A 105687-nucleotide genomic window follows, 5' to 3' on the forward strand; every position below is an offset into this window, starting at 1 on the left:
ACCCTTCTCACTGTATCACTACAGTTCTTGAACACAAGATCATTTCAGCATGATAATGAGGAAAATAAGGTAGGAATAAATCAGCTTATTTAATCAGTAAATAAATAAATAAATAAATAAATAAATAAATAAATAAATAAATAAATAAATAAATAAATGCAATGCAATGTGTGTGATGCGGATGAATGCAGAGCCAATAACAGCATGAAATAGTTTATTCCTCTTATACCACTGCAGCTAACCACTTCGGGGTGGCCACAGCGAATCATCTCTCTCCACCTATCCCTATCTTCTGCATCCTCAACACTTGCACCCACTAGCTTCACATCCTCATTTATTACATCCATATACCTCCTCTTTGGCCTTCCTCTTTTCCTCTTGCCTGGCAGCTCCATTCTTCTACCAATATACTCACCAAACCATCTTAATCTGGCCTCCCTAACTTTGTCTCCCAAACGTCGAACATGAGCTGTCCCTCTGATGTATTCGTTCCTAATCCTGTCCAACCGTGTCACTCCCAAAGAGAACAACAACATCTTCAGCTCTGCTACCTCCAGCTCTGACTCCTGTCTCTTCCTCATTGACACTGACTCTAAACCATACAGCATGGCCGGTCTCACCACTGTCTTGTACACCTTCCCCTTGATTCTCACCGATATTTTTCTATCACACAGAACTCCTGACACCTTTCTCCACTAGCACTTGCTTCTTCACCTCTTCACCCTGCAATCTTAAACATGTAGCTTAACAACATTACAATGAAACTGCAAAGCGCCCTGTCCCGATACACTTTTTGGTAAACGTAAAGACACAGCTTTACCACTGACTACTACAAATCTCTGACATTGAACACTGTTTCCGAAAATGCTAAATAAATGTCTTCTGATTGCAAACTCTGAATCAATCAGATGAAAGAATTCAGGAAATACTCAGTGAAATACTGTACGTCTGTTAGTTTAGTTCTGTCCTTGAGTAAACTCGAATGAATGGTCCTATGTTGTTGTACCATTAAGGTCGCTTTGTATTCATACAATTATTGACGCAGACACATTTTTTGCTATGAACAATATAACAGCGCCACTCTAAACCTGTCCTTCAGTGGAAAAGGTACCTCAGCTGGTTGTTGCACATGCAATAATTGCACTACTTTGTACTCTGCACTACTCTGTACACACAACAACACTCTCACTGTACATCTTTCCTGTACATCTTTGTGTGCACACTGCACCATCACTTTACTCCCTGTTCAATTGGACATTTATATTTGCCTTATATATACAGCTACATATATATTTATATATTTATCTTACATTTGCACACTGTACATACTGTATTCATTTGCTACACCTTTTCAAAGTTGACCATTTTATCTACATATATGCATATACTGTATCTTCTATGTATTATAGAGTCTACACATATATATTTATTTATATATTGTTTTATTTTTTCACATATACTATATATATACCATATTGTACTGTATTATATTAGTGTATTGTATTTTTGTTTTTTTTATATTTGTTTTTTTTATATTTAGTTTTTATAAAGCAGTGTTATATTTGTATACATTATATATTATATTACAATTTTTTTTGTTAATATTTTTATTATTTTTATATTATTTCTTTATATTATTTCATATTTATAATATTTACTGCTATTGATACTACATATATATATATATATATATATATATATATATATATATATATATATATATATATATATATAATTAATTTCCTAGTTATGTAATTGCTAAACCTTTGACTATATATTACACAGCTGCAGAAGGAAATGGTTTATGATCACACTATCCAGTGTCACCTAGATAAGGATAGGTTCTCTTTTCCTGTCTGCTTCCTCATATCGTCTCCGGGAGTTTTTTCTCATCTCCATCACCCATGGCTTGCTCAATAAATTCATATTTATAAATTGTTATATGTTGAATTCATATATTTCTGCAAATCTGCTTTGTGACAATGTCCAATGTTAAACAAATAAGCTCTGCATATAAAACAAGATTGTGTTGAATATCTTGTTGGTATACAGGTCATCTTCCCCTTGCTTATCAGTACCATTTTAGTTGTTGAGATCTTTCTCAATCTAGCAGTGACCCTGATGTATTTAAAAAGCCTAGCGATGAGACTGATCCTCTAACTAAGAAAAGGAAGGGCTGATAAAGTGTGCATAGCAACAGATGGACTATATTAACTGTAAACCTACAAACTGCTCCTACATGGCTGTCGTACACGTTATAATAAGATAATAAATTGTGTATGGGCCTGAGTATACTTTTGTGTGTGTGTGTAAAATGCACATCAGCTACATCAGGCCCTCGATACTGCGACCATCTCTGGCAAACAAAATGCTCTTAAAGCCATTAGTAGTGATAGTGGAGTGTATCACCCTCCTGAAGTGCTGGTACGCACCAAATCCCACTCTCATTATCATATCCCACAATTCCTCTTGAACCAAATGGATAGATGGTACAACACCATACTGCTGTAAACTTCTTCAGATGTATCGTGGCCTTGTCTACACATCAAGGTAGAAATCTTCACATTATGAAGCAAATAATACTGTGCAAATACCTGCTTTAATTACAATATAGGGTTTCTTCAGCTCTTTCTCTTCATATAAAGTGGGAAATCTAATAAAACAGCAGTGTGGTGAGCGTTCCTAATTTTCTTGTCAAACAGAACAAACCGAAGGAACTGCTATCTTCTCACTAAATCTTTCATTCTCAAACAACCTTTCAATTTTTTTAGTAGTGAAACTTTAATGGCAGTTTGAGAAAGGCTTCAGAAACACATGGATCACTCTATTCTGTATGTTGCTGTATTTTGATATCCGCTTTGTAATTTCCTGTTATTTATGGTTTGTATAAAATAAGGAGGTTTTTAAGAGATGTCACAATGTCTAATGTGCATCCTGTACATGGTTTAAATAAGGATACTGTGGTTTGAGTAATTGAGGCTGAGTAATTGGCGTAACACCGCCATCTTGCGGTCGTAAATATCACTACAGTTATTGCCGGTTAATAAATTTGTGCTTGCCCGCCCCCTAGCGTTTAGTTTGCAGAATGAGTCAATTATGCTCTATAGTTAAAAGTATGACTGAAAATCAGTTTCTTTTAAACACGGTCTGTTCTTTTCTGTATTTTGCGAGGTAAATAACTAGGAAATGAACAAAATAAATGACAAGTCTTGTAGCATTATAATTAAAATTATAAAGCGATCTACTGAAATATATTTCATTAACTCCCTATCTTGGCTCTATATCTATTATTTCCATTTCAGTGGGTAATCATATAACTTGTGTTTCCCTCTGTTGCAGATTTTGCGCTTGGTTTTAATGATAGATATTAAAGAAATTGCAACCTACCTTGAATTTCGTTAAAATTATGACTATACAGTTTATTTGTATAGCACGTTCCGATAAAGCACCTTTAGGGAAATTGGATAAAGATCGTTACAGAAATATGGAATATGGAAATCAGATCCCTAATCAGAACCTCAGCGGTGACAGTGTGGGAAAAAAAAATACCTCCTTAAGTCCCTTGAGGAAGAAACCTTCAGAGGAACCAGACTAAAATACACCCACCCTGTTCTGGTGGATTAGAGATCATACACTTCTGCTATTGTTTTCAGCACTAAAAGGAACTTTTATATTTGGAAAACGTGAATAAAAGTTGATGATCACAGCAGCAGTCTCATATTATTCACTGAAGTAAGGAGTTTTATATATATATATATATATATATATATATATATACTACCAGTCAAAAGTTTGGACACATCTTTTAATCCCATGGTCTTTCCTGATGTTTATTTCTTTCTACATTGTAAAACAATCCTGAAGGCGGCCGAAACACACAATAATCTCGTTTGAACAGTTGATATTGAGATATATCTGCTACTGATGCTCTGTAAAGCCTTCATAACGGCTCTAATCTGAGGTGCTGTTAATTGGTGATTTCTGAGGCTGGTAACTCTAAATGAACTTCTCCTCTGCAGCAGAGGTCAGTTTTGGTCTTGCTTTCCTGGGATGGTCTTCATGTGAGCCAGTTTCATCGTGGTGCTTGATGGGTTTATGAGTCAAAGAAGAAGTTATAATAAATTAAAGCAGACTCATTTGAATTAGGTTTAATAGTCTTTATTGATTTATAGACATTTTCTTCCCTGTGGTAACTCCAGGGTTCTTTTAATATCAATAATGTTTTCCATAAAGTTCTGTTTTATTTAAATTACATCTATAGTATTTTACTCACATAGGCTATGCATTTATTGGTTGATCTCCTTATTGCAATAAACAAGAGTAGCCGGTATGGGTTGAATATTGCTACGTTTCACCATACATACTCTTTTTGTCCCTCTGACAAATTCAAAAAATAACTTTATTGGCAAGACAAGGTTTGACCAAAAGCTTCTCAGGGTTTCCCTTTTCTCTGCTCCTGGAGAGGCTTAGGGTGGAATAAGGCTACGGCTAAAACACACTTCATCACTAACATTACACCCGCCCTGAAAGATTGGATGAATCTACCAAAGGACTCCAAACATTTATGTACACTGACAATGCTCCTTCTGGGGATGACTACAGGATGAACGTATTCTTTATAGAGTTCACAGATGGATCTAAGTGTGTCCGTTTCATGCTTATGGACTATGCTGGGAAGTGAATCGCTGTTACTCCTTGGAGTTTGCAGCCTGACATGGCATCGCTGAAGCTTCTGTGTGATTGGTGCTTACTGCAGATCGGTGAACACAGCACCACAGCCTGCTGAGCTCTGATACAAGTCGTTCGGTCCAGCTTGATTGATTTCTGTCTGATATACACTCACAAACGCTAGAAGATATACAATGACGAGAACTATAGCACCCTTGCTAGTGCCTCACTAATTAATGAGAAAAATAAAATACATCTCCTAATAGAGGTCACTTTAATCAAAGCACAATGGTGGACGCTAACATGTGTTAGCATTTCTGTAATGGCATTATCATGATAATGATACTGTACTTACGAAACCTGTTGACCACACACACACACACACACAAAAAAAAAAACCGCAACAATGAAATCTTGAAACTTAGCTACATATGCTATGCAAACGGTATGGCAGACTATATATTATTTTCACTCAGATTTCCTGTATTTTGTGCCCTTATCAAAGATTCATAAGGCCCTTTTTTTATGCGAAGGGCGAGTGAGAGTCCATCACAGCCCTTCCTGCTGCACTGAGAAGGAAAACATCGCCGTGGACGAACACAGATTCCCATCAGTAGGCACACACAAATCAGTTTACAGAACCCTGTACATTTGGTTTATGTTCATCTAGAGCAAGTCACGTCATTTGATTGCTTATTGCATTGAAAATATCCAAACCCTAAGACATTTTAGCGCATCACTTGTCATGGAAGGGCTTTAGGTGTGTCCATCAGTACCTTATGGAAAATCCCTCCAATGTTATGATTGGTCTTGTTTTCTAAATGAATAATTCTGTTACCCCACATACAGCGAGTAGGCCACATCCCCACTGAATTTCAAACCGACTTAAAAAAATATTTTTGGGTGTATTTTTCCCCCACCACAGTCTTCACATCACTAATTCTGTAAATCAACAAAACAGTGTTTTATGAAAATGAAAAAAAAAATTATAATAATAATAATAATAATAATAATAACCACAACGACAAAACAATAACATTAAATCAACCGTAGTAAAAGAATAGAAATTATATGCATTGCATGGCTTTAGATTCAAGACAGGAAGTTCAGACCAAAGAACGGGAGAACAGTCTCGTCCCCTTGCGATGTCGCTGTCATTCTTCCTGGTTAGTTATTATTCATTCCATTTTTTCATTTCCCTGCCCCTCTCTCCTCCTTAAAGCGTTGTCCTTTCCTCCACTCCTCACAGGGACAGGTGACAGAGTTCAGGATTGATTTTAGCTGGGATGTAGGAGGAGGAAATGATAGAGAAAGATCACGGTTCATATTGCTGGCCTTTCTGTTGAGGTTGCATAACTTGTGTATATGAGAGGGAGAGAGACAGAGAGAGAGAGAGAGAGAGAGACAAAGAGAGATGGGATGGACATAGGAGACTGTGCAAGTCCAAACCTTTGCTTATATTGCAGGGGTGTCCAAACATTTTTTTGGGAGCAGGATAAAGAAAATAATATTCACCCAGGCCACATATGCAGTAATACAATTCTTAGTCCAATATTTATTTCCCACTTTCTTTAGGTGATCTTATTTGGTGAGTTATATGCATTTTCATTCACTCATTATATTCATTCCAAATAGAATACACAGATTTTTCTCTGAACTCAGTCCAGCAGTGGCTTGTGACCATAGATACTGGTGGGGCACGATAACATCAATAACAATATAGCCTTAAACTAGTTTACCTTAAAGGCTATCACACATGCCTTACGCTATAGACTGCTATTAGCTGTGTTTGATACAGCACATGTGTTTCCTGTGTGTGATATAAACACTATGGAGCTAATATTATTAGTCAGGATTGCTAGTTTTTAGCCTCCACGATAATACACATACAAAAGACTTAACCTAAAATATTCAGTATTAGAGACAGGAGACATGGTTTGCATATTATTTTTTTCACAGCCTGAAGCAAGGTCCCTGTGGATTTTCTGCAACCTCATTACCTGCCCTGTCTGCTGTTCTTCCCTCGAGATGAGGCAGCAGGATTCCTGCCCTATTCCAGCCTTTATTAGCCCTTCTTGCATTTCAGACACCTTGTTGACACACTAGGTGCAGTAGCAAGTGGGGTTCTATCAATTAAATAGCAACAATTACCCTTACTATCAGTCACTGCTATTTAAGAGGAATTTAAAATGTTTAAAAGGGAACATTAAGGTTTGTTAAATAGCTGAATATATATAAAAGTTGTGCTCTGCCCCACCTGCCCCTATAGACAAGCCACCACAGATTCAGTAGTCATTTTTGCCAGATACTTGTATTTCCATTTCTTTTCTTTTTTTGTCTCATTGGTGAAATCATGTTCACCTGAAACCTTAGTAATACAGATCTGTAGAATTAACCATATAAATGATAAAAAAGAGTGTGAACAGAGAAGGAAGGTTTTTTAGATTCAAATTTACACAATAGTGACACCCAGCGGTCAAAGCAAGTATATCACAAGTAAAACTTGATTCCTTAAATCTATTTAAGCCCCAATAGGCTCCAAAGGAAGAAAGCAGTTTGGACACCCCTGTTATAATGCCTTTCTCTGTAAGAACCCCACCATCCATCTACCACCATCATCATTAAGCCAACTAACAGCTATTCCATCTTCTCTATAACACATGTATATATATTTTTTTCATTTATGTGATACTACCAATATCAGCCAACTTGGAAGTTTTGGACTATGCTACACTACACAAGAATAAACAAATGTCTACTCGTCTTCCTTTAGGAACTGAAGGTTGATTTCTGCTAAACAGCAGATCATCAGCTCACGTCTTCCTCTCTCTTGAAGAGAAGGTGGTGGATTTTTCCCACAGGAAGTGTTTCGATGTTAGTGTTTGTTCTGAATCCAAACTGTAGTAGCCACTTAGTGTTGTGGGCATGTTTCCCCATACTGCCATGAACCCAGACTGCCTTCTAGTCACGCACACACACATACAGGCACAACATCCCCTCTGGTCGTATTCTCACTTCTTGTTGAATGCCGTAGTTCTTCCAAGGGACCGATGTCTGTATATTATGCAGAGCAGCATCTCCATACTGGAAAGATGCTAACAGTGTCTTACAGGGCAGAACTTCATAGGACATGGATTGATTAAAGAGGAGATCACTCGAAGCAACTATCCTACTGACAGAACGGGTTTCTGTTGTTTTTTGTTTTGTTTTTTTCTCCAAGGTGCATAGGGCTCAGGACACGCCGAACAGGACGAAGAGAAAGTACTCGTACTGTGGTACACAGTATATATGGAAACAGTTAGAAGTAGAAGTCTTTTAGTATGTGTGCATTTTTGGGTATGTTACATGTTATACAACTCATCAGCAGTTTGTTTCTTTCATCCGGTTCCTATCTGACAGCTTCTGTCTCACAGTGTGTATGTGTGTGTGACAAGAAAGGAAAGATAGATGCTGAGCTGAAGTAATTACTATATACTGTCTTTCTATTCATTGCTAATCACTCACTCAGTCAGTTCAAAGAAAAGAGGATGGTAGGGCCAGGGAGAGAAGGAATAAAAATCTTGTCAGATCTTTTCCTTTTGTTGTCCTCCATTTCCTTTTGTTCCAGCTTTTTTTTTTTTACCTCTTTATAATTGAGCAGTTGGTGGATGAGATCATTCTAGTCATTGCTGTGTGGTTTGCTATTTATTTTTCTACTTGATTTCTTCACAGTGTGCTTTTGGAGTTGCTTCTCCTGGCTGGCTGAAGTGGACAAGGGTGTGTCAGTAGGGTGAGAAAAGAATGGGCCCATGTGAGGTGCGAATTGGCCCTGGGGCCGGTCTCAGAATAGCATGGCTAAGGGGCGGTCCCTGTAAGAGATGATGATGAGGGTGTGGGGTGGGAGCTGCGGCACGGAGAGCTAGCGGATTGGACGAGGCGGCAGCTGCCATCGCTGCAGCTACAGCCAGAGGACTGGGCAGGAGGCCAGCGCCCAGCGCTTTGGTGAGATCCTGAGGAAAGGACAAAGAAGGACGATTATGCAACACAGCTGAATCTGACATGCACTTAGCAAGATTCATCAATAAATCTGACTGTATCCTTGCTTACCCTTTTAATGCACCAAAGCAGAGCTATGGCTTGTAAGACCAGCCAATATATTTAAGAGAGTACCAAAGTTACAGTGGATTTATGTGGTGTATAAATAGATAGAAAAGGGTTGTGACCTCTGTGGCAAGAAATGATAATTATAACAGTTCCTTTAAGAACCAGTAAGGTCAAAAAATAAGTGATGTCTTTAACAAGTCTTCTCTAAATCCAGTCTTTTAGCCAGGTGTAAGTTTCTAGACTTAATTCAACATTCAGGCAGTTCAGTTCTTCATTAGCTTCCAAATAAAGCCACCAGGTGTGTGAATGAGGTCACAAGAGTGACTCTTCCTGAAATGGGATTGGTGTTAAAATCTGTAAGTCTTGCTATAAGAGCTCACCGTGAGGTCTGCACCCCTGTGCTTTTTGTGTCGGCTCAGGAGTGGGTTGGGCTTCCCTGCTACTCCATCCCGGTGCCTTCGACTTGATATGTGCTGGGGATTCAAACACATACAGCTGTCATTAGAGTAATTTGTGCATGCCAGTCTAATCGTATGTGTGTGTGTGCGTGTGTGTGTGTGTGTAAGGGCTACAAAAAAATGAAAATTGCATAAAAGATTGAGTAACCTAAGGAGACATGGCTTCTCTGTAACTACAAATGAATAAATGTGCCACTCTTCTCAGACTTCACTAGGCTTTTCCTCTCACCTGTTTGAGCTGCAGTTCTGAATTGACCCGCACATTGCAGATCTCACAGTGGAAGGTGCGTTCCTGAGTGTTGGGGTCTGTAGGCCCACTCTCTCCACTGGGTTTGGGGCCCAGACGAGGATACGCCTTAATGGGACCCAGTCCGCTCCGGGCCTCCAGAATGGTTTTGTGTTTGGTGCCTGAGAGATATAGAGACAAGAGATAAGACAGGTGGTGTGGAATAAATCATACTGTTAACACAGGTGAAAGGAAGATATATTAATGGAATTAAACCTAGGGCTGTATTGTCATCACTGAAACTAAGACCATCTGTTTTATCACCCTGAAGTCATCAATATCTTTTTGTGTAACGGATTGACAGGGATTTGGACCGCTTCATTTTTCTGGTCTAATTCAACACAGGTTTAAATTGTAACAACTGTCTTGGCCACAAGGTGGCTCAATTGTGAAGCGTCTTCACATTGTACTAAAAAGGTTAAGCTTAATGATGCCAGTCTAAATATATCAGATCAAAACACAAAACTGTTTTGTTTGGATTTCCTAGTGTTTATTTCACTCAATGGTGAAAAGTTAAAACCGCAGCATTGCACTACTCATGTTGCTATTCTTCAGTTTCCTGAAGACAGTTCAAGACATACTATTTTGCCAAGAACTATCTTCATGAACTTTCACTGTGGTGTTCAGTAAAGCATAACACATGTTCCTTTTTAAATGTCTGAATGTTATGGGAGGCTTCTGAAATGAATGAAAACATAACTAAATCTCTTAGACAAACAATGAACAATAAGCACATTTAGTCTATGAACCAAAAAAAAAATCCACCACATCCAATCGAGAAGCCTTCATTGGGAACCGCTATCACTTTGGAAGCCTCACTTTGACCGAGAGTTTACCTTTTACCCCTTGATTCCTGAGCGATGTGTGTGTAGAGTTTAGGTTACAGTAAGGGGATAAGTACAGGGGTTAAGGTGTAGCTCAGAAGATCAGAGTGCATGATCTAGAGCTTTCTGGTTAAACATTGCCTTTTAATGTTTGCCTAAATCTTGGTCCCACTTTGGACAGACAATAAGATTGGCTTGTCTGTATGTCTGCATCTGTAACAAACAGATAGGATATAAAAAAAACTAAAAAAAAAAAACAACAAATAAAATGAGTGTGGTCAGCAAACCAGGCACACCAGCAGTGCTGTCACCATATGAGCAAACACTCAGCTCTTTCAGCTTCCTGGACGTTTTGTCTCCACTCTGCTGTAAAACATGTGCTTTTATTTTTGGGCCTCACTAGCGTTTTGAGATTAGCTTGATGAAATAGTTGTGCAACTTCCAGATTGCGAGGCACTGCTTAAGCCTTGATTATTGCTTCTCCTCCCTGCTAGAACATATCATTCCAATCAATCTGTTTTTAAAGCCTGTTTGTGTGTGCATAGAAAGTCAGAGCATGTGCGACTTTCCAAGAAACAGCGTTTTAAAAGGTATTATACAAGGTTGATTTAAAAAATATGTGGAAATTATAACAGTGGTTTACGAGACTGCTTATTTAAGTAGCTTGGCCATGCATTCTGCTCTAGTCAAAACAACCATGTGGTCACAGTGATTTCTTCACAGAGCTGATTCTCCTGGCTGGCTGAAGTGGACAAGGGTGTGCCTGTAGGGTGAGAAAAGAATGGGCCTGTGTGAGGTACCTATTGGCCCTGGGGCCGGTCTCAGAATAGCATGGTTAAGGGGTGGGGCTTGTAAGAGATGATGATGAGGGAGTGGGGTGGGAGCCAAACAGCCATGCAGTTTTAATGTACTTGAAACTGCTGCTTCATGACAAATGAAGTCATGAGTACACAAACAGATGTAGCCATATGTTGAACTGTCTTAAAAAGAATAGCAGTTTTGATGCATGTCTTGCAAGGAAGTCATATATCAGGACTCTGCTCTGTCCTGGAAGAATGAACGTCCTTGCAGTTTGAACAGCTGAGTCACTGAAGACCTAACTCTTCACAAAGCACTTAAATGAGCTTAAACAAAAAAACCTAGTGTGCTCCTAGCTATACTAACATCTCTCTGGCAGGGTTTTAATTTAATGGTTTTCTTAAACCTTGACCTTGACCTTAAACTAGCATATGTTTATGTAGGCACTCGTGTCTGTCATAAATGTAAAATGTTAATAGAAAATTTTAGAGACCTCTGCTGTCCGTGTGGAAAATTGCAATCAAAAAATTTACAAAAATTTTCCCTCCTTGTAACTGATCCCATCCCCTCTGCTAAAACTATGCATATTTCATGTTCACGTTTGTTTTGCTCTGTTTTGTTCGGAAAGGGTCGTTGCTGAGCAGTGTAGCTCAGAATGTGGGCGGAGCCTATTCCGGGCCAAAAATAAATAAAGCCTAAAACAAAGAATCAATTGAGATCCATTGCATGCCACGTTTTCCATTAAAAATCAGGGTCATTGGAATGATATAATTATGACTGTAAAAGTTCTAGTTCTAGATAATAGGCTTAGAAAACCTTAATATTACAAACTGCACATTTAAAGAAAAGCCCCATTTTTTTTTTGGTGCATGTCTTATTAAAAACCCTGGTGGTCCTCTTTCATCATCACATACACAAAAATAGTTGTAACTGCAGCTTCTCCATACAACTAACAAGGTTTTGTGTCACTTCTGAGGAGCCTAGTTGTGTGTAAATCACAAAAGCAACTGAAAGCTCTGTGAGAGAGACCTAGCATGGTAACTCTAAACTGTTGTTTCATGGTGGTTGTAATTGCTAGTGTAGCTTTGCAACTCGGTCATGTGTGTGCCCTTGAAAGCACACTTCTGCAGCGAGTGCGAGTCGAACCATGCATTTTTCACAAAGGTGTTAATTTTAATTTATTATGTTTTCAGCAGGGCAGGTATGCAGGTTCCTGGCAAGCTTTTGGAAACAATTCTGACAGCTAAGTAGGCACATTGTCTTATCTTTTGTGCAAGTGCAACAGATATATACATACAGGTAACCAAAGATGTGTCTAAACCCAGATGTATGATTAGGCATCTGAATCTGAATCAGAAAAGGTGTGCAGTTTTATTTAAAGAAAAATCCATAATGCATTTTTTTTCTGCATTAATTATTCATGACATGTACTGCAGTGTAGATGTAGAAGCTTGTGTCTGGGTGTCAGATAAGCAGCTCAGATTTGTGGAATAGCTCACCTTTGTTGTGAGCCTCCAGCTGAGAGAGAGAATTGACGGCCACTTTGCACAGCGAGCAGTACAGCAGCTTCTTGGCTTTGTCCTCCTCAGTTTCTCCGTTGCCAGGAGTAGCCGTAGTCGCTCCTGGTGTTCCGGCAGGCTCCGGGTTCGAAGACCCACAACCAGGTGAGGAGCTGCTTGCAGGCTGAGGAAGAGGAGTGGTAGGGCTTGGCATGAGGGCAGCAGAAGAGGAAGCAGGGGAGTCCGGGGTAGGGGGAGCCGACACAGGCGCAGACCCTTGCGCTACCACAGGCCTGTTCAGCTGTGACACGGGCTGCGTCTCTTCTGTAAAACAAAACAGCAACGGAGCAACATACTATTACAGACTCTGTTTGTTCTTTGTTTTTGCGTTTCTGACCATTAAAATGCTGGACTGGAATCTAAGGGTTTCAAGTATGCACCACAGGAACATAGTTTCTTTCTTTACTTTTTTTTCTTAACCTCAGACTGAAGTGAGGTTGAGTGGTGAATTCATTGCCAAGTAATGTGTGCTTGTGTGCTACAAGGTTTATGGAGCATAAAAATAGTTTGTAAAAATACCAGGCCATGAACTTGAGTGATTAAAAAGCTACATGAACCCGTAAAGTGCTCTTTCTAATTTGTACAACAAAATAAAACAGGTCCTGACAGAGTTAACATCAAACATCTAACACGAGAAAGAAATGAATAACAGGAATGTTTATTTGCATTTCTTATTATTTGGGGAGAAGAACAATGCTTCACATGCACATTTACACACGCAGGCTTGTAGGTTTTAACATCCTTCCACTGACACAAATGTTCCAAATACAACCTTAACCTCAGAAACCAAAAGGAAAAAAGCTCTCTTATTTATTTATTTATTTATTTGAAATGCTGAAGTGTGTTTGTGTTAAAAATCACATTCCAATTCTTATTGTAATATTTGCCCCCCAAAAAAGATAAACACACACACACACTCAGCTCTCTGAGTAATATATTTGGAATCCAGTCAGATTTAGAAAGAGTGCAATGAGGACCAGCTACATTTAGGTGGAGACCCCAAGTATTTAGGGTGGAGACTAGAACAGAGAAACACACTTTAAGTTAAAAGTATAGCTTTTCTCCCAGACAGACATAGCAATGTACACTTAGGAATGCCAGATGGAGTGAATGCTTGTCACATACTGAGAGAGAGAGAGAGATTGTTCTGGGATAAAATCAATCCCAGATTATGGTTTTGGACAGAATGTGCAATCATGCATTGTGTTATGGAGAGGCACTAAAATATTTCCTTATTCACACATTAACCAATCAAGCTTTTTTTTTTTTTTTACATTTTGAAGCTCCCCTCTATCTGATAATCTCACTCATAGAGGTTCCGACTTACCCTGACCAGTGGAAACGTTCAGGTTAAGTGCGGAAATCTCTCACAGCGTCTGTTTTATTAGTGGTTTCAAGGCCAAGATGACAGGTGGAAGAGCAATATCATGATGGAAATACATTGGCTTCATGCTGGAAGCAGCCCAAAATCTGCTCTCTATTCATCATTCCTAACAATTCACAGATTCGATATGGACAAGTGTCACCTATCACATAGAAAGCTGTTACGTTCAGCTGGATTAAAGAGCAGAATGAAGGTATTCTGTCCATTGGCGGTACACACAGTGTTTGAGTGGCCCATTAGGTGGGGTGGATAAATGTCTCCGTCTACACAAACAGCATTGTGTACAGTCAGCACACCAAAGAGGTGAATACATGGAAAAATTTGTGCTTTTTTTTAATGAGCTCCATGCTACAAGAGGTGTGACTTTAAAAAGGAACAGAATCCCCTCTCGGTAATCTTATACTCACAGGATTGCTCACACAGAACCGTTCATCATCTGGAGTTATATAAAATCATAAAAAACAAATGTGTGCACAATAAAATCGGCAAATATTTCGAAGCTCAGTGTTAAAAGATGCATTAGTGTGAGGGGGAGGCGAGATACTGCAGGTGCAAGTGGCTCTGGTTGAACTGTGTCGAGGTGAAGAGATCCGCTTAATGCTCGATGGCTGCCATTTATCACCATCATGATTTCCATCATTTGCATTCTCGCTACACCAAGTGCCCTTCTTTTGCCTTTAGGGCATTCTAATATAAGGTGATGATTCACTCTACTCCAGTGTTTATATTTCAGACTGAAATGAGACCAGGTATCAAATGGATTGGCATCATCCACCCTCAGCCAAACTTACATATATCAAGACTGCCTTCAACAAAATGCTTAAATTCTTTAACAGCTTTGTAATTCCCACATGAATAAAAATGTGAAATGTTTCCTAGCAGCACACTCCAACATTTCTACCACGTTTTTCAGGTTTTACGGTTGCAGAAGTGTGTGTGTGTGTGTCAGGTGAAGTGCAGGGCCATTGCAGGCATGGCTGAGCCTCACAGGTGGATCAGGTGTTGGAGGGGTCAGATAGGATCGAGGGCCAGTCGCCTGCCATCCCACTCCCCCCCCCACCCATCATTAATCATGCATGAGCTGTGAAACCACTAAGCCCATATGAGCTCTGCGACTGATTAATTATAGAGAGGGCTGCATTTACTCACACACTCTGTTTTCGTCTCGGCTGCCTCTCTCTCTCTCTCTCTCTCTCTCTCTCCAAACACTTAGTGAAAAAAATGCACACCTAACAAAAAAAAAGTTTACTGTCATTTTTCTAGGCTCTAGATGTTCTGCAACTGTAGCTGCGATCCTGGATTATGACACAACAAAAAAATCTGAAGAGATTTGGAGAAGACCAGAGATTTGTGAAGTAGCCAGGGATACTTGGTTATGATATTTGGAAATGAAACAGAAACACTGCTATGTCCATTTCTATATTCAGTTACAAAGTTCTGCTAGCCAGATGAATCCGTCTCAACAATTGTCTGGACATTGAAAAGCTGTGGAGTGCTTTGAAGGCATACAGGCTGGGTTTTAGCGCAGGCCTTCATTAGAAAGGGAGGGACTGAGAATGAGAAAGCCGAAAGGGAGTAACCAGAGGGTCTGGAGAGCCGTCTCTCACGTTTACATCCCCCAAGCACCGGCATGGCCTCGTCCCCAGAGTCTCGAGCTAATCCAGGGTCCAGGAAACAAGCTCTATTTCTTGTGGAGAATTAATCAATTGGCTGTCCTGACAGCAGGCTGAAACTGTACACCCGCGCTGGTTAAAAGGTGATGCCACGGATCTTTGTATTGTTTTACCAACTTCTCCAAGAAGCAGCTCCAGTGATGCATGCAAGCCAACCGATAAATAATTAAATAAACAGTTTGAGGACCATTACATATCAGCAGTTCTCATGAAAGCGTGGGAGTTTTCCATGTTCTCTCCAAAATACTGGAAGCCCCAACTCAAACTACATGCTCACAAATTAGGAATGTAACACAACACCTCTCTCTCTCTCTCTCTCTCTCTCTCTCTTTCTTGTTAGAAAATATCCATATCTGTGTTTAGATTTAAACTTCAAATGGTGGTCTAAAATGGTGGTCCTGCAAGTTGAGCTTTATAACTCTGAAAACATTGGAAAAACACTAGAAACAGACATATCAGCATTGTCTGCAATTCTGGCTCAGATGGTTCACTTGAGTTCATAAATAAACTAAAAAAAAAAAATTATCTGACTGCCGGGTCGATCCTGCATGAACTTTTTTGTCGCATCCTATGGGATCCCAGTTCTTATGCACACCTCTAGGCTCAACCAGATGCCTTACTGCACCTTTCGGGCAATAATCAGTGTGCCTCTCATTTGTATCTTTTCATAACCTATTACTTCCCTCTATCACAAAATCAAACACACACACACACACACACACACACATACAAACTGTGGTGTGACATAATGAAGAAAAACCTCATTAAAATTTGAAGCACAACATAAATCCTCCAAAATGTGGTAGCACATCAAACACACCACAGTCCATTTATACTCGCTGTGAACCCAAATCGAAACCCGAATAAAGTTTTGCTGCACTACAAACGCACACTGAAATCAAGTTAAAGAAACCTCAGGGAACTCTGAATGTCTAGATTATTCTTTTAAATTGTTATGGCACTCCGCACACACCATTATTCTTTTCGAGCCCGAGATATAGGGCTTCAAGCAGCCAGATGGGACTGCAGCTGTTTACTCCTTTGGGGTTGTCAGCTCTGTGGATGCTGTGTTGTGAAACTGATATTAAGGAAATGCTGCTGAGAAGCTGACTGGAGATATGAGATAGCAGGCAATGCACTGGAATTCTCTAAATGTGTGTGTGTGTGTGTGCTAGGGCAAAGGGTCACAGGATGGAGGTTTGGATGGAAAAAGGCATTCTTTCACATGTATCTGGTTACACATTTAGATCATAGCTGGCTTGTTTTGGCCCTCTACTGCTGGAACCCATCCTGTCCTGGCCCTTACGAGTGTGCAAGCAAATCCCTGGGTGGGACATGGCTACACCATCCCCTCTTTACTGTCCCCTCTTTTTTAACCCTAGCCTAAGTGCAGGATTTCTATTTTGTCTCCACATTTATGAAAGTATGTCATTGAAAAGGTGAATGTCTGTCTCGCTGGGCTTCTCAGATTATAACTGTAATGACATCCAAAAAAAACTAAAAAGGACAGTCTTTGGAAAATCCTGCTTTGAGTGCTTCCCACTTTCCTAATAGTTTGATCCAACTTTGGGTTTGTCAGGATGAGTTAATGGAAAGAGAACGCCGGAGAGGGAATGCTAGTGTCACCCTTTTCAATCCTTCTCTACAGCTCTTTATCCTCTCATCCCAACCTGCTGATTGAATCAACTGTCCACATTTAATCGCTCTTGATTAGACAAAGATCAGCTGTGATGTTCCTGCCATGCTGTGCCGCTGGCCTCTTCTGCAAGCTAATCCCATCAGTCTTGTGAAATTTCTGTTCCTTTAGGGAGTTTTTATTTCACCCACAGTCTCTCAGTCTCACACCATCTTTCTGTCTCGCTATTCACCAAGTGCTGCCAGCTTTAGCCGTTGGAATCCAACAGTTTATTTTGAATGAAAGACAAATTGCCTTCTAATACCCAGTCCCACCATTTACAGTGTTGTAAGCTCATCAGCTGCTTCACTTAATTAAGATGCCAAACAACTGCTATGCATTGAAGCAACATGCAAAGTCACACCATTCGTGTGAGATTGACCTTTAAATGGGAATCAGTCTTTTCAGGCCTTGGCCTCTAGACCAAAAATTCCCGTGCTCTGTCTATGATATTAGCAGCATGGGTGTCTGGGTTCAAGGACCTGTAACTGACATATCAACCCTACATCCAGAAAAGTAGCTCTTTAAACTCCTTTTGAAAATGCAAAGGTCAAAAAACACTTGCTGGAGTACATAATGGAATGGTTAATGCTGGTTTTCCATTTGAAGCCCTGAATCATTTGCTAAGCAAAAAGGGTTTCTAGGTGATTCACGTGAATCTTTATTAGTTGTAAAAAGCACTGGCAATTGAGATGAAAGTAATGGATGATGAGTTTAATATAATCAAATACAGACATGGAAAAACCCCCATGTACTCAGATTTTTCCACCTGACCAACTAGAGCAGCAGCTGATGATGTGGTGGATTCAGTATGAATGAGGATGGACAGTTAGGAAGAATTATACCACTACAAACATGCTGCAAAAAAATTCCATGACTGCAAAAACTTCCACTGACTGGCCAGTTTAATAGGTATACCTGTATATAGTATGTGGACAGTATGGAGTTATTCAATTAGCTCATCATGTTGCAGCATCACTGAAGCATAAAACTGTGTAGATACAGGTTAAGATCTCCAGTTAGATCCACAGTTCTGTAGTGAGTAAAGTGCAGTAGTAAAAATGCAATGGATGTAAACATAAAAGAACAAGATTGTTGGTGCCAGATGGGCTGGTTTGAGTATTTCAGACTGCTGATCTCTTGGGATTTTCATGCACAACAGTCTCTAGAGTTTACTATATGCTGTGTTAGTTTAAAGTGTGTTGAATATAATCATCACCTGTTTTGCTGGAGTCAGTGTCTGTATTGGCTGTCGGGGCTCCTGGGGGTGATGGGGAGGAAGTAGGTCCAGGAAGAGGCTTATCACTTTCCTGTGGACGAGTCTTAGAGGTCTCGATGCCTTTCACTCTCCTGGCATGCCGGTTCCCCTTATAGTGGGCCTCTGCCTGACTCTGAAATGAAAAAGAAGTTTTAAACTCGTGCTGTTGGCTCAGTATTGTCCACAAACATCCAGAACCAAACTTAAAAGTCTGCATATTTTTCCTTTTTCAGGCTTTTAACTGTCTTATACTTAGGGCTGAAATACTGCAGTGTAAAAATAAACACCAGAGACTGACAAATGCTCATTAACCAAGCAACCCTTTCATTATACAATGTAAAATTCCACAATGTCCGTCATGATGTCATGCTACAGGGATACCAACTTGGTCACACTGAGCATAATGAGCACCTTCTAAGTAAGGCCTGTCCGTGTCGTGGGTGCCGTTCCTGATCCATAAAGAACAAGGGAGTTTCAGTCTATACTAAGAAAACCATCTGCACCATTTGAGTTGATATTAGAATCAGTGGTCTTAGTACTGAACTTTGGAGATCACCTATATTTGATGCAGGAGCATGATGTCCTGTCTGTACATCACACTTTTATTTGTCTGTCTGCTTAATACAGAAATAAAATGAACAGGGATAACATCTGGTCCATGTTGAATAATGAATTATTTTTTCTAAAAACATTTTAATCGAATCTCCTTTTCTTTTTTTTCCCCCCAAAATACAATATCTAGAAATCAAATATTTATTAACCCACATATGAAAAAATATCTACTGCAGCACAAAACCTGCAAATACAAATAGTTTGTGTGTTCTCTGGAGCATTATTCATTTATATATATATATATTTTTTTTTAAAAAAGATGATATGAGAAATCATAATACGAGATCAGAAATACAGTATGGGTGGTTAAAGTTTTCTTAAACTGCAGCACCTGAAAAATGCTGTCGTCCTTATTTATCTTCCTCTTGCTATTTTTAAAGAGCATGACGTGATCTATATTAGGCACTAATATAGGCACTAATGATAATCTTTAAACTATGCTTCTTGCTACTAGCTATCCAATAATTACTGATGCGTATATATATATATATAAATAAACACAACATGCACAGCCTCTAAAATATGTATGAATCCAGGTCCTCAAAGACTATTGGTAGGTCAGGCTGATAAAAAAAAAAAAAACGTTCTGGTTTAATTGTTTTTCTTGGCGAACACATTTGTCAGAGAATGTCAGTGGCTAGCACAATATATTTAGTTGTCCCCGTGGAGGGACAGACAATTTTGTGCACCTTCATATTCAGAAGCAGTACAATCTCTGATATGTGGAATGGTGCACACCAGTCATCCATCATTCTGCTGATTTGATCTCTGGTGAGGATACTGTTTGGATGTTTCCAGAAATACACATTTAGGAACTGTCGCCTGTGGTCAACGTCCTCGTTATAGAGCAGAAAAGTGGTCACTGTGACCCACATGCATGCGTTAACTAATAGTAGCTTAAAGCATTAGACATCATCCACCACTGAAAGCAGCCTATCAGAACGGCACTAGTCATTATTAGTCGGGCGATTGTCCTGTGGTCACTCTCCTACAAGAAGTGAGAGCTGATGACAGCTGCCACTGGCATTGAGATACACAGAGAGAAAGAACGCCTGGCACTGTAGCGCAGAACGCAAAGCAAACACTGTAGAACTGAGATACGGGAAATGGTGACAGAGGAAGACCTGACATGATCCCATCTCATCTGTGTGACAACACTGCGCACATATTGGGGTGAAATCGGGTCAGTTCTCCCTGTCCATGATGACAGGCTGTGGGCGGTAATTGGCGATGACAAAGCTGTATATAGCTGGTAGTCTGTAATCAAGCCCTCCAAGGCACTTAAGGGGTTGTCTGTCTAAAGACATGAGCTCAGATTTGGGGTCATAGAGGCAGAGGAGGGAGGTCACTTCTTAACGAGCTCAGATATCTTGAGAACTAACAGAAGATCCATGTTTCTGAAAGACACAAGCTGGTGCTCATGTGCTCTGGACCCTCCACCAGGAAGCCACAAATAACATACTCAGGTTTAGGTGTTGACTATGTGTTAGGGGCAGACACATGGGTTAAGGTCACAGAGAGAAAAAATAAAACCTGATAACTGACAGAGTGGAAGGGAAATCTGAAAATAATCACACTTTTAAGTAGATGGTGTATGTCCACCATGTTTGGGCAGATACTCTAAGATACCCAATTTACCAAAATAATCTAAATAAAGGCTACTGATTAGCGAGATAAATTTCACTCACAGTTTATGGTTATGCTGCATTTGATTGACAAAAATCTGCATATGATAATGTTTACAATATTTAAATGAGGTTTTGCTGTTTTATTTTAAATAGCTTTTCTCTCAGAAGAACAAACTGAAACCATATGTGTCTGTAACCGCATGTCAAGTATAACACAGAAAAAGCTAGTGAATCAACAAGAATGAGGTCAGAGGAGAATGACCAGCCTGACTTGAGCCGTCAGGAAGGCTATGGCAACTCAACTAAAGCATCTCAGAATACACAACACGAGGTGGATGGGATACAAAAGCAGGTTTGAAGGTGTTCCTAATAAAGTAGCTGGTGAGAATATAAAGATTCTTACTAGCTTTATGATTATTTTGAGATACTAAGGTTTATTTCTGGTCCATTTCTTTTTAAGATGTAGTAAATTTTTACCTCAAATGGCTTAAATGTAATACCTGCCCTTTGCTTGTCGAAATTTGTACATGCAATTCTGGCACCCCTAAGTAACATTTAAGCTGATGTAAAAACACTACAGGTATCAAATTGATGTCTTTTTAAAGATACTACAGTGTATTGTGAGGATTCTCAATTCTACAAGATGCACCAGAAGGTTGCATCTTGAAGGTTAAAGTTAAAGGAAATGTTACAGCAATATGGCAACAGCTCATGGAGCTGAATGAAAACAAGCTTACCCAGTCCTTTCAAAGGACTAATAAGGGCAAACTCCCACAGTGAGCAACACAATAACAGATTACTGTTCCTCACAAAACCAAGTGTGGGCAGAATGACAGATGCAATTACAAAAAAAAAAAGAAAAACCCAACAGAAAAACAAAACAAAACATGGCAATGAGCGTGGCAACAGGGGGAGCAGGAGTCACGTTTATTTTACAGCTCTGATATAAAGCCCTGCTTATTTTCGAGAGGTGATTTTAAGCTCCAGCATTGACAGAGAGAGCCCAGGCCCAGTGACTGACAGCAAGCCTCAGAGGAGGGTGACTGCAGGAGGAAGGAACAGCACGTTTTCAACCCTATCTTGCAGCAACAGTAGCACAAAGCAATGACATCACTCCTGCAGCGCAGCAAGGTTATACGTCCACCTCACGTGACAGACGCAGGGACGCGGGGACACTGCAAACTGCTGCCTACAACAGCACAGCAACGCAGTGCCACAAAGCTCCCAGCTTCTGGTTTGATGAATGCAGCGCGTGATAAATGCTGGCAGCCAATCTGCAGCTGCTCTGTTATCACAGAGCGGGGATTAGAAATATACAGATCCATAATGAAGCGTGAAATGATGGTGGCATGGGGCGGATGGAGGACGGATTTTAAAGGAATCAGCGTGATGCTGTCTTCGAAGAGAAACTGCTGCATTCACTCACGCAGGGATCGTAATGTGATCTTTCTAAAAGTGGTAATGCCAAACGCAGCAAATATTAAAGCTAGGAAATCTGAAATGCTAAATGACTGACGCGGCTTAGTTTCTGTGAAATCACGAACCACTTAACCGATACCTCATCCTTCCTGCTGATTGATTAGCAATCTGTCTCTATCGAATGCCTGTACCAACAAAACACTGTACATCACAGTATACGTTATATATATGTGTGTGTGTCCAATTAAAGTCTTGAATAGAAACAATATTCCTACCATTATTATACAGTTATTAGACCTATTTCTAGACATTATATTTTATATAATCTTAACAAAAAAGATGTGTTTATTTCAGAAATTAAGCAAGTGTCCTGAAATGCAGAATTTTAAGCTAAAGCAGGACATACAATTTACAGACTCCTTGAACACATATTAATTTAACTATTCACATATTATTTACGTGAATTAAATATTAATTTAAATGATTTCTTTCCAAACTCTAAACTCATAGAACCTAAATATATTTCTTTCATTAAAATTGTCATTAAATTCCAGTCGACACAAAAACTTTTGATAACATTGGGCTTTAACAAAATTAAACAAATTCATCCCCCTGCCTGTTTGTTTCAGTCCATTTTGAGATCCACGGGGTTAAAGAAAGTAAAATGACGCCATAAGGAATAAGAAACCTGTTGACCTGATGACTATAACTAAAACTGATTATGTCTATAAATAAAGTTTAATAGTTTGATCTTTTGCAGTGGGGGTAGAGAGTGTAATTGTGTGGAGCACTGAGCACAAAGCAGGACAGCTGCTTCATCTTTTATTATCTGGAATGTGTCAATCTTTCTATGTACACTTGCTGCACAGCACTTAAGCAGTATCGAGCTGGTTCTATTCAATTCAATTCAATTTTATTTGTATAGCGCTTTAAACAATGGACATTGTCTCAAAGCAGCTTTACAGAAGTTCAAGATTAATATTAAATTTATTTTTATTAAACCCTAATCCCTAATGAGCAAGCCTGAGGAGACTACAAGAAGGTCATGAGCTGGGCTATAAACACAGAGCTTTTCACAAAACATGGAACCAATACGGAATTCACACCTAAGACAACTACAACAATGTAGCTAGACCAACAAAAGAAGCCCACCATCATTACGTCTCGAATGGGACCTATATTTAGCCACACAAGCTACTAAAATAAACGTCATCCCAGTATGAAGATATGTTGCTATGTCTTTATCTTAATGCCAGCTGGCCAGGCTCAGTGTGCCTCCCTGTAAATCATTTGTTACTGCTTTGTCCCAACAGCTTAACAGGCCTCCGCAGACAGACTAGAGTTCTTGGGCTTGCCCTCGTCTCTCAGTGTCTGTGGCTTGGGCTCAATGTGAGCTGTGCATCTGCTGAGTGGAAGCTTAAGATTACAGCCTTCCTCCAAGAACAACATATTCTGCCCATGATTACAGTGTTGCTCAATAAAAAAATAGCGCAGGATTGCAGGACACTCCCAGAGCTTGCTTTGGGACTAACCTCATGAACTATGTACTTTTTATTACAGTTACCATCGGAAGGCTGGGGTGGAATATTCCAGGATCTGGATCCCATTATCATCACTGCAGTGCTATACAGTGCATAAGTACAGAAAATAAAAGAAAGAAAAACTTAGAATTTAGTAAGGGTGAATAAATTTCTAGCACAGGCCCCTAGGACTTGCATATTTCTCACCAGGGCTATTAATTTTTTAATAGTATTTACCCACTGGACAAATAGGTTCAATAATATAAGCCCTATTTCCTACTGAAGTGTTTATTAGATATGTATTTTTACAGACAGACAGACAGACAGACAGACAGACAGACAGACAGATAGATAGATAGATAGATAGATAGATAGATAGATAGATAGATAGATAGATAGATAGATAATCCATCCCAAAGGGAAATTTACACTTCGCCTGCTACACACTGATTCTGTAACTATCATGAGCAAGCTTCTGAATTCCTCCACCTGCTGCACTACACACATCAGCTGTGTTGCTGTCTGTCTGTTTTGAGTAGATGGATTAATTAGCATGCACAGATGGCTGATAGCCTTTTCAGAAACCCATATATGGAAATACTGAGCGAAATAAAGTCTTCCACAGAGCTGTCATATAACTCTCACAATACAAAACTTCATGATTAAACAAATTGGCGAAAAAACGAAAAACAAAACAAGGACACTTATCAGACAGAAATAATCTCCTACTTGAAGAGATGAGAGGACAGATCGCCAGAGTTCATAGCTGAAATATTTGTCAGTGGTTTCTCAAGTCTCAAACTAGTTCACTGGGAATTCATGTTGGCATCTGTTTCCATTAACGTGCTTAACTAGCTAACTAGCTCACACTACATTATGCTAGCTTTCACTTCATACGCAAAGCACTTTTTGAGAAAAGCGAGGTGTGTAATAGACCACAGTAATTTGTGTTCACTTTTTTTTAGCATCTTTTTGACAAAAGGGATGTGTGTCATGGACCATTGTCATTATTCTTGTTTTCACTTTCTGTTGTAACAGATCATAGGCTGCCTGTAAGATCTAAGACCGTATTCAACCGTGCGTACTGATATGGAGTTTAAGAATCTCTTTGATATCCACCACCAACAACAAAACAACACACAGATCCACAGTGCATCTGGACGGAGGTGGAGCGGCTGTGTTCTCTTCCTGGATCTAAATGTGGTTTCAGCAAGCTGGAGCATAACAGCCTTCATCTAGATGATTCACATTATGTCCGTGTTTTTGTAGCTACCGCATTGTTTGTTATGAATACAGACGTCCAAACAGAACGTCCCCCAGCAAAAAGTGACCAGCTAGATCGGCTGCTTAGATAATGCACCTCTGAGTTGAATCGAATCTGGCAGACATTACAGGAGATGATGGGCCGCTTGGTCTTAACCAGTGGGACTCCGAAGGTGTGGTTGATCACCGCCTTCTGAACAGGATCCATCTGGAAGAGAGAAAGAGAGAGAGTTTGAGAAATGGAGAGAGAGAAGTGAAACAGCTGTTGTTGACGGAAACCATATCCATATGGCACAGTCCTATAAATCATGTTGATGGAGAGGTCTGAATGGCCCACAGGTTAGAGATCACCAGAGAGAGACAGGGGATTAGGGACAGTACAGGGTCCAGGACACTGTGAGTAACACTCTGCACATATTAAATAGCTCAAGTAATACTTTTTTTTCCCAGCATATCAATGACATAGATAATTAATCAACACGACCCAACTCATTTCCTGATATTAATTGAGTTCCTGTCATGCCGTTCTAGCTAATTAGCAAATTAGCAATTTAAATTCACAACAAATTCAATGGGTTGAGTTTTAGGTCTGCATTTCACTTCGGAATGACAAGCAAACACAATATTTCAGGAAATTACTGAATGCAATTTAAAAAAAAAAAAAAATAACAAGGCTCAACCACTTTACCAAGAGTCATATGATCTTAAGTGGGAGTGTATCCTATGATATCACTTCAGTAGATTTCATGAGCCACCCTTTTTCTGAAAACTAGTTTGCTTGAGCAAGTCACATCTACTACACATCTATAACAGGCACATATAAACCTAATTTTTCTTATATCGACTAGCCGATTTTCTCTCTTTGTATATTTTACGTGCTAATTCCCACCCACTAAACAAACTCTCCATGTCATAAAACAGCTACTGAGTGCTTCCTAGTGAAACCAGCCATTGGCAATTTCTCAAACTGCTGCTCATGTTGCATCATATGGCAGTGTAACATGCTCAGATGAAGTGGTATCTGATGTCACAGATGCCTGTGATTGGTTGGTGTCGCTGTGATTGACAGGGGAGAGACAGTACTCCTAGTCCCTCCCTCCGAAAATTTGCTTTCATGGCTCCTGGACATAGATGACTGTCGGAGATACAAACTCTGAGGTACAATCTCGTGATCTGGAGATGATCGGCATGACCATGAATATTTTCCATTCGTGCCAGTTTTCATTACGGTACACATTTCAAATGGTACACAGTTTTCCTCAAGGTATGATTTGTAGAAAATGAACAACACGTGTTGTACAGGATTTAGCAGACGTTCTTATTCCGAGTGACTTTACAAAAATGCACTGTAGACTCTGACGAAAAACATATCCTCACTCTAGTACAAATGTCACTGGTCTAAGACTAAAATGATGTGACGTAGCAGTTACTGTGTGTTAATACAGCAAATAAAACTGTGCACTGTAATGCTGTATTGTACTGGTTATACTGTACGAGATGCCAGCATGCACTATGAACTTGCTCGTTCTACACAAGGCATTTGTTTTTAACATTTTAATGCCAATTTCCGATGACAGCTATGCCTTTCACTTCAACTTCTAGGGTCGATTGGATCTGACAGGCCCGTCTATGACAGCCTCCCTATGGCTGGATGAAAGGAGAAAAGCCGCAATGAATATTCGCCAACTCAAACAAAAACTGTTTGAAACTCCGCACGGGAGTGGTATCCAGGCAACCATAGATAAAAAGAAAATAGTCAGTGGAGTTAAGTCATAGAGCAAGGAGTGATGGCACAGCCAAACACAATGCGAAGAGAACAGACTGACATCCTCAGATTGCACTTATCTCAGTACTCATCCCAAACACATAGACATAATGCGTAGGCTATAACAGTGTAGCAGACACATGCTGAATTAGTCTCTACGGCTGCGCTGTCATGACTCTCCGAGGAATTAACTGCAGATGGCAGTCATTTGGCTTGATCCGAACACCTCAAGCTAGAGCGTGGCAACAAAAAGAATATAATAGTCAGCACTAATCAGATCAGACTACAGTCTTTGGAGCAGAAAGACTGGAATGGTGTGCTGGCTAATACTGATACTGTGATCTATTGACAACATGATACATTTTTGTGTCATTTTAGTGTCATCATTATCATCAGGTGTCAGAGCTGAGCATGTAAAACTATCTATCCAACAGCAGTTTCATTGTTCCCTGCTTTTCTTCATGCATTACTTAAAATGTTAAGTAATTATTGAAATACTAGACAAAGATCCTTGAACCTACAGTGGCCCTTGATGGCGCTTTTTAAGCCAATCCCTAGCAAAATGATATACTGTTATACAGTGTGTTAAGCACTGGGATGATATTTTTGCCAAATCGCCCACCCATACTGGAAAAGCCTCTCATTAGCCCCAGATTAGTTACAGGGCACTGATGCTTTCTAAACTCCATTTTAAAGCACTTTAAATCCACCCACATGATGAATTAATAGAAAACAGATTTCTGAATGTCAAAATGCTGCTCCAACCCAAATTCCATGGAGTTACCCCTCAGGGCCTGGAGAATCAGAACAAAAATAGCTAAGCTAACATCTCTAACATCATTTTCACTTAGCGTAGAGGACAGAGACGTCAGGCCATATGGCATCAATCAAGAGGAATGATCTCCCTAATATAAAGCTCCGCTCTTGACTGAAGTAAAGCTAATATATTACATATACTGCTATAGCGTAAGTGAGATATTAATCTTGAGAGTTAATGCCCTCGGAACCCATCTTCCAGAAAACCACTCCTCGTTCTCATAACTACATGAATTTCCTATTTGTCTCAGTGCAGTTAGTGAATAATTCATGGTAACGACTGAATAATATGAGGTGAATAACTGATTAATAAGAAATTCTGCGTCTATTAAGCCATTTACAGGATACAGTAGTTACCGAGTACTGTTTTTATTTCTTCGTTTATCACACCGAATATGAATTTCTACTGATTGTGACAATTTAACAAAACTGAAGTAGGTGAGTGTTTCCATTTCCATTTAAGTATTTAAAAACAAGATCTTGTCATATAAATAACACAATCAAATGAGCCATAAAAGACAGCTGCCATTCTTTCTATCAGTAGGATATGTAATTTTCTGTATCTCTCAGTATCACTCAGTATTTTTTCCATCCCTGTATATATGCAATAGATGAAACAGTTCTCTGGAGGCAGACTCAGACTTATTACTTGACTATATTAAGGTAAAACTGCTGTAATTTCTGTGGCGCCTAACAATGTCTGTGTCTACACTGTACACATCAACACAGTGACCTACTGGGCAGCAAGACATTTAACATCTGTGCTGTCAAGACAGTACGCCAAGTAAACTGGACACTGCTATCTCCTCATGTACTGGGAGAAAACACATTCTAATCAAATACATGACATAAACATTAAGCAGATTTGGATTCGGGACAAAACCACTTTAATTAGATGACAACATAAGGCTGACATAAACACACACATTCCGCACACCAGAGACAAGTGAAAACCCTTCATTCTGCTCTTCCTGGTAAACTCCTCTTTCTCTACAGATATCTGACATGCACTAATTGACCCGGAGAAATATTCCATCTATATCAACACACATATAGGAAAGCACCTCTCTCTGCCTGAGAAACTCACCTTTCGGTCCTCAGCACACACAGCCGCATCGGTCCCCCTGTCAGAGCACACACACGTGTGTGTCTGTGTGCGTGAGCTTGTAGGGAGGGATGTGTAAATGGAGTGAATAACTTATCCAGAAGCAAGTCCACCTGATTCTCATACACTCACTTATATACACTAATCCGAGCGCTTACATACACCCTCTGGTGTTTACAGATCATTACATGAGTCTGTTTGTCCTTTTCCTCCTGTCGTCTGTCCACACTCTGAGCAGTAGTGTTATGATATCTCAGTCTCTCTCTCTCTCTCTCTCTCTCGTTCTCTCTCTCTGCCTCTCGTTTTTCTCTCTTCTTGCTTCTGTGTGAGCCTTCTGACTCTCTGCCTCTTTCTCTCTCTCTCTCTCTCTCTCTCTCTCTCTCTCTCTCTCTCACTTATTATATTAATAGCCTTGCTCTTTTTATTTTCTGCTTCCCTGACCAACTTCCTTCTATCTCTCTGTCTCACACAAGCTCTCATTCACACACACACACACACATACACACACACATCTATACTCACTCAAATTGTCCAGATGCAGAGGAAATGTCACGCACTCTTCCACTCTTCCTCCTCTCTCTCTCTCTCTCTCTCTCTCTCTCTCTCTTTTCCCTGTCACCCTCTTTTTCTGTCTTCTCTTTTTAGAGTGTATGTCTTTCCTCTACGCCCCCACTGTATCAGCGCACGACTCCGCACAGCTTGCCGGATTCACCCCTCCCCCAGCTCCCCCATAGTGACTCAAACTCTCACACTAAATACATCCCAAGCTCCGAGAGATCTCAAGCAGCTGCAACTCAGCCTCCATCAGAGGAGCATGTCAAGACCATAAAGCCTGATGGTTCAGCTCGCCGATTCGTGCCAAAACTGTCACTGTCATGAAGGAGCAAGGACTGTTGCAGTTTCATAGTTCATCAACATAATTGACAAACTATAGCAAAAAATATGGAAAGCTCTGAATAAAGAATAAAATACAACACAGTGTGCTAATGAAGATGATCAACAATAGTACTATTAGTAAAACTGCCAATACTAACACTGTACTTATCCTTTTATTTATTAAAGAGCAACAGAATGTACGCATTATCCATTTGCAGTTAGGTTTAATGTTGTGAAATGTCAGCTAGTTCTTGCTCATTAACAATGCGTAACGACTTCCTAACTTAGCTGTAAGTATTGTTATTGTAGCTCGCCAATAATTACGGTCACTCACCAGGCACGCTTTTCTTTCTCTTTCGAAGCTAACAAAACAAAAAAGCCCACACAATTTCATGTTAACAGGAATCCACAAAGCCTTCTTTAACAAAATCTACGACAGCTTTACCTCTGACTCTGACACTGGAGACTTCTCCAATGTTAAATAAATATCTTACAAGCAGCGTCATCCTATAAAGGATTACTCATGCTTCTAATGTGTTTATGAGGCACATGTTCCATACTGTTCCTGTGCGGGTTGGTCTTTCAGAAAAGAAAACAGAGAACAAGGACATTGATATAAATGTCCAAGCTTCAGGTAACGAATATTAATTAATATCTTCTGACTAATCAGAATTGAAAATTCAACCCGGGTCTCACAGACTAAAATGTTCACATGAAACTTATTCCTACTTTATTCAGTTTAATTCATTGTAATTGTATAGCGCTTTTAAAAAAGCAGCTTTACAGAAGTATAGAAACTGAAAAGAGAAAAAATATATATTTTTAACTATTTTATCCCAAGCCTGAGGCAACGGTGGCAAGGAAAAACTCACTGAGATGATATGAGGAAGAAACCTGAAGAGGAAACAGGCTCAGAAGGGAACCTCATCCTCATTTGGGTGACACTGGACAGTAAATAATGTCCTTTCTACAACAGCAACCAAGAGCTCTTGAGGAACTATTAGGCACTTTATGTGTAAAGATTTGGGTTCATGCATTCACATGGAAATGCAGTACACAAGAATTTTAAAAATGCAGAAAGTCTCAAGAATTTACAGGTTTCTACATGTCTTGCAAGTCTTATTTTGTTGGCCAAGGAGACAATTTATGAGCCCAAAACTTTACACATGAAGTGTTAATATGTTAAAAGTGGAAATACGTTGGTCTAGAATGTGGCATACAGAGCACTCATATCAAGAAAGCTTGTTATGTTGCTGTGAAACCTAGGTGCTTGTGCCAGAGTGTTGATATTCAGTGTATAGAAGTTGCTGCAAATACATTACACATAAATGTCATTTTCTGTGAGATTGTTTTGGTTAAATTATATGTGAGTTATAGTTAACAGTGAGCAAAACAGTGAAATCATGGTTATATCAGACTACTGTGTGCTATAATTAAAAAAAATATTTTGTGTGAACTTTTCTGGGTAATTCTCCTCACTTCTGGAACAGAGGCTGGTGTTAATGTTGAATATTTGAGACGCTACAAGACTTCATGCGCTACACGAAACCACGAATCCTAGAACAGGTGAACAGTAACATGCACACATATGTCCTCCCTGATTCACTGACTTTGAGAGGAAATTCCTGATACTGCTGTGTAAGTGTGTGCCAAGCTTTCCCAAACCCCTACGCTTCAGCCAGCTGCGGTAAATTATGCAGGAACGTCACCCACCCATGAGCACATCCATTCGGACAAGCAGGTACATGGCGGATCACATTAAAGTCACGTTAAATCTTTTGTGTCTGTTCAGTACCCAAGACCAGGTCTGATTCAAACAGAAGTGTATAACTATGGCGAATGCTGTAAAGGTACGTTATTACATTGTGGCGAATGATGTGAACTCAGCCAGAATGACTCCAGCAGGGTGTTTTATGTGTCAGCATAATTCATTTGACCTGTATAACAGTTACAGGAGACTCTCTTAAAGAAACAGTCTGTTTCTTTTCAGTGTGGGGGCTCCATCGAGTGGACGCCAAACCCAGAGATTTCTTGACAGATGTTTACAGATTCCTTCCCTGTCTCCGAGCCAGGAAGAACTAAATATTTCATGTAGATCACAGTTTTAACAGAGATAAAACTGTTTTGAACTTCACAGTGTTGCTACAGCTGTATTTATCACGAAAAACACGTCACAATTTAGCACTTATTCAGCTTAAAGCATATAACTCATGTAGTAAAAGGTCCGTTAGGCAAGATTTGTCAACGATAAACAAGTGGAGCTGAATAAGATTTGAATTATTTAAGGTGGCTCACCATTTCTGTGTACACAAAGCTCTGTCCCAAGAACCTATGATGGTTCGACTAAAGTTAGCATGCTATCTTGAGTTAGCATTAGCAAAGACATCATTTACAAGCAAGCTCAAACATTCAGCAGCTTGAAAGGTGAGTTATAATACTGAACTAAACATCAAGGGTGTCTTGATTTTCTTTGCAATGTGCTCTCATAACTTTTAGTTAGCATAGTAAGCTACTTGATAGGAGATTAAACTGCATAAAGGCCAGGAGACCTGGTTAGAACAATATGAACATGCAAAATCCTGTCCACACTGATTCACCATAATGTGATTGATTAGTTATATAAAGTCAGTCATGATTTGTATATAATGCACTTACATGCCAATCCAGGAACAACTTTGGGAATTATGTGGCCAGTTTCATCCCCTTCGACTTTAATAAACTGCTTCATTATGGAATAACATTGTCAGTGTTTATCTGGGTTTATTCTGTGTTTCTTGTGATTAGCTTTCTTGAAACACAACATTTTTGCTCACTGGGAAAGTATCTGGCTGTTTTCTGGATGCTTTCTGCCATGGTTTTTCCTCTCCAAACATAATGAGATAGGGCGGAGTCAAGGAGAGTTGGGAGTGTCTATGAAAAGTGATGTACAGAAAAACAAGTATTTCGTTCTTTGTATTTGTATTGCTATGAAAAACTTGACTACTGCACCTTTAAGAGAGGAACCAGCTGATGAGTTTCTTAGATATTAAAGATAAAATCTTAAGCTAACTAAAGGCATGTGTTTGCATTTTGACTCTCTAAACGAAATGATCTTGCATATGGTATCCTTCTTTTATTATATTTCAGGGTCCCGGTGTTGTTTTATTGAACCGCTAACTGCTACAATCCTCAAGACAACATCCAGGTGTGCCGTCCTGTCCATTAAAAACCCAGGTCATGAAATTTGTATAAATTCCATTAGGTAATGCACCGACACTGCAGTGTACTTTCAGCAGTGTCCTGGACAGGAGGTCAGTCCGTCCTTCCAGCCTCTCCAACACTCCCATCTGCTGGGCAGCAGGCATATCTCCCCCATCAACCTCACCAGTCTGTCCCACAACACACAGCCCCATGGAGCAGAACCCACAGATTTATGTTCTTATTTCAGAGGTCAAACTGCCACAGCGTACATGCCCCTGAACAAAAATGGCAACTTGAAAAACAATTTAGTGCACACAAAATAAAAAAGACAAAAAAAAACATCTGTTTGAAAGATGTTCTAATACAACAGATGTGGGTTAAAACCATAATTTTTTAATTTAAAAAATTGGAGAAAAAGTTACAAAAGCTACAAAATCAATAGACATAACTCATTTCATGGAATCCTAGATGCTTAAAATATTAAAAAATGTCACTTGGCTTTCTTAGTAAAATATAATTTAAAGGATTTGGAAGAACAATGGGCTGTTTGCTTTAGATTAAAGGATCTGGCAGAGAAACTGTACTTTCTCTCCATCTGTGCTATCATACATAGCCAAAGGGCAAGGCAAATTCTACACTGGCAACAAGTGTGAGCAAACATCTAAGCCAACATTCGAACCACAAGTCAAAATTAGCTTTGACACAAAACTAGGAGCAGGTGTCCTTTTTTAAAACACGTCTTTTTGAAATGCACCCTGTAGACATGGAGGAGTTCTGAATGAGAGAAACTGCCAGCATCGGAAACTGAAATGATTAGCTATAAATCAGCTCATGTTTATTCATGACCCAGGGTAAATCAATGCGATGAGCCAAAGCAAACAAGCATCAGACACTTTCCAAGGGTTCAGATGACGGTTAACATAATGGTGATGGCAAAACATCTTTATCTGGCATGTTCGAATAATTTAAGCAACACTGAATCAGACACTTTGGCTACTTGATCGGAATCACCGATCTAAGATCAATTCATCTGGAGATATGAGGCGTGGATGTAGATGAGGCGTTACCATTGAGTCAAGAGTAGAACAAGACTGTGTTTGTACTCACTGTGTTAAAATTGTGGAAGAGTCCAACACTGTGAGGCGGGGGTGTTTCCATGGGGAACTGCAGGAAGGGTTTCATGTCCAGATGAGGCTGGATCACTGTGGGGGTCCGCAAAAATGTTGGGACCGCCCCTGTTCGGTTGATACTTCCTGTGGAAAATAAAAGGTGGATTTTATGTGAAAACATGATCATTCGATTGTGAACAGGTTTGGAGAGGATTAACAAATAGTCTGAAATAAAGTCCAGGCTTATGCTGGCATTAAATGTGTAGTTTAGGGTTGAAACATAATTCCACTATCTGTAACTGTATCTGTTTATTGCTTCAAATATCCGTGTCTGTAATGAAATTTAATACTGAAGTGGGTGTGTTCTTTGTGCTTGCCTAGCAAATTTAGTTAGTTGTATTTCCCAAAATAAAATAAAAAAAAACAGACCTTGACCAGGCAGTTACTAATGATGTTGTTTATGCATCACACAGCAGCATAGAACCTCCAGATACACTCTCATGTTACGGTAGCATAGTGTCTTAGTGGTTGTTTGCCTCACACCTCTGGGGTTGGGGTTATAATTCCCGCCCAGTGTGCATAGAGAAATTCTGGGTGTTACTCCGGTTTCCTCCCTTAACCAAAGACACGCATTGTAAGCTGACTGCCATCTTGAAAGAAGAGTGTCTGAAGATTGTGCCCTGTGATGGGTTGGCACCCTGTCCTGACGTGCCCCCCTGCTTTATGCCCAGTCCCAGTGACTGCATGTAAGATAAGTGGTCTGTGTTTGTCCTAAAAACTTCATATTTGCAATAAATCAATAAATCCTTTGCTTGCAACCTGTGAAATCCCAGCCCTGATGCACACCTGTAACTATTCAAAGTCAGGGTGGTGGCAGCTCAAGTGGTTTAGGCTCTGAGTTGTTGATCTGGGTTCAAGCCCTAGCATCGCCAAGCTGCCACTGTTGGGCCCTTGAGCAAGGCCCCCAACCCCACCTGCTCCAGGGGGGCTGCATCATGGCTGACCCTGTGCTCTGACCCAAACCCTCCAAGGATGAGATATGTGAAGAAAGAATTTCATTGTGCAGTGATGTATGTGACAAATAAAGGCTACTTAACTTGTGATAGCTTAATGGTTAGAAGATTGAGAGTTCGAATCTCAGGTCCACTAAGCTGCCACTGCTGGGCCCCTGCGCAAGGCCCTAAACCCTCAGTTGCTCAGTTGAATAAAAAATGTGATAAATTGTAAGTTGCTCTGTATAAGGGCATCTGCCAAATGTCAGAAATGTAAATGTAATGTTAACCAGATGCCTTGTGATCCAATCTAATACACTTTCTGAAGAAAAGAAAATCTATATAACCAGCTTCATATTTGTATCTGTTCATTCCAGAAAATGTATTAGTGTTTGGTTACATTCCAGTATTGTCAATGATGTTAGTCAATGTTTTCCAAAGCTCATTGCTTTGCAACTCAAACGTCACTTCAATTCAAACTCAATTCTTTACAGAATTTTCAAGTTTATTAGTTATGAAAATGTGAGAATATCATCAATAGCATTCTGACTTGAAAAGAGGCGTCCTGACCGCAACCTTAATTTAGCATATCATTGTCCTTATGTTATGAAACTGCCTTGTCTCACTAAGCCTCTCTCTTTAGCTCTCTCTTCATCCCCTTCCTCACTCTTCCGATCTCTTCTGCTCCTTCACTCCGTCTCTCTTCATTAATCCCCTGCCACCACTGCAACCTTGTGGATGTGGTTCTAAAATGAGCTGCTCTTCAGAATGCAGCTTTAGCAAGTAGTTACTTAAAGCTGCTTAATTTTCACACTTGGATTTGCCTCGCCTCCAGTTCCCAGGAGTCCCAAATCTTTTCTTCTCGTCTAGGCCGCTCTCTCTCATCTCCACCTCTCTATTTCACCCAGACGTTTTCTCGACTTCTTTTTTTTTTTAAATTTGTTTGTCTGCCTCTTTTTTTTGATTCTGCAGTGCACGTCTCAGACGGTTTTCTCAGCAAGAGCCGTCAGTGGGTTGGGCGGGGGAGAAAGCCTGAGCCTGCTGTGAATGCTTCTGTCACTGAAGGTAGCTGACAGGATGTGACGAGAGGAGAGGAAAAACTGGTAGAAAAGAGGAGAGGAAGATAGACTGGGTTTGAAGGGAAAAATGTGTTTGATGCTGTACAGTTTCAGGTCATGCTCATCTTGTTCCTTTTCTGTTTTGAAGCCTCGGGCTACAAATAAGCCTTTGCTTCATTAAGTGATAGCGAGTTTGCAGACCTGCAGGACTCCCTGATGGCAGGTCGGTATACACACAGCACAGGAGCAAGGAGGTGGAACAGAGAGAAATCAGTGGTGGATATAGAAATAGAAAGCAAAAGAAAGAAAATCTCCTTGTTGCTAAAACACAGATGAGAACGCTTGTGAATTATGCTAAATTTCTCATTAACTAACAAAACATTTATTCCTTTTTCCACAGGCAAGTGACCGGAGGCTGTATCCTCATGGGTGCTAAAACCACTGTGTGGCTTATTGCAAGGGCTGGTGTGTGTGTGTGTATACATCTGAAATGAAGCTAAAACTTTCCTTTCAATAGCTCAATATTCAGAATAAAAAGGAGTAAAGATTATTAGTGTCTAACATTATTGTCTCAGATAACCTTTGTTAGGTCTGTAGTCAAAGCCATCCCTGTCCAGTTCAAGATAAGTCCAAGACCAGGCCTTAAGGGGTCAAAGCAAGTCCAAATTGAAGCAAGACAGATTAAAATTGAGACCATAAACCATTAAATCTGTTTCAAGGCCAATCAATCTTTTACTTTAACTACTCAGCTTCATTATGCATTGTGACAGATGATTGTCTCCAAGAATTATTCCAGGAATTATTTCTTGTCACACTTTGTGCACGTGGAAGAAGAAATTCATTCATAAATCCTCAGCTCAGACCAAGGCATATTTATCAAGGTTCAGGCCTGAGATAAACGCCAATAGTTCAAAGACATGTCTAAGCAGAGGATATCACGAGTCCTTTGTATACAAAACTTTGAGTGGTAAAATATGTTCTCAAAGTCAAAAGTTCAACCTCCGGCTTTGTAAATCATCTAAGGACGGAATTATCTTTGTTCATTAGAAAACTGTCACGTCTGATTATGGCACTATAGAAACCCACAAATGTTCCAAGGCTCTAAGAAGCAGCACAATCTCCAGCAGGTGTAGCAGAGGAGACACTTGCAGGTAATGAAGCAAGCACTGGAGAAGGGAGGAATTTGTGTGTGTGTGTGTGTGGGTGTGTGTGTGTGGGTGTGTGTGTGAGTGTGTGTCATGACCAGGCTGTGAGTGCAGTTGTCCTTACAGTACCAGGAGTCATAATATGTTTGACAGTGCACCACAGCCAGAGTGTATAAATCAGGTCCCTTCCTCACCCTAGTGTATAATTACATCATTAAAATTAAAGCACCCTTTCGAGACCTGGTCCTCACTATAAATCACATTCGTAAATGTCCATGCATGAATGTGTGAGCGATTATATACAGGTTTTGCAATACAAAACCAAATGTACAATACAACACATTTGAACACATGCATAGGCAAACGTAAAATAAACTCTTGTGTAATGTCTGGATTGGTGGATTAGGTTTTAATCATCAGCAGCATTACATACAATAACAAAAACATGCACATAATCACATGGACAGCTGTCCCAGATCAAAGTGTTACACATCAACTCAAACAAGAGTGCTGATTAGCCATCCCAGCATGATCAGATGCTCTGCTGAAAGACAAACAGCCTTGATGATGATACTGTAGTCTTAACAGCCTCATCAAACCTCCATGGAGTGCACATAGCTATGTTGTTGTGTCTCAGGCTCTAAAGCCTTCCCTAACTGGCCTGGAGAACCTGATCATGGCTGTGGCATGAATGATGGACAGGGCAATCTGGGGAGACAGGGAGGGGGACGGTGCAGCTTTTGGAAGTCGATAAAACCTTGTGACATGCCAGGAATCCTGCAACACATGCAGAGGGCCATAATCACGCCTTTTAAACAACCCGCAGTGTAGGGACCGTGCCAGTCACCACGATATTACAGCCAACATAGTGTGAGTGTATACGAATACAAACATGGCAAAGGAAGCGGCTGTAGCTAATGTGAATGTTTGAAAGAGTTGGAAGGAGGATTTAGAAGCTGAGTGTGAATAATAGAGGGTTGGGATTGGGAAAGGATAAATAGATAGAAGAGCAAGCGGAAGAACATAGTAGCAGGAAAGCAATTCACCAAACTCAAATAACTCTGTTTAGCCCCGACAAATGGAAGATCAGGCTTTTCTCTAATAATTGACACTCGTCTCTTCTTTGGTACAGTTGTTATTTGAGCTGATCTTGTGCAGCAGGAAATGGGATGAACACGTTTTAGAGGTCATCATGAAAGTGATCGCGGAAGTGGGGAGTAAAATAGTGAGATTTCTGATATTGTGAAGGAATTTAGAAGAAAAATATTTACGAACACTTTATATTCAGTTCTGTCTTTTGGGATTTTTTCCATTTTCCCACTGTCTCAGTTCTTATGAATCAGTGGTTTGTTCAAATCAGTGTCTTCAGAGGCAACAAAGCACCAAAATAATCTCTCCAGGTTTTCAGACATGGGGTGGCAAAGGACCAAGTTACACAATACATCAAGTTACACTGTATGGCCAAAAGTTTATAGACAGCTGACCATCACACCTATACGTGGGCCTGCTAAAGTGTTGCCATTGAAGCAATATATATATATATATTTTTTTATTCACCATGTTCTAGGACATTTAATGTCATATTAATAAAAAATGAAATGGAAAAGCAGTGTAGACATTTCTGAGAACTTTGGACTCGTAGCATGCAATGCAGCTATGTGACACTTGAGTTATGGTAAAAACTTGGCCTGCCTAGATATCAGTCTACGAGAAGTTGAGCATGATGGTGTTGAAGGCAGTATTAGGATCAAAGGTGAAGCTTTGGAACCTGATCTGTTTGAGCAGAGTGTATAGATGAGGAAGTGAGAGAGCTGGATAGTCTAAAGGTCTAAAGCACTGTAGCATCGCTCTCTTCAGGCAGAGGTGAAGAACAGCCTTCGCCCAAGCAGATTTTTTTGTTTTTTTCACCCATGCACCCTTGAGAAAAACTAGTACACTAAAGAATCAAGTGTAGACTTGAAGGAAAACCTCAAGGCTCAGGGCGCCATTTGCGATGGGGTTATAGGTCTTCAAGTGTCATGTTTCCTTGTGAGTTTCAAATTGCCCTGTTGAGAAATAGAGTTTGCTAATCCTTTTCACCAAAATCACACATAATCAGATTGGCAAGTCTCCAAATCAAATGAAATAGGGGCTAAAGTTTAAATCATGTTTTTATTGCACTAGGTTCAATCATCTGATTTATTCTGTACCATACATTCCAAAAACACAGTGTTATGAGTAACACCCTTCACCCAAAAAAGCAAAGGAATGGATGAGATTTAAAAAAAAAGAGAGAGAGATGTACTGAAAGTTTACAGCATTTGGCAGATGCCTTTATCCATATCGACTTACAGAAGTGAAGGGGTATTACATTTTATATTTATCTCATTTACACAACAGACCAGTTGAGGGTTAAGGTCCTTGCTTAAGAGCTCAACAGAGGGAGCTTGGCAGTTCTGAGATTTGAACTCATGACCTTCCAATCAGTAGTCCAATGTTTAAAACACCGAGCTTCCACTGCCCTAGAGATTGCATTATGAGCACATGCCATGTAGATGTTGCATATGTGAGCCTGACTGTAAGCCAGAGTACAGTTACCAGTGCTTCCACAGAGACTGCTGTTTGCTTGACATGCTTGTTCACACAGTGCTTATTCAGGACACAGAAATCCATTAAAGTGTGAGATCAGAGTTAAGGGAGCTGTTGATCATCGCGATTCCACATACACATATTTGTAACAAGAAATACTTGAGAAGAATCATTGGCATGTCTAATAAGTGGCTAAAATATTTTTCAGAAAAGGAAACTTGTCCAAGGCTTGATTAGACAATCCAAATTCTGCATTATCCCTCAATAAATTGAGTTCTATATCAAATGAGATTTGGAAGAAAGACCATGCGTGAAGCTTAAAAGATGAAGCCTTTATTACTGGCACACATTACAGCGCATTTCTTTCTTTGCTTATCCCAGCTTTGGGGTCAGAGCGCAGGTTCAGCCATCATACAGCATCCCTGGAGCAAAGAGGGTTAAGGGTCTCGCTCATCAAGAGCCCAACTATGGCAGCTTGACAGTGCTGGAGCTTGAACCCCAATCTTCTGATTAACAACCCAGAGACTTGAACCACCACTGCCCCTAGCTTCACATCCTTCCTAAGTACCATCCTGACTGCTTCAAAGATCACAAAGTAATAAAGATTCCCAACCACCCATATCCTCACATATATACAACAGCCCTACCCAAAAATCTATAGCGGATTTCTCGCTGGATTTCTAGCCCAAAACAGAGCTCCAGACAGAGTTTGCAGCATTCTTCACAATCACTATTGATGTCATTTAGTTGAGGGAACTCTCAAATGCCTTATTAAAGAAACAAGCATTAAGTACATTATGTACAATTACGGTCTTGCTGTCTGCAGATGATTGCTGATGAGAAAACAGTATTTTGAGAACATCTTCAGTATGCTTGCATCCTTAGAGAAGAACAAAGCTGAACTGATGACCATGGTACTCCAGTCAAACAGCCGAAGAGAGGATAATAATGTAGGGCCAGGAAGAAGGCTGTAATCACTGGTGTAGTGTACTGTTGTGGGCAGGTGACACCTCACTAACTGTGAACGCTGTAAGCAGGAACATTTGGTGCATGTTTGAGAAAGCAATCAGCAAGGGAAAAGATGTGTTCACTCATCATCATTATTTTACTACAGAATACACAATGGCTGTCTCTTCTGACAGTTTAATTATTAAAGGATGGGACTTTGAGCTGTGATATTCTTAACAAGAGTTCCACGTCTCTCCCATTCAGAGGCTATTTAACTGTGCATTATGCAGAGTAGTCATTTCTTTTTTTTATTATGATCATCTGTCTAAAGGCAAGAATCACTTATTGCATCAAAAAGGTCCGTCACATTCTGAACATTAACCAGAGATTCATTTAGTGACAACTGTAAGGAGAACAATTAAAAAATAAGAGAACGCAAAATGTAACGTGCTTGTTTAATCTCAATGCAAGTGTGACTTCATGTATCCATAGACAAGTTTCTCTTCTCAATGTAAGTAAAAAAAAATGGAACTGGAGATATTTTACTATTATTATTTACTCTGAAAACTGAAATCTGTGTACACTTAGCCTTACACTGTTAGTAGTAAAGGTGTGTGCATGCTATTTCTTTTGTGTAACATGAGTAAAACATGAGCGGGACCTGTGGTGTAGCAGCTGTTATAGCTGTGGATCGTCCTACTTCGGAGGTGTTTCAGACTTCAGATTATTAAGAGTAGCACAAATTCCTCTTGAATCATTCAGATCACACTCCCTTGCTCATTAATACCTTTCAGGTCTCCCGTCCTTTACAAAAACTGACACAGCAAATAAAATGTAACTGCTTTCTAGACCAGACACCGTGCCATTACTCTGTCACTCTTTCTCTCATGTCTGTACCTGTCCTGTGCTCAGCTGTGGCTCAGACTGGAGGAATAACTCATTCATTTAGCTAGTTTAGAGCTAATTAGCAGAGCGCCAGCACAGCTCTGCTTTGTATTCCATCACCGTCTCGGCACAGAGGTAGGTAGAAAGCCAGAACCTTCACCTGACCACCTAGGCCATACATCATCCAAATAAGCCCTCCAAACTAATCCCTGCTGCTGCGTCATAGTGACACGCTCTCTCCAAAACACATTGCATGGACCAAACCTGGATATCGTCTTCTTTCACCTGCACAAATACTGCTGCTTCATGCTGCATTCCTCGGTTGCAGATTTACTGCAGCACATCTGTTCTGAGTGTGCAGGGTCAACAGCAGATAAACTACTGTAGGCAATCCCATTACCTCACTTACCAGCACATAAAAGCCATACCAGGGCTCTAGAGAAAGTTCTTCATTAAAGATGTACATTTAATTAGCATGAATCCTCGGCACCGCACTCAGAAAGCGACGCTCATCCTCACAGCCTCAAAAGTGCGTCTGAGTTCAGAAAGCATTAGTGCCCATTAAAAATAATAACAGACGCATTAAGTGATGCAAGCTGTAATAATTCTGGTGTACACAATGAGACTGTTGTTGGGTTGCAATTATTGATGTGAATAAACATCTTGTAATAGTCATAACTTTATTGTTCAATGCGCCTCCTGAGTGTTTCTGAAATACTTTAAACTAATTGTTTAGCAGCAAATATAGGTTTTGCCTAAACTATTATCTGAATTATATCAACTATATTAGTTATATCACAGGATTGAGCCAAATGAACATAGGGACCATCTAAATCTCTTTACACGTTTATTGAATAAGTATGATACGCTTACATTTGTTTTGCTTCCAGACGTTTCTTCTAAATGAGAGTCAATGATCACAAATCCTTTTGAGAATGCTATTTTTAATATATATATATATATATATAAATTTCCCCCAAATTAAATACCATTTAAAATAGCTTGGGATATATATATACATATATATATATATATATATATATATATATATATATATATATATATATATATATATATATATATATATATATATATATATATATATATATATATATATATATATATATATATATATATATATATATCCCAAGTTATTTTAAATGGTATTTAATTTGGGGGAAATTTATTATAATATTATACATTTTATAGCTTTAATCTAGAAAATCATTTCAAACCACCCTCTCAGAATATATAGATTTTATGAATATGGAATAATGTGAAATATTAGACCATATTAAATCTATGCATTAGTCTATTAAAGGAGTGAAACCTTTAAGATACCCCAGATGCCATTTTAAACTAACAATCTGTAAAAATAATAAATCGTTTGATGCATTTTAATTAAGAGGATTCCTCAGTAATGTATCAAGATCTATGATTATACATTAACAGACAATTTAGAAACACCCCTATGCTTTCAAGCCGCCCTGAATAATATTATTATAATAATATTACTCACACTGGCTAGCAAAGCTAACTGGCTAGTTAACTGCTAATAACCTTGCTATGCAAACAGGAGCCTCAATTTGCATTGTAATGTTATTAGTTAGTATCAAACTAGCAAACCTGTTCGAGATATACCTTAACAATTATGTAACATCACTTACATTAAACATGTTATCAAGCAAACCAGTTATTAAGCAATGGCCGAGGCTGAAAGATTACAGGTACTGAGAATAGTAAATGCTTTTATCCAATCAATTGTAGCTTTTAAAATTTTTAAGAAAATGCTATAGACATTGTATGGTACGGTATTTTTTACCTATGTTTTATTTTAAAGATTCAGCACAAGTAAATAGTAATAAAACAATAGCATCTACAGGAAAACCCAGTCAATAATATTATCAATCGCATCTGTTATACTTTCCTTAAATCTTTGCACACACAAACAGTGGAAGTGTCTCGACTCTAACCAGACATGTGTAAATGTGTAAGCAGCGCTTTGGGATTAGATCACAGCCTATAGTTTATCCAGCCTTGATCTCAGTTCTCAGATTTTCAGTCAGTCCATCATCATTAATTCTGGCATGCAAAGGGTATCATTTATGAGGCATCCAAACTGTCCAAAACTGTCCCAGCAATAGCTTATGATTAATTTACTAATCTCTGTACTAAAGTTGCTCTACATTTCAATCAATTCCCTGGTCTTTAATGTCTTCTGCAGTTTCTGAAGACTGACACAGTGGGTATAAACTTGAGCCCTGGATGTCCCTTACATACACAACAGAGAGACAGAGACACACTGTCTCCAGGGCTTAAAAATAAATCTAGGTTGTGTACAATAGATTTAAAGGGAGGAAAAAAACCTGTACTTGTCTATTCTTGTATATGTACATTTGACATTTGCTGGTTCCACAATCGCTTCACTGTGGAACTGAGAGTAAATCTGACTACACCTGAGAGGTGTGGGTGTAGACGGGAAAAAAAATTCAGAATCTGAAAATAATATAAGACACTGGACCTTAGTGCAGTTCAGCCGGTTGTGAATAGCTTCTTTGCCTGCCCATGTTGTGTTCAGAGACAGTTACATAAGCGCATTAATAAGAACACAGCACTACTCGAAATGTAATCACAACCTTTCTGCTTTTAAGTTTATAGACACTGATCTTCTCCTTTCCTAGTCGGAGAAAAGAAATAACACTGAATGAACTTTATTGCAGCATCAGTCCAGCTCTCTGGATGTTCAATCTGTGATTATTACAACCTGCTGTATTGAATGATTCATTTGACTTGGCCTGGTTCTTCATGAATCCATTAGCATAGACCTACTTTCATATGTATCTACAATACTGTGAAAAGGTCTTAGCTGGCTCTTTCTTTCTTTCTTTCTTTCTTTCTTTCTTTCTTTCTTTCTTTCTTTCTTTTTCACATAACTTCTGTCATATATTTGTTTTATATATTATACAGCCAAATATTTGTGGGCACCCTTGACCATTACACACATACTTTATGTGCTTTCGAACATACTAATTCAGATTTATTCCCCCTTTTGCTCTCTGCATTTCTGGGAAGGCTTTTCACTAGATGTTAAAGCGTGACTGTGGGGATTAGTGATCATTCAGCTATAAGAGCATTAGTGAAATCAGACAGGGGATGTGGCAGTTTGGTGGTTAAGGTGTTGGACTACTGATCAGAAGGTTGTTCGAAAGGTTGTGGAAGGTTGTTTGATTCCTACGTCCACCACACTGCCATTCTTTGGCCCCTGAGCAAGGCCCTTAACCTTTAATTGCTCATCTAAATCTGCCAAATGCCAGAAATGTAAAGGTAAATGTAGACACTGTCAGGTAAGGATGTCTGTGGTTCACTAAAGTCAGTCATCCCAAAGCTGGGGTAGAATCAGGAACACTGGAGTGCTTCCAGTACAGTCTTGGCAAACCAGCTCTGTGCATTTCCACAAACATTTGACAGCATCGTCTGCATGATTGCATAAACATTACCTAGAAATATTTAAATGTCTTTAAAGGACTTAACATTCTAAGTAACAGGGCAGTTTTCTTTGATAAACTTGATACCTTGTATAAATGAAAAACTATTGCATGTTGATAGCATACTACAGTTGCTCTGTAAGCTTATCTTATGATAGCTATGATATAACATGTAATAGAAATATTGGTTATTTGGATTAATTGTGTCCTGTTTACTTTTTTTTTTTTATCAAGCTGAATATTCATTTGATGATGCTTTTGTACTTAGCATTCATGAGAAGTCTGCATTTTGTTGTGTTTTGTTTTTATCATTTCATATCCTATTAATTTCATCTTTTTGCAACGCCTGACTCTTTTGGATTTTATTCATTTTTCATATTCATGTACTGAGCAGCAAAGTGTCTTTTGTCCACAAGGAGGTGCTAGCATAATTTCTCCTACATGGCTAGAATGTAAATAAGTGCAGTCCTCTCTGGAGTTTATCACTTTAATGCTTAATCAGTTTGTTTTCCTCATCCTAACTTATGGCTCCTGTTTCCCTGTTGTTTAAATTGCTGAAAACTTTCAAAAGCAGATCATATTTCACCGGCACACAGTAAACCTCTCGAGTCAGGGTCTGGCGTTTATGATGAATGATTCTAGATGAAGCAGGTTGTGCTGTAAATAGTTTGCTCCCTCTTAAACATAATTTTATATGCGGGTTCCACGTGAACCGAGTTCACTGCCTGCAGGTAAGTGAATGGGTTTGAAAATGAGTCGGAAGCCTAAAGCGCAGTCGAGAGCAGAATGAGTCTCAGCATGTTTGTCTTTAATCCCAGCACAAATCCATGAACAGGGTTTCTTCTGTGTGTGTGTGTGTGTTTGAGAAACAGAGAGAGAGAGAGCGAGAGAGAGAGAGAGAGAGAGAGAAAGAGAGAGAGCAAAAGGTAGAGACCAAAGATATAAAATATGTGTGTCTATGCACACTGACAGACGTGTAAATTATAAATGTCACCATAAATTATATACCTACATGAGATGTGGCATCACAAATGCTCTAACGTAAATCACCAGTGCTGTAATTTCCCTATTTTTTATCTTGATTTAATGCCTTTTTGGGATTGTCCTCAAAGGAAATCCCTATAATTCCCGCATTCCCTCCACAAAAAAAGGCAACAAAGCATTGAAACACTGAATCTGCTGCAGATTCTTTCTCAGTGCCTTAATGTGCTGAAAGCAAAGCCAGCAAGAACATTCCTGTAAAACATCAAGCAGATCTATTACTATCAGGCTAATTTCTGAGGTTTATCTCATACTCAAAAAGACAACCACGTATAGCAACACACAGGTGCTATTTTAAGACAGTTGGGATGCAAACACCCACATATGGGTGGATGAAATAATATATAGTGTGCAGATTAGGTGTGTAATGACACCCTGGAGAGATAATAATATGACTGAAAGTCAAAAAGTCTCCACTGAGGACTGAGGCTTGATCTTATAAGTAGGTGAATCCAGGCTGTGAGGCTTTAATTACTGTACCAGTCTGTCTCTCTGTTAAAGGAAAAAAGTGCTGAGTCTGTCTGCTGGCTTACAGGCCACCTGCACACAAGCGTTAGGAAGCTGCCCTAAGCTAAGCAAGGTTTAGAAGTTTACAGGTGCCTTCTACATCTCTGTAGTCCTTGTGTTGTGTTGCACCAAATCATAGACTCTGTGTGTGTTTAATCTTATGATAAATCTGCTAAGGGTTGTACTGTCAAGGCTACCTTGTGAGTAGCTCTGTCTCCCTGCCCACCAGTGTGGAGCAACGTTGGTGGCATTTGCGTTACTTCAACCAGAATCTTAAGCATAGTTCGTAAGGATGGATTTCATTAAAGGTGTGTCACATCCAAACATCCTGAAAAACGGATTCTAGCAAAGTATCTTGCTTAGCATAATGTCCCCTTTGATGATTTCAGGAATTCGGAGCAAAGCCTGCATCCTGCACATGGGGAAATGATATACACTAGAGGCAAGTCCATACAAGAAAATATAGCGACTTGAAACATGCTCTGATTATACAGTTACAGTTTTAGCAATGAAACCATTTAGTCTTTGGTAGGAACATGCATTAATGTCAAGTCAGATCTGGCACCAAACACGATCTCTGCTCTTGTTTTATCGGCAGATTTGCACATGTGAGATCTGGTGGGTTTAACAATAAGTAGCCAAGATAATTATTCATACAAAGAGACCCAACATGGGGTTGTATAGCCAGGGGGTGTGTGGTTTTATTATTTTTTAATATGACAGTAGTGATCACCATTAACTTCTAGTAAATTTGCTATCACTCTTACAGCTAGTATATAATTATTATACATATAACCTTGACAGATGTAACAGATATATCTAAAATCTTTATTAAACAGTTATCAACTGTATAATTGTATAATTTAAGGTATATAGTCAGCACAACCCAACATGTACTGTATAAGTAGACCTGTGTGTGAGTTCATACACGTACACAACAGTTTTATATTTCAATGGCCTCAAGGTACCAGTATTACAGTATTACCATGAATACCTTTATTGTGCAGGTGCCATGATTGAACTGTTCAAGAAAATGCCACGGATCCAAACCCATGCTAAATAAGTCTTCTAATTATTCTGCATTAACTTCCTGCATGATCATACTTTCTGCTCTCTGCCTCCTTACAGTTAGAGTTAATGATACTTAACTTTCTGTCATTATTTCAGCATTTACTCTCTGTCTTCCAAATGATCTGAGTTTGGCAGGCGGACAGCTTGGCTGGTAAGATTATCTGCTCTTAGCTACTGCATGTTCTTAGCTGTAGGGCTCATCTGATTGACTCAGTGAAGGCTGGAGGCTGCTGTGAAGCTCATGGTGTTTCACTGACTGTGAAATGAGAAGGATCCACGTTGAAAGAAACAGTGTGTTTGGGAAAACTCTGCAGTTTATTCACCCTTCCAGTCATTAGAACAGTCAGTGGAGATCGTGAGAGTGCCCAGCATTTCGTTCAAATAAATCAGTAGTGTTGGTTCAATAGCCAAAAAAAACGTAATAAAATAGAAGCTGTCATTTAAACAACATGCTTCATGGCAGTGCAGTAAACCTTGATGGTGTAACTGCAGCACATGCTTCCACACTGCACTGTACACGTCAATAGAAGGGTTGGATTAGGTGGTTTAATTAGCATGCAGGGATGACAAACAGGTATGTGCAAGCACAGAATGAAATAAACACACAGACACTGTACAGATTGACAGAGAGTAAATCTACATTAATGAAATTAACCAGCTAGCTAGCACATTATATTTTGTTACATTATACTGCATTAACCAACACATTTTCGTCTAATCATTTAGCTTCCCAGGCAACCAAAACATGGGACTGAGCAGTCCAATTTTATTTTTTTCTTGCTCAATAAATTTATGATTTTACAGATCGTAAATTAACTCCACTCTCCTCTGTTTTATCTCATCTTACTCCTGCATGCTTCAAAAACTTGTACCCCGACAAGGCCATTTTTGAATTTCTTTTCCTTGCACAAGAGACAGAAACATTCCATCCTTGATCATTGTCGTGGAACAGAGCCACTCCTTCAACCCCTTCTTCCACCTGGCCGAGATCCGCCTGCGGGCTTTTCTCATCTCTCCGACCTCCACCTACCCTCCCCCAGTCGTCTTTCCTAACTTCTAAAAGTCAGGAGTGCACACCCAGACAAAACAATAGCCACCCTTTCTTTCCCACCCACCTCCTGAATGCCTCCTGCCCTCAGGTATGAAATCCTATCACTCAGCACAAATAGCTGGACTACCCAAATTCATCTAAGAGGCGGAGACAGAGGGCTATGAGATTCCTTTACAGATAACAGTTAGCGCCACAGGTAACACAATCCCCTCCTGCCCTGGCTATAAGTACGTTCTGGAAGCCTGAGAGTCCAACATTGTTGATCAGGAAAAGGGTGGAACGGTAAATTAAAAAGTAAGTCAACACAATCCACAGAATTTTATGAATCACAGAAAACAGTATAAAGGTTTGTCCTTATTTCGAGAAGCAGTGTGTCTTTTATTAATATGTAGCCTGGTTGACAAATGAGTCCTTGGCACAAAATGCCACTTTGTGTATGTGTGTCTATTCTATTAGCTTGAGTCCAATCTGGCTAAGTGCACTGGGCCAAATGAATGTCACTTGTCCTTGGTATATGACCACAAATGACAAGCTAGTTTTATATTGCATGCAATAAGGGCATTTTACGAAGAAAAAAAAAATGTTAGAACAAAAATTATCTTTGAAAGACAAATCACATAGCAAAGAAAGAGAGTGACTCTGTGGTAGAAACATTTCTCTGTAATGCGAAAAATGCTGGGGGATATGCATGTGTGTGTGTGTGTGTGTGTGTTCATTGCAAAAAAAAACACAACACACAGAGCCAATCTAGGTTGGCCTTGGAACATATCTTTGAAAGTAAGCACCCCACAGCCAGCAAGTAAGATAAAGGATCCTGAGCAGACTGGGAATCCTTGCTTGCTTGGCAGAAAGTTACACTTCAGCAGAGCCTTGTCACTTCATATATCTGAGGGGGAATACAGTTGCGCATATGAGCCTGGAGTTTGCGTTTCACTTCCATTAAGACACGGCTCTTAGCAGAAGGCAATAGTCTATAAATAGACCTTCCCTATGCTTTTTTATACCCGCTAAAAAACAGATCCTCACCCCCCACGAGGATAACGTTCTCATTTAACCTTGAGCGTATATGCATTCTCTTTCTCCCTTCCCACCGCACACATGCTGAGCCATGAAGCCAGAACAACTGCAGCAGTGTATGCAAACATATTAGAGATGCATGCTGGCACACTCGTTACATAAGCCGACTTAAAAAAATAAATAAAAAGTAAAATAAAATTAAAAAAAAGGTGGGTAGCTCCACAGGGATAGGACAAAAAGGACAAAATAGAGATCGAACACTGAGTAAGCACCCTGTCTTTGTTTACACCCAGACTCCATCACACGCTTAATTTCTTTTCTTCTCCCCCCTTTCTTCGTCTCAAGCAGGTCTCCTAAGAGCAGTGGAAATGAGTTTGACTAAGAGAGAGAGAGCAACGAACTGATGCTGATTCTCTTCTTGTTGTTAGGATTTCTTTTTTTTTAATGAGTGCACTGCCCTCCCTCTCCTATACAAACGCCTGATTGAATGTGGCATTGTATTAGCATGTAAAAGAGTCAGGACTTCATCTGTGAGCTGCTGACTGGCAGCTGATATCATCTGAGTAATTGCTCAGTACTGAAAACAGAGAGGAGAGCACATAGTTCATTATAGTTATAAAACAAACCACACACACATAGGTATTACCTCTATCTATCTATCTATCTATCTATCTATCTATCTATCTATCTATCTATCTATCTATCTATCTATCTATCTATCTATCTATCTATCTATCTATCTATCTATCTATCTATCTATATCTTGTAATGGTTTTCCATTTCAGTGATGGTGTGTTGTTGTGGTATTCAGACCAGACTATTAAACAAGACTGCACAAGGTGGTCTAGTTACTAAGCCTGGACCCAGTAGAGCACAACAGACACATTGAAACAGCTCTCCTGACAAATACTGCGTGGTTGTTGTTGCCTCCACGACAAACACACACACAAACACACACACACACACACACACACCTGGCTCTCTGCGTCAGCTCTGCAGCAGTGCTCACTGCCTGCCTGCATATCCGGACCCCCCCATTCTTTTGGTTCAAACTCTTCATCCTTTCTGCGTCACAAACCTCCCCCCCACCCCTTTTCAGTTCCCTGCACTCTTTCTCTAACTCTATCTTTGAGCCTCTGCAGTAAATGATGATTGAGCAAACACAGTGTAGAGAAAAGCTGCAGAAAAGATGGTTATCCAGCCGCCACGTGCCCTGCATCCCATATCAGCCCTCCCTCTTTTCTTCTTCTTCCTCTACATCCGCTCCATCTCTCCCCTTTTCTCCACTCTACATCTCACTTTCTCTTATGCTTATGTCTTCTCCATAACCCCCGATAATGGACCGATAAACTTTTGCTGGGTTCACTGGTGCTTGAGTTTGTCTATCAGCTGGTTCATCTGGAGCATTTCTGAGAGGTGTGAGGAGAAACAGTAAAGACCAATTCATTCTACCTGTTTCCAACTCTGTCCAGTCATTGCACTAAATACTGATACCAGTCTAAACCAATCCAACCCATCCTTCTCCCTTCCAACGCAACCATTCCAAATCCTAGTGAAACTATTATATTTAATCTATTCCACACATCAGTCTAATTCATGCCAACCATCCTTCAACCATCTTCACCTAACAAGTCCAATACAATCAAAGCATCCTACAGTCTTTCCCAGTCCATCCATACTACCCAACGTCTAAATTTTCTACCCCAGTCTAAAGCATCATACCCCCAACTAACTCCAGCTAAGCCATCCTTAACCACTCCAAACATCACACACAGCCCAACCCAGTCTAATCACCCTCCCTAGTCCAATATGATTCAAAATACTACCCAGTCCAATCCAATGAAAAATGAATAAATAGAAATTTGATGTGTCAGAGATTAAAAATTAATGCTAAACTAAAAACAAAAACTGAAAATAAATTCAGTTTCTTTATTAAGTTCATTCATTATGACCAAAAATACCAACCGAATAACTCAAAATGGTTCCAGAATGAAAATGTTATTTTTTTTTAATTAATTAATTTATTTATTTATTTATTTATATATTTATTTATTTATTCCACTGTGATTTCAGGAAAGCACTGTCTAAACCTAAATATTTCCCAGTAGGACAAAATTACACATACACATACACAGCAGAATGTACTGGATGACTGATATATTAGATAGAAAGCAAACAAACAATGCTATATACCAGATGCATGTCCACACCGACAGTAAAAGGAAATCCATACACTGCAGTAAAAAAGCAATAAAAAGCATTTCCTTTTCCACTGTACAGTAAAATAGAAGTACACCAAAGAGTGTTGAATGTGATAGTGAAATGCTTTAGTGGTAAACAGGTAGCAAATTAGCCCCTAGATGCACATTTTAACCTCAGGGTTTTATCTAAGTATCCTAATTATGTTTAGGTTGTACCCTTTTACCCCAGTCCAACCATTCTACCCCAGTCCAACCATTCTACCCCAGTCCAACCTTACATAAAATTCCCTCAAAGTTCTATCTAACTACTTTACTGTTCTTCTAATCATGTTAAATGATCTTACTCCTATCTCACCAATCTGCCATGGTCCAAGATACTCCAACACGCCTACCTCAGACCAGTCAGATGATACTACACCATTCAGTTCACTGTATGAATAAAGGCATCCTCGTGGGCAGTATGTTAATGCAGGAACATATCCAATGCTCTGGTCATTTGGATTTTCCTTGAATCAAAAGGGGAGCATGGAGGAAATATGTATTGTATGTTGTATTTCAGAGGACAATCAGTTTTCTGGGGAAAGCAGAAATAGTATTTCATGAAAGGTTTTAGTGTTAACTTGTGAACAATACTCAGGTAGTTTACCTGTGTTGATCTGACAGATTACAAAGGATCCATATGCTATTATTTTTGCTTTTGAGGCACAGGTACCTGTAATGCGGTCACAGCATTTGAAAGCGCGACTCTGCATCTTTCACGTTACATCTCTCAGCATGGCCTCAGTTATAGTCCTTGATGCGAGATTAATAGGTGATAACCAAAGGGGTCTTCTGACTGTGCCAACTGTACTGAGCAGACCGTCTCTCTCTCTCTCTCTCTCTCTCTCTCTCTCTCTCTCTGCCCTTTTCTACACTCATCTTGCCACAAAATCAATAATTCCTTACATTAAGCCTGGATTAAGAGTAAAGAGCCAAATATTTTACACTCTGATGCAAGGCGACTTTTCACATCATAACAATGGCTTACCGGATACACTGCGCTATTTTATTAATGTTTATATGTTTGTAATTAGCGCTAAACTTTAATAAAATACCTTTCACTCCATTAGGGCTTTTTTTATTATTTATTATTAATTAAATATGGACTCTAACACTCTACCCGAAAACACTGCAAACAAACAGAAATGGCAGCTTAGAAATTTAGTTTCCAAAATATAAACAAATTAACGGGTTAATTGAAACCACCGCAGCCTTGACAAGTAGCATGAATGAAATAGACCCTCATCCATATCTGATCACTCGCTCGTGTAAAAATAAAAAGCTCCTGCTGGTGTGATATTTTTGTTTGCTTCCACTCCCTTGCCCCCCTCTAATCTCAACCATTTGAGATTTCTGGTTCCTATTTTTATCTGTATCTGTTTAGAACACATTATCTGTTCAATCCAAATAATTTATTTGTGTCCCTACTCTCTATCCAGTTTAGTAAGGTTGTCTGAAAGATCATTTTATCTGCCATTATCTGTTACTCTTCTCAGCCTTTGTGGAAACAGCTGTTTATTTTATTTTATGATAATCAATATGCACAAATGTACATATACATATACACACACACATATATATATATATATATATATATATATATATATATATATATATATATATATATATATATATATATATATATATATATATATATATATATATATATATATATATATATATATATACACATATATACATTTATATATAGACATTTATTCCTCTCTCTCTCTCTCTCTCTCTGTTTTCCCCATTACTTTCCCCTTTTGCTTGCTCATATTCCATCTCGTCTTCACCTGTCCCAATGCTATTTTGAGATTCGATTCTGGAGCTGCAAAACAGACAGCTTATTTCATCTCAGAGGTCATGCAGCTGGGTGGGCAGGATGCGTGGCTTTCCTTGGTCATCAAAATTCAAGACGCTTCCATGCTGGAGGACCTAGGACATCTAGTGAAATTAGCCTAATGACCAGACAGATGTGTATAGCCAGCAGGCAGGAGACATGAACAGTGTGTTCGCTTCCCTATTCCCAGTGATGGAATGCAATTTTGCAGTGCAATCATTTCAGCACAGGGCAGGGGGAAACGACAGATTTGACACACTGGTGAGAGGGACTTCAATTCAAAACAGTTCCCTTTTTGCTTTCATTTCTCCTTTCAGCCATCTTTCCTCTGCCATTCTCCTCCTCCTCCTCTTTCTCTCTCTCTCTCTCTCTCTCTCTCTATCTGCCCTCCCTCCACAGATCTACCCATGTCTGTGATTGCGGCAGTGCTGGGTAGTCAGTTGGAAAATCCACTGATTGTTTCTGACAAAAAAGAGAAGGGTGAGGGTGAACAGAGAAACAGAGAGACTGAGAGAGAGTGAGAGAGAGAGAGATAAGAAAAGGGAAATAATATAAGGAGGATGGCACGTCAATAACCAGAAAGAACAGAGGACACATTTGAATAAAGACAATTTGAAAGGTCACTGATTTTGAAAGATGAAGACGATGGCTCACGTGTACGCACTTCTGACAATACGACCTGATTGAAGTCCCCCAAAGTGAGCCGAGACCTTGTTAAATGCTGAATTTGCACCGTGCGCGCTACATTTACTCTAGAAATGAATGAATCGTTGATAAGCACACGCTCATTACCTTGTATCATTACAGTATCAAAAGATGTCTGCAGACCTGAAAGGTGTAGCTATCTGTATCTTTTTAGCGCTCTAAATATTCATATCAGTATCTGTATTCGGATTTAAAAGTGGGATCTTAAAGACGCACAGGTCAGCATGGTGTGTGAATTCTGAGCTGACATTTACTCAAAGCTCAGCTAGAGATGTGCATAGGACCTTTTTTTATTACTAAATATCAAATCTAAGAGATCTAGCTGATCCTATTTTTAAAAAACAAAATTAGTCAAGAAGTATTTGACTAATGTAAACCACCATGATCCTGATCAGGCCGATAATAACAATGAAACGTACGCCATTGTTAAATAACGTGACTGTTTTGCATGCTTCACGTACTTGCAAATAAAAATAACCTACTGATTTGTTTGTTGGTTCAGTCCCATTGTGCACCACTGCACTTTATTACTAACTGTCGTAGCTTTTTTTGTATATGTTTATAGCTCATGATTTATTCCCTCTGAAAAATTGTGTTTGTATTTAGCTATATTTAGGGTTGTATGTTGTTTTTTTGATAAGTATAGACATCAGGCAGTAGATCAGCCAAAGGGCTCTATTGCATTATTATTATGACTGACAATGTTTTCCTCTCCCTTCCTTTCCCTTCCTTCCCCTTCCTTTCCCTCTCTCTCTCTCTCTCTCTCTCTCTCTCTTTCTCCCTGGTGTCTAAGGCTCCATGCTGTGAAGGTCATCCTCCTAACAGCTATGGATTACATAGCCATGCAAACTCAGGCAAAATTAGATACTGCCCTTGAGAGAAGATTTGTCTGACACATCCACCTCCAGCAAAGGTGCTAAGACTCAGTCAAGCCATGTGAAGGTGTATAATAGTCACTCACTATGTATGTTCTCTGGATACAGTTTCTCGGTTTTTGTTTCATTTCACTGTTAATGCATTGATCCTTATAGATGCTGAGAAAACACACATGCACTCTTGAGGAAGTGTCTTAAACTTTCAAGATGAGGTAGATTAACTACATCTCAGAGCTGTGACTGAAATAGGCTCAAACACAGCAGCGGTACTTCACAAAGCTGCTGGATGAGTCATTCCAATCCCGTACCATTCAGAGTCAATATTCTCTCTCTCTCTCTCTCTCTCTACCTCCCTCCCTCTATCCCTCTCTCTCTCTCTCTCTCTCTCTCCCTCTCTCTCTCTCTCTGATATCAAAGCCCAGACTCAGCGTTGCAATAACACACCACATCACTGGGCATTCATCATCCCAATTTTCTGTCCTTTATAGTCAAAGACACACTCATCACCTTTCATCACTGGGCAAAGAACAAGGGGCATTTTGGTCTCTAGCGGGATTTGGGGGTTATATATAAATAACCCCTGAGAGTCTCCCAGTGACACAGATGACATGGTGAAGCTGTGTGTTGATCTGGTGTGTGGTTAGAGGAGATCAGGTTGGTAGTAGAGAGCCAGTCTAGGTCAGATTTTATAAGATGTCCACTGCCTGCTGTGACCTTAATTTGTTCTGCCTTGAGTCGGCGGCCTGCAGGGCTGCTGATGCACGTCGAGGGCACAAATGTACAGCTTGGATGGCAGATGTCTCTGAGTGTTGGTGTATTGTAACTTTGTTTTAATGTGTTTGTGTGTCCAAAGTGAGAGAGTAGTCTAAATGGATGTGACAAGAAGAGAGAAAGGAGTGGATGAAGCGGAGGCAGAGGGGTGAGAAAACGAGAGCAGGATCCATCTCCCACAGCTAATGCTTTAATGAAGATGTGTGACACTGTCTGTGCTGTGATTATTGGGGTGCTGCAGAGCCAAATCATTCCTTTCACCCAGGACAGAAATACTTACTTATGGAAAAAGCACAACAGAAGCACAGCACTAGCTATATCGCACAATAAATACACCCGTTGTCCACTTTATTAGGGACACCCCTGCTAAATTATCGAATCATCTACAGAAAGACCACATGATGTTTTTTTTTAAATTTTATGGCATTTATCCAGAGCGATTTACATTTATACAATTAAGCAGTCGAGGGTTAAAGGCCTTGCTCAAGGGCCCACCTTCTGATCTGCAGTCCAACTTCTGAGCACTGACCTGCAGCTTAGATGAGCTGTAGCCTCAGATTCCTGTTCTTGGTTGAAAGGAGTGGAACCCAATGTGATCTGCTGTTTTAGCCCATCTACTTCAATTATTGGCGACTCGTGTAATCTGAGATGCTTTTATGCACACCTTGGTTGCAAAAGTGGTTATTTGAGTTACCGTAGTCTTCTGTACCTTAGCTTGAGCCAGCCTGGCCATTCTCCTGTGACCTTTCTAATGAAGAGCTTACCGATCACACAACTGTTACTCAGTGGATGTTTTTTTTGGTTTGTTTTTCACTGCAGAGAGTCAGGAGTTTTCTCTGGGAGTTTTTTCTTGCCACTGTTGTCTTTGGTTTGTTTATTAGAGATGAATTTACATTTAAAATGTAGAATTTATATCGTGGATTTATATATTCCTGTAAAGCTGCTTTGTGACAAAGTCTATTGCTAAAAGGGGACAGTGGTGGCTCAAGTGGTTAAGGCTCCGGATTGTTAACCGGAAGATCGGGGTTCAAGCCCTAGCACTACCAAGCTGCCATCGTTGGGCCCTTGAGCAAACCCACCCTTCTCCAGGGGTGCTGCATCATGACTGACCCTGTGCTCTGACCCCAACCCCCAAGGATGGTATATGTGAAGAAAGAATTTCACTGTGCAGTAATGTATATGTGACAAAGAAAGACAACTTAAACAAAATCCCCATTCTGGTGTTTATTAATTGTTATTGACATGTATCTGTACACTGCTGCTACATGATTGGCTGATTGGAAAATTGCATGAATGAGCAATTAAAGTGTATATATGATGTTTGTTCTACTTTTGAAGCAAAGCAGAGAACACTTCAGTTCACTGCACACCTTCTTTTTTTTTTTTTTTATAAACGTCTGTTGCTGAGATTAGTAAGACCCAACACGAGTCTGCGGCTCAGAGCATATTTTCTTCGTCGGTTTTCTCTCATCTCGGCTTACAGAGCCGCTCCTCGTCTCCATTTCGCAAGCTAATTTTATGGAAATGGCTTATTTCTTTGTTGCTTGTCATCATGAAATGCACCAAATGTGTTAACAGCCACCATGTGGAGTGGATAAACGAGAGATGCAACACAGCAGGTTCGCTAAACACTTTAGCAAACCATCTAGAAGCTTTCGGGAAACAGGAGACAAGAAAAGATGTGGCTATAAAACAATGCGATCAAAAACATCTTCAGTTTATGGTTGTGTTTACTCGAGTTACATTCAGTTTGACACGAGCTGACTCGATGAAATTCCACATTGTCTTTAGAGTATTCTCAATTTTCGAAGTCTCAGAGAGATGCAAAACTTTCCGGTTTCATTTTCTTTTTTTCTTTTTTTTTTCGCTTCGGAAAACTGGAAAGGCAATTTTCTGCTGTCATCATAGTACAGAGTACATTTGTAGAAAAAGCAGATAGTTTGTCCCACTTCCTGGTTTATTTCTCTCTCTGTATCAGTTTTTATATATAAATCAGATTTCATTCATCTTTGTTGGTGATGCATACAGCGATGATTTAGACACATTTATAACAAAGAATACATCACAACAAGGTAGTGTGATGATGATGATTTTCTAATAATAGTGCAACCTAAAGTATTTTATTTCTCTTATACTGTATCTATGCCAGAGATTACAATTTCTAATTTATTAATAACCAACATTTCATACTATTTTCAGATACACTGATCAGGCATAACATTATGACCACTGACAGGTGAACTGAATAACACTGATGATCTCCTCATCATGGCACCTGTTAGTGGGTGGGATATATTAGGCAGCAAGTGAACATTTTGTCCTCAAAGATAATGTGTTAGAAGCAGGAAAAATGGGCAAGCATAAGGATTTGAGCGAGTTTGACGAGGTGATGGCTAGACGACTGGATCAGAGCATCTCCAAAACTGCAGCTCTTGTGGGGTGTTCCTGGTCTGCAGTGGTCAGTATCTATCATAAGTGGTCCAAGGAAGGAACAGTGGTGAACCGGTGACAGGGTCATGTGTGACCAAGGCTCACTGATGCATGTGGGGAGCAAAGGCTGGCCCGTGTGATCCTATTCCAACAGACGAGCTACTGTTGCTCAAATTGCTGAAGAAGTTAATGCTGGTTCTGATAGAAAGGTGTCAGAATACACAGTGCATGATGGGTCAGGGCTGTTTTGGCAGCAAAAGGTTTAACAAATACAAAGACAAATAATCCCTGATATGTAATTATGTAAATATGTTATGTTATTATGTAAATATGTTATTCTGATAGCTAAATGTAGGATTATTTCTGGTCGCATCTCCGCATGGTTCTTGGTCATTGATCCATATTTATTGCTCTTTAAACTGCACTGGGTTGTGGATAATTTCTTGGTGCACCAGTGTACCTGGCTAGCCCTGTCATCCTGGAGCACCTCTCAATCTTACACACACACACAAGGCACACACACCCTCTCCTCAGGGCTGGGGCACGTCTCTGCATGGTCCCTCACATCCTCTGTTCTAAGCCAGCAGTAGGAGGGCGGAGAGACGGGAGAAGCAGGAAGGAGAGGGGGACAGGTGTACATACCAGACGCTTCTGACAGGTCCACCAAGCCGATGGCGAGAAAGCTACCTGCTAGCCAACTCGCTTTTCTGGCCCAGGTTCAGAAAGAGTTCGATGTAAATTTATGCCATCATCTTCAGCAGCGGCACTCACAGAGCTGAGGGCAGGTCTGAGCCTAACCCTCATAATTCACTCGGTAAAGCTTGTTAGTAAATCATCCTGTATGTCAATCAAGACTTTAATCTTTCAAACAGTCCAGGAAGGTTTTATGCACATTTTATTGTCTGTAGCCTGAAACTGAAACAAAGAGGACGATGTAGATTCGTGGTCTCAGTAAAAATGATAAATAAGTGAAAAATTAGGTTCATGCTTGATTGCATTTCTGCCTCGCTCTCTTGTTAGGATTTTATTCAGCACTGCTGGCTACTGGCTCTCTTGTAAGTGTGAGTCAGACCGTGTACATTCAGAAATGTTTCATCGTACTGCAGGCTTGGAAAGGATTTGTCGTCCAGTTTGTATTGATTCTGCCCTGTATTTTGGACTTTCATTTAGCTCCATATTGCATTTTTACGAAGCAAATGCACACAACATGTACTATTTGGCTCATGTGATCAACGCTCTGCTCTATAATATCTCTTCCTTTTGTCCTGCCTTTCTGCCTCTCCTTCCCTTCTTGCATAGCCACATGTAGTGACCTTGCAGGGTTTCCGTGCGACTTGATCTTTTTCCTTATTTTATGCTGCAAAAATCTTATCTCAATGCCATTAGGACACAAGACAGTAATTCTACGCGGAAACACGGAGCAATTTTTAGATCTCCTTGTACGAGGATACGATCTATTATTTCCCCAAATTTCACTGCCATCATTTATTCCGCCATTACGTCTCATCAGCTGTTTGGTCCAAAATCACTGATAAATATGTCTGACTGCTCGCCAGTGCACTTCTGTGTTTATCATCCATCCAGATTGGCATATTTCATAAGCGTTCTCCTGACCTATCTGTTCGGTCACTGAGTCACAGGCGCTGATGATCCGTTTGTTTACTGAGCTGTTCTACAGAAAGCAAACACAGCGTCCTTTTTTTCCAGACCAAACACTGCAACGCTCACACAATGTCCCTTATAGTGTGTGTGTACATACAACAATACACAACTGTGCCCTCTCGCAGTAAATGCTCCATGTGATTTGATCCCACTGAGGATGTGGCTCTTTGGCTGCTCTATTGGACACCTGGCACTCATACGCACTACACTTAAAGCATTAAAGAGCTCATGCAGGCAGGACAGGCACAATACTTGGCCTCTGTGTGTGTGTGTGTGTGTGTTACAGTATAGCACACCCTCCCAGGCCTCACACATTGTGTAACACATTCCTCCCTCCCAAAGCTCCACTTATTGCCATTTCATTAGTGTCTATTACACCAGCTATTGACAAACGTCTAACACGCAGACAGCAGTCAGTCAGCCAGCGAGGCATAAGGTGCGAGATGGTGTGTGAGACAGTACAGTGAGAAGATTACACTAAGAAGTCAAAGGCTTACAATATGGCAAGGTATTCAGTCAGTGCCAGAAATATCAGTAGATCTTCCTACAAGATAAGCAACACTATAAAACACATGGTATTATGGCAGTTAAACAGAAGGATTGTTATTAATAATGCTATGAAATGTGGCCAGACTTCAAAATGTATTTGAGTATGGAGCTCTGAAGCCAGCGTGTAGATAGAGAGAGACTATCACAGGTTAGAGAGAGCCATTCAATTCTACCAGCACTGAGGACTGAGAAATGTGCTTCCTTCCTTCCTTTCTTTATTCCTTCCTTTCTTTATTCCTTCCTTTCTTTATTCCTTCCTTCCTTCCTTCCTTTCTTCCTTCCTTCCTTCCTTCCTTCCTTCCTTCCTTCCTTCCTTTCTTTCCTTCCTTCCTTCCGTCCTTTCTTCCTTCCTTTATACCTTCCTTTATTTTTTCTCTTCCTTCGTTTCTTTATTTTCATCTTCCATCATTTCTTTATTTTTTTTTCTTCCTTCATTTCTTTATTTTTTTCCTTCCTTCATTTCTTTATTTTTTTCCTTCCTTCCTTCCCTCCTTCCTTCCTTTATTCCTTCCTTCCTCCCTTCCTTTTTTCCCTTCCTTCATTTTTTTATTTTTTTCTTTCTTTCCTTCATTTCTTTATTCCTTCCTTTCTTTATTTTTTCTCTTCCTTCATTTCTTTTTTTCCTTCCTTCCTTCCTTCCTTCCTTCCTTCCTTCCTTCCTTCCTTCCTTCATTTCTTTATTCCTTCATTTCTTTATTTTTCTTTCTTTCTTTCTTTCTTTCTTTCTTTCTTTCTTTCTTTCTTTCTTTCTTTCTTTCTTTCTTTCTTTCTTTCTTTCTTTCTTCCTTCCTTCCTTCCCTTCTTTCCTTCCTTCTGTCCTTTCTTCCTTCCTTTATACCTTCCTTTATTTATTTTTTCTCTTCCTTCATTTCTTTATTTTCATCTTCCATCATTTCTTTATTTTTTTTCTTCCTTCATTTCTTTATTTTTTTCCTTCCTTCATTTCTTTAATTTTTTCCTTCCTTCCTTCCTTCCTTCCTTTCTTCCTTTATTCCTTCCTTCCTCCCTTCCTTTTTTCTCTTCCTTCATTTTTTTATTTTTTTATTTCTTTTCTTCATTTCTTTATTCCTTCCTTTCTTTATTTTTTCTCTTCCTTCATTTCTTTTTTTCCTTCCTTCCTTCCTTCCTTCCTTCCTTCATTCCTTCCTTCCTTCCTTCCTTCATTTCTTTATTCCTTCATTCCTTCCTTCCTTCATTTCTTTATTCCTTCATTTCTTTCTTTCTTTCTTTCTTTCTTTCTTTCTTTCTTTCTTTCTTCCTTCCTTCCTTCCTTCCTTCCTTCATTTCTTTATTCCTTCATTCCTTCCTTCCTTCATTCCTTCCTTCCTTCATTCCTTCCTTCCTTCATTTCTTTATTCCTTCATTTCTTTCTTTTTCTTTCTTTCTTCCTTCCTTCCTTCCTTCCTTCCTTCCTTCCTTCCTTCCTTCCTTCCTTTCTTTCTTTCTTTCTTTCTTTCTTTCTTTCTTTCTTTCTTTCTTCCTTCCTTCCAGTCTCTCTATTATAGAATGCTGATTAAATGCTGCAACCTCTTAAACATGAAACAAAACATGAGGAGTCTGTTGCTAGCAGAACACAACAGTAACCAGTACACTACAAACAGAGGTCAGTCATTTCTCCGTCAGTGACCAGTACAAAAACTGCGCGCGTGTTCTAATACAAAGCATCTGAAAAAAAATGCTATCGAAGCAATCTCTGGTTAAAAACAGCACACTCTCTTTCATCTTTTATGACAAAGATGAAAACTCTCACTCTTCTTGACATACAGTAACAAGCCTAATATTTAGCCACAGAGCTGAAGTAATCAGGGAGAAACTGGCGAGGATGATAACAAACTCGAGCAGCCTTCAGAGAAATGCTAAACTGAAGCAAACACAAACTAACATGCTGCTGTAACACATTATAATGATAAAAAATAAGCAACACATTACTACGCTAACAAAGAATGCTTTGTCCAAAAGAGCCGAGATGTAAAACATACAAAGAACAAGGACACCGCAGAGGATCATGGGTAACACTCGCTCACAGAAACACAGTGATGCTACAAGATTTATTTGAAACAAATATTTTACTCTGTGAATCAAGAGATACCCTTTGGCCCTTTCCTCTGATTATTCCCATAAGATGTTGTTTTTTCCACTTTGAGCTAATTCAGACCCACTCAAAAATATTGGCACCCCTTGCAAATAAAGTATCCTCCAATTACCAAATCTAGCATGCTGGCATTGAGTACGGCTTATTTTCCTAGAGGCATAAGTATGAATTAAGACCCTATATGATTATATATGGCATAATGACCTGGATGTGAAGTTGAAATGTTAGAAAGCTGTCCTAACTCATATCTAAGTCAAACTCCCTAAAGTCTTGAAGCAAACGAAATGAAAATAATCACTACTGCTGATTCCATTTAAATGCATAGGGAGCACTTCTGAATGAATAAGCATGAATGAATAACATTATTTTATATAAAAAATAGTGACTGTCTAGAATAGTAAACATGCGTTTTCTTTCTCGTTTATTTCTCACTCTAATTTATTCCCTCATATTCGCTGAATTGACAGTTTGATTATAGAGCAAATCAGCGATTCTTTGCACTGGCATTAATTACAGAATAAGAACCAGTGTCTACAGTAATTTATTCCATCCAGAAACAGGAAGTTGAAGCCCACCTTGGGTGAGCTGCATATTAAACCAAGCATGAATGTGCATGAATATGAGAAGCAGATGCAAACAACAACAACAAAAAAACCCCTCATATTTATTACGCAGGATTATGCAGAGTAAGAGCAAGCAAACTCCATTCTCCTCAGATCTAGTTGTCGGGACTACATACGAAACATAATTCTGCTGAGAGATGATGTCAGAAATGAATACACAACAGAAAGTCTTCTAATATGCAGTAAGGAGATTTGCTGGCCGGAGCGTAATTTGAATAATAATACTTTTCGAAGCTTGCGCCAAACGTATGAATGTAAGGATCTATATCTGTGTTAAATTTGAGTTGAGACTTGGCCATGTAGATGAGCAGGCTGAGCTGTAGTCAGGTTTTGTGAGCAGAATTCATAATTGCTGTGTCAGGATAAAACAAAGAGAAGGGACAGAAGGAAGGGGGGGGGGAGCTTACTGAACAAAAAACACACTTTTGTTGCTTTCTTGTCTGACCTCCACAGAAAGCTGATGGTACAGACTGAGAGAGAGAGAGAGAGAGAGATGGGAAACAGCAGGGTTCAGAAGAGAGGTGTGATAGATAGGTGAACAGACAAGCAACAGGCATTACAGAGACCGATGTGTCTGCAATGAACATAAAATCTCAGAGACAAATAGACAGAAAGACAGATAACACAACACTTGAACCTGGGCAGTGCGCCGAAACGCCACAAAAACAAATTCTTTCTCACGATCAAAGCAGCTGATTCTTTATTTAAAACTTTGACTTCTTCTCTCACTGCAATCGCTGAGCAGTCCATTGTGCAGCATATGCAGAAGTAAAAGGTGGATCTGGGTTTAGAGGAGAATTCTCAGGCATGCTCTGTGTGTGTGTGTGTGTAGGGATTTTTTAAACGCCTAACTGAGACACTGATGAAAACAGTACAGTCACATAATATTCCTTGCTTACAAAGAATAAACATCTATCATGCCTTAAAAGTGACAAGAATCAGCTTTTAATGCCATGAGTAATGATCACTATGAAACAAAACATATTCATTTAAAGTGTTCATACTGTGGTGATAACTCGTTAATGACTATGGACTCGAAACCGTTAAGAAAAATGCACTTTGTCACCTATGTGTGACACCTCTAGCCGTGTAACTAGTCTCTGGTCTGATGAGCTGGCTTCAGCTTAATAACTGACATAAATCTGAGTAGAAAATCGTAGTACTGCCACCAGTAACTGCACCAGTTCTGCGACAGTATCCTAAATACTGTGCTGGATCTGCATCTAGACCGCAGTCCACCAGAGGCTACAGGATGACAACAAATTCTTTACGTTTAACCATTAGCTCTTATCTCTATCAGTACACCTCTAAGGTGGTCAAATACCCTGGGAACCACCTTCCTGTGGTGTGCTTTCCACTGGAAGAAAGGCACTGATAAATCATCCACATACGATCTACTGTGCATTTACACAGTGACCTATAAGGTGAGAAGATGAAATCTATAGCTAATTGCTATAGCTAAGATGTAAGCTAATAAAATGGCAATTCAGTGTTGGATTTGAGTTGAATTCAGACAGGAAAAAAAAAAAGAAAGACAGCGAGAGAGATATAGTGTGAGTGAAAGGAAGTGAGTTTTCCGGGAAAGCCACGCTGCAGTGAATTTAAGTCCCTTTATCAAACTTGACACTTTCATACCAATCAAGCAAGCCAACTTTCTCATCCTGCTCATTTTTCAGAGAAAAACAGAAAAATGAGTGTGACGGTGAAATGGAGAAGAGGGAAAGGATTAACGGGGGGATTTATTCAAGGTCATTTTAAATGCATGCAGACGATGAGTAGACACACACACACACTCATGCATGTGTATATTAGTAATCAATAGAGTCAAAAGAGACCGTATTTAAGAAATTCATTGTCATATCCCAAGTGCACCGTTAGACCGTGTGTGTGTGTGTGTGTGTGTGTGTGTGTGAGGTCATTTGTATTTAGTGGAGTGTGAAAAGGCACAGCGGAGGAGATCTGACTGCGTCGGCATTCTAAAGGTCATCGCAATGACAAGAGCCTCTGAGGGAATAGCAGCGCGCCAAAGCGTCAGGCAAACAGCAGAACATAAATCACAAAGGCAGGAACACAAAAGGTACAAATTCAGATAAGGAGCACATCACTTCCTGTAATGAAATCTTGAAATATTGGAATGCCCCTGGATGCATCAGTTCGAAAATCCCTTGCAATATAACCACTATGGTTTATATACTCTACGTGTTAATGTATGCGTGTGTGTGTATTAGCTAAACACTAATTATACAGTATCACCTAGACCGGAGTAAAAATAAGTGTAAGATGCAGCGAGAAGCGATGCTGAGTGATTAGCTTGTAGGAGGACAGCTGTTATTAGAGGGTTAATGATGCTATTAACACATCTCTCTAGTCACTAATGCCTCCTCTGCGTCTGGCGGTGTGTGGAGTGGATCTGCGAGTTAAATGAGGCAGGTTCTGCACCCTAGCATCAAGAGCAGACGCACACATATATTCAAAACTGTAACACACACACTGTAAAAAACCTGAATGGAAAACTGAACTAAAGGTGTTATAACAAAGCCGATGCTGGTCATTGAGAAAACATATTAGCACAGAAATCCTAATAGAGCAGGGACACTTCCAGGTCAACACATAAACACAGGACCGGAACTTACCATTACTGAGCAAACACCTGCCCTTAACACCAAGTAAAGCAGAGGACTTTGTCTCTTTGTGATCATCTCGGTCTCAAACACACCACATCACAAACCCTATAATCATTATAGACAGCTCTCTGAAAATCATGCCCTGCGGAAAGTAACAGCGTCACTGCTGAATCAGTCCAGGCATGCGTGAAGTAAAGCGGCCTGCACCGGTGCAGACACACAACAATAGAATAAAGCCAGAACAGAACAACATACTGATCCAGCATTGACTCGTACAGGCCTGGACAAACCACCAACACACCCACAGCTGTCTCAAGTGAAGGAATAAATCATTAAAAAAAACGAAAAAAAAAACTGTGAATGAGATCGTTTTATTTAAGTAAGCTAAAGAATCCTAAGTGACAGTGGTGCTGCGGATCAATAATCATACTGGTTTACTGTAGATGTAATACTGTATGAAATATATATGAAGAAGCATCGATTCTGTAACCACAGAACACATCAGTAATAAATGGAGAGGTGTTCAAAACTGTGGGAAAGTTTACAGGGATTCAAATATCTTTCCAGCAAAGTGTTTCGGAATCATTATATACATATAGCTTACAAATTAAAGGGGAAAAAGTTGGTGTTGAGCAACAAAAAAAACAAATCTACGAAAAAGAAAGCGAAAGAATCTACACGTTACAGTACATGTGTCTGGAACCGTACTGAAGAATGAACTCTCCAGAAAGCTATTCCCTCAGTTGTTGTTTTGATGTGATGATAATCCTGTCTAACCTTTTTGCTCCAAAATCTCCCATAAGTGTTCACTTGGCTTGAGATCTGGTGACTTGTGAAGGCCATAGCATATGATTTGCATAATTATTATGCATGTTTTATGCAAGAGTATGAGTCAGGGAGTACGAGTTCACACCGATGCAGCGAGCTGGAGTTCCATATACATCTCAGCTTACAAATCAGGTAGAAACTTCTAGCAAAATATCTCAACCAACCACTCAGTAGTGCGCCAGGATACGATTAACCAGCATGTCAGTGCTATACATTTACTATATTAGGTATACGTAATAAACTGTCAGTCATTTTATGTAGATCAAACGTGTAAGCTGGTTATGGTCGTAAAATGAATAACACAGCAGCTCTCATTTTAAACTGGAATGAAGCCGTAAATATGATGCACAATTATGGAAGTTATTCAAATATTTATGATGGTACATTCCTTGGTATTTTTAACGTGTAACCAGATAACACAACCTCCAAATTTTAGCGCAAGCTCAATGACCTTTACTGCCAGAACACATTCACCCTAAAGAAAACAGCCCAGGGGACCAAGCACCCTGCCACTCTTATCACACACTGTAGAATTATTCAATCAGACAGTGAACGAGTGTGTGCATGTGTGTGTTTGAGAGAGAGAGAGAGAGAGAGAAACACTCAGAGATAGAGAGAGATAGAATCATAGCGCTATGCATTTAAACCGTGAAAGGATTTGAAGCGTGCAATAACAGTGTTGAACCTCAAGAAAAATATCCAGAGGAAACTTACCCAAAATCATCCTGACAAACTTGGCCGGCTTCTTCCCCGCTGACTTCTGTGACGCTCCTGGAGAGCCTGATTCCAAATTCTTCTCTGCGCTCCTCTTTTCCTCTCCTCGCCGAAAAAAAAGAGGCAGATCAAGCAGCAAACACTATCTGAGTGCTGAGAGCATAGCTGCAGTCCATCGTGTGTCGCTTGTCTTGTGCCTGCTCTGTCCAGGTGAACAGTAGAGAGGAGGAGGAGGAGGAGGAGGAGGAGAGGTGGTAGTATGTTTGGGGGGTGGGGGTTGTTACAGGTCTTCTGCTCCTCTCAGGTGAGATGGAGGGCAGTTAGTTAGACATAGGGGAGGGGCATTTGAGAGGGTGGTGAAGACACAGCAGAGCTCCAGTCAGTGAGTGAGTTACATCCAGGGAAGTCGAAAGCCGGATGGATAATGTGTCCCTACAGACGGCTGATTAGCTATTTCCCTTCAACAGCGCCATTCATCAGAGAGTGTGGACAAAATGCCTTAGTAACACTGTCAAGCTGGTGCCTGTTCTCCTCTGCTCAGCTCTGCTCTGTTCAGATCCCCCCCTCTCTCTATCTCTCTCTCTCTCTCGCTCTCTCTCTCTTTCTCCCTCCTTCTTGTTTTGGGGTTGGGTATAACCTAAAGGCACCTTACATGCCTGCACGCTGATTGGAGGCTTTCCCAGCCAATCCGGAAAAGGCAGCAGCCGCTTGTCATTCCGCAGAGTGGGAAGCATGCAGGAGACAGCATTGGACCCAGAACGCCATCGTCCCCTTCTCCTTGTTTCTCTCATCCTCCATCTCCTTCTCTCGCTCTCACCAGTTCATCATCTAACTGTTTATAGAATTCAGGGTAACTCTCATGACACCCCCCCCATCCCCATTCTGCTCTCATTCATCCGCCAGCCTGCTCCCTCTCCTCTCTGACTCCATGTGACAGAGGACTTGAAAAAGGGGATTACCGTCCATCCGCTGTCCAGATCTCGTTCGCTAGTTCTAGCTGCATCCTTCTTTGTGTGCAGGATTACACTTCCTGCTTCGAAGTCTTTCAGCTCATACACTAGATGAAATTTTGGGTAAGGGGCAGGGGGGGGGAAGACGGGGGGTGGGGGGATGCTAGAGGAAAACAAGAGATGGAATAGAAGGTGACAGGGCAGAGGAGCTGAAAGAGATTATACTAAATCCAAACTGACAGAGGAATGAGGTGACGTGGAGTGATGGGGAAAAAAAGACTTGGGGGGAAATGAAACAGAGAGATTGAAAGAAACAAACAGCGAGGAACAAGAAGAAAAACATAAGCAAGATGAGCGGTAATTAGCTGCAATAACTCAGTTTAATGAATATCAAAAAACTGTTTCCTGGATTGAATGGGGCTCGTAAAGCTCTGTAAATAGACCATCTATGGTTTGTGTTGGCACTTAAAAGAGGACAGATACTCACTCAATGCTTTGCAAAGACATATAAAAAGGCACACACAAAACCGGAAGATGGGGTAAAATGTCTTTTATCTAGTTTCTCATTTTTCCCTATTCACCCCTTCTCCTTTTCCTTGTCTCAGGCTTGAGCAGTGAGTCAGTGAGTAGTGAAGGGAATACTAAAGAGGCCAGCTGACACTCATAATAGCCCAGTACACAGCACATAAGGGTGAGAGACAGAGAGAGAGAGAGAGAGAGAGAGACAGAGAGAGAGAGAGAGAGAGAGAGACAAAAGACACAGCCATTTTGTGTGCATTACAGTATGTCTACTGACATAACAACATAATAGCACGTCTACACAAGTAAACGCGCACGCAAAACACAAAACACGTGTACACAGAAGCACACCCACCCGTGTGTCCACGCTGTCATCTGATACCAGACATTGCTCATACTGTACACCATCACCTGAGCAAACAGCACTGTTTCCAGGGCAAATGTCAGCTCCAGAGAATGAGAACTATGAGAAAGCTCTCTCACAGGTCTTAAATGAGCGTGCACTCACGGTCCCCGGGATTTATTAAGTGCTCTTTATCAGAGCTTTGACAAAAGGATATGTCATAGCAGCTTGGATTGGCCTTTCCACCTCCTGCAATCGCAGGTCGATCCACACCTGCTTCAGCTTGCACAAAGGCAACTTGGGTTAGACTTTATATTAAACTTTGTTGTTGTTGTTTTTTATATCTCTATGTAATTACTCTGTTATTACAAAAAGGAACATGTTCGCGTTAACGAAATACTGCTGCATGTTACAACCAGGCCTTTAAAAACATGTTTCCTTATGCCAGGGATCGGCAACTGGTGAACCACAGCCTGCTCAGCGAATTTTTTTCTGTAGATCTAACCAAGCACTGAATACACACTAACTAATGACACTGTAGTGCACAGCCTCTAGTGACGTAAAGATGAACCACTGCAGTTTCTGTAGCAGATCATTTGTTGTAGTTTGTTGTGCAGTTTATGCAAATTATTTATCATTCAGCTCATCAAGACAGGGAATGACTTGTTTTGCATATATATATATATATATATATATATATATATATATATGTATATATATATTAGTTGCTTATCTGGCCCTGTAAGTAAATAGTATTGCACCTATACTTTTATTTGTATTTGTATACCCCTGATACTTTTATTTGTATTTGTATACCCCTGATGTTTAGGGCAAAAAGAGAAGAGAAACTTGATATTTTCCTCAAAACTCAATTGTAATTTAAACCTAACAGTCATAAAATGGGGATGTAGTAGCCTAGTGTTTAAGGTGCTGGACTAGCAATCAGTTTGAATCCCAGGTCCACCAAGTGGCCACTGCTGGGCCACTGAGCAAGGCTCTTAACCCTCAATTGCTCACTTTTATAAAATGAGACAAAACTGTAAGTCACTCTGGATAAGGGCGCCTGCCAAATGCCAGAAATGTAAATTAAAACATTTTAGAAGCACGCAATTATGTAATGCATAATCAAAACAACAATTGCAACTGATCTTATACAGAACGAATATCCTATATGATATAGTTATAGTGATACAGTGAAAGCAATTCAATTACATATTTTTTACCATATGGTTTTGTGGAATCTGTTTGCCGTCATGTCAAAACCGAGCCACTTCCTTTACTTACTTACTTACTTACTTACTGTGAGTTACACTGACTGAAAAAGAAACGCCATCTCTGAATCTCTGAAACTAATGATACAGATTTCAACCTTAATTTACCAAGACCTTTCACTGCAGAACTGATCAAAGTGTTATGTCAGGAATAAGCTTCACAAAAAATGTTTACTGTTCCCTCAAACAGTTGAACAGTTACTTTCCAATAAAAGGAAAGTAATGTGTTGTGTTGTGAAATGTGTTGCAATTATTATCTGTGCTAAACACTCATACATTACAGATATGGGAGACTGAGATTCAGGTGAAAATGCTGGAGTATTTCTGTAATCAGTTCCAAAATTATAACCATTTTCTTACACAGTAATGATCATTCTTCAATAATATATGGGTTTTTTTTTTTAAAAAGTGTGGGTTTGTTTACTAAAAAGCTGAATTTGTAATAACCTGATGAATAGAGGGTTGTACTGATAATAAACAAAGTGCTGTACAATCAAGTAGTTAAGAAAGTAATATAAATTAATAAATGGAATCACAAAATAAAATAAAAGATGACAGGAACAGACATAAAAGTAAACAAATGGCATAAAATTTTAAAAAATAAAAATACAGAAAATAAACAAAATATAACATAATAGAGGCGATTGTTTTAATCTTTTAAAGATGCGTTTCTAACTGAGTCAATAAATATTGATTGTTAAAGAAACAGCAGCACTTAGATCGTTGTTTGAAATAAGTATTAAGTTAGATTTTGTTCTTCTCTTTAACCTAGCGAATAAATTACAAAATGCTAATGGAGTAATTATTATTTATTATCATATTATTCCTGGCAATCCGGTCAAAAGAACAACTAGCTGTAGACAAAATTCATACTGGTGACCATCCAGTTAAAAGTTTAGAAAGAAAGATAAGTTTTAAAGCATTTTCTGAAAATTTTGCCCCAGAGCAGGTGATCTATGAACAATAGGCCATTTTCCACCCCTGCAGAAAGACACAGAAGTGTTATCAGATGCCCTCGACTTTAGCCAGCCTCTCTGTTTGCTCTCTTAGGTGCAGGAAGGCAGGTGTGCTGAAAGACGATTGTGTCATCAGTGTGTGTGTGTGTGTGTGTGTGTGTGTGTGTTTTGGGGAGGGTTAAGAAGTGGAAGCTGCAATGTGTCAGCAGCAGTGGTGATCGTGTTTCCTCATTAGTTGTGTTGGTATCAATAATTCAGTGCCGGGCCTTGTTGAGCTCAATGGGCCGATTGCTAATGTGCTGTCTACCCGCTGGGGCTTTGGACCCAGCAGGACTTTAATGGATGTCATGATGAGAGGGTGAAATCCAAGAACAGGGATCTTCTGTCACCCCCTGGTGCAGTGTGTGTGTGTGTGTGTGTGTGTGTGTGTTGAGAAGGCAAATATGGTCACAGAGAGACCGAGTGGGCATCGACAGACAGGTGTGAGGATGGGAGGATTAATCAGAGAAGGCGGAGAAGAGAAAGAGGCAGAAGAGGAAGAGTCTTTTCCATGCCTGAGTATCCGGTCATGTAAATCCATTAGTTTGGTCTCTGTGTATTTGACAGCACTGCTTTACTACGCTTTTCTGTAAACAAAACCTCCGAGTCAAATACTAGTGTATTTTGTCAAAGACACAAGAAGTCTGGAACAATGTTTTCTAGTCTAGTCTTTTCCTGTACAGTTTTGGGGATCCACTGCAGCCTTAATTCAGTTCAATTCAGTGAAAATAATTTATTTGAATAGCGCTTTTAACAATAGACATCGTCTCAAAGCAGCTTTACTGATATATAAAAAAAAAAATTCTGAATAAAAATTACAAAGTAATTTAGATTCCTTAATTTCCTGAGAAGTAGAACCTGATGTTGTAGCTTCAGGGTTCAAAAACGTTGTGCGTTTTGTGTTCTCTCTTCGCTATGGTTGTAAAGAGTGATGGGTTACTATAACCTTCCCGTCATCCTGAACCAGTCTGGTAACCAGTCTCACCGTGTGTGTGTGCATGTTCTCCCCATGCTTGGTGGGTTTCCTCCCACAGCCCAAAGACATGCTACTAGGCTGATTGGAGTCTCTAAATTGTGTAAGTGAATGAGAATGTATCCTGCCTTGATGCCCAAGGATGCCTGAGATAGGCACAGGCTCCCTGTGACCCGAGGATAGACAAGATAAGCGGTACAGACAATGAAATGAAATGAAATTCTAAGTGAAAATCTCAGGATATCATCAGTTACTAAAATACTCACATCAGCCTATCTGGCACTAACAACAGTGTAGTGGTCAAAGTTGTCCCCATTCGAGTTCTTTCGTGAACATTTCAGCTCTGGACATGTACACTATATTGCCAAAAGTATTCGCTCACCCATCCAAATAATCAGAATCAGGTGTTCCAATCACTTCCATGGCCACAGGTGTATAAAATCAAGCACCTAGGCATGCAGACTGTTTTTACAAACATTTGGGAAAGAATGGGTCGCTCTCAGGAGCTCAGTGAATTCCAGTGTGGAACTGTGATAGGATGCCACCTGTGCAACAAATCCAGTCGTGAAATTTCCTCGCTCCTAAATATTCCACAGTCAACTGTCAGCTGTATTATAAGAACGTGGAAGTGTTTGGGAACGACAGCAACTCAGCCACGAAGTGGTAGGCCACGTAAACTGATGGAGCGGGGTCAGCGGATGCTGAGGCGCATAGTGCGAAGAGGTCGCCAACTTTCTGCAGAGTCAATCGCTACAGACCTCCAAACTTCATGTGGCCTTTAGATTAGCTCAAGAACAGTGCGCAGAGAGCTTCATGGAATGGGTTTCCATGGCCGAGCAGCTGCATCCAAGCCATACATCACCAAGTGCAATGCAAAGCGTCGGATGCAGTGGTGTAAAGCACGCCGCCACTGGACTCTAGAGCAGTGGAGACGCGTTCTCTGGAGTGACGAATCGCGCTTCTCCATCTGGCAATCTGATGGACGAGTCTGGGTTTGGCGGTTGCCAGGAGAACGGTACTTGTCTGACTGCATTGTGGCAAGTGTAAAGTTTGGTGGAGGGGGGATTATGGTGTGGGGTTGTTTTTCAGGAGCTGGGCTTGGCCCCTTAGTTCCAGTGAAAGGAACTCTGAATGCTTCAGCATACCAAGACATTTTGGACAATTCCATGCTCCCAACTTTGTGGGAACAGTTTGGAGCTGGCCCCTTCCTCTTCCAACATGACTGTGCACCAGTGCACAAAGCAAGGTCCATAAAGACATGGATGACAGAGTCTGATGTGGAGGAACTTGACTGGCCTGCACAGAGTCCTGACCTCAACCCGATAGAACACCTTTGGGATGAATTAGAGCGGAGACTGAGAGCCAGACCTTCTCGTCCTACATCAGTGTGTGACCTCACAAATGCGTTTCTGGAAGAATGGTCAAAAATTCCCATAAACACACTCCTAAACCTTGTGGACAGCCTTCCCAGAAGAGTTGAAGCTGTTATAACTGCAAAGGGTGGACCGACGTCATATTGAACTCTATGGATTAGGAATGGGATGTCACTTAAGTTCATATGCGAGTCAAGGCAGGTGAGCGAATACTTTTGGCAATATAGTGTATCTGCATAATTCTATGCATTTTACTGCTTCCTGATTGGATAAATGCATGAATATAACATAACTAACAGTTACATAACAGAGTTTAGTATGACAGGTGCATTAAGTCTGGAGCTCTGTGTTCTGTGCTTCAGTGGTCTGAATAATCACAGGCTTTCTCACAATTGTCCTGTCTCTGCTATTCAAATATGTTGAGAAGCAGACAGACCAAACTGAGGATTATTAAGTAGACTGGACTTACTACAAATGCATAATGTGGTCACACAGTGATCAATTTATTTTACTGACTAAAATTACTGACTAATTACTTAAAGATTTATACACAGTCATGTATATAGAATAATAAAGTACGTATAAATAAACAGCAGCCTGTTTTCGATTTAATATAATAAAGTGCAATAAAAGTCTTTTGTTTCTGAATATGGCTGAATAATTGCAGATGAGCATCGTGAACCAATATACTAAAGATTTTTGCTAAATGTGCTAAAGAGAGCTGTACTTCTGCCTTGTTTGGTGGTTCACACTATCAGCTGTTCAGAGCTTGTGAGAGTGTTTTGCTCCACATCCCAACATCCAGCAATGTTATTGCTATCTCTGTTTCTCTATAAACCTATGATAATGTTTGTGGATTACGATGTGCACAGCCACATCTCAGAATAAATTCTCAAGAAGATATTCACAGCTGAAGGTTAGAAGAGCACTTGAAAATCCAAAGTCTGATTCACGCATATAGATGTAGCGGGCTTTGCCAAACAAGAGCAGCCTGGGAGTAGAGCAGTAATCTGAAGACTGAGAGTAACAGAGTCAGGTGTTACTGTTGTGATCCTTGCCACCAGTGGAAGAGAGAGAGAGAGAGAGAGAGTACCTTATATGTCCACTAAAAGCCTTGTGCCAGGCTGAAGCTGCACTGCGACACAAGGGAAAGGACCTTCACTCATGTCCCTGAGTTCTCACCATTATCTGCAACTACACTGATATACTGTATAATGTACTCTGAGGAGATGCTGGAATAATGGTGTGAAAGCACACTGCTGCCCCCTACAGGTACACTTAAAGTGAACTTATATATCACTTGGATTTTCAAATTAAAAATTTTACTGGTCAAATACATAGGAGGCATTGATGGATCAGTGGTAGGTTTCTAGCCTACCATGTGGAAGGGCCGGGTTCGATTCCCAGCCAGTGCCCAAACCCTATCCGCTGGATGCAGTGCCGGTTCCAAGCCTGGATAAAATGGGAGAGTTGCGTAAAACCTGTGCCAAGTTGGTCCGCTGTGGTGACCCTTCACACAACAACACTGGTCAGACACACAACCATACACAGTGAAATGCACTTATCAGCTGTCTCTAACATAAAGATAGAATAAGAATTATTAGTTTTAATAGAATTATTGTTAGTTTAATAGTAAGAAATGGAAAAATATCAATATTAAAATAGAAGACTTTATTATTACATTACATCAGAGCACAGTGGCAGCTATGATGCAGCAGAGAGGGTTAAGGGTCTTGCCAAATTGCCCAATAGTGGCACTTTGGCAGTGCTGGGGCTTGAACCTCAACCTTCCATTCAACAACCCAGAGCCCTAACCAGTTGAGCCACCACAGACTCATGTAATACATGAATCAGATCAATGGCAGACACAGTAAATAAAGTGCAGTGAGTGTTTTTTTTGCCATTTTCTAAATGTACAATAATACTGGATGTGTCAAAGTTATATATGCAGTGATCATTATATTTTAGGTTATTCAGTAAAGGAATAACGACAGTTGAACATATTCTCCTTTTCTTACCCAGCTTAATGAAGTCTCTGTGCGCATGTAGTGTTTATTTAAAAGAAACTATAGGTTGGACAGATATTTAGATTATTTAGAATCTATCTGTCTTTCTGTCTATCTCAGATGCCAAGTACAGTTTAATCAAAATGTCTATAAACATACATTCAGATAATGTGTGACTCTGTTCCAGCATATCTGCTCTATTACATACAATAAATTCTTTCCAGCATTATCCTCTTAATGATTTCTATCCAGATGGCTGTTGTGATCTCTAAAGATTAGCCACAAATAAACAGCTTATATAACAATTTACAGCTATAATTGATGCACTATTTATTCATAATAAACCTAATGTTATTTACATAAAAAAATACTACGAAATGTATATTGTATAATGTGTACAACTGTATATACAGTAAGTATGTATAGTAATAGTATTTACAGATAATTACTGTACTTTTATATCAGTATCATTTATAATCTATAATCAAATATATGTTATAAGATACCACTGGTTTACATTTGCTCTATTTTTTTTTTCAGTGCAATGTGTCCAGTACTGTCCTGTGTTGTTTTTGTATATTCTGTCTTTATGTAACTTTCTGTCCTTAGCTCTGTGTTGTTGTTTTTGTTCTGTAGCTATATGTTGCTATGTTGTCTATGTAGCACCAGGGTCCTGGAGAAACGTTGTCTCATTTCACGATGTAGTGTGTCAGCTAAATGTGGTTGAAAGGACAATAAAAGCTTCTTCTTGACAATAATCCACTCACACTGGCTGATGCTTTTACCCAGTGACTTAATCAGCCTTGTCAGAATTAGCTATGTTAACTTTAAATGAGTGCAGTACGTTCCTAAATGTTGATACCTGACTGAACATTTGTCTCCAGGTGTAAATACCGAACCTTTTCTTTTTTTTTGAAAACTTACTACCGTCAAAGCAGCAAGAAACATTATGTGGTGTGAGACAGCAAAATGACAGGCCTGTGCTGAAAAGTATCACTGTGCCCACATGGTCTTAACACATCCTGGCTATTTAGGGATTTTTGCTCCTTGTAAAGGGCACAAATTACCATGAGAATTATACTTTATTTATATATCTGTTTTTAGGCATGGACAGCTCCCCCCACCACCCTCCAACCCCTTTCCACCATCTTCCAAACACACTGCAAGTGGAGAACCACACAAGTAAGCTTGGAGTGACTCCAGACTGGAAATCAACTCCAACTATATATTGACATGGCCACACAAGCACCCAACCTTCTGGACATAAACCAGACTTGAAGACAGGATAATAACTTGGTATGGAGAGTGGGTAATAACCACTGTTATTTGTGATTTGACTAATGTCACTCTCAGCTCCTTAGTTGCATGTAACAAAGGGATATGTTTTCAGTAGTTCATATCTTTCTAATTGGGTTCTTGTGTAAACAAAGCTTGACAGGAAAACCCTCTGGTCTAGGGTTCAGTGTAGAACCCAGTGACAGACTCTTTGGTGTGTCTCTTTTATTAGGAACACCTGCACATTTATGCAGATATCTAATCAGCTAATCATGTAGCAGCAGCACAGTGCATAAAATCATGTAAATACAGTTCAAGAGCTTCAGTTAATGTTCACCTTAAACATCAGAATGTGGAAAAATCTAATCTCTGTTACTTGAAGTGCAGAATGATTGTTAGTGCCGGATGAGGCTGGTTTGAGTATTTCAGAAACTGATGGTCTCCGTACAACAATCTCTAGAGTTTATAGAGAATGGTGTGAAAAACTAGAAAAGCATCTGGTGAGTGCAGGGTCTACAGGCTGAAACACCTTGCTGATAAAAGAGATCAGAAGAGAGTGACCAGACCGGTCCGAGCTGACAGGTGGGACATAAAAAAATTAATAAAATAATAAGATTATGATAAATAAATTCAGCTGCCATACAATGAATATAAAACAATTCATGTCATTTGAATTATAGCTGACCATATTCATGTAAGCTAATTTCTGCTGTCAGTTGTATGCTTGGATCGTATCTTGTTAGTTGTATGTCACTTTGTTAGAAAGCATCTGCCAAATTAGTAAGCATGTGCTTTTACACAGTTCCACCCTATAAACTCCTAAGTATTAAGAATTTTTATAGAAACCACAAAAGTGGTGCCAGATCAGTGTGAGCAGATAATGTAGATTAACACTACAACACCTTCCACTTAACCAAACATCCAGGCAGCCATAGCAGATTTTGGAGAGCTGATGCTTCCTCAGCATTGAGACAAACTGGAGCGTGCCGTGGAAGAAAGCCAGGGGATTTGGAGTAGCTCTAGAAGGCTTGTCTGTCCTGCTTCTGCCTGTATGGCAGAATGGAAATGGGTTCATGGAAGATTAAACACGGCCACTGGTTTGGACTGTCACCCAGATACTGGATACATTATCTTATATCCAGGGGTGGTGGAGGCTTGTGTAAATCTACTGACATGCCTTTCATCACCATGTCAACCATTATTATCACTAACATTCTCTCTCTCTCTCTCATTTTCTCTCTCTCTCTCTCTCTCTCTCTCTCTCGCTCTCTCTCTCTCTCTCATCCGCCCCAAGCATTTATTAGGTAAAAAGCTTGATGTGCTGTATAGGACTCAATAAGCATTTTTATTCTCTATTGTATCAAACATTATAACTGTATATACATTGAAGAATTTCATTTGAAATGTCAGATATCACAAGTACATGCTAGACAAGACAGTCAACAAATGCCCTGGAAAGCAGTGGCAAGCTGTTAATCTAACATATGTACATTTTTTGGGCTGCTGCATTCACTTGCAACATCAGTAAAGGGTTACTATCGAGTATAATGATGTGCACAACACCACATAAAACATAACGAGATCTAGATATATCTGCTTTGGATTGAACCTCAAAGAGCTCAGAACTTGCATACAGGAAGATGTCAGGTTCAACTACAAAGTCAAGACCTCATACGGACCCAGCAACATATTTAAGTGGATCAAATAATGCACTCGAAATCTCCTGTAGCAGGACTGATCAACAGATGAAATAACTGGCTCTAGTTCAACAGCTCCATTGCTGTGGTTTATCCAACACATGCATTTGTGTCAATTATGTAGCTAAATACAGCCCAATGAGAAATGAAAGAGATTTCACACACTATTATACAATTTTTCATTATATTTGTCCTGTCTGGTCTGACAAATAAATCAGATACTTCAGTCAACTTTACCTGTTTTGTTTTTAGCTATAAAGTAATCACTACTGGTTAAGCATTATAGTAACTGTTCTCTTCATTCAGACATTTTGGTTGCTTATCCTGACCTCTTATAAAGAAGCAATTTTATGTAACTTTGCGAATTTTAGCCGAATGCCTCAGCTATACACCATCTATGCATGTGATGTACATTTCACAACTGCATGCTAGGTCTCATCTTCATCTCTCACTCGTAAAGAGACTAGTCAGGATTCTGTGCAATGAAAAGGCCTAGTGTATGTTCAATGTGCTCCAGCGGGTATCGCTGGGAGATCAGCGGTACCGTGTGTTCTGGCATGAATATGGTGAATTTAGAGTCTGCACTGAAAGGTCAGAGGTGGGGCTGAGCCCTGTCTTCATCTTCACGTGCTTTAGAATTAAAGTGTGTGAAATCTGAACGTTTCGTATATAGAAAGTATGCGTTTTCTGGCAAATAAGCAACGTTGATTAGAAATATTTCTGTATAGTATATTAGCTAACTAGTTATACCCTACTAGTTGACTGTGTTGCATCAATTCTACCATTTCTCTTGCCACAAATAAACTATGTAAATCAGTGAACACAAACTGTATTCTAATCACCTGCCATCTCGATATGCCTTCACCTTTCTTTATAATATATGATATTCCAGATGCATTTATCTTTTTAAATAAATTGCCATTGTCTTCATTGTGCCCTTGAAAAACACAGAGTCAGTATGTCTGGCACATGAGGATCGGTTTGCATGGTGGTGCATGATCACACTAAAATTAGAATATCGATCAGTAACGGAAAGATATGCACATTTTCTCTGCAAGAAGAAGAAAAAAAATGGATGCTGTGAAAGTCACATGAAAAAAAATTTGTTCCAGGGCCTCCAAATGTTTAGCCTCTGAGTCTTTACTTGGTGTGTTTATGGGGGAGAATGTTGATGTTGACTGCCACTCTCTCACACGCAGACACTAATTTCACACCTCTGGCCGAAGACAGAAAAACTCCTCATGCCTCAAAGACTATTAATTTCTCTGAGATACAGTGCAGTGCATCATGGAGACACACACACACGTAATATAAGACTGCCTCAGGGATCGGCAACAGATATTAATGCATATCGACTTTTTCTTCTTATTGATTTTATTGTATTGTTATTCCATCTTTTTTAAGAAAACTGAGTCTCGGTTGTCTTTAGATCGTTAGAGAAGATGTAGTGGTGTAAAATGTGTATAGAATTTGAAAACAAAAATCAGTTCATTACTTTATATAATATAAAAGCCATATACTGTGACCATATAAAAGCCATAAAAAATGTAAACCATATATTTAAGGGCCAGCTCAGCATGGACTTGGACCATTTAATTTTACGATAATAATCATCCATTAATGTTTCTGGTCAGTCAGAGATCACTTAGAGAATCACACACTTAAACACAACCTAACAGTCACTTAATCATACTTCATTACCAGCATTTTGAGTCAAGTAGCTTCATCTATCACATGCATACACACATATACACATTAATGACCTCTTGGGTCAAACTCAGTGTGCCATTAGCCAGATGAACAGCTGTGTGTGAGGTTAAGCTGACCGCAGATGTGAGGGTAAAAAAGGAAGCAAGCTTTCTCAAAAAGCAGCTCCCTGATGGTAATCCAGGTCAGAGATGGATTTGTTCAGACCACAGGAGAGCGAGTGCTGTAAACTCATAATGTCTATCATGTTACCTACTATCTGTTTATGTCTTACACGATGTGTAGCTTACATCATCACATCAACACTTCTAAAAATAATTTCCTTTCGGCATGTGCATTAGGAACATTGTATAACTGTATATAAGCAGAGTGCAGGACTGTTAGGAAGACTTAATCACTAAACAGTTGTGTTTCAACAGTGAAGGTGTTTAGTATTTCAAAGCACACTACTAAACTACTTTAAATTTTAATTTGCATTCACTGAGGTCTTAATTGGAAATAAAACAGCATAAAGCTTTATATAGGCCTATTGACTTTACACAGCATTATCCTTGTTGGGAATAAATGGAGGTCCTTACCTGAGCCCCACATTAAACTCTCTTCCTCTGGTTCTTCCCTTCCTCTTTATCGCATCAGCAGCAAATTTGGCATAGAAGTCCTTTCTATCATGAACAAACCTGATTCCCAAAGATGTCTCGCAGCACCCTGATAGAGAACTACAACTGAAACACAGGATGGTCCTTATGGGTTACCTCCAAGTGATAGCCAGGCACTGTCTTGTACACAGCAGGTTGTGTTGTGTAGAGACACAGGCCATGCGGTAGGAAAAAAAAAAAAAAGTCCAAGCAAACACATCGCCCCCTTGCGTCCCTCCCTTTGGCCCTCCTCTTGATCTCACCACACTGAGAATACAGAACAAGTGCAAGAGATTCCAGAAGCTAATCACAGCAGAACCTTAATAAGTGAGGACAACTGTGCCTGCAGGGAAGAGGGGGGGGGGAGATGGATAGGGAGCAAGTGATAGGGTGAGAGAGCAAGGCGGAGTGCGAGAGGCTTTAGAGTCAAGTGTCGATGATATGAGAGATATACACAGAGACATACAGTACATGGAGGCCAAGAGACATAATTTCGGCAGAGGAGACATGGCAACACTGCAGTGCCTACATGGGTTTTAATCTTTCTTCTTAACCCGTGTGTTCTGAGCTCTAAATTACACTTCCTATGACTGAATTATGAATACAATGACCTACAGTATGAATACATATCATTACATGATATAATGCACACATTAAGCATCACACACATTTGATATGTTATATATATTTGCAGAAAGGCATTAAAGTTTATAGCCAGGTTTATACATTGAACGTCTCATGCATTATAATGTGATTAGTGCATTATATTTTGCCATAGATGCAGTTTATTCTGTTCGGGGTACTCGTTCACACTTAGGGGCAATCTGTCATAGCTAATTTGCAAACCTGCATGTTTTTGGACTGGGAGAGGAAACCGGAGAGTCCAGAGGAAACCCACACATGAACATCAGGAGAATATGTGAAATGCCAAACAGACTGTAACCTGAGCTCAAGATTAAACCCGGGAACCTGGAGGTGCGAGGATGCAACGCAACCCGCTACGCTACTATGCCGTCCGGTTATGCGTCGAATTAAAGTAGAAAATTTTAAAAGATTTTTAATCTTTCGTTTGTCGCATATATATTACAGAAATTTTCCATTACATATCTCAGCTTGTTAAGAAGCTGGGGTCAGACATGACACAGTGTCCCCAGAGCAGATAAGGGGCCCAACAGTGGCATCCTGGAACCCTGAACTTCTGATCAGTAACCCAAAGCCTTAACTGCCCTTGTGTAATAAGTTGTAATTTTCTTGATTAATTTCTCACATGTAATTCATTATGAAGGAAAAAATGGAGCATGGAGAAATGGAGCATCACATGTTTGGGTTCTTCCTTATTGTTTTTTATTCTTTATGTTCAATTTAGTCAACTCATCCTCATTTTTGTTATATAAAATATAATCTGAATATAATCTCTGTAGTAGAGATTCAGGACGTTTCACAGATTACAAATTAGGCCTTTTAAAAAGGAACAGCTCAGAAGGGTGCAGCGCATGAAGCACGGAATATACAGTATTACTTCTTAGGGCACGACATGGCTTGAGAAGAGCATATGTCATGGGGAAACAAATCCTGAGGTCTCTACTTTCTATTAACAAACAGAAATCCATGATGTTTCCACCTGCTGTTGCAAGCCACCAGGAATAAGCATGACATCTACAGTAGCACAGCCAATGGTCACATACACCCACTCAACATCCAAGACACATCAACAAGGATTAGAAGAGGTCCAAAATGAATGTGCCAAATGTCATGCCTAATATGACACACTAGACAGAATACCAAGTGACGTAAACTACCCGCAGTACCCCTCGGCAGGTGCGTACAGAGATCGGTAGGCATAAAAAAAGAAACGACCAGGCCATCAACATTCCATAAATTATAATGACTTCATTAAAAAACGCTCAAGTTAAGGAAGCTTTCAAACCACACATTTACTTGGTAGCCCACACACTTTGCATGACTTTCCTGGAGAAGGGCACGGGGCTGTATTTTGGGCGAGTAAGCACATTTCAGCTGCCGGGTGCAGAGAGGGATAGAGTTACAGGAACACAGTGGTAGTCCCGGGCCTTCTGTGAGTCTGCTTGACAAAAACAGATACCAAAAGTGATCAGCGTAAACCTTCCGGCCACTCCCAGAGACATTCTGATATTGTCTGATTCAATCGGCTGATTATTTTTTATTGCTACACTACAGCATTGATGGTAATTGGGTTCAGTACAGCTCCACAATCAACAATAACCTCAACAATAAAGTGTCTTCCTGTGAGTACAAATGTTGTAGTAGTAGAGATACATAAGCTTCAGCCAATTTCAGCCTAACACCAGTGCCAACAAATCGTTCATCTCATGTTGGCATGATCATAATCATAAATTAAGTCATGGCCACCATCCCGTATTCAAAGTCATATGTTGAACATTATTGGAAACACTGCAACGTCCCAGTTGCACATTTAGAGCAGGCAACACCCCTGACTTTGCTGTGCGCTGTGAAAACAGATGCGTGTCGTATTTTTATTAAATTAAATACGACATATTTAGCGCGTGGATCATAAAAGGAAACAGGAGTCACAAAAACACCACAGTGTCCGTTCTGTTTTCATAGTGGCACAGAGAGAACCTGAAAGTGTGCCAAGCTGTAATCTCAGTTTCTCCTCGTTAAATTAAAATTTATGGGGAGCACGTGCACGCCGGAAACTTAATCGCCATCTGTCCGTCAGTACCTCATTTCTCCAGCAGAGGGAGGCATTTAGTTTCTGTCGTGTTACAATATACACTATGTTGCCAAAAGTTTTGGGACACCCCTCCAAATACGACATGAAATGCTTTTTTCGACTGTCCTTGTTCCAGGAGAATCTGTAATGTCTGTAATGCTTATCCGATCTACCATTGCGCCTGGCATCTCAGGCATCAAGGCAGGATACACCCTGGACAGAGTGCCAACCCATCGCAAGGTTCACACACACACACACACACACACTACGGGCAATTTAGAGACTCCAATTTGCCTAGGAGCATGTCTTTGGACTGTGGGAGAAAACCCACCAATGCACGGGGAGAACATGCAAACTCCACACACAGTGAGCGGGAAAATAAACTCAAACCCAGGAAGCTGGAGGTGTGAGGCGAACGTGCTAACCACTAAGCAACCGTGTTTATATATATATAAAATACATAAATATGAATATCCAATTTAACAGTAAATGTCAAAGTCAAAGAAGCTTTATTGTCACTTCAACCAAATATAGCAGATGCAGTACACAGTGAAGTGAAACAACGTTCCTCGTAGACCAGAGGTGCTACACATAACACGCAGACAAACATAGAGGTATAACATAGAGATAAAAATAAATTAAACTATAATTTAAAAATTAAAATTAAACTATACTTAAGGTGCACTCTTTAAGAACTAGACATACAACAGAAGTGCACAGGAAGACAAGACAAGACTAGACAAGATAACATATAGACAAACAACATATAGGCCGACTTTGTGCAATGAACAAGACAATGTCAGTCAATGAAAGAACAGTGTATACAGTAAATGTAAACATGAACGGTAAAGTGACGGTGCAAAAAGTAGTGCAACAATGCATATGCAAGACATTTTGGACAATTTCATGCTCGCAACTTGGTGGGAACAGTTTGGGGATGGCCCCTTCCTGTTCCAACATGACTGTGCACCAGTGCACAAAGCAAGGTCCATAAAGACATGGATGAGCGAGTTTGGTGTGGAGGAACTTGACTGACCTGCACAGAGTCTTGACCTCTGGGACGTCTGTTTTTACATCCACATGAATGTAATATGGAGTTGTCCCACCCTTTGTAGCTATAACAGCTTCAACTCTTCTGGGAAGGCTTTCCAGAACATTTAGGAGTGTGTTTATAGGAATTTTTGACCATTCCTCTAGAAGCGTATTTAAATGTGAGAGTTGCGTCAGGAAGGGCATCCGGTGTAAAACCTGTGCCAAATCGAAACATGCGGACCAAATGATCAAAACAGGGAGCAAAACGAAAGAACAACAACAACAACAACATCCTCTAGAAGCGCATTTGTGAGATCAGGCCGTGAACTTTTGCAACAGTGCCAAGGTATTTATGAATTTCAAAGTCGTATTCAAAATTTATGAGGAACACACACACACACACACACACACACAGAGAGAGAGAGAGAGAGAGAGAGAGAAATTTCCCCAGCAGAGGGAGACATTTATATCTTTAAAATGTAACTTTCTTCATAAAGTGCCTAATTTAAAGTCAAAGCTTGTATATATAGCGTAATATATATATATATATATATATATATATATATATATATATATGTATGTATTAATTAGTGTCTTGTAAATATGTGCAGTTGGATTGGTTGATGATCAAGGATGACTTATTTCTGTTATAATTTTTCTATTCTGCTAACTATTTTCTCAGAAAATTAACCATACCTGTTCAGTGAATGTTAAAATTATTCTGTGAAGTCACCTAGCAACTTCATGCAACCTGATTGCCTGCAAGTCCTTTCTGGACATTTGTACATATGAGCTTGGAGGTCATGATTAAGGCTTTGTGTGTGTGTGTGTCCAAGTGAAAAAACAGACAAATAGGCAAATCCTCATCAACAGCCATACAAAACTACAGCTATACTGAACTGTTAGTTCTTACTTGTCTGCTGTGTCAGTGTCAGTCACACTGGCAGCCGCCATGATATTTTGTTATTGACACACATCTTATTCAGAAAGTCAGAAGGTGCATCTCAAATCACACACTTATGCACTATTCTAAGCTGAATTGTAGTATAAATAGTGAGTATTTGAAGTGCACTTCAAATACCAGGACGATGCACTTATTCGACTGAGAAAACAGTGTGGAATGTTGGACACTTCACGCAAAAGTGTCAAAGGTCACAGTTTTGCTTATGTAGTTGCAGAGGGGCAGGACAACCAGACACTGGCACTGGATGACAAAAAAAAATAATAATTTAAGACAGCCAAAAACCCTCCAGTGGACAAAACATCTTCCAAATATCTTTTAAGTTCGCCCACATTCCATGATTTATTTCAATATTTAATAAAAAATCATCGTATAGCAGTGTTGCATTATGTGTGTTTGAATCATCTGACAGTTTATATTCCTGGTTAAAGATAGAGGTTCATTTTAGACCCCTTTTAAAATTCATGGAGTACATAGTGCATCGTATAAGTGCATAGGATATCATTTGGGACACAGCTAGAGCTAATAGAAAATTCCCCAGGCGTGATTATGACATTGTGGTGCACTCAACTTAGAAGATATTTCTGACATGACTTGAAAGAAGCATTAGCTATTTTTGCCCTGAAAAGATTTGCTGGTTACAGCTGACCCATTTACATTTTTGTTATTCAGTAAACACCCTTATCCACAGCCACTTACAACTTATCTTATCCAACAGAAAGAACTTGATGGACCTGAGATTCAAACTCACAACCTTCAGCTCAGTAGTCCAACACCTTAACCACTAAGCCATCGCACCCTATTATCAGGCCATGGTCAATTCAAATTATTTTTCTGTTGGTTCATTCATTTAAGTACTTTATAGTAAAAACTCGTGTTAATCCGTAGCTACACTTTACCACAAACATTTTACCTCAGCTGAACCTTGTGCTCAATCATGGCTGCTTAATTGGATCCGCCTATGTTTGGTTAACTGCTTTAAGGACGGCACAAAATTGTGTTGTAGTCTATTTGCTCGGTGTGTTTTCATTGTAAACAGCTTTTATTAAACGTGTATGTCATTATGTGTCATTCAGAGGTTATTGCTGCCAGATTTTTGACTTTTGACCAAATGTACAGCTATGAGAGGCGTTTAGAGACATTTGCAGACTGGCCTTTCCGTGAGGATTGTCAGTGCACACCCGAGCTGGTGAGTTCAAATAACATTGCTCACTGGGCTGCTGGTGAATAAAACATTCCTGCCGTTAGTCTAACGTCCTGGGGGCTGATTTCCTTTCACTCAGTGTATTAATGAGATGGCGTCGTGCTGTAATCTTTACTCTTAACAGCACACTGATTAGCTCTCCTAATAGGTGTTGGGTTTTGTGGTAACTACTCTGTGGTTAACCACTGCTAACAAACAGGCCAATTTTTAACCATTAGCTCATCTAAAATTATATATCTAAGCTTACTATGAGCATATTAATGTTCAGCCGTTGGGGAAAGTGTCAAGTACAGCAACATTTACTTTTTATATCCTACCTTGCTGTACTTGAACTTGTATGTACCCAGTATAACACCACAGTTAAGAAAACTGGCTCTGGGTTTTCATTCATTCTTCTGTAGCCACTGTGGAGACACTTCCTGAGAACCCTAGGCAGAAATACACCCTGGATGGGGAAATAAGTGCACCAGTTAGGGGAAATTTAACATGGTAAATGCGCCTACATGCATGTTTTAGGAAGAAACTGAAGAACCTGGAGTAAAGCCATGCCGACAAGAATATGTGAAATTCCACACATGCACCCTTGAGCTCTGAGGCAGCAAAACAACCCACTAAACTACTGGGCTGTACGGTTTATACTAATTTATGATTTGTATTATTTAAACCAGTATAGTGTGCACTGTGCTTTATCAGATTTGTATATAATAAACTCCTGTATTAACAAAAGGCAAGGCAAAGAATGACTTATTTATCTCTAAGGTATGTTTGCACTGATCGTTCTGGATTGATGCATTTAGTGCAATAAGACAGAAGTAGGACTTGAATGGTGTGGCACATGTTCTTCATAAAGAATTTAAGTTGTCATTATTATTATTATTAAGCTAATATGTTGTCTATGTTCATATGTTTAAGATTAAGTGGGTGGTTTCTCCATTAATGGTGAAGAGTAAATTCAATTATATAGTTAATTAATTTGGTATAGTTTTTGTCAAATTCCGTACATATTAAAGTAGGTAATGTCCAAATGTGACTTTGAATTCTCTTTCTTTACCTACAGATGGCCAAGGCAGGTTTTGTGCACTGTCCTAGTGAGAATGAGCCTGATGTGGCCTGCTGTTTCTACTGCCTCAAAGAGCTGGAAGGCTGGGAGCCAGAAGATATTCCCTGGTAGGCCTGCCTTCATTAGCAGTGAATAAATAACTATTCCCTGCTGTCTGCAACACTGTCACAAATTAGAGCAGGGATGTCCAGTATCTATGCCACACATCTGATCTCCAGTACAGAGAGGGTTTTTTTCTGTTTTAAAACTAAAATGATTGTCTCTGTTAGGTGTTTTAGAGCAAAAACCGCTATACTCTGGACACAGTGTTGTACCTAGGCTGTATGTGTGTGGGGATTTATTTATTTATAAATACTGAAAGATTTTTAATTTTGTGTTTCAAGGTCCGAACACTCTAAACGCTCTCCAGACTGTGGATTCCTTCAGATGAAATCCTTTCACAAGCTTACTGCCATTGAGTTTTTCCGTCTTGAGCATGGAAGGATTCGCAATTACATAGTAAGAAATTATGCTTTTAATTGTCTTTTATCATAAAAGATGGCAAAAATTCTCCACCCGCTTATTGTGCAACTTCTTATGCTTTCTCAACTCAGAGGAAAATGGCACACATGAAGATTGCCCACTTCCGTGACGAAGTGGAAAACACCAGCAAAAATTTGAGAATTCTTTTTGATATCCTGTAGTTGTTTTTGTTTTGTTTTTTTATCTGTAACTGCTCAGTTATCAATAAACAGTGTTGTCTTTTCAAGGCTATGTTTAATTTGGCTCAGAAATATCACCATTTGCTGTGTCAGCAGGCCACAGGGAGGCAGTGTCATGCAGGGTTCTTCGCTTGACCGGTGCGATGTGAGGAGGGGGAAACCTGAACCCTAGCCGTATTTGCTCTGTCTTCCAACAAATCCTGACCAAATCCTGCAGGCGCCTGACGGAACTGAATAAATGAAACGTTTACCACATTTTTAGCCGTTTAGCTCAAGTTGCCACACTAATTTTTTTTAAAGCCCCCTCTCATCCAAACCTTGACCCTGGGCAGATGGTCTTAAGCTCCTCCTACTCAATACCAACTGTTGCCCCAGCAACATCTGTCACTTTGGACACTGTGTATAGGAGGAAGGGGGTACAAACAGTGCATCCAAAACTAACACTATGTGCTTGTATGTGAAGGTAGATCATTAAATTGTCCTGGCTAAGGCAATATGATGATGAATTTAGTCTGGAAGTTTATATGCATGCAATAGCTTGTCATCCCTGTGACCTCGGAGTGTGAGCTGCTTATTAGCGACCGGTTTACCTCGATGTAACAAGTGTTTTTATTAAACATAAATTATCCTCCGGTGGATTATAAGCAATTACTATAAGTGTAAGATTTTTTTAAAATAATTTTAGTACTCAATATCTCTTGCACTTTGTGCAGAATTATTTGCATCACATATTGCCATGGGGGGGGAAAAAACATAACCAGGGGTTCTTGTTTTCTAAATTTGTTCCAGTGATGGAAACCAAAGTCCAACTAATAGCAATTTTATTAAAAATGGGTAGAATAAAATGCAATAAAAAGGCTAAAATATTCTTGTAGTTTGAACCAATGTGCCTAATTTTTAATGGCTTGATTGTACAATATCTCTTTCCTGAGGTAGTCTGTGATTTGTGTTTTTGTTTGGTTTGATAAATGGTTATATGGTTTAATAAATAGTTAAGAGTTCATGGACGCGTGTGCGTTTTCCACCGATTTCACATTACAACGTCAAGAAGAATGGGAAAACAAATTCTTCTTCTGTTTTTCTATGGTTTGTGTCATGTTTTGCTGTACTGCATAGATGAAAAAGTGTGTGTTTGGGTGGGGTGGCAGTGGGAGGGAAGTAGGATTAGAGGTACTATCCCATCTCCCCCCTTACTCTGTTCTGGATTAATGTGTAATGCAGCTCTCTGGATATAGAGCCTCGATCAGCTGCTTAATTCTGCTTTATTCCGTCAGTACAGAACAAATATAAAAAGTAAGCTATTTTGGAGGAAGAATGATGTAACCATCATGAGGAAACTGCTATATAATCATTTAAGAAAACATTTTTGTCTTGATGCAATGTAGTGCACCAGCCAAGTGCAGCAGGTGCTAGGGATTTGTACAATATTTAGGGTGCATGTTAATCAGGGAATTAGCATTGGTTGTTAATGTTAGCCTTCTGATTAATTTTCATCCCCATATAAGCAAACTGATGTGCGCTAACTGCCTTCGGGGTGACGAGTTTGGTGAGTGTCTGCGCCTGCAACAGTGGCTGGTTAGCAAGTCATTTTGGTCGCGTGAGTATGTGACATATGGACAAACGGACAGATGTTCCCAACAGAAAGTTTACAACCTGAGAGCACCATTGGGGCCCATCTGTTGCTGTGTGTGGGTCCTCCCTCCCAGTCCCTCAGCTCTCCTCATCTTACACTGGAGGGGCCTTTCCCCATCTCCCTCACCTCCGTTCAGCATCCCCCCACTTCATCCAACCCCATAATCAAAGCCATTCAGTGCTTATTACATGCGGCGCAAATTAATGATGAGGACCTCACCTGGAGGTGTGGGGTTAAACTCACAAGAGCACATGAGGCCCGCTGAATGAAGGCTGTGCACTTCATCTGTGTCACAAATGAATCTGGTTTAAGTGACGATTGTAGTTTTAGGAGGTATAAGTAGATTACTTTAATGCCACAAAATAGAGCTTCTTTTCTTCTTCACGTCGGTTTTGCGAACATATCAGCTCCGATAATTTTAAATGGATCACATTTGATATACATCATTTATAGTCCGTCAAACAGATATACACACAAACTTTTAAAGCGCAGTGTTTTAGTCTGTTGTTAATGCATTTAATCTGCTGCACAATATTGAATTATTTACACAAGGTCTTTGATGCTAGATTAAATATTTAATAGCAAGCCAAACGTCAATGTAGATCAATTTTCATACACAGACTAGCAAGAAGACTGTAGATGTGTTGATTGCCCTGAGGAGCAAGAAAGGTAATGAATGATCTGATGTAATACATTGCTAGAGTTTCAGTATTACATAAAGATGTGGGGGTTTTTTTGTTTAGATATTTTGCAGGTTATTTCACACATTTTACACTTAGATTTATGGGTTTTAATTTTTCTCCTTGAATTCTGTATGAATAAACACTCTTTTCATCATCTTCCCTTGAAATTGCATACTAATCTGTTTGGATTCACTCCATATGTATTAATCTGTTCCTATATTCTAACCGTCCTGCTTGATCATCATCTTTTATAGAGGAAAATATTAAATATGCATGATGAACACAAACATACTTTAATTCCAAAGGCTAGAGCCAATCCGTCACCTTTTCCAGGTGACCGTGAACTCATTATCATTCTCATTATTTCGCTTGCTCTAGGCAAATCTAGGCAGATACTGTATTCCATAGTGGGTATAGACTATAATCTATAGCACTCCAAATCCCGCTGTGACCTCTTGCCCTCCCCTTTTTCCATTTCTTTCTTTTCTTTCCATCGCTTTCTCTTTATTTCTCCATTTCTTTGCACGGTGAGCAGCGTGAGCAGGACGGAGAACTCCCTCTCTCACACAGCCTGGCCCTCCTACCTTGCCTTCTTTTTGTGCCTCCATCCATCTGTCCCTCCTCTCCAGCCATTGTAGAGGCTCAAAGCTGGGCCACGTCCACAATACAGTGGGCGTGTGGAGGGGGGAAGGCAGGGTAAACACGACAGCATCCCCATCCCATTAGAAGCTCTTTAACTCTGACACCCTAGCACTGTGGCAGAGGCCTGCGCTCACGGCCGGGACTGAACCTTTGAGCCTCACCTCACAATATCACACTGCGATGCCTTGTCTTTATTCTTCTCTAACTTTCAGCAGAAAACTTTCCCGAACAATTATACAGTGATATAACTTGTGATCCGCTAAGTCATTTAGAACAGTGAACGGCTTGCATCATTAATTTACTCATAAATTTTAATCATACATATTTGTGAGACACAAATAAATCTGACGTGGACGTGAATCATCACACTCTTTGTCGTTTTTCTCTTTCCCTGTCACTCCAACTTGTTCTTATCCTTTTATTTCTGCCTCTCTTTGTCTTTCCTTTCCCAAAGCTCCTGTTCCCTCGGGCCCCACATCTCCCTCGTTTCTCCTCGCAGCTGCTCCCGGGGTCTCACTCGCTCCATCTCGATTTCACTCGGCTCCTACTCTGGCACCTTGGCCATCCTTTTTCGAGAGTGTGTATGAGTGTGAGTGACCGAGGAGGAGGGAGGATCACAGTGTTAGCAGCAGCTTAAAGGCAAGGGATTAAGGCAGCACAACCACTGATTAAAGCCTTCCAGCCTCCTATGGCCCCATTAATACAATCTTAATCACGATGCTTTATCCCTCATCTCGCCCCTGTGGATCAGGACCTTTCATTTACTGGGAGTTCGTGTTGTTTGCCCAGTGGATTAGTGCCACAGAGAGACAAAAAAGCGAGGGAGAAAAAGAGCGAGAGGTTTGAGACTGCACTTTAATGTCCAATCGTTCTTTCTTCATCTCTCCTTCACTATTTTTTTTAAAACCACAACTCCCATCCTGTCCGCCCCACTCGAACAAAAGAGACTCCAGGAAGGGAAACAGGCTTTATTACGCCATCTGAAATTTCTTTTTAGTATATAAACCAAATATCTGCACTGTTGTATGCTCGTGATGAAGGAAAGGTTTTCTGATGACCACACATGATAGGAATGTTAAGTTATGATAATCCATTTGAGTTCAAATATTTTTTATCATCAAGTTTTATAGGTGAGATTCTTGTGAGACACTTCTTGTTGTTGGCTTATTTATTTATTTATTTATTTATTGAAAGTTAAAGATACTTAACTTATAGTTATAGACTTATAGAACAAGAACAAGAACAAGAAGGAACTAAATTAAGTTTTTTAAATTGACATACTAAAATCTCAAAGTGCTTCATATATTAAGAATAACAGAAATTCACGATGGAAGAAAAAAAATCTATAATTATAATTTAATATCAATAATTTCAATTTAATGAATTAATGAAATTAATATTTATTTAAATAATATTAAGTCTATGAACTTTTTTGCAACTAAAATAAAAATAAATAAATCTAAGAACTATCAGTGGTCTAGTTAAAACTAGACCATTACTTAGAGTGTATAGAATTGTATAAAATGTATATTTTTGTTCAAGAAGAACATCTCCAAAGTTAGAAGGAGGCAGAAGGAGGAGGATGGTTTTATAGATGTTATATATTAATACAAATAAATTGAAATATAAGTCCAATGTTAATCTTGAACATTTTGTACTATATTTGTTAGGTTCTGTGAAGATGCTTTGAGACAATGTCCACTGTTAAAGGTGCTATACAAATAAAATTGAATTGAATTGAATTGAATATACAGAGTAGAGGTCTGATGACTGTGAAGCATATCGTCCCTTTTTTTATTTCATATGTATATTTATATATGTGAGGATATATCAAATATGTATATTTAATTAATAGTTCATGTTTTTGTAGATTTCAAAACTGATCAAACATTCTATCTCTCTCCATCTTCCCTTATCTGAAACTATATGAACTGAGTGAGAGGTGATGCTGCAGGCAGAGGTCACAGAGATTGCAGCAGCTCCCCTGGGACAGAGCCACAGGGCAGAGCTTCAGTCAGCGCAACACGTTTCTGTTCCCATCGGCCTTTGAGCGCTCGTGTCAGCACAGTCAGACAGCAGCTGATTACTCTCGAACCCTCTCCATCTACTCTGGTGAGAGTGCCACACATGCCTCTGCTCTTTTGTCTTGTCTATGAAAAGAAGGAAGAAAATGGATTTAGAAACCTTGACTTTTACTAAATTATTTTCTGGGATGTAAACAATTTTGTTGTTTTATATATAAAACATATATATATATATATAGACAGACAGACAGACAGACAGACAGACTTTATTGATCCCATGAGGGAAAATGATCAGCCATAACCTTATGAGCACTGACAGGTGAAGTAAATAAGACTGATCTAATTTAATTAGATCTTATAATAATGATGATCTCCTCATCATGGCACCTGTTAGTGGGTGGGATATATTAGGCAGCAAGTGAACATTTTGTCCTCAAAGTTGATGTGTTAGAAGCAGGAAAAATGGGCAGGTTTGAGCAAATTTTTGTGATGGCTAGACAACTGGATCAGAGCATCTCCAAAACTGCAGCTCTTGTGGGGTGTTCCTGGTCTGCAGTGGTCAGTATCTATCAAAAGTGGACCAAGGAAGGAACAGTGGTGACAGGGTCATGGGTGGCCAAGGCTCATTGATGCACATGGGGAGAGAAGGCTGGACCGTGTGATCCGATCCAACAGACGAGCTACTGTTGCACAAATTGCTGAAGAAGTTAATGCTGGTTCTGATAGAAAGGGGTCAGAATACACAGTGCAGGACGGGTCAGGGCTGTTTGGGAAGCAAAAAGGGGGAACAACACAATATTAGACAGGTGGTAATAATGTTGTCACCTGTCAGTGCTCATATGCCTGATTGCTTTAAATCTGGTCCGTCACATATTCCCCTTTTTCTTAGTTACTTTATTAAATAAATGAATGAAGGAATGAATGAATGAATGAATGAATGAATGAATGAATAAATAAATAAATACATAAATACAACTCCTGCAAACCAGAACTACATTAACTATTTATTTTTATTTATTATGCTCCATTAAATTAATAATTAATGACCATTTTGATCTGATCATCTGGAAACATTCCATATCCATGAAAAAAATGCTACATTGGACTTGAGGAATAGGAACATTCACAAGATCAAAATGTTTCCCTCAGGCAAGCCTTGCTCAGAGATATCCCTTATAGTGAATAAGGTTACTGGTCAGTCGGCCGTGATAGGGTCTGTCTCAATCGCAAATTCCTTCCCTTGCACTGGAAAAAAATCCCACAATGCTGGGAGCTTTGATGCTCACTATGTTACTTCACTGGACATAGCATCATATTTTCTGAAGACTTTCACCTGGAAACAAAAGGTAAATGAACTCTCAGCCAATTTTGTCTTCAAATAAGTAGCTTCTGTAGCAAATTCTAACTTTATTTGACGTTCTATTTGGGTCAACTTTTCAGTGTTTAACGGTGTTTAGCTAGGAATATTGCAAAAATATGTAACCGAACAATCAAAGTATTTTTCAAAATGTACTTTAAACAATATAAAAAATAACTTCACAAAGATAGCATCCTTGCTTGTTGTTAATAAATATGTAGTGAGCCAGGATTCGTACCCAATCATGTACACAGTATGCTGATTCCTGAGCTAGGGAGCTGATAGAAACACATAGTTTGCCAGCCCTCATGCCCAGAACATTTCTAAACATTTGACTGTAAATTGGAGCTTACATAAGGAAAATGGATCAATGAATATGGAAATTTGACAGCTTTGTTTACCTCCGAATTAAAACAACTACTAACTTTTCAGTCAATATACTGCAAATATCATGAATCATTTTAATACTGTGAGCTCAGAATCGAAAATGTTTGGTGGTTTGCAGCATCAGTTTGGTGAGTTTGTTTGATTTAAGTGTCTTTATGATGTGTTTTATTTATTTTCAATAATATGTCCACTTTCGCTAATAACAGAGAATCACAGCACAATTAGCCGTGCTCTGCACCCATTAGCTAGTTAGCCATGCTCTGTAGCCAACGCTCTTTCCAGTCTCTTTGCACACCTGTCTCTGCCTCTTTCCATCTGTGGCTATGTGAAGTTATGTGTTCAGTCCTGGGGATGAGAGGAAACTGAGCTGTTGAAAAGAAGAGAGGGCTTGGAACAGAATTCATTTACCTCCCTGTTTTGCATACTGCATTCTACATCTCTCTCTCCCTCTCTCTCTCTCTCTCTCTCACTCTCTCTCTCTCTCTTTCTGTGCCTCAGCTGTCTGTCAGCCCCCCCGCAGCTCTCCCAGCTGTCTCAGCTCCCCGAACGAGCGGCTTCACAACAATGCAGGTCGAAGGTCAAGAGAAAGAACAGGCTGCACTTACAATGGACCAGTGGCGCCCGCTAAAAAACAATCACTCCTTTTTTTCTCCTTCACTTCTTTCGCCGTGGCGGGGCTGGAAAAGACAAACCTATAGAGATGTCTGTGAACGGGGCTCCACTTCATGCACAACAGCCTGCCCTTCTTTTAGAAATGCCTCAAATAAATAATGCATGCACACTAACACACACTAACACACACACAAACACTTGTTCCAAACCACCTTCACACTCCATTACCTTTCTTTTTGTTCCAAGTTGAAGAACCTCCATGTTGACCAATATCAGCACAAAGCAGCACACAATCAGTAGCTCTTGGCTTGACTGCAGTGATATAAATGTTTTGGCACAAAAAAAAGGAAAAGCAGAATTGTGTTGCTATGTAATGTAATCTGGTCTCAGGGATTTGAAAGGACTGAGTCAAAGTTTGCAGAAGTAGCATCATGGCTTCCTCGGCATTACTAACAAACATACATTATTAAACTTAATAATGCTGGAATTTGAAACATTTGATTAAATGAACATTTTGACTGCAACAATGGGGTGTTAAATAATTTTGTTCACTAACCTCTGTCTCTTATTCGTGCAATTGAGGTGACTCTAAGACACATCCTGAGCAGGACTTTGTAGTCTCACATTGTTTTCATTTTGAAGGAAATATAAAGTGTCTTTTAGATTAGATTAGATTAGATTAGATTAGATTAGATTAGATTAGATTAGATTAGATTAGATTAGATTAGATTAGATTAGATTAACCTGGCTGGAAAAAGACTGGGTGTTAAATCTTTTACTTTTATTTCTCTCATATTATTCTCCCGTTTTTGAGGGGGTTTTTTGTATCGCTTTGTCCTGAGATGCTGGGAAAATATGAGTGAGAGTGAGAGTGAAAAGGGCCTCCGTGACACAGTCACCTGTTCTGCAGGCCCGAGTTCCCATGGCTCCCCAAGGCCATCATGACCTGACTTACTGCTCAGTCCTTCAACACAATACTCAGCTTCTCAGCCAATTTATTATAAAAATCTCTCCAAATCTCTCCTCTTGTATTCCTTACATTATGGGAAGATTTGGTCCTCACAAGGGACTAAAACCTTCATTCACACATTTGTTTGTATCTTTACAAACATTCTTATGAGGACTTAAAGCAGGTGTTGTGTATATACATAAATCTAGATCTTTTGACTCTAACCTCAGTTACCATATGATTGTTTCCAAATAAAAGCTAAAATAATTTGATTTATTTGACAATACTTTAAAACACACACACACACACTTACACTTCATCATAGTAGGCCTTTTTTAAACACTTATTAAATGTAAATATCCATTTAAATATCTTCCCGAATAATTAATTTGCCCATTGTTTCCTTTTTTAAGCTACTGATTTGATTTTATTTACAATGTGTTCTGTTGTGTTTATATATTTTCTTTACTGTCTGTACACTAACATGCTCCCCAGGATTAATTGTATTTATTGTGCAGTAAAAAAAAACATACTTAATTCAATTTTAACGTTTACATTTTGGTCAAATAATAAAATCTAATGAAAATTAAATAAAAACTGATATCCAGTGACATTTCTTTTACTCTCCACTCTCTACTGTGTAAATATTTCAGTTTTTTTTCCTAGAGAAAATACTGACAACAATGAAACAGATGACTGAAAGATTTGTATATAATATAAGAATATTTATTTTAAGTGCGAAATAGATATTTACAAAACATTTTTGAAGTGACAATTACAGTGGAAATGACACAAAAATACATACATACAAAAAAACCAAAAAAAAACAACCCAAAATAATCCAATAAATAAATTAAATACTTTATGAGGAATGGTAACAACATGATGAACCAGTGCGGACTGTTTCTATAAAATCACAGTCAAAATAAATATTAAATACGGCTATAAATAAATGCATTTGTATGTCTTCATGGTGAAATGTATTGCTTTTAGAAGGGTCTTTAATGAAATTGGCCTTTGAGCAGAAGGAAAGTCATGTAGAAGGTTTAGAAAAATATTGTGTAGGAAGGAGAGGGGTGTATAGCTTTTATAGCATATGCATAAGGGACCTTCTCTATCTAGAAGGAGGATTTAAGGTCAGTCATGAATGCGAAAGAAGAAAATCCAGAAGATGTCACGAGCCAAATCAGTGAACACAAATGCAAGAATAAATTAATCAAAATAAGTATCTCTGCAATTCTTCTGCATCAGGCAGGCTGCAGTTTCCCTCAGTGTCACTTTTTGTTTTGAATTCTTTGAATTCTGGATACACGCTCTGAGTTCTGTGGCAGCCATGGCTGTTCATTCATTGTAAATAGTGCCCATCTGTGAGCTCACTATATGTGGTGCAGCAAATGACTCAAAAGTGATATCTAAAGGAAGCTCATAACGGGATCCAGGGAACAGTGCATGGCCCTGAGGCAATCCAGCCATGGAGGATGCTGGGTAGTGGTGAGAAGACAGATAGTGGGTTGCATGTGTGGAATGTGGAGTGTAGTTCCTCTCAGTGTCAGGCTCTTGCTTCAGGGCGAAGTTGCCACTGATGCTGAGGGGTGGCGTGAGAGGGCCGTCATATGGCGGCGTACCATTGCTACACTCATTGGGTGAGTGATTCTCATAGGTTGCTCCTTTGAACCCCTTCAGGTGAAGAAGGTGGGAGGCCTCCAAGGAGCCGTAGGGAGGGCTAGGAAGACCAGGTGATGGGAAACTCAAAGCATGTGCCTGCTGAGCGCTCACTGCTTCCAAGGGTCCGCTCTTCTCATCAAGTTTACTCAGCAACATGGCTGTAGGACCCAGCTGGAGGCAGCCAGCCACCAGGTTGCTGGTGGGCTGTGAGAGCCCTTTGCAGAGCATCTCCAGAAAACCATGACTTTCTGGTGACTGACCACTCTCAAGAACCTCTGATAAAGCCCAGATGTAGTTGCGTGCCAGTCGCAGAGTTTCAATCTTAGACAGTTTCTGTGTCTTGGAGTAGCATGGCATGACGCGCCGTAGATTGTCCAGGGCATCATTGAGTCCGTGCATGCGTGTGCGCTCTCTGGCATTTGCTTTAACTCGTCGGGCACGGAAACGTTCGATCCTAGCTTTTGTCATCTTCTTCTTCTTGGGTCCCCGACGTTTTGGTGCCTTCTCCCCATCCAGTCCAAACTCTCCCTCCTCCTCTTCCTCTTCCTCCTCCATGTCCTCACTGCCTAGATCCATAGGGATGTGATTATTCCTTCTGTTCAGGCTATAGTGGTCTCCCATGTCTGGTGTTTGCTCGCCGTCTTGAGAGCTCAGATCTTCCTCAATCCAACCCAAAGAACTGACCAGCTCAGTCACGTCTCCAGGCTTCCTATATGGTTTGGTCATCATTGTGATCTGAGGACACAGATGTATACATATTTTAGTAAAACAGATAATATTCAAAGAGCACTTGAAACAAATAAATAAAATGACATTTTAATATCGAATAAAGTATTAGCTTAATGTACATTACCACGGATCTGACACTGATTAATTTGTGAAGTGAAAATGGTGTCGGGTTTCAGCACTAAGGAGTGGACAGCTCACAGCTCAAACTGCCTCCAGCTTTAAAAAAAAAATGCCTAGGTTCTTTGGCTTCACATAGAAATAAAATAATTGCATATCGTGCCCTGCATTTTTACGTGTTTATTTTTGTTTATTTTTAACTGCCCATGTGTCATCTCCGACAAATATGCTGTACAAAGTAACTAGTTGCAACTGAACAAACACTGTGAATTCATTTCATCTGAGCTGAGCTGAAACAGGAGCATCTAAATAAGAAACTATCTAAATCGCTTTAACAGGGTGCCGTGTCGTTATTTTTCGAGATGCTCTCCATCTAGGACACGAACGGATTTAGGCGGATAAAGCGCTGGGATTTAATTTGTGCAGCCCCTAAAAGCAAAGTCAGCAGACACGCAGACTGATGGAACTCAGACAGATAAGTCGGATCCGCTTAAGACTGTTGGATAAAAAGTTACTGGTAGTACACGGAGGTTTTTGTGTGTGATTGATTTTAGCATATCAAAGTTTTGCATGCTGTGCGATTTTATGCACACACTCTTAAAAGCATGTCGTTTTACACGGTAATATAAAACAGACACTTTCATTTGAAGTCTATTAAACATGTCACAGGATAATCTCCTGCATAATTAATCAAAGTGCATTTTAAATGTTAATAAAATATCAGATATAATAACTTACCTATTTAGCCTATTACACGGCTCTCTCCAAATGCTGGTGAGAATATTCCGGAAACAAGCACACGTTGTGAGCCTCTATTAAACCTCGCAGCGACGGGCTTCCAGATGATCAGCTGTTCTCCTTCAGCTCTCCACGCGCCTCTGAGCGTCTCTCTGTCTGAGTCAGGATTCCGCTTTGACCTTTCTAGTGAATCCTCCAGGCCACGCCCATAGCCACACCCCATCTTTTGCGCGTGGCGGGCTCGTGGCTACAAGTTTTATGAGTGTCACTCATTCACGGGGCTTTGTGTGTGCGCGCGTGCTTGAGAGAGAGAGAGAGAGAGAGAGAGAGAGAGAGAGAGAGAGATTCTGAAGCTGCAAAACTTCGTTAAGAAAGATTTTATGGTTTATCAAGGCTAATCATATATTAACATATTTAATTAGCCATGACTGTGTGTTAATAATAATAATAATAATTATTATTATTATTATTATTATTATTATTATTATTATTATTATTATTATTATTATTATATGAAACCTGTCATTTATCGCCTTTAATGTTTTGTTCTAGGGATTTTTTTTGTAACTTTCAAAATATGTTGGAAATTGCTAATATATTATTTGTCTTTGATTATCGTTAATATAACCCCTATCAAACGCGAATATTGCACCTTTACAGCCTCCATCGTCTCTCGTAAATTTCTAAACAGCCAGGATACATGTCTGTTTAATGTAGTTTAACCAAGAATAGAATACTGTTGCTTGTAAAATTAAAGCACATACAAAAAATGCACTGACTTATGGACTGATATTCATCGCTGAAAATCAATTATTTCATTATTATTATTATTATTATTATTATTATTATTATTATAAACTGTGTGGGAGTTTTTTAAACTACAGCTACAACAATTAGGGTCGAGGGATTAGATACTAATCCTGATTTCCCAGGAAAATTTCTACGAAAATGTAAAAACTTTTTTAAATGTTTCTGGGAAAGATCTCCAAACCTTCTGACCTGTGATTGTTCGTAGAAGGTCGTCCTAACGTTAGGGAAACATTCTCTGGACCATCCATAGACTGACTTTGTGAGGTCTCATGTGGTTCCGTTAAGTTTGCATGAAATGAGACATGAATATTTGTGTTCCCCCTATTTAAGCTCGAGCTCGAGGGTACATGGAATTATGCAACAAATCATTTACAGGATGCGACCAGCACATGCAACTACTTGAAAGAGTACTTGAACAACAGAAAGATTGTGTTTCTGTTTAAAACACACACACACATACTGTGTGTTGCTGATGTTAAGTTTGTTGTTGTTGTTGTTGTTGTTGTTGCAGTTTTGCGTGCATCAGCTCTATTCGGAATAGATCAACATTATACAAGACAGGATTTCAGTAGATGCTGCGCTCATGTCGTGGAAAACTTAAACACGGCGTGTCTTCCTCCGGCTGTGCGTAAACGACTGTGACAGCTTGGCGCGGTGTGAGCAGGTGTGTGTGTGCGCGTGTGTGTGTGTGCGCGCGCGCGCGCCAGTGCGTTCATTCATTCTTTCCTTCCGCTCATTAGCGGCACAGTCCACCAAACTCAACGTTCAATAACTGCTGGATTTCAAACCTTAACTTTGTTTTAACGCGACTTGCAGCACACTGCTAAACGTCTGTAAACGTTGAAATTGAGTGCTTTTCTTTAACCTGGAATCAATAACGAGTTCAAGTGTTCTAACCAAATATACTATAGTAGAAATTACAGTCAAATTCTGGTTTATTTATTTATTTATTTATTTATTAGGCCAGTTTTATTTCGTTTGCGTTTGCGCAAAGAAGTTTGCACAAAATGCCGAGACACACAAATGCACCATATGTGATTTCCCCGATTTCTGTAACTGCACGTGACCTCGCACTGATCCTATTGTGCGCGCGAGGCGGACACACGCTTCTCTCCTCTGCTTCACCGCAATCCCCCTCCTTCTTCAGTTACACTTTTTTTGTTATTAAAGGTGTGTTCTTATAATGTAAAATAAATAAATAAAAGAAAAGATGTTTATTTTTAAAGTTCACGTTTCCAGCGAGGTTTAATTGCAACAAAAAACAAAAACACACAGTTATCTTCACTAAAGTTGTCCAAAATCAATATCCCGGCAATTAAAGTTCTGGTGAAGCGTCCCCCCCATCACCACACACACACACACACACACACACACTAATGGATTAAGCCTAATGAATTAGCTAATCCCTGTCTCTCTCTTCAATCTGTCTGCTGAAAAATAGGTTACATGCAGCAGTTAGGCTACTCTCCAGGACTAAAGCGGAATTCACACATGTGGTGACAGAAAATATCAAGAAATGAAAATTGCTTATTATTTACTGCTCACATAATATGTGCAAAAGTTTCTTCTAGGCAAAGATCGATTCGCTGTTATTGCAGTTTGTCCATAAGCCATATTTAAATGATTAAACCAATGAACACCAGTGACACGTGCAATTTATTTATTTTTTAATGTTGTTTTAATATTTAGTGTTTACTGAGCTTATTTCGGCTTAAATAAAACGTCAGAATGTTAATTTAGGTCTACGTGCGCGCGTACGTCTGCGCGTGTCCGCGTGCGTGCGTGTATATGTCGTCATTGCAGCAATCATATTCTGTTATTAAGACACAGCTTAATAAATGTCACAGATAAATGAAAAATTAAAATAAAAATACACTTTTTGCCTGTGTTCCGGTCCCATGTTGGCTTTATCTACCCTCGTATTCAGCTTTTGGTGATAATTAAATTGCGTATAATGGCATCCATTTAATTAAATTGCTTAAATTCATATACTAAAACGATAATTAATTGAACAAAAATCGAACTTTTAAGCCAAACTCTTGTCTATAAATGAGCAGATGGTCGTTTATGTGAGGGAGGAGGGGAGGAGTATGTGCTCAGTGCGCGTTCACGCCTCCGCCCCTGATTCACACCGTGCTCGCGCTCCGGATGATGTGTTCGCTTCTGCACACTGGGTTACAAGAACCCTGCAGTCAGAACAGATCATATGAACAAGAGTGTACACAGCATCTATACACATACTAGCCACACACGTAGTGAAGTATATTATAGCAATAAATCTTATAGGAAAATAATTGAAACGTGTGTTTCTTTGTAAACAAACACAGAAAATGTGTCTTCGGAGAACTCTAGGAAGGAAAAAGTCCAACATGGTGGCCTTTGTTGGACACTAGGGATGTGTCTTAAATAACATGCACGCTGATAATGATTAAATAAAACCTACATAATGTGTTCAACTAAGAAATGTAATACAGTAAAATGCACAGATATTTGCTGAATATCCAGTCCCATCATACATCACAGAATCTTGTGCTGTTATATTCTATTATACTTTCGCTGCACTGAACACAATCAGAACAGGTAACAATCATATTATCATATATATGCTATAATCATATGTTATAAATTAGTGCACAGTACATCCATTTAAATGTTAGTTCCTTGCGTTTTAAGACAGAATTTTGCTGGACCTGAAGTTTGCTTATTGAATTGCACTGTTATTTGGCTGCAGGCTTCATAAATCTGAAGTTATGTGTGACTTTTTTAAGTTAAGTGTCTGACACCTAAAGTTTCATTCTGTGACATCGAACTAACTCATCCATAGATAATTATGTTTTCCAAACCAAACATTGTTCACAATGAAAGAAAAAAAGCACCCATGGAGATTATTTCTAGTTTAGTGGCATACCAAGTTTTCCAGCTGTAGAGATGCTCTTCTTTACATAAATCAGTGGTTTACCCGGATTAGTGAATATTACAAATGGTGTTCATTCTTCAAAAATGTTAGATCACGGCTTGTGTGTGTGTGTGTGTGTGTGTGAGAGAGAGAGAGAGAGAGAGTGTAAATGAGTGACAGTGCTGTGCTCATATAAATGTCCCATATGAACAAGAGATCACATGTGTGTCAACAGCATGTGTGTGTACTCTGTGTAAGTGTGTTACGCTTCCCTGAGGCTCCCTAAGTGACCCGGCTTCTCTGTAACCTCACATCCCCGGAGTGTTTACAAGGTACTGTGTCACACCTGTGTCACAGAAATGAACATTCTGACCTCAAGGGAATGCTTTTTCACATGACCTCACTTTCAATACTTTCGGAACGGTTCTTTAAGTCTCCATGAAGTCAGACAATCCCTGAACATGAGACGTTAGAGCACGGCTGCATCCCTCCTGTTGAGAGAGTTCAGAGTTCAGGCCAGAGCAAAGTGAAACAGATTCTCAAACTCTCATGACTCCATAGGATGTAAGGAGTGAGGATTTTGGATCTGCATCAGGTCTCACATTATGTTTGACCTCAGTAACAGGCCTGCTGGACAAATGAAGTTTGCCAGATTGTTGTCTATTCATATAATAAACACAAAATAATAATAATTGTTAATTAATCCTCTCTTGTAATGTAGTAAGTCATATATATATATATATTGTAAAGCCAAAATTTAAAAGCAAAAAATAACAATTCATAGACAAATTGAATTAATAAATAAAAAGAATTAAAAAAAAAATAATATATTTTTACATGGTTTATTAGGAATGGGTTTCCATAAAAAAAAAAAGGATGGCATCCTATCACAGTTCCACGCTGGAATTCACTGAGCTCCTGAGAGCGACCCATTCTTTCACAAATGTTTGTAAAAACAGTCTGCATGCCTAGGTGCTTGATTTTATACACCTGTGGCCATGGAAGTGATTGGAACACCTGATTCTGATTATTTGGATGGGTGAGCGAATACTTTTGGCAATATAGTGTATATATATATATATATATATATATATATATATATATATATATATATATATATATATATATTATGCCAATCTACCCCCATATTTTAAACCCTTTACATCTTTCACATCTTGTGTCTCTTTTGTTAACTACTGATTAAAAAAATATATATATATATTTTTTTATGAATCCCAACCTAGACTTTAAACAAAATTGGGGCATTTTCTAAAAATCAAATTAACAATCAGAATTAAAACCCAAACCCTAACATTCAATACATTCGTTTTTCTAGACTGATGTCTT

General features: G+C 39.5%; 3 protein-coding genes across 6 annotated transcripts; 1 reads left to right on the top strand and 2 right to left on the bottom strand.

The window, feature by feature from the left end:
* Positions 1-4142: 4142 nt before the first annotated feature.
* znf385a (zinc finger protein 385A) lies at positions 4143-81398 on the bottom strand. Of its 4 annotated transcripts, none has more exons than XM_058409756.1 (8): positions 81371-81398; positions 33958-34103; positions 25206-25316; positions 18628-18799; positions 12617-12940; positions 9439-9617; positions 9132-9224; positions 4143-8657 (listed from the first exon to the last, which is right to left on the bottom strand). In XM_058409756.1, exons 1-8 carry the CDS (start codon positions 81381-81383, stop codon positions 8430-8432), a joined length of 1266 nt encoding a protein of 421 aa, XP_058265739.1. In that variant the 5' UTR covers positions 81384-81398; the 3' UTR covers positions 4143-8429. The 4 variants fall into 4 exon arrangements, with proteins under 4 accessions (XP_058265739.1, XP_058265740.1, XP_058265741.1 ...); XM_058409757.1 differs by lacking the exon at positions 81371-81398 and adding an exon at positions 67684-68194; XM_058409758.1 differs by lacking the exons at positions 33958-34103; positions 81371-81398 and adding an exon at positions 29317-29476.
* Positions 81399-87159: 5761 nt separating this feature from the next.
* Positions 87160-89187, top strand: birc5b (baculoviral IAP repeat containing 5b). Its single transcript, XM_058410936.1, has 4 exons — positions 87160-87322; positions 88395-88504; positions 88781-88895; positions 88991-89187. The coding sequence occupies exons 1-4, from the start codon at positions 87197-87199 to the stop codon at positions 89078-89080; spliced, it is 441 nt and encodes a 146-aa protein (XP_058266919.1). The 5' UTR covers positions 87160-87196; the 3' UTR covers positions 89081-89187.
* Positions 89188-98259: 9072 nt separating this feature from the next.
* Positions 98260-100775, bottom strand: neurod4 (neuronal differentiation 4). The gene is made up of 2 exons (XM_058410432.1): positions 100635-100775; positions 98260-99785 (listed from the first exon to the last, which is right to left on the bottom strand). Exon 2 carries the CDS (start codon positions 99777-99779, stop codon positions 98727-98729), a length of 1053 nt encoding a protein of 350 aa, XP_058266415.1. The 5' UTR covers positions 99780-99785; positions 100635-100775; the 3' UTR covers positions 98260-98726.
* Positions 100776-105687: the final 4912 nt, after the last annotated feature.

The sequence above is a fragment of the Hemibagrus wyckioides genome, linkage group LG15 (genome assembly GCF_019097595.1).
Source record: "Hemibagrus wyckioides isolate EC202008001 linkage group LG15, SWU_Hwy_1.0, whole genome shotgun sequence".
Taxonomy (NCBI): Eukaryota; Metazoa; Chordata; class Actinopteri; order Siluriformes; family Bagridae; genus Hemibagrus; species Hemibagrus wyckioides.

Coding starts and splice junctions, on each gene's coding strand:
- neurod4 (XM_058410432.1), bottom strand. CDS start 99,779: ATGATGACCAAACCATATAGGAAGCCTGGAGACGTGACTGAGCTGGTC.
- birc5b (XM_058410936.1), top strand. CDS start 87,197: ATGTGTCATTCAGAGGTTATTGCTGCCAGATTTTTGACTTTTGACCAA. Junction 87,323..88,394: donor GTCAGTGCACACCCGAGCTG/GTGAGTTCAAAT, acceptor CTTTACCTACAG/ATGGCCAAGGCAGGTTTTGT. Junction 88,505..88,780: donor GAGCCAGAAGATATTCCCTG/GTAGGCCTGCCT, acceptor TTGTGTTTCAAG/GTCCGAACACTCTAAACGCT.
- znf385a (XM_058409756.1), bottom strand. Junction 25,317..33,957: donor TCTTCCACAATTTTAACACA/GTGAGTACAAAC, acceptor TCTCTCTTCCAG/ATGGATCCTGTTCAGAAGGC. Junction 12,941..18,627: donor CACTGACTCCAGCAAAACAG/GTGATGATTATA, acceptor TTTGTTTTACAG/AAGAGACGCAGCCCGTGTCA.